Source organism: Eubalaena glacialis, chromosome 6 (genome assembly GCF_028564815.1).
Source record: "Eubalaena glacialis isolate mEubGla1 chromosome 6, mEubGla1.1.hap2.+ XY, whole genome shotgun sequence".
Taxonomy (NCBI): Eukaryota; Metazoa; Chordata; class Mammalia; order Artiodactyla; family Balaenidae; genus Eubalaena; species Eubalaena glacialis.
The window spans coordinates 3677262-3810227 of NC_083721.1; the positions used below are offsets into that span (position 1 = coordinate 3677262).

Genomic DNA, 132966 nt, shown 5'->3' on the forward strand with positions numbered 1-132966 from the left:
ATCTCAAACGAAAAATATTTCAAATGACAGAAGGTCATCGCCCTCCATCACTAACTGCCCACCATGCTGCCCAGCCCCGCTCTGAGCTGTGGCCTCACCTCTACTGTGCTGGGAAGGGGGCCGGGGGCTCGGGCTGCAAGCCCAGCTTCCAGCCACACTCCCCGGAAGCCACATGTCTCTCTCCGCCGCCTCTTCCTCCCTCCCCCCTCCCCGCCCCCCTTCTCAGTTCAGCAGCTGGCAGTGCTCCCTTGTTCTTGCCACTGCCCAGGAGTTGCCCCCGTTACCCCCTCAGCGCCCCTCCCCTCTCCCCCCTTCCGGCCGGCAAACCTGCTCCTTGCCCCACAGGCTGAAACAAAACCTTCCTTTAAACTAGGAACATCTCTAGCAGCTGGTTTTTCCTTTGTCTTTCAAGGCCAGACTCCCTAAGAAGCAATCCCCCTGCCTCGACCCTCCATCGAACCCAGCCACCTGAACCCGCCCCCTCAGCTCAAGGCTGCTTGCAGAATTCCAGCTGCTCCTCTGTCCCACCTGCAGGGCAGCCTCCCCACTCCCTCCCTCCCCTCCCTCCCCTCCCCTCCTCCCCTCCCTCCCCTCCCCTCCTCCCCTCCCTCCCCTCCCCTCCTCCCCTCCCCTCCCCTCCTCCCCTCCCCTCCCCTCCTCCCCTCCCCTCCCCTCCTCCCCTCCCTCCCCTCCCCTCCCCCTCCCTCCCCTCCCCTCCTCCCCTCCCTCCCCTCCTCCCCTCCCTCCCCTCCCCTCCTCCCCTCCTCCCCTCCCCTCCTCCCCTTCTCCCCTCCCCTCCCTCCCCTCCTCCCCTCCCCTCCCCCTCCTCTCTGAGCCCCTCCCTGCCCCTCCCTCCATCTCTTCTTCCTACCCTGTCCCCTCCTCTCAGGGGTGTCCTGAGTCTTTATTTTTTCATATGAAAAACAAATGGGAATAAGAGAGGCTTCCTCCAGAGACCGTTGGAGTGAGGAGATTATAACCGCAAGTATTTTGAAAACTCAAAGGGCTTATGTTTGGTAGCGTTTATGCAAATCGGAGCAGCCTTGTGAGCAGGATGGCAGTTCACCCGTCATGGCCACTGGGGGCGGCGTGTGTGCCTGTGTGTGTCTGCATGTGTGAGAGGTACCCTGCTGAATAAACAAACAACCCGGGTAACCTCTGCCCGTGAGTTGGTGCTACCTCAAGCCCATCACGTCTCTGATGGGAAGCAATTCGAATTACATTTGCAGTCATGGAAAAATCTGGCGCTGTTCCCAGCCAGAGCTGCTCCAAGAATACCTCTTGCCCCTACTCACCGCCCTGAATTTCTTTGGATTGTAAGAGAATGTAGCTCTTGTGGCCACAGGAATCTGGTCACACCCCGGAGCCGCGTGAGGGCGTCTGGGAGAATCCTGCAGCCACGCAGAGAGCTGGTGCTGAGGCTGCAGGCCTGTCCCTCTGCTGTCTCCCCATCTGTGTTTCTCCCCATCTCTCCTTCCTGACTCCCCCGGCTCAGCAAGGTTTCCTGGCCTAAGGAGAACGGCTTTCCCGCTGCTTCCCAGGTCCAGGAAGAAGCCGAGGGACCTGCTCCTTGTCAGTTACCTAAATTACCACCTGCATCGCTGCTGGGCTGGCATGTCATGGGTCCGTCCTGATGGGAGGATGGACAGACGGCAGGGAGGCCCACAGCTGGGAAGTGGGTCCTCAGGGACCCAGTGGTCCTGCCCCCCGCCCCGCCCTTTCCAGGTGGGTGCCTCCGCCTGGGGGTCGGGCAGGGACAGTAGAGGAGCCCCCAGTGAACAACAAGGACAGAGGAGGTTACAGGCGTCCCTTGGGAACTCTGCAGCCTCAAGCCAGGCCAGTAACTTGCAAACGGCACCATGGTCAGGAAGTATTTTGCGGTGGTCTCAGAGGCTGGGTCTACGAGGCTGTCCTGGTGCTGACATTCACCAGAGACAAACTTCAGGCTCCCATCTGTAACATGAGTGATCCTGAGGGTCGCCCACGCGGGCTTGTGTACAAGGAAAGGGCCCGGCCCAGCGCCTGGCATGGCAGGGTGCCAGCCATTGCAGCCGAGTCACCGCCACCTGACTTGGCGTCTCTCCTGGGATCCCATCTGGTCCCTCCTTCACCTCCACCCATCACCCCACCCACCAGGAACTACACAACCTCGTGAAGCAGGTGAGGCCCTGCTGCTTTCATCAGCGCTTCCCACCAGCTGCCCCGGTTGGGGAGGGGAGGGAGGGGAGGGGAGGTGGGGAGGGGAAAGGGCCCACCGGGACAGATGGCCTCCCCGTCTGCGCTGGGGGCTCCCAGGAGCTGTCTCCCCATTAACTGCCTCCCTTTGCTCCTGAGCACACCTGGCCCAGGATCTCAGCTCCCAGGATCCCCTGGGGAGGCCACTAATCTGCCCTAAGCCCCGGGATCCACAACCCCTGTGGATTCGCATAAAGAAGCCCTTTGTCGGGCATGGCAGGCATGGAAGCAGAAGGCGGGGCTCCCTCCAGACACAAGGGGATGGATGGGGTGGGACTCCGTTCTCTCATTCCCCCAGTGTGCCCAGGAGACCCCATCCCCTAGGGACTGGCTTCCTCCACAACTGTGTCTACATCAGGGCTTCCTCCTGTGTCCCGGGAGAAACTCAAAGGCCTTACCATGTCAACAACAACCCCAGCTCCTTACATGGATGTCTGTGGAGCACCTCCTACATAGGGATGGTGCTGGGCTCTGCACAGCCAGGGCCAGTGGCAGAGACAGAGAAGCGAGCCCCGTTCTGGGTGTGGAGATGGGGGTGGTGGTGATATGAGCCCACAGGACGGGCACTCCACCCAGCCCAGGGCCAGGACAGCCTCCTGGGCAAGGTGGCTCCTGCATGGTGCCTGAAGGGCCAACAGGATCAGCCGGGCGATGGGGCGGGTGGAGTGGGCAGGGGTCATGTCATCCTGTGCAAACAGCATGTGTACAGCAGGGAGGATTCTGGAAAATGTAAGCCGTTCAGAGGGCAAGGGCACAGAGCACAGGGGCTGACAGGTGGGGCTCGGGGAGGGAGGGGTAGGTGGTGATGTGCTGATAAGTGATGAATAACCAGCTGCCTGCAAAGAGAGGCATGAGCACACATACATATATTAGTTTATTCTCCATTTTATTGAGATAAAGGAAGTATAGTATGCAGTTTACGGATAATAATAAAACAGACAGTACTTTTTATTGTGAAGCCCCCATGGCCAATTGATTCACACGGAACGCTTTGGTTGATCTTTGCCAAACTCTTGCATTTGTAGCCAACCTATAGTTGCATTTCAATCCTGATGGGACAATTTTTTGTGCTATGCACGATGTAACAGTTACAAACACCACACACTTTTAGGTCAGTCTGCATTACTGATATTTTCTCCACCACTTTCTAAAGACTAAACCATCAACAAAAATATCTCAAGCTCTGATTTGTAGCATTTGCTGAATCCCATGGTGTAAACGGCTGATTTCAAGCTGCTGCCACGCAAAGTTGGGAAGAATTGTGTAGTGGAGGTGTTGGCTAGGATTTCCGCCCCTCAGATGCAATTGAGGCAGATAACTGAAAAAGCAGAGATGATAGTAACATACAGTAATAGAATTAGGAAGTGATGAGTTTTGAGCATTTGTTACCTCTGTTTTAATATATTTCATTGCACATTTATCTACATTATTAATAACAACTGTTTAACACTCAGTTCTCAAAAGCCAGTATAAGCCAGCCCAGCACCCCCTGCAGGTAGAGACTGGACCTTGGAGGGACGGCCAGTCCAAGCAACGGAGTGGAAGGTGGCCGTGGAGGGCACAGATCTGAATGTGCCATCCTCCCGCTGAAGCCTCTCCAGGTCCGGATCCTGGAACCCGTAAATGTATTATCTTACATGGCAAAAGGGATTGAAGGTAGCAGATGGAAATGAAGTCGGTAATCAGCTGGCCTTAAAATAAGGAGATTATTCTGGATTATCGGGGTGGGCCCAGAGTAATCACCAGCATCCTTAAACGTGGCAGAGGAAGGTAGCAGAGGGGCTCAGAGCGATGTGATGTGAGGAAGACGTGACCTGCCCTTCTGCCCTCGCAGACAGAGTAAGAGCCACGCCGAGCCAAGAACCGACGGCACCCCTCCAGCTGGAATAGGCAGGGGACGGGGTCCCCCCCTGGAGCCTGTAGGAGGGACCAGCCCTGCCGACACCTTGATTTGAGCCCAGTGAGACTCGTGTCAGACTTTCAATGCCCAGACATGTAAGATGATCGATTTGTGTAGTTTTAAACCGCTAAGTTTGTGCTGATTTGTTACAGCCACAGGAGACTAGCGCACAACCTTCCGTATTTCTAGCTCCTGTTCCGTGACCTCTGTGAACGGCCTGGTGGGGCAACAGGTGGGGGTCTGGGCTGACCCACCAGGGCCTTGGGTGGGACTTAGCTTCTGAAAGAGGACTAAGGACAGCAGTCTTGATCTGGTTGGGTTGTTATGAGGATTAACGAAGTTCACGAATGCAGAGGGCTTAGTGCCGGGTGAAGCTCCGAGGGCCTGTGGTCCTTGATTATCTTCACGGCTGCAGAAACCAGAGGCAGGAAGGGGCCAGTCTTTATGAAGCCAGCCCCTCTGGGCAAACTGTTTCTCTTTTTCCAGAAGCAGCAGCAGTTGAAAGCCAGTCCTCCGGCTGTTCATTGTTTCCCAGCAGATGTGACTAGAGAATCTGCCTAATTCTGACGGCGGCTTGGCCCCAGGCCAGCAAGGCCAGTGAAGTGTTTGTTTGCCTTAGTCCTTTAATGACTTGGGAGAAAGCCATCTTCGGGCAACCCGTCCTTCAAACAGATCAACAGAGCAGAAAATGCTCCTTTTCTCGGCCACAGCTGGGTGGAGCAGGGGTGGGGTGGCGGGCATCAGGCCTTCCCCACAGCCTCCAAGCCCACATCTTGGGTGCCCAGTGCTCATGTGGAGGTGCACACCTCCAGCCCTGTGTGTGGCCTCACCTGAGAGCAGCTGGGGGAGGCAGGGCAGGTGTAAGGCTGGGACGTGGGTGAGCAGGTCGGCATGGTCACCAGAGCACCTGCTGAGAGAACGAGGGATAAAGATCAGACACCAGGACGACTGTCTCACGTTTCCGAGGTTCCCCCTACACCACGCCTCAACAGACTGTAGTCCCGGCCAAGTCAGAGCCCCTCCGGGTTCAAAGATACAGGCCAAGGGGGAAGGGGGGGAGAGGGAGGGATGGAGGGGGAGTTTGGGGTTGGTAGATGCAAACTATTAGATAGAGGATGGATAAGCAACGGAGTCCTACTGTAGAGCACAAGGAACTCTATCCAGTCTCCTGGGATAAACCATCATGGAAAAGAGTATTGACAAAAGAATGGATATGTGTGTATAACGGAGCTACTCGGCTGTACGGCAGAGACTGGCACAACATTGTAAATCGACTACGCTTCAATTAAAAAAAAAAAATACAGGCCTCCGAGTCTGGAAAAATCCACAGAATGGACCTGCTGCTGCAGGGCCAACTTAGGGCAAAGTAGGGAGGTGGGGGGCAGAGCTCCGGGGCGCGAGGCTCCCCCTCCCGCCTGCTCGGGGGTCTCCATCTACTGCCCCTCCCTCTCCAGGCTGAGGAGCATCGCGACGGATGGGGGAGGGGAGGCAAGACCCTCGACCCTGAGCGTAGGGGGCTGGGGCCTGGGCTGCCTCTGCCCCCTCAGCCCCCAGGACCGCTTCCCTCAGGGGACGCTTGCGCCTCGGGAGAAGACGAGGCTCCGCTTGGCAAGGCATCGGGACGGTCCCTGTGCTGAGGTCAGATGCTGGCAGCCGAGGGATGGACAGCGCCGCCAGGGCTTCGGGACCGTCTGACACTTGGACAGGGTCTGAGGTGTGCTCAGGGACCCCAGGCCCAGTGTCCGTGTCACCCAGAACCACAGGGACCCCCTTGGCCTCCCATTTCTTCAGCCCTGCCGAGGGCGAGATGCTGGCTGCCAGGAAGAGGGGAGATCCATGCCAGCCCTCGGCCATGAGGAAGGCGGCCGCGCTGCCCTGGATCCTAGTCACAGGGCAGCCCGGGGAGGGCCCTCCTGCCCAGTTCTCACGGGGCCCTGCGTGCACATGGGGGCCCAGGGAGAGAGAAGGTCCAGAGGCTCGCAGGACCTCAGGTCAGACTCGGGCAGGCGGGGCCGGGGCCCGGGACATCGGCTCCCGCTGGCTTAGGGGACGGGCCCTAGGCTGGGCAGGGAGTCCCCCCCGCCCCGCCCGCTGGGCCACCCACCCTCTCTGTCCCCAGCCCCACCCCTGGCGGTTTTCTGCTTCTGGCCTGAGTTCTGGCTCCTCTCGCTCAGTGAGAAGACCTCGGGGCGGGCCTGGGTCTCGGCGGTCTTTTCCGCCCCAAACGTCTGTCTTTGCTTCTGCATAGTAGGGGCTCAGCCAGGACTCACTTGATCAGCGGTTCCACGGCTGACCCTACAGGGCCCTATAAAGTCTGTCTGAGGCTCAGGGCCTTGGGGAGGGGAAGGATTCCAGGCCTCGGCAGCACCTCCAGCGCCGCCTCACCCGAGCCCCCTGGAGCAACGAGGATCCGCCTGGGGCTCGGAAATGTGCAGATTCCAGCTGTGCTTGGAGCACCTTGCAGGGAAGCGCTGAAGCTTCTGAGAAACCAGGGTACAGATGTGGCCTCCTCCCACTTACCGAACCAGAAACCCTGCGGGTGGGGACCCGGAAACCTGTAATACAATCCCCACCCTGGGGAGGGGCTGGTTCCAGTGCCGGTGAAAGTTCGGGAAGACCCTTTCCAGATCCACTCGCTCGCAGAGCGCTCCCGCGTCACGGTGCGTCCCAGCACGTTTACAGGTGAAGCCTGGCCAGACCCCTCCACGAGGAGCCCCGCTCGGGTGCTGCCTGCATGCCGCCACCCCCAGGAAAGGCTCCCTCCACCGAGGGCTGCCCGCCCTCACCTCCAGCCCAGCCAAGCTCCCTGCCCTGCCCTCTGGTTCAAGTTCACACTCTCCCCAGTGCCTGTGAGAGGGCTTCACGGTGGGAGGGGCTGCCAGTGCCCCCTTGGGCCCCAGGGACCACCAAGGGTCGCTGATGCTGAGCACCCAGCAGGCTGGCCCTCCCTCAGCTTGGCCTCCGTGGCTGTGCCCTCCTGACGCCCAGCCTCGTGCTTATTTGAGGCCACAGAACTTTCTAGACTGCATTGGAAGGAGAGGGCAGAGCCACAGGAAGGAGACTGTGGGCCTTGTTGTCTGCATTTTCTAAATATTCTGAGATAGTTTTCACAAAACATTTCTTCTAAGGCTGCCAGCCCCAGGTAAGCTCATGCCAACAGTGCGTGCGTGTCCGGCCCTGAACCCTCGGACCAGCCGCTGGCTGCGCCCTGGCCCCTCTCTCCTCCCTCCCCGGACCCTGTCCTGTTCCCTGTCCCCTGGCTTCTCTGCCCCACCGCTGTTTAAGGCTCTCCTGCAACTGTCTCTCATTACAGGGTGCAGAGGACACACCGTTGCATCTTAATACAGACACGGCGTCCAAACTCAGAGTCACCCTGCAGGGGTGTCCTCTCTCTTACCTCAACTGGCGTGAATGTGATGAGCTGAGAGCTAGTTAGAACTTTTACAGATGGGTGTAATCAGAGCTCCACAATTTGTGGAGATGCATGTTGTCGATGATTTGGGGGTCATTTACCATTGAAAATTCTGCATGCTAATTATATTTTTCTCTCCCTCGTGGTTCCTTGGGGTTTTGTTGTTGTCGTTCTTTCTCTCGTTCTTTTTTCTTTAATCACAAAATCCACAGAGAGAATGCTGGAGTGAGCTGGTCAACTTTGCAATACTCCGGCTTCCCGGCAACAACTTTGTGAAACAGAAGCGCAAACAGATCATGGGTTCGGGCCACGGGGAAGGAAGCCTCGCCGTGCTGCCTGCAGGACTCTGGCCCCAGGTAGGCAAAGCTGGTGCCCAGAGAGCCGGGTGTGGCCTCGGGGACCAGCCTGGGGCTTCAAAGGTTGTGAAACGGGACAGACACCCTGCAGGAAGATGAGAAATACGGTGAAAGTTTCAATCTGATCGATTCCACCCGGAATCAAACCCCAGCATAAACATATTAAATCCTGGGTCAGCCTGAGGTGGTTTTTACGCTGCGCTGAAACACGCAAGTCCCCATGGTTACCCGCATGTTTATTTTGCTGAGCTGACGGCAATTTCTGCTACGCTCAAAAGCGTATTTGTAAACACTTTGTGAGATGTGTAAAGTACGATGCAGCCCCAAACGACGGAGAGAACGTCTTCCCCTTCACACTCTTGCCTTCGCTGGTCGGTGCTGGTTGTTACACATGGCCGGGGGCAGGCGCCTCTGAGCCGAGGCCCCGCCCCCTCAGCCCAGAGCTGCCTGGGTCCTGCGGTGATTTCCCTGCTCTGTAAGGAAATCAGAGCTGGAAGCAGGGAGGGGCGGGCCTCCCAGTAGCCTGGGCACCTCTTTAGGAGGACTCAGCCCTCAGAGGGGCCCTCGGGTGCCCTCAGACATCTACTCCCCTTGACACCCCTGGTCCCTGTGCAGTAGAGGGTTAGCTCAGCGGGGGTGGGGTGTTAAACCCTGCACCTTCCCAACAAGGGCCCCTTTCTGCTGGGCCCTGGGAATGTCCAACCTGCTACGAGGGTGTCTGTGCACCTGGGGCCTGGGACCCTGCCTGGTATTTGTGCTAACGGTGCGATTGATGGGGGGGGGGGTGGGGGGGTGGGGGCGGGCTGAGCACATCAGTTTTTTTTTTAAAATAAATTTATTTATTTATTTATTTTTGGCTGCATTGGGTCTTTGTTGCTGCCCACGGGCTTTCTCTAGTTGTGGTGAGCGGGGGCTACTCTTCATTGCGGTGCGCGGGCTTCTCATTGCGGTGGTTTCTCTTGTTGCAGAGCACGGGCTCTAGGTGCACGGGCTTCAGTAGTTGTGGCTCGCGGGCTCAGTAGTTGTGGCACACGCGCCTAGTTGCTCCGCGGCATGTGGGATCTTCCCGGACCAGGGCTCGAACCCGTGTCCCCTGCATTGGCAGGCGGATTCTTAACCACTGCGCCACCAGGGAAGCCCCTGAGCGCATAAGTTTGACCTGGCGGCGGGAGGAGGCTGCAATCTGAGTAGTTCAAGTCACCCACGTGGGTGCCTCACACCTATGCAACTGACCTCCAGGAAAACCCTGGACGCCAAGGCCCACGAGCCTCCCTGGTTGGCAGTGCCCCACATGGGTTGTCACACGCCGTTGCTAGAGAATTAGCAGCGTCCGCAAGACTCCTCTGGGAGAGACAGGGCGAGCTCAGCCTGGTGTCTCCTGGTCTCCTCCCCGTGCTCCTCCCCCTTGTTGATTCTCATCTGCATCCTTTCACTATAATAAACTGTAACCTCTGTGTCCTCTGAGTCTTTCTAGAGGGTTATCAAACTTACAGGTGGTCTTGGGGACCCCGGCACATCCTTCTTCCCAGAAATGTCCCCCACTGGAGCCTCCATCAGAGCAAGATTAAGATGATTCCTGCCCTTTATGGGAGAAAGGGACCTTCTAATATTCTCATAACAGGAGGATGGGTGGATAGCTGTGAAGGGGAAGAAAATGACATCGCCTCCTTTTGCTGCCACTAAGACTTGAGGCCCCAGCAGATCCGGCCCAGCCCTAGTCCCCAGCGTGAATCCCAAGGGAGGGTGTTGGGCCTCTTGTCCCGGGTTCTAGGACGGTCAGAGCAGTGTGGTGCCCGTCCTGTTAACAGCCTCGGTCTTGCTCTCAAGCCGGGTTCCTACACTGAAGCCGCCCGTGGTGGTCGGCCGCTCGGAAGCCTGACATCACCACCACCCATGGGCCTCGTGCGAGGTCCTTCCTCTCTCCGGGCTCAGTTTCTCCACCTGAAGAATGAAGAGCAGGGCTCCTGCCTCAGAGGGTAGACGAAACCGTACGATCTATGCGAAGCACACGGCTCGGTGCCCGGCACGTCAGTGTTAGCACTGGAAATGGTGTCGGGGGTGCAGTCTCAGCCCTGAACCCCAATCAGCAAGGCTGGCAGCTGTCACAGCCTCCCAGGTTACTCAGCTTCCACCGGCTTCTGTGCCACCTGTGAGACGGGGACGGTAACAGTTCCTGCACAGCGCTGCTGTTGGGGGCCATGAACCCCGACACACACCTGAGACGAAGTGCATCTCCAATGAAAGCCAGCTGTCGTTATCCGAGTTCTAGGGGGCACTAGTCAAGTGACTTTGATCAGCCCCCTATTGTGTCTCAGCGTCAAGTTCCTCACCTAGGAAACCAGGAACACGCCCACTACTTTCTTGGTCTTTGTGGGGCTGGGTGAAGCTTAGCCCATGCCTGCCCGGCTCCAGGACCCTCCTCCCCAGGGTGGGCCTGGGGGAGGGGTTGCCGCCTGGGATGATGCTCCAGGGGTGGAGGCCCCCGACAGCAATCCCAGGTTTCTCTCTGAGCAGGCCATTGGAAGCCATCCCGCTGGGACTTTGTCCAGGACAGTGAAGGTCAAGGTTACAGCTTGGCCAGGCCTGGGCTGGAGGCCCAGTCTACCGTGCAGTCGAACAGTGGCGACGTCGCATCGTAAAAACATCCGTGTGGCCTTGCTGAGCCAGCCGTTCTCACGTTTGTTTGAACACAAACCCTCTTCTCCGCGTGGTCCACACTTTGGGAAGTGGAGTAATGGCCAGGCCGAGGACAGCCCTGGGCTGGCGTCCAGCTCCTGCACTTACTGCTTAATCAGGGGAACTTAGAATGTCTCAGGGCCTCTGCTTTCTTCCTGTGGTCTGACGCTGGCCTCCCAAGACCTCGGGGCTTGTGGTGAGCATTCTGGAAGCATCGTCACCGCCAGACACACTCGGAGGTTGAGTACCAGGGCCCTGACTCTAGAGGGTAAGTGGTTTCTCGGCATCTCCCTCAGCTGCCACAGGCAGACTCAAAAGAGAACTCACTCAGGCCCACCCAGGCTCCCCCAGGGCCCCTGGGCGCACACCCCTCACCACTGTCGGGGCCCCCGCCTTCCTCCTGGGGAGGGAGTCTACGTGGGAACTATCCAATCAGAAGCCATTGCTCGCCCACAAAGAACATTCTGGAAGAAGGAGTTGACAAGGCTGGGTTATTCTTCCTCGGCTCCCAGAAAACATCCTGGGAGATGGAGCCCATGGAACCCAAGGGAGAGAGGCAGGCGTCCACACAAACTGATCTCAACCATCTCCAGTCCTCTCCTCTTCACTGGTGCCAGGCCTGGGCTGCGTGAATCAGGAATGTGTGTGTTGATTTCCTGTGGCCTCGGACCGGCTGAAACCGACCAGCATGATGTCACCCCTCTACCTCCCATGGAAATGGCTCCGAGGCCCAGGTCTCAGCGGTCAGCACAGGACGTCCTTCTGGCCAGAGCGATTGGCTCAGGGTTGGGATAGGACACAGGATGTTTCAATCAAGAGATAATCCCAGCCCCTTTGGTCAATAGCTGAGGAGACACTGTCTTTCTTTCGCTGGACACAAATGAGAATTTCATGCTGGTTACTGCTTACAGGTATTTGGGAACTAAGAGGGAACTTCTGGTTGAAGCTGGAGCCGTGGAAGAAGAGCAAAAGGAGGAACAAAGCCAGGTCCTTGGTTGCTGCAGGAGAGAACCGCACCTGAAGTCCACCCTGCCCTGGACTTTTCACTTGCAAGAGGTCGTAAATTATCGTTATCATTAAAGCCCCTTAGAGGCGATGCTTCTATTACTTGTAGCCCCAAACTCCCTGATTAATGCTAGTACCATCCCCATTTCACAGGTGAGAAAACTGAGGCTCAGAGAGATCAAGTGACAGGCCCTGCAAGGCAGAGCAGGTGCCTTCAACCTCAACAGCACCCTGACTCCCACAGTCCCTGCTACCTTGTGAGGTGCAAACTCTATTGGCTGGGTTGAGGAACCCCAAGCCAAGTCCTTACTATCCATTTCTTTCCACCAGAATCGCTTTGGTGTCCAGGATCTTGACAAGCAAGAACCCACAGTCCCTGATGATGGAATGACCTTTCCCTGCCCACAAGGGCGCAATGTCCAGGCCAGAAGCACTTCCACTGGTGACACAAATGCTTTCCTCCTCACGCCGGCTGGATCCCCAGCTTTGCTGGCGGCCCGAGAACCTGCTGTCCCCACCACACCCCAGCCCTGGTCCAGGGAAGCTCACTCACTCACCCCCGGTTCCACGGCACAGAGACACTGTTTTCTGCTGTGGCTGCCCTTTTCCTCCCAGAGACAAAGAGGGATGAGAGAGAAGGCGTCCCCTCCCTCGGGAAGTCCAGGCAGGAAAGCAGAGTCCATGCGGGCTCGGCCCCTACAGTTGCCCAGACTGGCACCTCTAGTGCCCCTGCTCTGAAGGCACCGGGTCTGTCCACCCTGAAAGACCAGTGATGAAATAAAAAATTCCCCTTTTAAGGCAAGACAAGAAAACTTTAAATATAAACCTTTTTCTCTGCTGTTTGGCCTGTTCCCTCCCTTCCCGCCAATGTGCATGGTGTGTTAACCAGACCTCCCCAGAGCAGAAATACCTGCTCAACCATAAAGACCATTTTTTCTTCTCCTGACAACAGCCACGTAACTCCTTAGAAGACAGTGTTCCTTTCTTAATCCTGTAAGGGGTCACGATGACCCACCACTCACTTTGTACATGCAGACATCTTTGGTGACCTTTATGTAAAATGCCAATATATCATTTCCCTTAAAGATAGCGATTAGAATAGACTGCTCAGACGACCTGGGGAGATACTGGGCCACACTTCTTGGAAGTTCCGAGCTTAAATACTTACTCATGACCTTATTAATGTTACTAGCCGTATTACTTGTATTCTGTCTATTTTACAAGATTATTGTTTCTTGTATCACCAAATGTGTGACTGAGCCTCAGATAAAATTAATGACGACAAGGTGACCTAAAATGATTGACCAAATATATAGTCCTATAAGATCAATGATTGTTAATAGTGTAGCTCTAGATGTGGGGAGAAGCAACAAGGGGGACCATTTCCTGGACCAAAACAGACCAGTAAGACAGGTGGTCCAGAGGCTTTCGGCCCCTGTTAACAGGGCCTAGTTCAGGGAGAACACATTGAGGGGCCGATCAACGATGTCCTTGCCTGACCTGGGAATGAGGGTTCCTAGCGCTGTAGGGTAAATTGGTCCTGAAATGCCTCCCAAACTTTGGCTGAAATTAAGACCGAAAGGGAGGGGATTATAAAATAAAGAACGTTGCCCACCCTCCAGTTCTACAAGAATCAAGCCCTCAGCCACTGCAGTCGCTGACCTACAAGGAATTCGGGGTGAAGATCGGGATGAGGCCCTCTGTGCTCTGGGAAAACTGGCAGAACCGGCCTTCAGATAGATATTTCAGGAGAAATTTTGTATGATCCTGGATTCTTGCCTCTTTCCATACTTAGAAAAGCACCCAAACCATTAACTGAGCTGTCTGTTCCTGGTGACCAGCAGCAGCCTTCTACCGACATGTGTGCTTGGTTGCACGTACCCCTTCCCCCAAATCATACATATGCTGACCCCCCTGCCACCTCCTCGGAACAGTCCCCAGAGCTCCTGAAAGGCTGTCGCCTGGGTTATAATCCTCAGGTTGGCTGGAATAAAAGTTTTCATTTCTTTCATTTATTTCTTAGAATGACTGTTGATTACTTTTTCTCGTTACCACCAGCGTGGTTATCTGAGCCTTACGCCAGCATACACGTGCGCTGGGAAGCTCTGTGGAATGATTTCGGATTCCCTTCGTTTGCAGGCAAGAGGCTCAAATTGGGCGAAAAAGAACAAACCGGAGAAGTAGCGCTCTGGTTGCTGTGGCAACAACAGGACTCCCGCCCTGGTCTGCGGCGCCATCTCGTGGTAGCCCCGTGGTAGTGCAGCCTGGGCCGGAGAGTGCGAGGCGGGCGCCGGTGGGTCTCCATCGACCCTCCGTTTCCATCAGACCCTCCGCCACAGAGCAGATCACAGGGCTTTACAAGCAGGCAGGCCTGGTTTCAATTCCACCTCCTCTACTTATAAGCTCTTTGGCTTTGGGAAAGTTGCATAACGTCCCCATTTACTCCATTTTAAAGTGAGAAGGCGCGTAATTAATATCTGCAAGGTAAGGGCACAGCGCGCACACAATCCCCGCCCCTCACTGGCGGGAGAGCCCACTCAGTCCGTGAAGGGGTCTTCTGGAGGGTCTCCAAGGCTCCCAAGTCTGGCCTCACAGGTTGTGCCTTGCACAGCCCTGGAGGTGACCTCTGCATTGGAGAGCAGTGAACAACCTCTACAGACGTCCAGGGCCACCCTGGATCCCTCCCTTCCTTCTTCTGTTTCAACATGCTTTCAATCTAACTCCGGAGCCATGCCAGCAGAAAGAGTCTGGGATCAGAGGCATTAAACTACAAGCAATATGCAGACTGAGTCTGTTCCTACACAGCAGCCTTGACACAGCAGCATCCCAGAGCCCTCCTGTAGAAGTCTGTCTCCCTCCCTCCCTTCTTGGCCTCCCTGACTTTACTGCCTGTAGTATTCACAGGGGCTTTTCTTTAGCTGGATTTTGAGTTCCCCAGGGCAAGCACCCTACCTCATTCTTTTTGTCTTCCTAATGTCAGCCTAAGAACTGGAACTCAACAACATTCCTTGGTTGGATGGATGGATGGAAGGAAGGACAGATGGATGGATGGGTGGATGGATGGATGGATGGATGGATGGAAGGACAGATGAGTGGATGGATGGATGGATGGATGGATGGGTGGGTGGATGGGTAGATGGATGGATGATGGATGGTTGGGTGGATGGATGGATGGATAGATGGATGGAAGGACAGATGAGTGGATGGATGGATGGATGAGTGGATGGATGGATGGACAGATGAGTAGTTGGATGGATGGGCAGATGGGTGGATGGGTAAAGAGGAGAATGGTGGATACTTAGATGAGTGGAGGGGTGGACCAGGTCAGGGTACCTCACAGCACACATGCACTTGTCCCTCTCAGCACATGACCCCCATCACCTGTTGATCTGAGTAGCTCTCTCTCCCCCACAAGACCACGTGCTCTGTAAGAGCAGGACCAAGCCTGCCTCTCTCACAGTCATCCATAGCACTGAGCCCAGGGCCTGGTGCATGGTGTGTGCTCAGGAAATATTTGTTGAAAAAGTGACTGGGGCAGTGGAGGGAAAAGGGGGTGGGAGGGAGACCAAATTTTCATAATTACAGAAAACACAAATGAATGGACACAGTAGTTACTGAGATTACATGAACACTGTAGATGGAGTTTTTAAATGCACATCAACTACTTTACCTGAGAGCCAAAGAGCCACACGGTGATGGGGCTCAAGCCTGGGTTTACTGAATACTTATTGTCTCTTCCTCAAGAAAGGTAAGTTAGAGGTACCAAGCTGATGTCAGAACAAGTGGACGCAGCTCAGGAAGAGCCAGAGATGGGCTCTTGGTCTCCCTGAAACGCACAGCACGGCGTCCGCCCTCTTGGATGGTGGGTGAGCATGTGATGTGGATGGAGCCAGACAGAGCAGTCAGCACGGTCACTTTTCAGTGTCACAGCAATTTATTCCACTTGTTCAGAATTGGTATCCACGGTATTACATATTGTAATTCTGTACTGACTATGAGACTATCCAATAAATCAAAATAGTCACATTTCCCAAATGTTCTGTGTTAATGGCAGTTAATTACATTTGACAAAATTAATCTCATCAATTAAAAACTAAGACCAGGTGAAGGCCGAGTCAGTCAAGAAAGAGTGAGGAAAGATGCGGAGTTGGCGTCTCCCCACAACTAGGGTGCCTGCTGGCCGCTGGTGGGGGACCCTGATGCCCAAGGAGACGGGAGGAACCCCCAAGTGAACCGGTAGGATGTGGGGGGACAGAGGGGGGAGGAGAAGTGGAGGCCAGACAGGATCGGCACCCCTGAGGCTGGGGAGATCAGGAGAGGCAGGTGGGAGGGACCATCCAGGAGGAGCAGGACAGGAGCGGAGGGAGATTGCCCCGCCCACTTGGGCACGGGAGCCTCCTGAGCTCCCAGGCTGGTCCCCCATCCTCCAAGCCCCCCCACCAGCCACATTGGTCCTGGCAGCATAGGACGGAGGCCGGGGAGATCAGGAGAGGCAGGCAGGAGGGGCCCTCCCAGACCGGAGGAGCAGGAGAGGAGAGGAGAGGAGGGCGTTTGCCCTGCCCACTCCAGCCCAGGAAGCCTGCTGGGCTCCCAGGTGAGGTCCCCGGCCTCTGAGACTAGGGGTGGGGGGCACACCTGGGCCCCGTCTGTTCCTTGAGCCTAAGCCCCACACCCCCAGCCCCCAGCGCCTTTCCCGGCCCTGTGGGTCCTGAGCATTGGCCCCACCCACCACCCAAACCTCGCCCTCGCTTAGGCCCCACCCTCCAGAGCCAAGGCCTTTCCCCCCCTTTTTTTTCTTTTCACTCCTTCTCTTTTTTACTATTGTGGTACTGATGTACCTTCTGGTTGTTGATTCATCTATATTTTTATTTTCATATTCTTTCTAACATATCTGTTAGTTTCCTAGTCTAATTTTACTTTTTACTTTGTTATTGTTCTTTTTTTTTTTTTTTTTTGGCCACCCCACGTGGCTTGTGGGAGCTTGGTTCATGAACCGGGGGTCGGGGCAAAGCTCCTGTGGTGGGAGCTCCGAGTCTGAACCACTGGACTAACAGAGAACCTCAGACCCCAGGGAATATTCATCAGAGTGAGTTCTCATGGAGCTCCTCATCTCAGCACCAAGACCCAGCTCTACACAATAGCCTACAAACTCCAGTGTTGGAAGCCTCAGGCCAAACAACCAGTAAGACAGGAACACAATCCCACTCATAAAAAAAAAAAGAAAAATGAGACTGCAAAAAAATATGTCGCAGATGAAGGAGCAAGGTAAAAACCTACAAGACCAAATAAATGAAGAGGAAATAGGCAATCTACCTCAAAAAGAATTCAGAGGAATGATAGTAAAGATGATCCAGAATCTCAGAAATAGAATGGAGGCATGGACTGAGAATATACAAGAAATGTTTAACAAAGATCTAGAAGAACTAAAGAACAAACAGAGAGGAACAACACAATAACTGAAATGAAAAATACACTAGAAGGAATCAATAACAGAATAATGGAGGCAGAAGAACAAATAAGTGAGCTGGAAGACAAAATGGTGGAAATAACTGCTGAGGAGCAGAATAAAGAAAAAAGAATGAAAAGAATTGAAGGCAATCTCAGAGACCTCTGCGACAACACTAAACGCAGCAACATTCGAATTATAGGGGTCCCAGAAGAAGAAGGGAAAAAGAAAGGGTCTGAGAAAATATTTGAAGAGATTATAGTTGAAAACTTCCCTAACATGGAAAAGGAAATAGTCACCCAAGTCCAGGAAGCACAGAGAGCCCCATACAGGATAAACCCTAGGAAAAACACACCAAGACACATATTAATCAAACTAACAAAAATTAAATTCAAAGAAAAAATATTAAAAGCAGCAAGGGAAAAACAAAAAATAACATACAAAGGAATCCCCATAAGGTTATCAGCTGATTTGTCCACAGAAACTCTGCAGGCCAGAAGGGAGTGGCAGGGTATACTTAAAGTGATGAAGGAGGAAAACCTACAACCAAGATTACTCTACCCAGCAAGGATCTCATTCAGATTTGATGGAGAAGTCAAAAGCTTTTCAGACAAGCAAAAGCTAAGAGAATTCAGCACCACCAAACCAGCTTTACAACAAATGCTAAAGAAACTTCTCTTGGCAGGAAACACAAGAGAAGAAAAAGACTCACAAAAACAAACCGAAAACAATTAAGAAAATGGTAATAGGAACATACCTATCAATAATAACCTTGAATGTAAATGGATTAAATACCCCAACCGAAAGACACAGACAGGCTGAATGGATACAAGAACAAGACCCGTATACATGCTGTCTACAAGAGACCCACTTCAGACCTAGGGACACATACAGACTGAAAGTGAGGGGATGGAAAAATATATTCCATGCAGATGGAAATCAAAAGAAAGCTGGAGTAGCAATACTCATATCAGATAAAATAGACTTTAAAATAAAGACTGTTACAAGAGCTAAGGAGGGACACTACATAATGATCAAAGGATCAATCCAAGAAGAGATATAACAATTATAAATGTTTATGCACCCAACATAGGAGCACCTCAATACATAAGGTAAATGCTAACAACCATGAAAGGAGAAATCGACAGTAACACAATAATAGTAGGGAACTTTAACACCCCACTTACACCAATGGACAGATCATCCAAACAGAAAATAAAAAAGGAAACACAAGCTTTAAATGACACAGTAGACCAGAAAGATTTAATTGATATTTATAGAGCATTCCACTCAAAAGTGGCAGAATACACTTTCTTCTCAAGTGCACATGGAACATTCTCCAGGATAGATCACATCTTGGGTCACAAATCAAGCCTTGGAAAATTTAAGAAAATTGAAATCATATCAAGCATCTTTTCTGACCACAATGTTGTGAGATTGGAAATCAGTTACTACTAAATAACCAAGAGATCACTGAAGAAATCAAAGAAGAAATTTTAAAAATACATAGAAACAAATGACAACGAAAACACGATGACCCAAAATCTATGGGATGCAGCAAAAGCAGTTCTAAGAGGGACGTTTATAGCAATTCAATCTCACCTCAAGAAACAAGAAAAATCTCAAATAAACAATCTAACCCTACACTTAAAACAACTAGAGAAAGAAGAATAAAGAAAACCCAAAGTCAGTAGAAGGAAAGAAATCATAAAGATCAGAGCAGAAATAAATGAAATAGAAATGAAGAAAACAGTAGCAAGGATCAATAAAACTAAAAGCTGGCTCTTTGAGAAGATAAACAAAATTGATAAACCCTTAGCCAGACTCATCAAGAAAAAAAGGGAGAGGACACAAATCAATAAAATTAGAAATGAAAAAGGAGAAATCACAACTGACACTGCAGAAATACAAAGGATTATAAGAGACTACTACAAACAACGATATGCCAATAAAATGGACAACCACGAAGAAATGGACAAATTCTTGGAAAGATACAATTTTCCAAGACTGAACCAGGAAGAATTAGAAAATATAAACAGACCTGTCACAAGTAATGAAACTGAAACTGTAACTAAAAATCTTCCAACAGACAAAAGTCCAGGGCCAGATGGCTTCACAGGCAAATTCCATCAAACATTTAGAGAAGAGCTAACACCGATCCTTCTCAAACTCTTCCAAAAAATTGCAGAGGGAGGAACACTCCCAAACTCATTCTATGAGGCCACCATCACCCTGATACCAAAACCAGACAAAGATGTCACAAAAATAGAAAATTATAGACCAATATCACTGATGAACATAGATGCAAAAATCCTGAACAAAATACTAGCAAACAGAATCCAACAGCACATTAAAAGGATCATACACCATGATCAAGTGGGATTTATCCCAGGGATTCAAGGGTTCTTCAATATATGCAAATCAATCAACATGATATACCACATTAACAAATTAAGGAATAAAAGCCATATGATCATCTCAATAGACGCAGAAAAAGCTTTTGGCAAAATTCAACACCTATTTATGATAAAAACTCTCCAGAAAATGAGCATAGAGGGAACCTACCTCAACATAATAAAGGCTATAGATGACAAACCCACAATAAGCATCATACTCAATGGTGAAAAACTGAAAGCATTTCCACTAAGATCAGGAACAAGACAAGGATGTCCACGCTTGCCACTCTTATTCAACATAGTTTTGGAAGTTCTAGCCACAGCAATCAGAGAAGAAAAAGAAATAAAAGGAATAAAAATTGGAAAAGAAGAATTAAAGCTGTCACTGTTTGCCAATGACATGATATTATACGTAGAAAATCCTAAAGATGCCACCAGAAAACTACTAGAACTAATTAATGAATTTGGTAAGGTTGCAGGATACAAAATTAATGCACAGAAATCTCTGGCATTCCTATACATCAACAACGAAAAATCAGAAAGAGAAATTAAGGAAACACTCCCATTTACCATTGCAACAAAAAGAATAATATACCTAAGAATAAACCTGCCTAAGGAGGTGAAAGACCTGTACTCAGAAAACTATAAAACACTGATGAAAGAAATCAAAGATGACATAAACAGATGGAGAAATATACCATGTTCTTGGATTGGAAGAATCAATATTGTGAAAATCACTATACTACCCAAAGCAATCTACTGATTCAATGCAATCCCTATCAAACTACCACTGGCATTTTTCACAGAACTAGAACAAAAAATTTCACAATTTGGATGGAAACACAAAAGACCCCGAATAGCCAAAGCAATCTTGAGAAAGGAAAACAGAGTTGGAGGAATCAGACTCCACAACTTCAAACTATACCACAAAGCTACAGTAATCAAGACAGTATGGTACTGGCACAAAAACAGAAATATAGATCAATGGTACAGGATAGAAAGCCCAGAGATAAACCCACGCACATATGGACACCTAATTTATGACAAAGGAGGCAAGAACATACAATGGAGAAAAGACAGCCTCTTCAATAAGTGGTGCTAGGAAAACTGGACGGCTACATGTAAAAGAATGAAATTAGAACACTACCTAACACCATACACAAAAATAAACTCCAAATGGATTAAAGACTTAAATGTAAGACCAGACACTATAAAACTCTTAGAGGAAAACATAGGAAAAACACTCTTTGACATAAACCACAGCAAGATCTTTTTTGACCCACCTCCTAGAGTAACAGAAATAAAAACAAAAATAAACAAATGGGACTTAATTAAACTTAAAAGCTTTTGCACAGCAAAGGAAACCATAAAGAAGACAAAAAGACAACCCTCAGAATGGGAGAAAATATTTGCAAATGAAACAACAGACAAAGGATTAATCTTCAAAATATGCAAACAGCTTATGCAGCTCAATATCAATAAAACAATCAATCCAGTTAAAAAATGGGCAGAAGACCTAAATAGACATTTCACCAAGGAAGACATACAGATGGCCAAGAGGCACATGAAAAGATGCTCAACATCACAAATTATTAGAGAAATGCAAATCAAAACTACAGTGAGGTATCACCTCACATTGGTCAGAATGGCCATTATCAAAAAATCTAGAAACAGTAAATGCTGGAAAGAGTGTGGTGAAAAGGGAACCCTTCTGCACTGTTGGTGGGAATGTAAATTGATACAACCACTATGGAAAACAGTATGGAGGGTCCTTAAAAAACTAGACATAGAACTACCATATGACCTAGCAATCCCACTACTGGGCATATACCCTGAGAAAACCATAATTCAAAAAGAGACATGTACCACAATGTTCACTGCAGCACTACTTACAATAGCCAGGACATGGAACCAACCTAAATGTCCATCAATAGATGAATGGATAAAGAAGATGTGGCACATGTATACAATGGAATATTACTCGACATAAAAAGAAATGAAACTGAGTTATTTGTAGTGAGGTAGATGGACCTAGAGTCTGTCATACAGAGTGAAGGAAGTCAGAAAGAGGAAAACAAATACCATATGCTAACACATATATATGGAATCTAAAAAAAAAAAAGTTCTGATGAATCTAGTTGCAGGGCAGGAATAAAGAGATAGACATAGAGAATGGACTTGAGGACATTGGATTGGAGGGGGAAGCTGGGGCGAAGTGAGAGTAGCATCGACATATATACACTACTGAATTTAAAATAGATAGCTAGTGGGAAGCAGCCACATAGCACAGGGAGATCAGCTCTGTGCTTTGCGACCACCTAGAGGGGTGGGATAGGGAGGATGGGAGGGAGGCGCAAGAGGGAGGGGATATGGGGACATGTGTATGCATATGGCTGATTCTCTTTGTTGTGCAACAGAAACTAACACAGTATTGTGAAGCAATTATACTCCAACAAAGATCTATTAAAAAAATTCTTTTTAATAAAATAAAAGCTTGAGAAATGAAAAAAAAAAACTAAAACCCTGTTATATATAATTCTGTCTAAGTTCTTCACGGAAAAACACTATCCTCTCAGGTGTTAGGTATCAAATACAATTCCATTTGCTTTAAATAAAGTGAAAAGCATTATCAGTTAGCATGGTGTAATGAAGAAAATTCTAGACTAAAATACTTAGATTCTAGACCTATTTCCTCATGAACTCATTTTGTAAACTTATGTAAATAACTCACCCATTCCTTCTCCGGTTTCCCATTGTGCAGTGGGTAAATAGTGCCTCACCCCTGGTAAAATTATTTATTTTAATATCTGTGAAAGTGCTTGGAACAATATAAAATAAGGATACATATAATGTTATTTCTACTTGCTATAAAAATTTTCATATTAATAGAGTGCCTTTTGAGTCACTGCTGTGTAAATAAAAACAATATCCTAGTAATGCAGGACAAAAGTTAAAGAGTATACACGTCTACTAAAAATCACATTGGCAGTATTTTTATGACTCACCTATTTTTATTTTTTTATTTAATTGTATTTTTTTATACAACAGTTTCTTATTAGTTATCTATTTTATACATATTAGCGTATACATGTCAATCCCAATCTCCCAATTCATCCCACCACCACCCGCCCATCCCCGCTTTCCCCCCTCGGTGTCCATATGTTTATTCTCTACATCTGTGTCTCTATTTCTGCCTTGCAAACAGGTTCATCTGTACCATTTTTCTAGATTCCACATATATGTGTTAATTTACAATATGTGTTTTTCTCTTTCTGACTTACTCTGTATGACAGTCTCTAGGTCCATCCACATCTCTACAAATGACCCAATTTCAATGACTCACCTATTTTTTAAAGAACTTCAACTGCACTGTCAAATAGTTTTGAAAATGTGAAATGTTATGTATTTGACAGAGGGTCAAATGGATGGATGGATGGGTGGGTGGGTGGGTGGGTGGTAGGTGATAGATGTCAATGGTGAGCGAAGCCAGGAAGGGCCGCCTGGACCACTGAGGGTGGTAAGGGGCCTGGGAGCTCTGTGTGGTGGAGGCGATTGCGTGACGGCAGAGCTGCGTTCGAGCTTGGTTCGAAGATCCCTGTGTCTGAGGCTCTGGGCATCCAGCTCCTGGCCTGCTTCTGCACCAGCTCCGCTCGCCCACCTGGTGCTGCCTTGTCTGGGACCCAGGCAGAGGACGGGCCTCCTGGGGGCAGGCAGAGGCTGTGTTTTCTCCACTTCTGGAGCTCATCCAGGCTCTGGATGAGGGACAGAGCAGGCTGCCATCAACGCTTGAGTGAAGACTGGAGCTTGATTCACAGCTACCTGTGTGGGGAAGGAGATGACATGCGTCAGTCTGCAGCAGGAAAGGTGGGGTTGATGCTGGAAAGCCCAGAGTGGGTCGCGGAGGTTACCACCAACCCCCAGGACACGACATCTGTGCTTGCCGAATAGTGAGAGATTGAGCCCAAATAAAAGGGCAGCGAATCCCAGGAGGCACAGGAACCCCAGTCTCCGGTGAGTGCAGCTCCCGCAGGTCAGCAGTCAGGTGAGACAGGTACACACACCTGAGCCAGACGGCCACACCCTCAGGGCTTTGCACTATCTGTGGACCACCCACCCGGACTCGGGGCTCATCACCAAGTGGGGCTGTACCAACTGCCAACCTTGGGGATGTTTATTTGTTTGAGATTTTCAAAAAGCAGATTTTTTCAGGAACTTGAAAACCAGTTATAGATGTTTTTTACTTTGGAAGACAGAAGTCCCAGGAGAATAAGAAAAGAAAAGGGAACAATTTTCCCTCTAGTGTTTTAATTTCGAGGAGGGGGCCATCCAGCACAGCTGAGGCACCAACACACAAGATTTCCTTAGAAATTCCCCAGGACAAGTGTTGGCCTCCTTGTTGGAATTCATTTTCTAAATATTAAGTAAAAGTTGCTGAAATTCCCTTGCGATTCTATGCGGGGAGGTGATTGGCCCTGGTCCAACCCTTCCCATCCAGGCTGTAAGGGCTCCGAGGCCCTGGAATCACGTGAGCTCTTGGGTCCTCGGAGCAAAGGGGGCTGAGACAGGGTGAAGACATCACGTTTCCAGTGTCTGCAGGACCAGCCCCTGGAGGAGGTGACATTTTCTCTGACGACGCTGAAGTCACCCAGAAAGGGACGTTGCCTTGAGGGGAAGTGCGCTGTAACCCCGCCTCTGCTGTGTGATGGGGGTGATTCACTTGAGCTCTCTGAGCCCCCTTTCCTCATTTAAGGGATGAGGCCAGGAACTGCCACACTTTGAGGAGCTGTATCAAAGGTCCATTATCTCGAGAGAATGAAGAGCTGAACGTGGGGAAGGTGGCCCAGCTGGGGACGCTGCTGACCCAGGCAGGAAACTGGGACCTGGGCCGGCCACTGCGGGGCATGTCCACGTGACAGGACCCCCGACGGGGGCAGGATGGAATAGGATGGGGAAGTGGAAGGGTCTTCGTGACCAAACCTTGCGGGCCCCCAACCAGACTGGAAGGCACCCCGCCAAGGCAGCTGTTATCTTTATTATTAGAGGAAAGTTGAACTGAAGTTACCGCTGTTCGTCCCCTATCTGGAGCCTCAGCAGAGCACATCTAGCCCTCTAATCACGCGGCAGTTTCTCCCAGCAACCAGCCCCCATCCTAAGGCACAGGCCAAAGGTCACCTCACTAACATAACAAAAACACCTTTACCGCCCTCAGCACTTAGGAAATTCCAAGGGTTTCAGGAGCTGTGTGCCAGGAGCAGTGGGTGAAGACCAACTATATATTTCTGATTATAAATCACAGTATCACAGGCACGAGACCCACAAATCTACCCTTTGCCAAACCCCGCGGGACGCGCTGTGCAGGCACCCTCGGTGGCAAAGGCAGGACTGGTGCATCAGACGAGACGGACCTCGCTCCTCACCCACCTGCAGGCAGCCGGGTGCCTTATTCGTGGAACACCTGGTAGCTGAAGTTGTCGGACTGGGTTTTGAAGTTGTATTTTCCGGTCATTCTCTGGTAGCGCATGATGAGAAGGGCAGCTGAACCCGCCACCAAGGCAAAGGCGGCCACCAGGATGAGGACCAGGTAACCGGCTCCCAGGCCCGGCTTTGCAGCTGGAGGTTCTCCTGCAGGGATGAAACAGGCACAGCTGGGAGGTCTGCCCAAAGCAGCTGGGCTTGGTCCCAGCGGGGCCCCAGCATGGCCCCTGGATGGAGGGCTCGGGATGGGACGAACCTGCGATGGAGCAAGTTCTCACGCGTCAGACCTCCAGCGTGCCCGTGTACCCGTCCCAAGCCCAGGAGAGCACAGGAGCCAGGACAGGTCTGCCTGCCCACGTTCTGGATAATCACTGGCCCAGAGGAGGAGGCCGCGTGGGAGCCGCAGGCCCTCCAGGTCGGGGCAGAGCGCTCAGTGTGCCCCGCACAGAGACACGCTGTGCCCACACCCTGCACAGCACCGGGACGCCGGCCTTCCCCGGACTCGGGGGCAAGAAAGCACAGGAGAGCCTGGACCCCAAATTGCTGAAAACAGGGACTCAGTAAATACTCATACATGCGGCCTCATAGCAGCATATCCAGAACAGCTGAAACGGGGAAACAGCCCCCAAATCCATCAAAGGATGAATGAATAAACAACATGTGGTCCATCCACCCAGTGGAATAATATTCGGCTGTAAAAGGAATGAGATTCGGCCACAGGTTATGACATGGATGAGCCATGAAAACATCCATTGTGCTGAGTGACAGGCAACAGTCTCCAAGGACCACACGTCGTCGTGTGACCTTGTTTCTAGGGAAACCAGAGACAGGAAGCCAACCTAGGTAGTTTCAGGGGCAGGGGAAGGGCTGGGGAGTCACTCCCTCCTGTGGGCACGGAGCTGCTTTGGGTGATGAACATGTTTTGAAACTAGAGAAGGGTGGTGAATGTGCTAAATTCCGCCCAATTATTTATTTTAAAACAGTTAACTTTATATAAGGTGAATTTTATCTCAATTTTACCACAGGAGCTTATCAGAAAGGTCTGGGTAGGAAAGCATTCCTGGACAATAAGGGACACTCGAGATCCCGTTTTCCATTTCTGGGGCTGTTTCCGGAAGTGGCCGCTGCTCCAGGTCTCCCAGTTATGGCTCAGATGAGTGCAGACACCAAAGTGATCCAACAATGGCCTAGAAGAGGCTCCCACCTGACTGCCTGGATGGTGGGCCAGCTGGAACCGGGCAACCCCCTCCTCCAGAGGGAGGACCACACTGGGATAGGGATACTGGGGGCAGTTGCTGGAGCAGCTGCAATCTCCCAAGGAACCTGAGGCCTCCAAACTCTGGGGCACCAGCTTCCTGACAACTCCTTCAGGGCTGGATCTTAAATCCATCCTCCAGTGGGTGCTACAGTGGACCCTTCCCCCTCCTCCTGTGCCTCATGTAGGGGACCAACTTGTGAGCACAAGGGGGGCTGTCTGCCCTGAGGATGCTGGAGCAGAAAGGCAGAAGAGGCCCCTTTGTTGGCCCCGTGGAGCCCAGCCCCAGCCCCAGACTGGCAGCTACAGAGACGACCGAACCTGTTCGGTCGCTGCCTCTCCAGCTGGGTTTCTGTTCCCGGCAGCTGAGCACTCTTAACTGGCCACTGACTCAGAGCTGCTCCGAGTGGGGTCCATAGGCCGGTGCCGTCCACTGGTTACCATGGTCCAGGAACGGTTACTGGTCCAGGAGAGATGTTTACAAATAGAGAGGGAGCCTGTGTCGCAACGTGACCTGCGCTATCAGTGGGGGTATTTCCTTAAATATAGTATCCACCTGTCAGTCCATGATGGACGAGATGCTTAAATAAAAGACACTGGTCCTCCCCCAGGATAGCAAGAGCAGCCGGCACCACGCACAGGGCTGTTGTGATATCACGGTGGTGATGCACATGATCAGTCTTTTTGCAAAGACACTAACCTATCGCTGCTCTTGTGAAGGGGACACATCTCGGTGAGGGAAAGTGATGGAGGACCTCCCAGCACGCAAATAACCCAGGAGCAAGGTACATATAACCCAGGCCCCTTCCAGAGGGTCCAGGTCCTTCCAGAGGCCTGAGGTCCAGCTCAGCTGTTCTCTGGGGACATCCAGGCTCCTCACTTTTGAGCTGCCTCAATAATTGTTCCAGACCCTTCCCACTGGGACATTTCAGGATCCCACGGACATTAATCTCAAACATTCTCTACCTCTTCACACAAAAAACTCTAGTGAGTGAGAAATAATGTTCTCTATAAAGCAAATGGCCATGGATGATTTCCAAAAATTAAGTGCAAAAATTACAGTGCCGATATATGATTTGTTGGTAGCACAGATTCAGGAACGATTACCAGTTGGATGCTGCCTTAAAATTGTCAACACACAGTGTTATGTGTTGAAGTGTATCCCTCCAAAACATGTATGTTGAGTCCTAACCCCCAGTGCCTGAGAATGTGACCTTATTTGGAAATAGGGTCATTGCAGACATCTTAAGTTATACTGAAGCAGAAGAGGCCCCTAATTCAATGACTGGTGTCCTTGTAAGAAGACAGAGACCTTCAGGAGAAGCCATGTGATACAGAGGCAGAGGCTGGAGGGAGGCAGCCACAAGCCAAGGATGCCAGAGCAGAACACCAGAAGCTGGGAGAGAGGCCTAAAACGGATTCTCCCTCAGGGACTTTGGAAGGAACCAGCCCTGCCCATCCCATGATCTTGGACTTGGGTCTCCAGACTGTGAGAGAGTATTTTCTGTTATTTTAAGCCACCCAGTTTGTGGTTCTTAGTTTCCTGTGTCACTAGCCCCAGAAAACTAATACCTGCGGTGTGAAGGCTGGGGTGGACTGACCCCTGGAAAGGAAGCCAGTGCAGCCCCTGGAGACCAAGGGTGGGTGGGTTAGGAAAAGCCTGGAACTGCTGGGAGAGGCCCAGCTTGTCCAGGTGACAGCTGTGTGAGCTTGGACATGTTCCCTGAGATCTCCCAGTGTTCTCATTCTTCCCCAGAGTAGAAGTGATGTGATAGCAGGGGACAGGTCATGGGTGCCCAGTGGGAGGGGCCGGGGTGCAGGTGCCCAGTGGGAGGGGCAGAGATAAAATCCTGGAGGTACTTGTCTGCCAGCCTCTTTTCACTCTGTGTCTCCAGCAGTATTTCTGTTACTACACACTATTAAAATGTAATCACCTGCCTGCCAGCTGAGAGATTCCATGTTTCTAAGTGATGTTTCTGTATATTTGTATGACACAGTTATGAAGCAAAAAAGCTAATAATACAATGAGAAAGAATGATGAACAAAATGAGTAATTATAATCCTTGTTATTGAGCTTGACCGTCTATACCCTTACTGTGTTTGGTGTTCTCTGCAATGGTTGTGTTAGTAAAGTGCACTACCAGTTAGGAAGGACAATAAATAACACTTACCAGTAACTTCTATGGACAAGGCACAGTATGAACTAGGAATTGCCATCGTCATTATTGTTGTCCCCATTTTACAGATGAGGGAAGTGAGGCAAATGCAGCATGTCCGAAGTCAGACCCAAGTTTTGTCTCCAGGCAACCTAGCTCCAGCATCACAAATTTTAGCCTCACAGAGGATTTTTATTTACTGTAATCTTATTGGCCAGGTATGTAGGACTGTTGTAATAACTCCTATGATGTAGAGAAAAAGCACAGTGCCTGACATACAGTAGTTAGAGGAGATAATGAATAAGTGGGTAGATGAGTGGATGGATGGAGGAATGATGGATGGATGGATGGGACGCAGAAGACTCAGGAATATTTCTAACACCACACAGCTCAGAAGTGTGAGAGCCTATATTTAAACAAAAGCCTCCTGACTCCAAACCCAGTGTTTTTTTCCACTCTGGTTTTGACATTATCTGTAATATCTATGAATAAATAGAAGTTCTGTTTCTATAAATAAGAATGCAATTCACATACATTCTCTTTTATATTAGATCAATCAGTTCTCAGCCATTTAAGACAATGAAGAGGGTAGGAAAAGCACATTGTCCCAGGACCCAGGCCAGCGATCGCCCGAGGACCAGTGCAAACACCAGGGCCTGGAATCCAGCTCCAGAGACGTTGAGTTGGTTGGCCTGGGGCATGGCCTGGGACCTGTGATTTTTTTTTAATTTCCAAAATCCTTTGGATGAGAACCAGCAGTTGAATATCACTGGCCAAGAAGACCTCCCTTCCCAAGCCCTGGTTAGCACACCCATGCCGGTTTACACCCTGCATCCAAAACCCAGAAGTTCCTGTATGGGAAAATAGAGAGGCAAGGAGGGCCATACAAATTAGGAAGAAAAACAATAAAGAAGGAAAGTCAACTAGGATTAGGTTTAGCTGTAGGGAAGAGAAAAACCCGAAATAGCAGCGACAAAGAAAATGGAAGCTTATTTCTTTCTGGCATAAAAATTGGAGGTCAGAGCCCAGGCCTGGCCCTGCAGCTTTGCTCTGTGGTGTCCTGGGGCACCCGGCTCCTGCTCCCATGGTGCGTATGGCCCTAGATGGCAGCTGGCTGCAGCCGTCTCCCCTGAATGTCAGGCAGCCGGGTGGGTACCAGATGTTTATAAGGCAGGCACCCTTAAAAAGTTGTCACTTGACACTCTCTTTTGCATATCGTTAGCCAGAGCTCACTCATATGGCCACTCTTGCTGTGAGGTCGGTTGGGAATTATAGTTTTTATTCCTGGCAGCCCCCTGTCCCCTAAAAACTGGGGGTTCTATTACCATGGAAGGAGAAGGGAACAGGTATTTGGGGACAGCTAGCAGTTTCTGAATCAATACCCAAGTTTAGTTGTCTAAACTAAGTCACCAACTCACCTTCGGACCGAATCAGGGGTCCCCAGGACATCTGGTGCGTTGCAGAGGGCTCACCATTTCTCAGCGACCGAAAGTCATCGCAGTTCTGTAATTTTAAAAGGAGAAGAAGTACAAATTAGTTGAACAATGTTTATGAGAAATGTACCCACTATCAGGGTTGATACTCTGATTCGTACATGTTCTTTCCTGCTGGAATCGTCAAGTCACGATGGATGAGTTCAGTCAGGGGAGGAGGAGGGGGGAGGCTGGACCACCTGGGCCTCGGGGCCGTGCCAGACGGGATGTTCAGTCGGACGGGGGAGGACTGGACCTCAGGGCTGTGCAGGCGGGGTGCCCAACTGGATGCGGGAGGGCTGGGCAGCAGGAGGGTTGGAGGAAGCAAGATGTAGACCCCTGTGCTGTCTCCAGTTTCTAGCTCTGGCCCCTTGGCCCCTGGGGGCATCGTCTCAGAGTCACCCTTTGTTCTCCGCCTGCGGCAGACACCTGCTCCTTTTAACACCTTTGCCTGATGAAAAGTTTCAATGACATGATAGAATCTGTCTACCATATACCTGCTATGGGGTGCATTGTGTCCCCCAAAAGATGTTGCAGTCCTAACCTCAGTACCTGTGGACGTGACCTTATTTGGAAATAGGGTCTTTGCAGATGATCAAGTTAAGATGAGGTCATTAGGGTGGGCCCTAATCCAATACGACTGTGTTCCTGTAAAAAGAGGACATTTGAACACAGACACAGATATGCACAAAGGGAAGACATGTGAAGACACAGGGAGAAGGTGGCATCGATCCGTCAGGGAGCTGGACCTGGAACAGATTCTCCCACAGCCTCACAAGGAACGGCCCAGCCGACGACACCTTGATCTCGGACTCCCAGCCTCCAGACTGTGCGAGGATAGATTTATGTTATTTAAGCTGCCCAGACTGCGGTACTTCGTTACAGCAGCCCCAGGAAACCAATACAACACCCATCCTAGAGGAGCTTGGAAAGAAATACGTGAAGCTCCTAGTGTAGAGAATTTGAGAACCGGAAGCTCCTTGTCAAAGCTGTCGTGGTCATTGACACCCTAGGGTTTCTAAGGGGCTGATACAGGCTCGGAGCCCCTCAGCGGGCAGGCACCAGGAGTCTGTGTTCCTTTCCTGCTGTTGTTCCAGAAGACCTACCGTTTGAGAAAAAGCGACAGCAAAGTCAGGGCTACACTGCATTTCTTCTGCTGTGCATTCTGACTAATGTTGGGCCCTGATCACCCAGGAAAACCGCCCAAGTTTTGTAAGGAGCACAGGAACAGACGTGTCCCCAAAGGAGAGAGAAATCTGCAATTGCTGAACCAAAGGCCAGCAGAGCCCTCCGTGCCTTCCCCAGCCACAGGTGACACATGACAGTCACTTCACATACTTGTCTGTGGATGAAGAATAACTCTCCAACCCAGAAGTGCAAAGCACATTTCAAATTCAAAGTTCTGAGGAAATGAGAATGTAAAGTTATTCATAATCCCAGCATAAATGCTGAACGGGAAAGAACAAAAACCTGATTAAATAACCTAGTGGCTAGGATTCAGCAGTGTGCCATCGACTTGCTAAAAATCATTTCAAATTAAAATAACATTTTTACACCTAAATATGCATTCGATCACCTGGCGGAGAAGCATTACAGCACCATGACAAGCAAGGTCTGACGTGATGGCCAGTGGAATGGTATGGTCTAAGGAAGGACTCAAGTTAGCCACCCAGCGACACTGGTACTCCACCCAGGACTGCCCACCAGTAAAACCTCATTGCATGTCTTTTAAGGGCCAAGTCTGCAGGGCCCAGCACCTCCTCCCTGAAGTCTGGCCCCAGAAATGCCCAGGCCCTGGGCTTCTGATCACAGAGCAACCCTCCTCATAACACAAAAGATGAGTCCAGAGGTTTAGAACAGCAAAACACCTACGATTTTGCACGTGGTTCCAGGGGATTCCATGCAGATGCGGAGTTTGCAGTGCAGATAGACTACGGAGTTGTTGATGAAGGAAAAGATTTTCAGCTTAAACTGGGCCTTGCTGGAGTTCCCGTTCTCAATCACATTCGTGTGTGTATTGGGGATAGGGCAGCTGGGAAGAGAGAAAGTGACTCATTAGTTCTAAACTGGCCCTCCTGTCCTTGTTCCCAGGTGTCCTTGTTTCCTTACCGTGCACCTGAGTGCACACGGAGCATCCCCCCTGGGCTCCAAGAAGGCAAGGATGGCTAGGTCTCCAGTTCCCAAGAGGAGGGTCTCCTGAGGGCACCACCTAAAACCCGGGTCTGCATCCATGCGTGTCTGGAAATTCAGAGGGTCCAAAGAAGGCTACACAGAGGGGGTGGGTGCCCAGTGCCCCCTGAGCCCCTACCTGTTGTTAATGAAGCCAAACATGACCGGGTCCCTGGCATTGCTGGATGGCGTTGCCCAGCACTCGGTCAGGACCACCGTGAGGTTGCTTTTCTGTTTATAGAGCCCTACTTCAATCTTGATGTCATCACTGGCAGACACGGTATAATTTTGAGGAATAGGAGAGTCTCCAATAAATAACTGCATTTCAGTGACAAAACTTCCAGCGCCATGGAGGTCCTCGATGACGGTGTAAACCCTGCAAGAGGGAGCGTTTGCAGGGGGGGGCTCTGCTTCTGTGACCCTCCTGTTCCCATTTCTCCCCAAAATACAACTCCAAAGAAAGATGGAATTAAAAGAAGACCACCCAAATGAGAACAAGCAAAGAAAGGCTATTTTTTTTTGAGCTGGCTAGAGCTGGGGTCAGCCCCAGTCACTAGAGTTTGGTGGAGACTCAAAGGCAGGCAGAGGAGGGGTGAGCTTCACAGGGGAAAGGGGGAGACAGGCGTGCCCTGATGGGGGCGTCCTATGTGACTGGCTAAGGGAACAGATCCGGCTTTCTCTGGTTGGTTCTAAACTGGAAATGGGGACAAATCTAGGGAAGCTGGCAGTTATTAATCAAGTCTTGGCCACTGCCTATTGTATGTTCAGTCTCTCAGAAGGGTCCTCAAGTGAGTAAAACCCTAAAGAAACCCCCAAGTGATGGTGCTGGGAGGAACGTGAGCTGCAGGGAATTGGGGAGAGACCTCTGCACTCACCCCCACTCTGGGGTGTAGCCCGATGACGTCAGGAGGTCATTCTGGAAGGCACAGTGGATGGGGCTCAGGATCTTCAGGTGATGGATGATGCCCTCTGGGGACAGGTCGTTCCTCAGCGTGGTCCTCACCACCGTATTTGTCATGTTCTGAACACAGACGGGAAACGAGTGAGCTCCCGGGCCCCAGCAGGCCCCCAACATGGCTACGGACCACAGTTCTGGGTGCAGGGGTTGTTTAAAGCTTATCCCCCCAAATATGAAAACCTTGACAACTTTTTCCCAGTATAAATTGCAAAAGAGAACATAACGTCGTGACATCTGGTTTAGCCTATTTCCTGTACCCGCTTTCTTCATTAAAAGAGAACCAGAGACAGACTAGATCAGATGATACCCCAAACAATAGATTAGATTCTTCCCCAAATAATCCCCAAGTACACTTCTGAAAATTAGACAGCAAGCCCTCACCAAAGAAATCGAGTTAAAATAAATTGGTTAAAGTCTGCAACTAAGAAGTACTAGGGATGTCATGTACAACATGATAAATATAATTAGCGCTGCTGCACTTTATATATGAAAGTGGTGAAGAGGGTAAATCCTCAGAGTTCTCACCCCAAGGAAAAAATTTTTTTCTATTTCTTTAATTTTGTATCTATATGAGACAACAGACGTTCATTTAAACTGTAATAATCATTTCATGATGTATGTAAGTCAAATCATCATGCTGTACACCTGAAATTTATACAGTCTGTATGTCAATTACATCTCAATAAAACTGGAATAAAAACTTTATAAAAAATAATCTTTAGCTCTTGGATATTATTAGTCTCTCTAAGTTTTTATACAGATGCTGAAATTAGAATGATTGAAAGTCATAATAATTTTTAGAACTCATTTTCCTTGGTAGAGACTCCTGATGCATTAGCTTCTGGGAACAAAGGTGGATAGGTTCTTAATTGAACGATCCAAAATGGAAACATTTAAACACATTTGAATTGACGCTATCTTCTTTGTTTGCTTTTTAAAATAAAGTGCTTGTGTTCGTATCTCATATTTTTAATTATCTGCATGATGTTTACAGGTCCTGTGGTTTCTTCAGCTCAGAAGCAGACCCTCATTCAGCACATTTAGTTTTACAATAGCCATGAAGCCACATCTCGGATTGGGCTGTATTAGAGGCACCAAGTTTAGAACATGTGTCCTCACAGTGGTGGACATTATGTGCCTTGACTCACTTTGAAAAATGCCTCAGAAAACCTGGACAGTCCCCTGCTGTCTTCACAAGAATTTTACACGTATTTATGAAGATGATTCTGTACTTCGTGAATCTTTGGGGCACGGGCTAACTTCTCTCTTCCTAGTCATACTCTAAACCATCTGAATATGGTACATCAAACTGAGAGGTGAGACCTTAAATTTAACGTAAACATAGATAGTATGAAACATAGTTTGATGCATACAGTACATTAAACTGAGAGATGAGACCTTAAATTTAACTTTTTTTAAAAACAAGGAGGTCAATAAAATTTAACCCCCTTCCCCCCAAAAAAAGAGGAAGAACCTGCTAACCGTACATAATCTGTTGTATTTGTATAACTAAGTCTCCAGGGGGAACCTTAGTTTTTGACAAGTTTCAAAACACAGAAGAGCTCCTGTGGTTTCCAGGGCCTGGATGACTCATAAGAGATGAATTTCCCTCTGCTCTGAAAGGACCCTGCATTTTACTGAATTTAATTGCTAAACCAGGTGTTTGTCTACCACAGAAAAACAAGCAAGTGGGCGAGCAGACGCCTGCAGCCTTGCGTCTGTGCCTCCGTGTAGGAGGTGCTGACTCCCCCGAGGGCAGCCTGGCCAGCCCATCGCACCTGAGCACTGCGGGCAGGAGTGTCTTATTTTCTAGCATCTTTCACTTGAGGTCTGTAGGTCCTGCACCACGTGGACCTGTGAACCACAGCGGCAGCTCTGCCCACACCCGCGCCCGCCCCCCGCCAGCTTGTGTGCAGACTCTGGCTCAGAACTGAAGTCGCCCAGAAGCTGCGGCCCCCCCGCACTCCGCACCTCCCACCATGGCTGCTCGCCCCCTCTCCGTGCGCCCATCTCCAGGTGAGAGTCTTAGGAATCTTTAAGAAAGAGAAGCCAAACCCTGGTTATTTTTCAGTTGTGCTGGCTGGAGGGGTTGGAGGGGGACTGATGAAGGCTGTGGTCACTGGAAACGTCCCAGCTGGTCCGTCAACCCAGCGGCCCTGTGTGTGGGTCTGAGGACCACCCCACCCCCGTCAAGGGGAAGGTGGAATCACGCCTGAGGGCGGCCAGCCGGGCCCACAGGTGCGCGTGGTCCTCCAGCTGCCTGGGCAGCCCTCGCCCCGGGTCTGGCCTCCAGGCAGGCTGGTACCTTGGAGCTGCCTGTGCCCCCGTGCCCCGTGTCCCCTGCCTGCCCTCCCCGGGTCTCTTCTGCGAGAAGTCTCCCACTGTGTCTCCCCTGCCTCCCCTCCCCAGGGCCCTTCCTACTGAAGCCCACGCCAACTCTGAGCCTTTCAGCCCGCGATGTCGCCTCCCTGTGCCCTTGATCTGGGGTCATCAGCAAACCTAGCCCATCCAGAGCCTGGGCTCACCTGCCCCACGAGGAAGCTCACCCAGGGCTCCAACCAGAGCCTCTGAGGGTGCGGGTCCCTTGCCCACCCCGTGCCATCGAGGCCCCTGGAGAGGCAGAGTCGCAGAGGCCGCAGGGCTGGTCCTCGGAGGCCAGGAGATCTTGACCTTGACCACCGTCCCCATAGACCTTGGTGAGCCTCCAGGTCCCACTGGTTAAACGTGGATGACGACACCTGGCCTGGGGGTGATGAGGGGGCTAGACACCCAGCCAGCAGGTCCTTGGGGTCCTCAAGACCTGGTTCCCTCTCCACCCCTGTGCTAGGAAGCAAAGCTGAAGACCCTCAGCCCCACCCCCGCCCAGCCGAGCAGCACAGCATCCCTGAGGACCACCTTCCCCCCAGTGCCATGGCCGGGCCCCTGCTGAGACCGTCCCCCAGCCCACCTCCCACAGGAGACTCTTCCCCTTCGGGCCACCGCCCCACCCAGGGCCGAGCCGTCCCACTGGCCAGAGCCACTCAGACACCCTCCACCTTGTAAATCCTCCCCCATTTCTGGCCTCCCTCATCCGGCTATCTGCACTTGCCCCCTGGGGTCGTGGTCCACCCCCCATACACCCCTTGGGACCACTTCAGCCTCCTTCCAGAAGGCCCCTCCCACCCCCCCGGGCCCAGGAAGCCCAGCCCCACCTTGCTGTACTGGGTGATGGCACCTCCTGTGCCAGGACCTCACGTCTCTCCAGGGACAACACCACCCGATGCTGTTTCCACTCCCCCCGTGCCCGGCGCTGGCTGAACCCATGGAAGGTGCTGCCCGTCTGCCTGGCATGGCCTTGAAAGCAGTGGCCAAGCGTGGGGAGAGGGAAGGATGGGGGGTGAGGGGTGCAGGACCGTCACTGTGGCCTAGAGGCAGCATTTGAAGACGCAGGACCTGGAGCCATCAGCCCGCCGCGTGTTGGACGCTGCAAACCAGAGATGCTGACATGGGCCTAGGACCCCCAGCCCAGAGTCACCCCAGCACTCGGGGAGGCATGGGAGCCCCTCTCTGCACATGAGATGCGAATGCCTCCCGGCCAGGACAAGCCCACTCCCCGCACTGCACCATAGAGGAAAGGCCCTCAAGTAAGGAGATTTTGGATGGGCCACGGCTCTCCAGCCACCCCGCATCCCCACCAATGCACGGGCACACACAACCGTTCACACATTCTTCACAAACACACTCCCACACGCACACACATGCTCGCCAACACACATGCACACGGACACATTCTTATACACATGCACACGTGCACGCATGCACACACGCTCGCCTACGCACATGCACACGAACATGTTTTCATACGCGTGCACACGTGTACACAGGCACACACGTTCACACACAGGCTCCTGGCTTTCCTGCCCTTTCTCCTCCCCCACTGGCTCTCCATCCCGCCTGTGCATCAAAATCACTGGGAGGCTTTTGTAAACCCTGAGTTTCCACCAGAATCCCTGCATCAGGGTGCAGCCTGGTTCCCGGTGAGAGCTCAGTCCTATTCTAACCCTTGGCTGGGTCCTCCTGCACTTAGAGTCGGAGGCCTCGGGGTGCAAGGTCTTCCCGGCCCCCCAGGCCACACGCGGACCCTCCCCGGATCGAGATCCAGACTCCCGGAGCCCCCTCCCCGCGCCCCATGGTGGGTCTGAGCCCGGCCTCACACTCTGCACGACGGTTCCGCACTCGCCCCACGCGGCCACCAGGATCACATGTGTGCTGTTGTGGTCGCTGACATTGCAGGACGGGTGTCCCAGGTACAGGGATGATTCAGGGATGGACTCCTGCTTCAGGAAGCGCTTCTGGATGGCGATGGCCACCTTCTCGATCTCACAGAGCACCCTGACGGCCCCGGTCAGGTTCAGCCGCGGGGACAGGCCCTGGGGGGCTGGGCGGGCACCCTGCACAGAGGCAGCCCCAGGTCCTGCTGGGGTAGGGGGCTGCTCTGGGCCGGGGGTCTGGGATATGTTGCCGGGAGAGTCGCCTGCAAGGCACGAGGAGACAAAGGCATACCGTGGGTCTGTGCTTCGGGACAGCCATGTGAGCCTGGCCAGCGAGGTGGCACAGGGTGGGGGCGGGGCAGGGGGCAGACAGCAGACGGACCACTCTGCACCCTGCAGCAGCGCACACTGGGGTCGCATGTGCCAGCAGAGTCACACACATGCGTGTTGCATGTTCCTGCCAGCCCAGGCAGCTGGGCCTGCCCTGGTTCACCGTGGCCCCCGTGGCTGGGGGACTGAGGGGTCCCCTGCCCTCCCAGACTCTCCCAGGCTGACACTGGGCATGTGCTGAACCCATGGGCTTGGGATCAGCCATCACCCCTGGGGGCCCCTGAGTCTTATCTCTAAACTGGGTTAATGAAGTTTACTCTCTGGATCCTTGCGTCCCTTGCTCCTACTCCAGCTTCCTGCTTCCCTAAAGCACGCTGGGTTTCGACCTCTAGAAGAGCACGAGGCTCTATAAGAGCATCCACCGTCCTCGGAGGGCAGACCCAGGACACACCTCAGCCCTCCCTGAGCCTCCTCTACAGCCCAGCTCTGCCGCCTGCTACCCCGGCACCTGCCCTCTCATCTCAAGGTGCTGCTCACCTGGCTCCCCAGCCCCAGGATGCAGCCCAAACCCCTGCTCATGGCGTTCACAGCCTTCTCAACTGGCCTCACCCGGCCTCGCTGGGCGGGGTGCTCCCCCTCTCTCCCACCCATCTCCTGTAGGCACCACGCTGCAGCCAGCCCACGCTGCGTGCCTGGACCATGCCCGCCTTCAACAGCTCTGTTCTTACTGTTGCACCCACCCACCACACCCTGCCCCACCGCAGACCCCTCTGCTGCTGCCGTCTGAGCCATCCTTTAAGACTAGCTCGAAGACACCTCTTCCAGGAAGCCTTCCCTGACCACACTCACGGGACTGAAACAACTTAGTCTCCTCGGGGCCGCCTGCTTCTGCCTCAAGTAGAGCATATTCCATATTCCTTGAGACACTGTGTTCACTCCTATAAACATCTGTCTCCTCTACTTGACCGCAGATCCCTGGATGGCAGGGGCCAACTCAGGGTCAACAGTGAATCCACGAAGGCCCCATTTAATGGGAAAAGTGCTGCGTGGACAGTGGGGCTGAGTAGAAACGCTTCCATGTCATGTGTCATTTGTCACACAGGCTGTATGTTTTGTAAGATCATCTTTTAGCATCTGAGAGGACGCACCTGAGTTGATGTGTGTATTTTCTCATCAAGGGCATCAGAAGAAGCACTCGGAGATGAGGCACCACCCAGAAGGCTGGAGGGATGTGGAAGGATGGGGCAGCACAGGCACGTGCACACACACACACGTGCACACGTGTGCACACACACGCACGGTACACACGTGTGTGCACATATGCATTGCACATGTGTGCGCACATGCACGTGTGCACATATGCATTTTGCACGTGTGTACACAATGCATTGTGCACATATGCATTGCGGACACTGCACACATGTGTACGCACATGCACGTGTGCACGTATGCATGCTTGCACGTGTGCACACACACGGAAACTTGCCCAAGACATAAAAACATGCCAATCTCGTTTAGAAAAGATGCACTTTGGGGATGAATGTCCTTCAAAGAACAGACTATCTGAGCGTATTCCGGACAAGGGATCCTGAGACTATTACCTTCGCAGGGTCTTCCAGAATATTCCACGGGGAGGTCGGGGGTGCCTCCCTCGCAGCTGCAGGTGAAGGAGCCCAGGCTGTTGCGGCAGGAGGAGCCCGGGGCGCAGTCGTCCTCCCCGCTATCACACTCATCGTAATCTGTGGCATTTAGGAAGCAAGACAGGAAACCCCCACAGGAGGCTTGAGCATCGCGGCTCTGCCCACTGTTTACAGGCAGCCTGCATCTCGGGAACCGAGGTTAAAATTATCAAATGATAGCAAAGATGGCCAGTTCTGCAGGGTTTGGGAGACAGGGCGGTACCCCGATTTTCTGCCGGGGATGGGGGTGGGAGGCGGGTGGCAGGAAGTTTGCAGGGGCTGTTCTGGAAGGAGGATGATGGGGGCGGATGGGAGCGGGGGAGGGTGCAGGCAGCTCAACATCCCCTCAGCTCCCTGGAGACCAGGAGACCAACGGGCCCCACCTGGACCCTGGTATCAGGCAGACGGACCCCAGCACACACTTGCTTTCATCTCTAAGCTCAATTACTTACCTTATGAACCATAATGCGGCTTTACTGCAGAAAACGGATAAAAACCAGGACAGCTTAGCAAAGAACATAAAATCCCCCCGTGACGCCACCTCCCAGGTGTAAGTGTTTGCATGTTGGTGTATTCCTTTCCAGCCTTTTGAAAGGCAGACTGCAATGCAGCTAAGATCACGTTTTATACACAAATGTGAGTCCTGCTTCCATCCCATTTCCTTGGGTCAGGACTATTTTCTATCTCAGCAAACCTCATTTTTAATAATTGCCTGACAGTCCATGGCATGGATTACCAAAATTGACTTACTACCTTCCCTATTACGGGACTGTGGGTTATTTCCAATCTTCTGCTTTTAAAGTAACACTGAGAAGAATGTCTTTGCATGTAAACTATAGTCCACATGAGTTCTGTTTCCTTAGGATGGAGTCCTATAAGTGCTATGATCATGTGCTACATGCAATAAGCAGGATAAAACATTAAGGAAGAAAGACAAATATCATATGATATAGCTTATCGGTGGAATCTAAAAAATTGGTACAAGTGAACTTATTTACAAAACAGAAATAGAGTCACAGATGTAAAAAACAAACTTATGGTTCCCCAGGGGGTGAGGAAGGGATAAACTGGGAGATTGGGATTGACATATACACACTACTAGATATAAAATACGTAACTAATAAGGACCTGCTGTATAGCACAGGGAACTCTATTCAATACTCTGTAATGACCTATATGGGAAAAGAATCTAAAAAAGAGTGGATAGGTATATATGTATAACTGATTCACTTTGCTCTACAGCAGAAACTAACGCAACATTGTACATCAACTGTACTCCACTAAAAATTAAAAAAACAAAAACAAAAACAAAGTAAAAAAAACCCCCAAAAAACAAAGTGGATGAAACATTTTTAAAGCTCTTGACGAATACCAGGAAGTGTGAGCAAATCCTATTCTCCCAGCATTGTGTGCAGGGGCTGCTTCGCTATCAGGATTATCTTTAAAAAAAAAAAAAAAATTCCTTGTAGATGGGCAAAAAGAGTAACTCATTTTAATGGGAATGCCTTTGATTCTTCCATCTTTGTTAGTCGCGTGGGAGTCATCTTTCACATATGGTCTATTTGGGTCTTTTGTGCCTGTGTCTATTGGGTTCTTAGTATTTTATTACCAATGTGTGTGATCGCTCTTTATTTAGGATATAATTCTTCATCAGATTGTTGAAATTACTTTTTGGTTCACTGCTTGCTTTACAGTGGTGACTGTTTTGTTTGACATGAGAGCTTTAACTTTTTATAGAGTCAAATAGTCCAGGCTATTCCTCTGCAGGCTTAACCCTTCTCATTCCAGAGATCAGAAAAATATTCATCTATATTGTCTTTGATTTTATCCATACATGTAATTATAAGCTTTTTATCGTTTATTCTCAGGCATGCTATGTGCTAGGGTCTGAACTGTGTGTCCTCAAAATCTGTGTGTTGAGGCCTTGACCCCCAGTGTGACTGCATTTGCAGGTGGGCCCTTTAGGAGATAATTAAGGTTAACTGAGGTCGTTAGGGAGGGGCCCTGATCCGATAAGACTGATGTCCTTATAAAAAGAGACAGCAGAGCGCTCCCCCTCTACACACACAGAGGAAAGGCCATGTGAGGACACAGCAGGAGGGTGGCCGTCTACACGTCAGGAGCGGGCCCTCACCAAAATCAGCCGGCACCTTGATCTTGGACACCCAGTCTCTAGAACTGTGAGAAAATAAATGTCTGTTGTTTCCATCCGTGGTATTTTGTTACAACTCCAGCTGACTAATACAATATGAGAAGAGACTCTAAATTGCCTTTTCTCCCTGCTTTTCTTTTCAATTATTTTTCCTAGGATCTCCTTGGAAACTGTGCTTGGGAGGAAGTCTGACAGCAGAGAGGGACCTGTCTGCCCTCAGCCCATGGAAGAGCAGCAAAGGAGGGAAGGGCAGGATGCAGCCTGCAGAAAGGGTGCAGCATCCCCGGGAATCTTTGCAGGTTCACCTGAAGATTTTTCAACCCTTAAACCTTTTTTAAAAAAAAAAACATAGGAGCAATAAGAGAGGTGAAGGTCCTATCTGTTTCACATTCTCATCTAATGCAGGGAAGCCCTCAAGAGGAGGCGCATCTTTCAGAAACACAGCCAGTGTCTAGGATTTCACTGCCTCTCCTTTGCAGAGTGAGACGCCATCGGGGTCCAGCCTCTGCCTACCCACTATGAAGGGGTCGCCTCCGACCACCTCCAGCAGAGGGGCATTCTGAAAGGCGGCCAGGAACGTGGCAGACACCTCCCGGACATCCATGTCTGCGATGACCAGCAAGTTGAACTCCACCACGACGCTGCCGCTGTAGATGCGGGTCACTTCCACCTGCACCTCACCTGTGTCCAGGTGCTGAAGCATGGAGGCTGGCAAGGAATTCCGCACCTTTAGAGAAACAGGTCTGGTGAGAAGAACCGCGTGCCGAGAGAGGAAACGGGGTCCTCGTCCTAAGGTGGCTCCTCTGGGGATTGCAGCCAGCAGCAGCGCTGGCCTTGGGAAAGATGTCAAGGCCACACGTCAGTTCTGCCGAGTCCCCAGGCCCAGCACGAATGCCGGTGGGGTCTGAGACACGGAGCCCTGTCCCCCAACCAGAGCCAGCCGGTCAACATGGGGCTAAGTGACAAAGCCCCACCCTACGGGGCTTGTAACTTGGTAGGGGGCTCACAGCGGCATTTAGGATCTGCTGCTCTTAGCTCAGAGCCCCGGAGGGCAGGGCTGAGCAAGTGGTCCTAGGGAGGGACACCACCTCTCCGACTCCACTTTTTCTAGGACAGTCCTTGTGACCCGCATACTGCAGAACATTTCCCTTTCCTTCTTCCTGCTGCCTTTCCAAAAACTGCTTCTCCGTGAGCATCCTACTGAGACAGATAGTTTTAGGCCTCTAAAAGACTTGTTCATTATTCCATCAATTTGGACAGAATCCTACATCACACACCATATTATTCCATTCTAGCCCATCATGGCCAAAATGCCCAGAAAAGTACCCAATCTTGTAATGAGCTTTAAGTTGTGCATATAATGCAAATGTGCTATGGAAGAGCCCACCTCCACGGTTTGCCCTCACAGAGGAAACCTGGTCTGCATCTGAACTGCATGAGGTTCAAGGTACGGGCTCGTGGATTCCCAGCCTTGGGACAGCCAGTGTGAACGAGTCTGTTGTCACCCATCGGCGGGTGCAGACGCCCAGGAGACCCCAGAGCCGCCTGCAGTCACATGGCTGCCACCTTTATCATTGGAAGAGTTGGTCTTCTCTCTCTCTGTCTCTCTTTCTCTCTGGGATTTCCAGAGAGGGATCTGCCAGAGTCTTGGATTAAAATCACTTTTATCTGCATTTCAAGCCAGTCTCAAAGCGAAGTTCCAGGCCCCTTGCTAGGAACTGACAAAGAACAAAGTGACACATTAACCCACAACCTCCCAAAATGTGTCCTAATGTCCTATGAAGGTGTTAAGTTGCATAATTATTTGCTATCCTGAAACTCTAGACAGACGAAAACTGTCCCCCTAAACAGGCAAAAGATGAAAAGTTTTAAAAAGGAGAGATTAATCAAGGAACTTGGGGTAGCAGTGAAGCTGCCTCATGTGACCACCAGAGCTATGTGAACTGATTTCAGTGATTGTTGTTTAATGTGATGTGTAACTATCATTTAACCTAAGGAAGATTTGATATACATATGAATCCAACCATCAACAGCTCTTGAATCCACTCACTGGGCCAGAAGCTGGGGACCTCAGAATAAATCAAGCAGGATCCCCGATCCCCAGAATAAATCAAGCAGGATCCCCAATCCCCAGAATAAATAAAGCAGGATCCCAGATCCAGAGGAGTCCCAGTGGGGCAGTTCCTGGAGGCAGCATGACTTTTATCAGGAACGCTGATGGGATTGAACGGAATCACCAAACAGCGCGGCCACCGGCATTGCTAAGGCGCCACCGTGTTATGACTCCACCAATAGGTGGCGCTGCCGAGCTCTCTCTAGTCTGTATCTTAAACCCCCAGAACAAGGAAAAGCTAAAATGTACGAGATGTCCTCTATGCAAACAAGATCATGACAAGTGCATTCTCTATTCATCAAAGGGTAATCTAACCACCAGCAAAAAGAATATTGAGATTGCTCCTCTAACTAAATTGTAACAATATACCATCCCAAAGAATGCCAATGGGTTGGCAGAGGGCACTGCAAGGAAGAGTAGGAAAAAGAATTTTTTTAAGGTCGGATCATAGTGGCATTATTCACAATAGCCAAAAAGTGGAAGTAACCCAAATGTTCATCAATGGATCATGGATAAAGAGAATGTGGTCTGTCCATACAGTGGAATACTATCCAGCCATAAAAAGGAATGAAGTTCTGATGTTGGTACAACATGGATGAACCTTGAAGACATTATACTCAGTGAAATAAGCCAGACACAAAAGTCACATATTGTATGATTCCATTTCTATGAAATACCCAGAACAGGCAAATCCATAGAGACAGAAAGCACATATCTGGTTCCAGGGGCAGAGAGGAGGGCAGATGATGAGCTAATGAGTTTCTTTCTGAGAGGATGAAAACTTTCTGGAATTAGCTGGTGGTGATGGTTGCACAATTCTGCAAATACAGTCTAAACCTCTGAATCGTGCACTTTAAAAGCGTGAGTTTTACGGTATGTGAAATAGATCTCAATTTTTAAATTTTTTTCTTTTTAAGGCCGGGGGAGGCTTTCTGCTCTACAGGGTCCCGCATCAATAAAGAAGTTTCACTGAACAGGAAACGATGTGAAGTAAGGATGCAGCAGAGGAAAAGGTTGTGTCTCCCACCTGCTGATGTATCTGTCTAATGGCAGATCCAGGACACAAAGGCACCACACCAGAGCTGGAAGTCCCAGCTTCCTTCGGAAACGGGAAGTCTATAGCACCTTCAGGTCTGGGACCCATTTGGCTGCCACTAGGATGCTACCACCTCCCTCCTTCACATCCCAAGAGAAAATAAGGACCGATTTCACCAACTTACCATCCTAAAGAATAGCTCTAGGAAGGCCTGGTACTCCTTGCTGCTTGCGTTGCGGAAGGATTCTAAATACTTGACGTTTGCTATTCTGACTTTTCCACTGAGCTTCTGGGCCGCTGCAGGATGGAGAATAAACACGTTTGGAATGGTATCAGGTAACAGATTATCATCTCTATCTTAATAATAATATTTTTACGTTGGCCAGGAAGAACATCAAACTGAGGCTGATTTGCACTCTGTAAAGAAGGAACAGCGCCTGGTACGCACAGACACAGCCCCCAGCTCCGGAGGACGACAGGACAGAGGCTGGGTGCAGAGGGAGACCCTTCCGGAGGCCGCGGAACCAGCTCAGCCCCTGCGTCTCTCTCCTGCCTGCCTGGAGAGAGTGTGGCAACAACTGGAGTGTGTGACCCGACCTAAAAGCCATCAGGAGCAGGAAGGTGCACAGGTGAGAGCAGAGGTGGACCCATCTCAGGCTGGGGTCACACACGCGCGGGTCGCTCCTCCCTCCAAGCACGGGTGAGACCTTCAGATGGCAGATGTACCCGAAAGCCCAGCACCAGCTCTCCTCCGGGGCTGCCCTGCCTGACCGTTCGGCCAGCAGCAACCTCCACTTCTCCAGCTTTCCATGAACTTGCACTTGCCTTCATCACCCACATCTCCTCTCTAATTTCCCAGTTCACAGCTAATTCATATTTTCAAGCATATAAAAAGAAGTTCTAAACTTTTATGACTTAGGCATCCCCCAATGGGTCATCTTAGGCATCTCCCAAGGGATGTGCACCCCATCTCGAAGACCACTGTCATCAACTCTTAGACAGTTGCCCAAGATTTGAGGACTAATCTGCAATATCAGGTCTGCCCTTGGCTGTTCAGGTAAGCTGGACATTCAAGAAGATATGTGGATGGCAAATGCTAATGAGGAGAAAAGAGGAATTTTATCTGAATATATAACTATCGACAAGGATCAGCTCCACCTTATCAGAGGCTACGTTTGACTTGCTCAGTTCTACTCCCCTCCCTTTTGCTCTGCAGCCCCAGGCTCAGTGGGCGGGGAGGGGGGGCACTCACAGATCTGTCCATCATCATCCTTCCTGAAAGCCAAGTCCAGGTCTGTTAGGAGTGAGGATGGTCACAGGAAATGGATAGACCAGCCACGCACCCATTCCCCTGCCACGTACCCATGAGGACACAGATGAGCGAGCGTCTGCAACCTCTGCAGAGTCTGGAGTGCTTTGCAAAGCAGCCTCTTTGTCCACCACCTGTCCCTGAAATAAGCCCCCTCCTGTGTGGCCTTTGAACACCAGCTGAGTATGAAGTGAGCCACACATTCCTACACTGAGAGGAAAACGGAATCCCAACATCCACAAGTTCATGCAGCTATTTTAAACCTTAACCCACCAAAAATCTTTTTCATGCCCTTTCTCCTCCCTTTAAGAACCAATGGCAAAAGCGTTTCTGAAGCCCGTTACCTGTCCTCACTTTCAGGCGGGCTCTGGCACTTTCTTTTCCACATGCTTTGGCCACAATCTCCACCAGGTACAAAACGCCAGGCTCTAGGCCAGACAGTGTCAGGTTTGCGTTCCGGGTCTCCAGGTGCACAGTGGGGGTCCGCGCAGAAATCAGGGTGAGCTGGAAAGTGGGGCGCAGGGTGAGATCCGCCACCCATGCCACGTGAAAGCCCGTGCTGGTCACATTGGAGACGATGACCCTTCTGATGGGCATGGGAGCTGAGAAGTGGAATATAAGTGCCCTGATTAAAATCAGTCCAACGTTCCCAGGAGACAGGAAGGAGAACCAAACCCCCCACTCGGGGACGTGAGAGTCCTCAGGGGAGGCCATCCCAGGGGAGTCAAGTCCCCCAGCTGTCAGCTGCACATATGGATGCACAGTTCCTGGACAGCCCCTGAGCCCTGGGCTCCCAGGGACGGCACCCCTGCCCCTTAGGTTTGCTCTGTGTCCACCCCTGAGGTCCCGGGACCTCTGGAAACAAAGTTTTCTTGAGCAGGTTCTGGGCGGCTCCTCCAGAGCGGCTGCCCCCCTCAACCCCTGGGCAGACTTCCCAAGGAATCATCATGGTGGGCTTTGCTGGCTACAGACCATTGCTATGGGGGACTTGGGTGATTTACGTGGGCTTAAGAGCTTAGTTTTGGATCTAGCACTGTGCAGCAGAGGAAATGCATCAACGGAGCTGCATTTAACAGTTGGATGCAATCCAGGGCCAGGCTAGCTCAGTGAGCTCACACAGGGATGCCAAGGCCACCTCCCTCCGTGGGAGTCGCAGGGCCAGGCCCGTTCCCTGCACAGAGTGGCTGCCTGCCTCCTGGGGTATCACCCAGGGGTCTTGGTGATAGCTCAAGCCTCTACAAGTAATGGGTAATGTGGAACTGCCGGGGGTCAGTACGGCTGGGAGGGTACAGAGTTGCTGGGGGAGCTGCAGCAGGCTTGGGGGTGCAGAACTTCTGGGGAGGTACAGAAAGGTTGGGGGCCCAACCCTGCTGGGGGGATGTGCCCCGTGCTCAGTGCACTTAATGCAACACATGCCCAGCTTCCTGCTCCAGCTGTCGGCAACCGGGAGGCTTAGGAAGGGGGAGGCCCGGGCTGGAGAGAAAGTGGGGAGACCAATTTCTCACCCTTACGAGACCAGAAGCCGACCGCCAGGGGACAGAGCTGCACTGCTCTGGGTTTGCCCTACCCAGTACTGCTGGACTGCCCGGGACTGGACGACTGTGTGAGCCTTTGCCCAAGGGAGCTCACACACCAGCAGCTCCACGTGGCCCCTGGGACGCACCCTTCCTGCCACTCACCGCAGGCTGGGGTCTTCAGAGATGCAGGCGTGGTGGCCGAGGGCAGGTCTGGGGAGCCGGAGGGTCCAGGGTCTGAGTTTTGTGGCCATGCGGGGTCCAGAGATACTGGCGGTGTGTCCCTCGTGGGGAGGCTGGCGTGCCAGTCAATGTGGTCCATGGGGCCCTGGGTAGGAGCGGGCCGGAAGGGCGGCTCCATGGTGGAGTTTGGGGGCAACCATCCAAGGGAGTCTGATAGGCTGTCCTTGGCCCCAGAAGGGGAGCTGTGGGTTGGCCCAGGAGCCCGGGAGGAGAAGGTGGTGCCAGCCACCCTGCTGGCCGTCCACTGGCTGGTCCCCAGGCCTGGGGCCACACTGGCCTCCTCCTCCACGGCTTGCCCAGTGCTGTTCCTGCCATGACCGAGCATGCCGCTGACCCCTCTCCTGGGTGGGAGCCCTGGGGTCCAGGCCTGGCCTGCTGCAGTGGTGCCCCACGGGTATCCAGGGCTGGGTGACAAGGCGGGGGTCTCCAGGCCGAGGGCTGTTTTTTCTGTGCTGGGACCTGGGGCTGTTTCGCCTGTCACCGGAGATGGCGCACCACCCGTGGGGCTCACCGCGTCACCTGCCGAGACACATCCTCTCTCAGACGGGGCGTCTGGTCTACTCTGGTCAAGAGCCCCCCCAGGTGACCTAAAGAGGGGGCACAGGCTATCCCCACGGGTGGTTAAGAATGTTTGACACGGCCCATGTTCGTGGTCTCCCAAGAGCTCTCTCGGAAGGCCATGGAGCCTCTCCATTTGATCAGTGAGGATGCCGTGACCCCGAGATTAGGGGGTCCACCTGGGAGGCTGCAGAACCAGGACATAAATGCAAGGCTTGGTTCTTGCAGGCCTCAGATGGATCATAGATCCACGGGCCTTTGGGAAATTGGGATAATTTCCCCCAAATGTGTGCTCAGTGTGGGGCTGGGCTCTGGTCACTCTTATCAGCTTGCTGGGCGACACAGGTATAAGAAAAAGGATGGGAGAAGAGAAGCTGTGTGGGTCTTAGGAAGCGGGACAATACACACAGTAGTTAAGGACTAGAGGCTTTCTCCCAGGGAACCATTCTCTGCTGCTTCCTCCAGCCAGAAAGCCTTTGCAGGGATGGCAAACAGGTAGCTGAGCACCTATGCTGCCCACCCTGTGTCCAGAGCAGACATTACTAGTCGATCACAGCATTTTAAGTCTGTATATGACCTCCTCCTTCTTCTGAACTCAGCACTCCAGGTAGCCCCAACAATCTGATCAGACCTGGCCCCCAAAAACATTGGGGCAGAGACATGCCAAGAATGGGGCTCAGAGACCCCACATCAAGGCCTTCTCCATGCTCACCGGGGCTCCTACAGCATCTTGGGCTCCTGTCCACCCAGGGAGGGACCCCTGCCCACCCAGGGAGGGACCCCTGCCCCCAGGGGTTTCATCATGACTTTCTCTGACCCTTTCATTCATAAAAATAATTTAAAATCATACTTTCAAATGGCATTGGTATAAAGACTAGATTCGTAATTGATATTTACTGTTATTAGATTATGTTTTTCTTTTGATTTTAAAAGCAATTAAATCATTCTCATGGGCCCCTGACAGTATGGTGGGCCCCGGGCACTGTGCCCACCCTGCCTGAGGGAAGCCAACGCTGCTCCACCCCAGGTCCTCAGGGAGGGGGCTCAGCCCAGAGCTGGGGGCTTGGGGACGGGGCGCACCGTCGCAGGCCCGGCCCGGTCTGGAGGGGTGGGCATCCCTGGCCGTCCGGCACCGGCAGGTGTACGAGCCCTCGAGGTTGATGCACTGGGCTGCCGGCGAGCAGTCGTGCTCCAGGCTGTCTGCGCACTCGTCCCAGTCTGTGGGCGGGAAAGAGACAGGACGGGAGCGGGTGAGAGAACAGCCGGAGGCTGCTCAAGCAGAGCGCGAGGGTGGCAACTTCTTGCTGACCGTCTTTGCAGCGAACGACCAGAGGGATGGAGCAGGGCGTCAGTGAAGCCCTTGGCATCCAGCACCCGGGGCTGGCGGTGGGGTTCCCTGCACAGAGCCCTCCCTGAAGCTCCTATTTGGGCCAAGGCGACGAACTGAAAGCCCGCCCTTGCCCACCTCCACCGCTGGCTGATCTGGGGGCAGAGATTAGGGAACGTTGGGATTCCTGTGGAGGTATTAGCATCCACAGGTGTGAATATATTCCCCTCTTGTTTATTCTTTGTTCATAAGGTGCTTTCTCTTCCCTATGATGTGCCAACATCCCCTCATATTTAGTGTCTCAAGAAAGAAACAGAAAAGTAACTGAGCCGGGAGATGTCCAGTTAGTATAACATGAACTTTCCAAGACACAGATAGGACGGCTGTAAATACCTCCTCCCCGAGTCTGGGAAATGACTGTGAGAGACCCCAGAGCCCCGTGCCCCTGGGAAGCCCTGACCCTTCTGACCTGGGCAAGGAAGGCTCAGTGAGCCCCCCAGCTCTATAAATCCCCCCAAACCCTCCCCTACCACCGTCCTTTCTCGGCCTCTGAACTTGAACTTATTTACAAAACAGAAATAGAGTCACAGATGTAGAAAACAATCTTATGGTTACTGGGGGGAAAGAGGGGAGGGATAAACTGGGAGATTGGGATTGATATATACACACTACTATGTATAAAATAGATAACTAATGAGGACCTACTGTACAGCACAGGGAACTCTACTCAATTCTCTGCAATGACCTGTATGGGAAAAGAATCTAATAAAAGAGTGGATATACGTATATGTACAACTGATTCACTTTGTTGTACACCTGAAACTAACATAACATTGTACATCAACTCTACTCCAATAAAAAATAAATAAATAAAAATAAACCCTTAAGGAATCAATACTCAAGCTGTATTTCAGGCTGGGAGGAGCCGGGGGTCGGGGGGCAGTCTTCCCACGGCTCTAGAAATCCATCCTTCAGCCCAGGTCCGGCTCTACGGGTCACTGCCTGTCCCATCCCCACCCAGGAGGGCAGGTGGCTCTTAACAGAGTTGCATCTGCCAGCTGGGGAGGCTGGGTGCCTCGACGGGGTGAGGTTACCCTTGGGGGGTGGCTACCAGGCTTCCCGAGAGCTGCAGGCGGGGTCCCCGAGCCAGGCTCAGGGCGCCAGCGAAGCCCGGACTTGGTTGGACTTCAAGTCAAGATAAGGCATGAGTCCAGTTTCGTGCAGAGAAAACTCTGCCACTGAGTGCTCAGAGGCCCGTCTTGTGGTTTTCAGTTTTGCTTCATGTGATCTTCACAGAAGCAGCCCCCACCGAGCCCAGCAGACTCATCAGCTGATGCAGCAGTTACACCCCAACCCAGATCCCCCTGGAGCGCAGCCTGACCTCCAGGTGGCTCGAAGGTGCTGGGGCGTTAAGGCCGGGGCTGGAGCCAGGCCGGCCAGGCAGCAGGGCCACGAGGAGAGCGGAAGTCCCCGTGGAGACCTGAGCTCAAACCGCAGAGCACTGGAAGTTACCTTGGGGAGGTGATTCCCCACCCCCTTCGCTCCGCCAGCACGTGGCTCAGGGGTAAGTCTGAGTAAGATGCAAACAACTCTGCTTTGTCTTGTATAAAAGCCCGAGGCCTGGCAGTTCTTGGATTCAGAGCGGGAGGCGGGTCTGCGAGCTGTGAGAGCTGCCAGGCGGCCTTTGCGCCTCCTGGGCCGCCAGACGAGGATGTGGACCAGCTCCTGGTGCAGGACCTGCCCTCTGCTCCTGCCGGTCCTGAAACTGGGATGAGGATGTAGCCCACTTCCCGGAGGAGGGGGCAGCTGTGACAGAGCCAGGACTCCTGGCACAAGTAAACCCCCAGGAATGAGGCAGGGAGGCCCAAGGATAAGCCGCCCCATCCCTGAAAAGGCAGGCTCCGCGGGAGGCCCCAGACTGTCTTTGGGGCCCAGGTGGCCTTCAGAAGTGAAGCCTGGCCAGAGCCCTCAGCCCTTCCTGGGGGCCAGAGTCAGATTCTCACTCAAAGAGGAAGGTGGTCACAAAGAACTGGGTTCTAACGGCGGCAGGAACAGAGGCTGGACCAAAGGCAGTGCCACCGAGTCTGGAGAAAGCAAGCCCAGCCCAGCAGGCCAGGCGGACGGTGACAGTCCTGGGGCCAGGCTCCCCTGCTCATGCACCGTCTCCCACCGCCCACAGAGGCGACAGGAAGGTCCACTGCGTCTATGATGCTGTCAGGGGTGCGCGGCCGACTGGAAGCTTCGGGGAACATGGCTAGGCCAGTCCTGAGATCACAAGAGAGGGCGCTGCCCCCCGGTACTGTGATGACCCCAGGGGAACCCCTCACACAGAACAGTGCCGCCATCAGACCTCGTTTGGCTGGCGTCTGCACAGAGCATGAAGGCACGAAGGGGCCACGTAGATGCACGTGGAGGCCCAGTGGGTTGTCTGCACTTGGAGCAAATGAGCAGGACGGCCCTTCCTGAGCAGATATTAAGGAAGGGGAGGGGCGAGGGTGGGAGATCCAAGGGGAGCGAAGGGAAGGCAGGAGGGACGGAAGGTGAGGGCTCGGGGACACTGCAGGACCTTCCGGGCCTGAGAACTCCCCCGAGATACGGAAGGGCATCCTAGAGAAGAGTTAAACCGAAATGTCGGCGGTGCTGTCAGACGTGCGCCGGGCACCCCGCTAACCCCACAGCTGCAGGATCCCTTTATTTACCCTCCAGGGGGAATGGGTCAATCTTCCTGTCTCTCAGCTGAGCACACTGAGGCCCAGGAGGCGACATGCCTTGTACAGGGACCCACAGCGACGAGTGTCAGAGCTGGGATTCCAGCCTGCCCCGCGAGGCCCCCTCCCGCCGGGCAGTGTGATCAGGGCCGGAGACCAGGATGCTGCTGAGCTCGGGGCCTCCCCACACGGGGCACGGCCACCCTGGAGGAGGACCAGGACACGTGGCCACCCAGTGACCCGGGCGGGGTGGTATGGGCCTCGGGGAGAAGATGAGGTTGTGACAACATGACCGTCACGCTGCTGGGCCACGTTGATTCACAGACGCGAGAGCTCCCAGATAACCCGGGAAAGCTCAACAGTGCCAACACCACCATTTCTGTGGGCGTCGCTGAGGAAAGGAGCTTTCTGTGCTGCGGTTTGTTGAATTTTTGCAGAATAACAATGAATGTGCTTCTCCAGTTCCCCGGCTGTGACTGCGGGGCTGGGGGCTCTGGGCCGGTGGGGAAGGCGGGGGACTTGGGTTCGGGCCTCCCCGGGTGAGGGCTGCGGCCCGGGGGCTGCCCCTGGGGCTCTGGATCAGGGAACTCTGTGCAGGGCAGAGCCGCCTCGTCCGCCAGTAAGCAGCCGAGGCCCCTCATGGCCCTGGGAGACCCTCCCACCATGGCCCTCAGCTCCGAAATGTTAAGCAAACAACCTACTGTTTTTCAGGGATGCTGCAAGGTGAGAGCCTGCTGGGGGCTCCCAACTTCCAAGGATACTTCCAGAACTTCGTGGGGGGGTACTTCAGAATGATGAACGCTGGGATATTAGCAATGCAGGGCACCTCTTCTTCCTTTGCATGAGTTTGCTGAGGCTGCCATCACAAACTGTCACAAGCTTTCAAGCTGGCTTAAAACAGAATTCATTATCTCACAGTTCTAGACGCCAAAGTCCAAAATCAAGGTGTTGGCAGGGCTGGGCACCCTCTGGGGCTTTCGGGGAGCGTCCTTCCTGCCTCTTCCGGCTTCTGGTGGCCCTTTGGGCTCCTCGGCCTGTGGCTGCATCACTCCCGCCTCTGCCTGCATCTTCACGTGGTCTCCTCCACGGTCCCTGGCTCATCTCCTTTTCTGTCTCTTCTAAGGGCACTGTCATTGGACTTTGGGCCCACCCTGATCCAGGATGATTTCAGATCCTTAATTTCATCTGCAAAGACCCTTCTTCCAAATACGGTCACGTCTGAAGTTAGGTGTGTACTTATCTTTTGGGGCCACCATTCAACGCACAGCATCACTTGACAAAGCTCTGGAATAACCTAAGCCCTGGGGCCAGGGGATGAGGCTGGGAAGCATCTCGAGGTTAGGGCTGGATCTCCAGAAGACGGCTCAGATCTGTCTCAGGTGGGCTCTGGGAGTGCAGGCCGAGGAGCCACCGACAGGCTGTCCGGCATTTGCCCAGCACTTATCCCCTGAACCTAGGCAGGCAGGCCCGCCAGGTGCAGAGGGCCGCCGTCATCTCCATCCCCGAGGGCGTGAATGACAGAAGGACCCCAGGCTCAGCAGGCAGGTGTTCCCCAGGTGTGACTTCAGGTGTGACACTCCCGCGGCCCCTTCCCTGCATTCGTGGGTTGGGGGAGCTTGGGACAGCAAGCTGGCAGGCGACGGAGCTCAAAGGAGTTGACAGCGCTCACTCTGGGACCTGCTCCACTGGGGGATCGCGCATTCCATAGATTGAGCCCCAGACAGGCTCTTTGATGTAGAGACTGCGGTGCCCTCACCGCACGAGGGAACTTCATCCCTGCTTTGACAGCAAAACCTTCCTGATGTGACAGCTCGCTCTCTCTGTCTCTCTATGTCTGTCTCTCTCTGTCTCTCACTGCCCCCTCTGCATCCCCTGCATCTCTCCCTCTCTCTGTCTCTTGATGTCTCTGTCTCTGTCTTATCTCTGACTCTGTCTCCCCCTCTCTCCCCATCTCTCTCTCTCTCTCTCTCACTGCCCCCTGCCCCCAACCCCCTCTCCCCGCCTCTCTCTGTTTCTCCATCTCTCCCCCCTCTTCCCTAATCTGTGACTTCCTGTATCACCAAGTAAAATTGCAAGCCTTTGGGCTAATGAAATAGATCTCCATGTTAAGGCGCACTGCAGCCAGGCTGTGCTGGGCCCCGATGCAGACACAGTAAGCTCCCGTCCTCGTACCCCTCGTGGACCCTCCAGCCCGGTTCCACCCTGGGTTCTGGTGGCAGCTGAGAAACACCATCCAAGGGAATAAGCGTCCCTGAGCTCCGAGGGATGCTTCTCCCATCAGGAATAGGAGGTGTGGGACACAGGTGGGCTCACAGTTTCGGGGCGGCAGCCCTAGGCTCCAGTTCCCATGGAAGAACACAGAATAAGGACTCAAATTTCATTTGCTTTATCTTTTGGAACAAAGTGAATGTTGATCAGAACTAACGCAGCCTGGGCTTTGGAGGGCATCGGGGCGGCACACCCTGGGCACGGGGAGGAGGACCCACCTTGCACAAGCGTCTCCCACTGGTCCACCTGGAACACGGTGTTCGCCCACAGAGGCGGGAGCATGGGGGACAGCGTGGACACGCCCACCGGGAACTCGGGGTCCTGCACCGTCAGTCTGAGCCTCACCACCACGCTTCCGGCCCGGAGAGACACGACCTGCATCCTCAGCTTCCCTCTTCGGTACAAGTCAGAAAGCGCCGGCGGAAAGGAGGTTGCAACCTGGCCCAGAAGAGGCAACAGATGCTCAGATGCAGCAGACTTTTCCATCAGAGTCTTCAAAACCAGTCAGCGGGGCCCTGGGTGTGACACATGGATGGTGCACAGAATCCACGTGTCCTCTTCATGACCAAGAGGAGGCGCCCAGCCACCCTCCTCTGGGGACAGCAGAGTTACCCCCCAGCTCACTGCAGCCCTGGGACAGTGGGCCGGGCCTGGTCGGTCTTGGTAAGGACTCAGAGACCATGACAGGCGGCTCTCCGTCCTGCAGCCCTAGATGCACGGCCCACTCTGGGTGCCCTGGAAACTGGTGTGAAGATAATGTGTGTGTGAGAGAGACGGTTGGATTGACTGATGGATTGGCTGAGGGACCGAGAGGAGCAATCCCGTGGCTCTTCGGAGCTGCCCCCCCTCCCACTGGGCTGTATCCCCAGGAAACATAGGCACAGCCAGGTGATCAGGGCCACCTGTGCCTGAGCAAGGAGACCCAAGCCTCGCCCACATTCCTCCTACACCATTCCTGCACCCACAGGCGAATTACTGCTAGAAACAAGGGAGAATTCTCCAGAAAAGTTCAAAAACCAACCCCTCTCTGCAAGTGAACATTGAGAGGCAACTCTCCTTCGGTCCCTCCCATGTCCACACATCCTGCAAGTAGGATGCCCTCTTGTTCCAGAATATCTTTCCAAGACGTTTGTATGATGAACAGCCTTGGGAGAGAAAGAGGATGGCCCCGTCCAGAGCACAGAGCAGATCTGTTCACCGTCTGATGTGGTAAAGATAACGTCTCTTTCTGGAGCAAGGTTTAGGCAGGTTTGCATGGGGGTCCTCAGCTGTGATGCAGATGCACTGCATGTGCGTCACCCCCCGGGTTCCCTCTGCATCACCCCCGTGGGACTTGGGGGCCAGCAGGGGACCTGGCACCAACGTGATGCTCGTGCCGCCTGCTGTGCTGTGAGTGAGGGAGTCCTTTTTCTCTGACCCAGGCATCTCGAGTCCTCTGCCAGCATCCATGCAACAGGCTAACTTACTAGCTTGCAGGAAGGGCCAAATCCTAGACCTTTCCCAGTTACTGACAGTTTGGCAAGTCGCTTTTTTCTCCAACTCAGCATCCCAGGATAGATGATAGCTGCTACTGGCCTGGTTCTCCCAAGCCTCATGCTGGTGCCTGCCTTCAGCCCCAGGGAGGAACGGATGCTTTGATCACTGGTAAATGCTTACTCAATGAAGCTGCCCCAGAGAAGGAGGACAGAGGCCCCAGGTCCCCCAAACAGAAGGTTTGACAGAAAACCCAGCCGAGCCATCAAGTGGTCCAGCACATTTGAATCAAAGTTGGTTTGGCCCCAAACCTATTTTAAGTCATGCATAAAAGGGGGCATTTTGAGCAATGACCGTGGGATTTGAGTCTGGCCCCTCCCTAGCCCTGGTGAGGGGCACTTGTCTCACACCCGCGCAGGGCGGGTTTCTGGCTCCGACTCTCTCGGAAATCTCCTCTGCCGGGCTTTACCTCGTGCAGCAGCTGCTGGGAGAAGTTCTGGAACTCGGGGCTCCCAGGGTCCAGCAGCCCCTCTGTCACGTTGCGGTTTAGGATCCTGACTTTGACTTCGAACACCCGGGCCTCTGAGACAGACGATAACACAAGTTAGCTGAAATCCGGTGAGCACGAGTCACACGCTTTTCTGTCAGTGTTTTCCAATTTCCCCTGCTCTTCGGAGGGGAATTTTTTAGAAAACAGATTGAGGCATGAGTCTTAGGTTTGGTAGCCAAATTGGGGGAAATCAGCATAAGGAATATATGCCTCTGCGCTGGAGTGAAGGAAACTCAGACATGAACACACACTTTTAGAGCCAAAGCAGGGGAACAAGGTACAAATGCCACATGGCTCACACCAGCGGGAACCGGGGTTCAACCAGCCATGTAGGGTACGAAGGCCCCTCCAGCAATTCCTCACCCAGTGTGGCCGCTGCTTTCCTTGGCCTCAATCACAAGCACACGCCCCAGCCAGGCCCCTGACACTCAGGTGACAAGTTCATCCTGATTTCTCCGGGACTTTCCAATTTTCCCACCAAAAGTCCCACCTCTCAAGAGCCTACTCTGTCCCGGACAAAATGATAGGGTTGGCCAGCCTGTAAGGGAAGTGTCCTTTTCTTTGGACATAAGTGAAGCTGGAAAAGATTCAAGATGGGACATGGGAGCATGTCTCTCTCGTTACCAAGAATGAAACCCACATCCACAGCAGACCCTGCAGCGATGATCTAAATTCTAATGATCTAAAGACACTCACAGTTTGTCCCACCCTGGTTCTCCACCAGCCAGCGAGCTTCGGGCCGGTGGGGCAGAGTTTATCACCGCTGCACGCACACAGCCCCAGAAATGACACCAACGTTGTATAGCGTACATTTTTAGACGGGGGCCCCTCTGAACCTTCTTCCACCTTAGCAAGAGGAACGAGTATCCCTTAGGGCCCGGGATTCCCAGGCGCCGGTCCTGCCCACATCACAGAGCCTCTCGGGAGGTCAGTATCCACCAGTGCTTCGGGAATCCAGACTTACCGTGAGGCCCTGGGTCTCCACTGCTACGATAATCTCTATGGCCTCCAACATAGCAAGCATTTAATAATGTCAAATTAATTAGCTAAGACCTTTAAAGTGAATCGAGCTTCTTAAAAAAAAAAAAATAGGGCTCTGCAAACATAAGGCATTTTTACAATACAGAGAAGGAATGAGAATCCAGCTGGGGAAGGAATAAGCTGGTAATCAGGAGTCTTATGGAATCTTCCAAATTATCTATTCTGCATTGGAATGTAGGTATTTTTTCCTGAGGGCACAGAGTCCATGGGGTTGGGGCGGAGCTGCATGTTCCTACTGCACGTCCCAGCTGAGATGAATTTGTGCTGGGACGTTGGTCCCATCAATTTTCACATCTGAGATAAGTTGGGAGGGGACAGAGGGTGGAAGTGACCTGTGGGGATGGAGTCCTTCACGGTCCCAGTTTCCTCAAAGGGAAAAGAGTGTTCCCCCCATTTTCTCCGTGGAGCAACTTGAAAATAAAACAGGAAGGTGAGATGGCACCAGTTTGGAAATTAGAGGCTTGTGCAAAGTCAAGGGCTCGAGTTTTTGCATGGCTCGGGTTCTGGGGGCCCTCTGGGGGCCCGTTTGGTGTGTTTGCAATTTAGCATGGGTCAGCCCCCACTCAGTGCATAAAGGGTGTAGGCCTGCCCCTCCCATCCCTCACTCCTTCACTGCCACCATCACTGTCACTGGCGTTATCCCTACCCGTGAGACAGACCCCCCAGAGGGTCCTTTTTTTTTAATTTTTATTTTATATTGGAATATAGTTGATTAACAATGTTGTGTTAGTTTCAGGTGTACAGCAAAGTGAATCAGTTATACGTATACATATATCTATTCTTTTTCAGATTCTTTTCCCATTTAGGTTATTACAGAGTATTGAGCAGAGTTCCCTATGCTGTACAGTAGGTCTTTGTTGGTTATCTATCTTAAATATAGTAGCGTGTTTATGTCAATCCCAGACTCCCAATCTATCCCTCCCCCCAACCCTTCCCCCCCCCACCATAGCATCTTTCATACAGCGATTTCTGCCCTCTGCCTGCTCTGAACCCCCAGGCTGGGTCTCCCCCACTGCTCTGGTCCCCAGACCAGAATGTCTCAGAGCCACACCGTCCCTACGCACACTTCCACGTCCCGCTGCCAGAGGCCAGCCTAGGAGGGAACTCCCCGGGCCGAACCTGACAGAGGTCTACACCACCAGGGTAGCACCACGACCAGGCAGAGGGGAGGTGGCATCATGGGGCAGGGCCAGTGTCGGCCACCTGACAGAGCCATGTGGGTCACGCCAGCTGCCTCCTGGACACTGGAATCCCCAATTCATGCGTACGCTGTGTTTGTTTGGGGCAAAAATTTCTTCAGGGCTCCGATGCAGTGGGCATCGTGTTAGCTTTGCAAGTGCACGGCGTGGGAAATGAGGCATACTTCGTGAAGATCTTACAGATGCTCAGCTCTTGGGTTTGGGGTAGTTATACAGACTCAGCCGTGTGGAATTAAGTGTGGCAAAAGGTCCTTCGATGCATGTGAATTGCTACCCTCTTCTGCTTTACTATACTTTGGGCTTCACTCTATCTGACTACATTATGCGTCCTTCAAACCACAGCAAGATGAGATCTTCACAGAGCCCTCATCACCCCAGGTGTCAGAAGGGCCCCCAGTCAGGATGAGATGCAGGGGAGCGAGGGGAACAGCGTGGCACTGCTCCGGGACACAGAGCACACTCACTGCCCCCCAGGAGAGCTGGGGCCAGGTCAGTGATGGCCCCTGCCCTGCTCGTAGGAAGCACATGATTGGAATCACCGGGGCCAGCAGACTAGGCTAGAGAGACAGACTCACAGGTAATGTGGATTTCAGACACGTGGCCTTACCGGTCCTGACAGTGACCGTGGTGGTGACGTTGGCCCAGCACGCCTGGTAGCTGGTCCTCACCCCATACAGCACTCCGGCCTCCAGCCCGGCCACCTCCAGGCTCGTCCCCCGGGTGCTGGCGTTCCTGAGCATCTCCTCACCCTGGTAAACCTGCACCTGGAAAGTGCAGTTCTGGGTGGAATTTAAACTCCAAGACACTTGAAAGCTGCTGCTGGTGACGTTGAGGATCACGAGGTCTCTGATGGGAGGGCAGTCTACAAAAGGACAGAATGAGGAAGACGCAGAAAACGTCAGAGAGAAGCAACAGAGGCAAAAGTCAACAAGTGGGCCGACATCAAAGTGAAAAGCTTCTGTCCAGCTTGAAACCATCCACAAAATGAAAAGGCAACCTACAAACCAGGAGAAAAATCTGCAAATCATATATCTGATAAGGGGTTAATATCCAAAATATATGAAAATCATACAACTCATTAGCAAAAATAATAACAATAATCATAATCCCATTTTAAAATGGGCAATGGATCTGAATAGACATTTTTCCAGAGAAGACATACAGATGGCCAACAGGCACGTGAAAAGATGCTCAACATCACTAATCATCTGGGAAATGCAAATCAAAACCACAATGAGGTATCATCTCACACCTGCTAGAATGGCTATTATCAAAAAGACAAGAGATAAGAAATGCTGGAGAGGGTGTGGAGAAAAGGGAACCCTTGCACGGCTGGTGGGAATGTAAATTGGTGCAGCCACTATGGAGAACAGTATGGAGGTTCCTCAAGAAATGAAAAATAAAACTACCATATGATCCAGCAATTCCTTTCCTAGTTATTTATATGAAGGAAACAAAATCACTAACTCAAAGAGATACCTGCACCCCATGTTCATTACAGCATTATTTACAGTAGCCAAGCCATGAGAACAACCAAGCTGTTTTTGTAGCTGTGGTCATCATGGTGTGTGATGGGCTGAACTGTGTTCCCCTAAAACTCGTGTGTGGGGTCCTAACCCCCAATGCCTCAAAATGTGGCTGTATTTGGAGACAAAGTCATTAGAGAACTTGTTAAGTTAAAGTGAGGTCATCAGGGTGGGGCCCTAATCAAAGTCATTAGAGAGCTTGTTAAGTTAAAGTGAGGTCATCAGGGTGGGGCCCTAATCAAAGTCATTAGAGAGCTTGTTAAGTTAAAGTGAGGTCATCAGGGGGGCCCTAATCCAACCTGACTCGTGTCCTTATAAGAAGAGGAGATGAGGACACAGCCAGGCAGAGGGATGACCACGTGAGGACACGGGGAGGAGACGGCCGTCTGCATGCCAAAAGGCCTCTGAAGGCACCAGCCTGCCAACACCTTGCTCTTGGACTTCCAGCCTCTGGACTGTGAGAGAGTAACTGCCTGTTGTTTAAGCCCCAGTCTGTGGTGTGTGTTATGGCAGCCTGAGCAGATCAACGCATGGTGTGATGTTTCCGGGCTACGTTTATAAATACTATCTCAACACAGATCCAAAGGGCCTGCTCTTCTGAGCCACAAGTGCTTGATCATTTGCCCGAGGTCTCCTGCTCGGCTAATTCATCACCAAAACAATGGCCCATGGGGAAGCAGGACTCTGGAGTCAGGCTGAGGTGTCCTGTGTTTTCATATCGACATTCATGCTTTAGGGAGTAAAACTCAAATATAACAACCAATATGTATTTTAATGCTCAGATGGAATTAAATCTCTTTTTTGGGGAGAAAAATTCTGGCTTCACAGCAGGCACCTGGCCAATATGAATTACACAAAGCGTAGGGTGGCCCTCAGTCTAGACACCATCATTTTTACAGCAGAATTTGATTTCTATAAGAAACAAGCAATGAGGAGATTTTAAAAAAATCTTTTGCAAAACCATAGTAAAGAAAAAAGAATTAAAATATATGTGAAGTTTCCAAAGCCCTTCCTGTAAGGATTCATAGGATATATGCTTTCTAATATTACAAAAAAATTGTCTTTCTGACAAATGTGTACGCTTCCTTTCAGTAAAAATTAAAATTGGCACAATTCAACCCATTTCCCTTTTTGCCTTGGCTGCTAAGAGGCTCAGGATCAAGATTGGTGGCCCACCCTCATCCTGCAACTCAACCCTGCTGAGACCTTCCCGAGCTGCCCTTTAGAAATGGCAGTGCCCTGTGGCTGTGCTCCCCTACCGTGAGCCCCTGCAGGTCCCCGCAAAGCACGGGTATAAACTGGTGGATGCTGGAGAGACAGGTGAGCCCAACCCTCCCTCCATCTAAATTCTTGCAGCTTCCTGAAAACTCTCCTTGCATGCAGAGGAAGCGTGTACTTTGAAGAAGACATGTCTGTCCTTTTCACTGAATTGTCCTGTATTTTTCTGTGCCTTTGTCTCACAAGTGGTTTTCATTCTTTACAACACTGTCCTTTGTTTCAGCTGAGGACTGGCCAGCAGCTCAGGCCCTGAGACTGTGGGTCTCATCCCCACCTCCCGGCCACTGGGACCATGAAATCAAGACGATCACCTTCTGGGGGTCTAATAACCACATAACTTTTCGGTCTGTCCCCAGGAACGTGTCACTGAGAAAGTAAGGAAAAGCTACAACTTTTCTAAAAATCTGCTAAAAGCACTGAATGTTCTGATTCACGCAAACCACACAACACCCAACATTCTTTCAATCCCGCAGGTGACCACACGACGCCTGGCAAGTAGGACAGTGGGGCTGAGAACGAGGCCTGAGTCCTGGGCAGCAGCATCCACCTTGCAACGGGGCTGCAACCCCACGTCCTAGTTGCCATTCAGGCATCACTCGATGTGGAACGGCAAACGAATCCGTATTATGGGCCTGTGTGTGGCCCTTTACAAGCATGTGCTATAGCGAGTGCCTCCAGGCTGAGGGGAATTAAAATAGAAAGGGTCCCCTAGGTGTTGGAAAGAACCCCGGGACTGGCGTTTAGGAAGTCTGAGCGGGTATCAGGCTGGCTGGAGACATATTCACTGTTTAAATTAAGATGCCAGAGGGTCCCTAGATCACTGGGCTAAGGAGCCACCAACAGGGTCGTTTCGATGGCTATGAAATCCTCAGAAGCATCTGCAGAAGCTGCTGTCCGCCCATGGTTCCTGCAGCTAAGGCGCTGTGGGCATGTGGCCCTCTCATCCATAGAAATAAATCCTCCCTGCAGAGAATGCTACAGCCGAACATTTGTGTAGCTCTTTCTCCAATTTATTACCTTGAGACGTTTACAATTGTCCGGATTCAACCGTGTTTGACCAACCACAGTGGCAATTTTATACGGTTTGACATTTATTGAGCACCTACTATGTATCCAGCACAGTGATGGAAACAAGGATGGATTAAGGTCCACAGCGATGCCAGACACATGCATGGGACGTCCAAGCCAGCGTGGCCAGTGTCGTAGCAGCAGTGGGGACACGGGGCTGTGGGGACACCCACGGTGCTATGGGCACCCCCTCCCACTACATGCATCACACTGCCAGCCAGGCTATCAGTGACACACTTAGAGCTGCCGTTGGCTGAGTGCTGTGGCAGCGGGCATGTCATTCCACACAGCCCTTCTAACAATACCAGGTAATAGGTTCTATTGTACTCTGATCCCATTTTACAGAGGACGAAACTGGGGCCTAGAAAGGTCAAGTAGAGAGTAAGTGGCAAAGCCGTCCAATAACTAATGACAAAGTTCCCATGCTGTACTCCTAAACTATCCCACCACCGGCAATAGACTGGGTAATGACCTCCAAAGATAGCAGCTCCTAATCCCTGGAACCTGTAAATATGACCTTATTTGGAAAAAGGGTCTTTGCAGGTGTGATGAAGTTAAGGATCTCAAGAAGAGATTGTACTGGATTATCCAGGTGGGCCCTAAATGCGATCACAAGAGAGAGTCAGGAGAGTGGACACACACATACACAGAAGAGAAGGCCACGTGAAGAGGGAGAAGAGAGGGGATTGAAGATGTTGGCCTTGAAGATGGGAGCGATGTGGCCATAAGCCAAGGGGTTCGTGCAGCCGTCAGAAGAAGGGCGAGGCAAAGAAGGGGTCTCCCCTAGAGCCTCCGCAGGGAACCTGGTGCTGCCGACACCTGGACTTGAACCCAGTGATAACGATGGTGGGCTTCTGCCCTCCAGAACTGTGAGAGAATAAACTTCTGTTGTTTTAAACCCCCAAGTCTGTGCTGTTTTGTTACACAGGCGCAGGAAATGAATCCACCTACCCACGCTTCTTTAAGTAGTTTTCAAGGCAGCTGTTGGTGAGACGGTACAACTTGTTGGAAAGTTCTTTGTGTTGCTGCAAAATCAGCCAACTTCTGACATACTAAGGCTAAGCGCTCTTCTGGAGGACAGACCTTGAGATACTTTAAACTGGAAATAATCCTTCTTTCCTGACCCTTCCTTCTTCCCTCTGACTTGGATTTCAGTTCATTGGCCAGGACACTTTCTGTCACTGCCCTTTGGCTTTGCAACGTCCCTCCCTCTGAAAATGTGGCCCCAGAAGATAAACCCAATTCTTGACAGTGCGTGATCCCAGGGTACCGCTGCCCTGTGGCCCTCCCCAGGCTACGGTTGTGAACCTGAATTCAGGAGTCTACATTGATCTGAGTGAAGCACATCAGATTCTCTGTGTCCACGGGTCTGGGTCTTTGTTCCTTCCAGGCAGCCCTGACCTGTGCCTGGTGGGGCAGGAAGGGTGCTGCTGGGGCAGTGGCCTTTCCCGTGATCTCCCATGTCAGTCTCTGCTCCTCTTTAACCCCTGGGCCTGTCAGCTGCACACCTGAACCTTGTAAAGGTAGAAACACTGGGCATTTGAGCCAAGATGCTGAGCATTCAGTTGTTGAAAACCTGACTATAGATCAGGTTTGTGAACTTGAGCGGCAATCCTTGGCAGCCTAGTGGACTCTCCGGCGGCAGCCCTGCCCTCACCAAGCAGCCACCTCAGAAGACGGTTCTTTATGGAGCTGAATAGCTATCAGGCTCCAGCTGGGTAGGGGACCATGTCGGAGGGAGTGAGGATGACCCTTGAATACAATTCCACCCCATCCTAAAAGCAGAACGTGTTCCTGGAACATGAAGTGCAAACCGGGCAATATTTCTTATGGGTTTTTTGTGCAAGAATCCAGCTGCCCTGTGTGTCATTAACTGGGTGACTAATTTCACAAGAAAAGCATCTGAAATTTGCGCTGTATTTTCCACGGGTCTGTACCTCTAACCCGTTCCAGCAGATAGCTCATTTATTATATTAGCTTCTAAATTTAAAACATGTGCTGTTTCCCTTAGCCATATGCGATTGGAATTCACTCTAAATTTCTGATCGGGAGACACCGGCTTTGTCTTTTCTGCCCTATTGGAAATGAGGTTGGGGTGGTGCGCTTTCCCTGTTTATGTTCAGCTGTCGACGTGGCAGTTTGGCAACGTTCCTCCCTGTGAACAGAGTCTGATGTCTTTTCAGATAACTGAGCAGAGTATTGTCAATAACTGTATTCCAAACTTCTGTTCACATTGGGGGTCAGGATGCCCCCCCTGAGGCCACAGCGCAGGAGATCTAGGATGGTCTGCTAGGATTCTGTGCAAAGCTTTGTGGGCACATCGTGCACAGAGGAGATGCACAGTTCTAATCGTACAAAGCCCGCAAGGCACAGGAGAGGGGAGTCTGGTTGCAGAGGTGGGGCTGGTAGGTGCATTTTTAAAAATCCAGAGACCTTAGGTATAGCCACCACTTGATCACCCCTCTCCCCTTAAAGGGAAAAGAACATGAGGATTAAATCACTAATTTACTCAAACTCAGTTATAACAATATTCTCCCCAACCACTTCACAATGCTAGTGAAAGTTGCAGTTTTCAGAGAGGAATGTTGGAGGTGACATAAAAGTCCCCCACGAGGGAAATAGCTAAGAGCATTGTATCACTGCTATAGCATACCACTGTTACGCAAGCATTGAAAATCGTAATTATGAAGACAAGGTTGCTTCTTGGAAACCTTTACATGACATAATGGGAAGTGAAGAAAGCAAAATACAAAATTGCATATGTGGCAGGATTTAAATAAGGTTTAAAAAAAAAAACTGGAAGGAAACAGGAGAAAATGAAAACAATTTGCCAGGGTGCTGAGACTGGGGGCGACTTATCCTTGCACTCCTGTAACAATGTTGTTAAAGCCATAAATCAGGTTCCAGAAAGAAGAGAGAATTCTAGCGGCCAAAGGGGATAAGGTGTGTCTGCATCTCAACTGAGGCTTCCTTAAGGCTTTCCTTCCCCACCTGGAGAGCCCGGTGGCTCACCTTCACAGGTGCCATCCAGCTTCTGGGGAGACGAGGTGGGCGACTCCGGGTGACCGAGGCACTGGTACGAGCCCTCCATGTTTAGACACCGTCCCCTCCCAGGGCAGGCGTTGAGTTCGTCATAGGAACATTCATCTACGTCTGTGGGAAAGGAGGACGGGTGAGAATGCTCATCAGGGCCATCGGTCCTTCCCATTAACCTACAAATGTGTATCACACGAGCTGAGGAAGTGGCTTGGGCCGCGCTCCCTGGGCGCTTCTTGATGCCCTGCCTTAGAGGCCCCATCGGTCACAGCCCTCTTCACTGGAGCAGCTGGCCCACGGCTCAAGGCACAGCTCCATGTGCTTGGGTGGGCGCTGTGGCCCGAGCAGGTCACTTTGGGGCTGTGTTGAGTCTGAAATCATGAGGTCCAGACATCCTCCCCAAACATCTATCCTGAGGACGGCAGGGTATGGATGGAGAACTAGGGCAGAGCAGCCCCTGACCTGCAGAAGGGGCCTGGCCCTCTCCTGTCAGGCGGGAGCACCTGCCCAGAACAGGCAGCCAGGCTTCTCCGCCACCAGGACAGAGCAAGACAAGGCAAGGCCATATCACCATTTTATCTAAGCCAGAAGGAAAAAAAAGGCCACTGTCACCCACTAAGTACCAACCCCTCTCTTGGCCGCAATGAGGGGCTATTCATTCTTTACTAATCCTAGCTCATCTTCATGCTGGCTACCCCTCCCTGTGGATGAGATTGATTGAAATACCCAATCACAGAACTGCCTCTGCTTTCTGACAGCATCCAACCTAGAACAAGCCCCACTTCCTTACCCCTCCCTCTCCTAAGCCACCCAATCAGAGCTGCACCCCATAACGGATTCTCTCTGACACCCTCCTGCGGACGTGCCCGCGGTCCCTGCCATGCCTTCTCTCTCGCTGCCTTGCGAGATAACCCCTCCTTGTTCACCTGCTGGGGAGTTCCTAGGGTCTCCAGACGGAAACCTGTCAGAACAGACGAGACAAGCACTTGGCTTATGGGCGCTGCTTGGTTTGGTTTTCAAGAACATTTGTAGAGTTGAAGGGAATTAAATGCCATCATTAGAGCTTTTCCTGGGCTCCAGACCCTGGCATCTTCACGTGTGACCTTCAGCGTCATAGAAGGAGCTGCCTCACAAGAGTGACCATCCTCCTAAGGGTGCAGCAAACTTCAACTGCCTTCTGCAGCGGGAAGGAAAGTGCTATTGGAGCCCAGCTGTCTGCTCACAGACTGTCCACGGTTACTTTCATGCCACTTGGCAAAGCTGAGCTTTTGAAACAGGCCATGTGGCCCACAGCCAAAATATTTACTATCTGGCCTTTTTCAGAAAGTTTGCTGAACCCTGACATGGACAGAAAAAAAAAAAAAAAAAAAGCCAGGTAATTTCTTCCAGAAAGACACCTAGTTGCTGTACCAAACTCAGATTTGTGCAAACTCTGCTTTAAGAGCCTTCGAGATATCAGGATGTCCTTAGCGAGGGTGGGAAAGAGGACAGAGGGAAATTTGGGAACCCATGAACTGAGGAAATGGGTTATTTGTGTGCTGTTCTGGGACTTGTTCTCCAGCCCCACCTGGATGGAAGGAGCAGCTGGGCGTGAGAGGCTTAGGAGGAGGCCGGGAGGAGGGAAGGGGAAGGGGACGCTAGCACAGAACGAGTTCGCAAAATCTCGGCTTCGGAACTTGGAGTTCAAACTCCAGGCTGGGATGAGCTAAAGGTGGGTCTGACCGCCCCTCACCCGCTGGATGATTCTCCCATTCCGGCGGCCCCCGCCCCCAAGGGGACCACAAAGGGAAGCCGCACCTTGCACCCGGATGCCAATCACTTCATAGACGCGTTTCACCACGCCGTCCAGCACCGCGGAGATGCGGGCCACAGGCTCCGGCTGCGGCAGACCCAGCAGCAGCCGGGACACCGTGATCGAGGTGTCCCCCCCGGCCGAGTGCAAGTGGTGGACAGTGGCGTCCAGTGGCTGCAGGGCACTGGTGACCTGTGAAACCAGAGTCAGAGCATCAGGTGGTGGAAGGACGCGCCCATCGGACAGACAGGGAGACAGAGGCCTAGGGACGTTAAAATTAACTGCACACACACACCCCCCCCCCCACACACACACCATTCTCCTGTGCAGCAAAAAACTCTCCAGTATTTTTATTTCTGTTGCCATTCCAATAAACGTCCCGCAAACCAGATTATAAATACTTTGGGGTTGAATTGCGTCTCCCCCCCCCAAAAAAAAATCCCCATGTTGGAGTCCTAATCCCCCAGAACCTCAGAATGTGACCTTATTTGGAGATAGGGCCGTTGCAGATGTAGTTAGTTAAGATGAGCTCATTAGGGTGGGCCTTGGTCCAAGATGACTGGTGTCCTTCCACAAAGAAGACGTTTGGACACAGACAGACACTGGCAGAGGAAACAATGTGAGGGCACAGGGAGAAGCTAAGGAGAGGCCTGGAGCGGACCTCTGCCGTGTGGTCTGCTACCGCAGCCCCAGGAAGAGACACCGGTCAACCACGGTCCCCCCACCGGTCCCCGCCCTTGCAGCTGACAACAGAGAATCAGGTCTGGAATTAGGGAACTGGACGTCAAACCACATCTGATATTTTCTGAAGTTTTATGATCCCTTTTCTCATTTCATATGAATTCTTTTTGTTCCAGTCTAATATCCCGAAATCTCAAGATAGCATTGATATTTGCCTTGGGAAGCCAGGCAAACAGCGTGACTACCAGGCCGAAGGGCATCACCGAAGCAGGCTTTGCCAACAAACCCACAAGTCTCCCCTGGGAACCGGAAAGGTGTTTTGGGGGCCCTGGAGCCCGCGCCCTCCTCAGCAGACTTGAAACCCTTCACAGGGGGAGGTAGATCAGGAAGTCAACACTGGCCTCGTGCAAACCCCTCAGTTAGGGCGCCCAGCACCTGCTGCAGTCGGGAGCCCATGTGGACAGGCTCTCCTGAGGGGAGGAACAAAACCTACACACATGAAGAGGCAAAGGGTGACGGGAACAATAACATTCAGACAGGGTGAGAGAGTGTCATGGACATATATACACTAACAAATGTAAAATAGATAGCTAGTGGGAAGCAGCCGCATAGCACAGGGAGATCAGCTCGGTGCTTTGTGACCACCTAGAGGGGTGGGATAGGGAGGGTGGGAGGGAGGGAGATGCAAGAGGGAAGAGATATGGGAACATATGTATATGTATAACTGATTCACTTTGTTATAAAGCAGAAGCTAACACACCATTGTAAAGCAATTATACTTCAATAAAGATGTTAAAAAAAAAAAAAACCAACAATCACAGCAGCTCAGAACCTACATGGATCAGCATGGTTTTAAGCTTTTTAATGTACTGTCTAAACCTCACAGCCACTGTCTCAGGTAGGGTTATGATTATTCCTGTTTAACGGAGTAGGTATCTAAGGCACAGAGAGGTTAAGTAACTTGCGCAAGGTCACACAGCTGATGAATGACAGTGTTGGGATTTGAATCCATGCAGTCTGGCTCTAGAGCCATGTTCTTACTGGCCAACTGGGCATCCCCAACCCCCCAACAAGCTAAGAAAAGACAAAAATCTCTTCTAGCTGGGGCAGTTAACGAGGTTTCTGGGTCAAGGTGACATTTGGGAATACCTCTCAAGCCGTTTTACTGGACAGCCCAGAGCAAGGTGAGGGTGTGTGCCATCTGTTTTGGGCTCACCCGGGCCAACTCTGGGTCTGATAGCGTGACCCAGGGCCCGCATCTACGGAACCTGACAGGCAGGCAGGACCAGCCACACGGTGTGAGGGGTCCAGTGCGGAAGGAAAATGTGCAGCCCCTTGTTCAAAAATTATTAAGCATTTCAAGAGGCAACAGCAGAGCATTTTACAAATGCAGGGCCCTTCCCAGCGTGGGGTGACCGCAGGTCACTCACCTGGGAAGCGGGTGCTGAGGTCGGACCACCACCCTGGGCAGGCACCGTCAGGTGGTGGTGAGCAGTGCCTGCCCCCAGCTGGGCTCCCAGGACCTGGGCGAGGTGGGGCGACTCCCAGTGCGTGAAGACGTCCTGCTGTTTGGAAGGCGCTGCCGAGGCGTCAGCAAGCGTGAGCTGTGTCTAGGCTGGGGCTTCCCCCCCGGGGGTGGGGTGCGGGCATTGCCCCTCTGGGGACCTGTGGCCACATCTAGAGACAGTTTTGGTTGTCACAGCTGGGCACGTTTCTGGCCTCTTTTGTGTAGAGCCAGGCCTGCTGCGAACTCCTGTGGGGACAGGCAGCCCCATGACAGAGCCATCCAGCCCCAAACATCGACAGTGCCGAGGCGGAGGAGCCCAGTCCAGAGGTCCCCGTCTCAGCACCTTCCAGAACTCCTGGCACTTCCCTAAAGCAGGAGCCAGAACTCGGGGATCCGTGAGGGAGGTGCTCAAGGGCACAGCTCTGGGGCCTGGGAAGGCTGAACCCGGGCCTTAAGCAACAGACCCTGAAAAGAGGAGGAGTTGCCTGCTTCACGTCGTGATGGGGTAGGGCTTGCACGCCATGTACCTCAAAACACACCAAACTGCACCCTTCCGAGAGTGCATTTTATTGCACAAAAAGCATATCTCTTTCAAGCTGTTTTTAAGTAAGAATCCACATTTGGTTCAGAGCCAGTCAGTTGGGGTCTCTTGTGGAATCCCTCCCGACACCCCGCCACCTACCATGGAGTGCAGGAGCCTCATGTGATCCAGGAGCCTGGGGTCCACCTGCTGGAGCTCCTTGAAGTCCATCTTCACCAGGACGGTCACGTTGTACCAGAAACTCGCCAGCTTCCTCTCTGGAGCTGCCCGAGGGCACAGGGATGAGCCACAGGCCCAGGACAGGCTGGGGCCACAGGAGGGCCCTGGGGAATGGGGTGGCACGCTCCCAACCCCCTGCCCCCGCTTCTCTTATATTATATATGATCCTATTTACACCATAGAATATATTATTGTACACAAAGTATGCTAGATAACACGATGTATATTACGTATAACATATATACTATAATGTATACAGTATAATAGTATCATTATATATTATATGTAATATAATATTTGCATTATGTATACTATTACTTTATACTATGCTAATAAGATATATATTATACTAATGTATCATGTTTTATAATATATTGTATATTGCACATTATATATATATACACAATTTATATACGTTTCCCTGGCTCTGAACCTTGACCACCCCTTCTCCTGGAGACCTGCACTGAGGTCCAGGCCACAGACTTGCCAGATGGGGGCCTGGGAAGGATTTCGGGTCCCCGTGGGGCTGCACAAGCAGACAGCCCTCAACCTCCCAGCTCTGACACAGCTCAGCTCCCAGCAAGCTCACCGGGAGCTCTGAGGGCCTCCCCAGGCAAACTTGGGAAACCGGGGCCCCTTCTCTTCCAGGAACGCCTAACCCTCTCAGGGCAGCTGGGAGCACACTTCTCCCCCGAGGGCTCAGTGGCCGGATTTTGATGAGTGAAATGGGCCCGTGCACAGGCTGCAGGCTCCCCATAAAACCCGGGCTGCTGCTACCAGAAACTCACTCCTCCCCCCACCTTCTCCCAGATCAGGCCTCAGCCCTACCTCGGGGAGCGGGGGCCGAGCAGCGGGGGCCCCCTGACGAGGGGCAGCACTTCTGAAGACCAGGACAGTCCGCATCCAGGGTGCATGGTGAGGTAGACGCTTCTGGCCTCACCACCGGGCAGATCCCGGGTCTGGATGCGAACTCCTCAGACCGATTCAGGGCTGGGGGACAAGTGAGCAGCGATTAGTGGTATTGGCTGTAGAATCCCTGATGGCCTGCGTGGCGCTGTGTCTGGATGCCTCCTGGCACTGGAATCTGTCTGCGGTTCCGAGGCGCACAGAGCAGCCCACTCAAGGGCCACCTCCAGGCCTGGGCAGGGCCTTGCCCTGTCCTGCAGAGCAGCCATCGAGGCCGTTTGCTCTGACTCTAACGTAGCCTGACCGTCTTTCCTGGGAGGAGGGCAGCTTCTCCCAGGAAGCTGGGGGCCCGGGTGACCTGTTCCTCTAGGCCTCAGGAGTCCATGTACAGGGCTCTCTACCACCCCCGTAGAGGCCCCCTTGCTGCTCTGTGTCCTGACAGCTCACTCACTCACTCATTCAATATTTACTGAGCACCTACTATGTGCCAGACACAAAGCAAGGTGCCCGGGACCCAGCAGTGGGCCAGAGGCAAAGTCCCTGCCTCAGGACACTTAGATTCCGGTGAACAGAGACCAATATGCCAATAGGCCTGCAAAAGCTCAGATGCACGAGAGCTGCGGGCAAGAAGGCAGGGCCCAGGGGCAGGTAGGCAGGGAAGGCCACCCTGAACAGGGATCTCTGCAGGGGCCGGGGCACTGGGGGGACAGCCTGTAGCTTGAGGCCCGGGAAGTGGGAATGTGCCGGGCCCCCCAAAGGTGAGAAGGAGGCCCCCAGGGCTGGTGAGGGCGTAGTGGGTGAGCAGGTGGGCTGGGCCACGGAAAGACCCCCGCGGTGTTGAGGTGGGTGCCCTGGGGGTTTGGGGCAGGTCCGTGGTGAAGGGGACACTGTGGTGCCCTGCCCAGACTCTCACACTGCTCTGCCAAGCTCTGTGTCCCCATCTCCTAGGACCCTCAGGTGGCCCTTGGGGGCTGGAGCTGCCGCACCCCATATGCAAAGCCCCAGGTACCTGGGGTTTTACGAACCACCTTCCGACCCCATGGCCAATGCCGTGAAATCGCCCCCTTCCTCTGCTCCTTGCCTTCCCTGTCCTGCGTCCACAGCTGCCCTGAGGGCGGCCTGACTTGCTCATCCCTGCTGTGCTCTGGCAGCTGGGGTAGACAGCCGCCTGTCGAGAGCCTGTTGTGATGGTCCAGGTGAGAGCTGGTGGAGGCTGGACCAGGGTGATGGGTGGAAACAGCAGGAAGCCTCAGATCCTGAGTGTCTGTAGCTGGGAATGCCCGCAGGACGTGATGACAGACAGGACAGGGTGTAAAAGAAAGAGAAGCTTCAAGATGGTTCCAAGGCTTCAGGCCTGGGCATCCACTTGGCACCATTTCCGGGAGAAGCTGCAGGAAGAACGGCCTCGGGTGGAGCCAGGGTTTGGCCGTGTGGATGTGAAGTTTGGCACACCTTCTGGAGGCGCACATGGAGATGGGGGGGCAGCGAGGCCCTGTCCCCTCCCCTGGTCAACTCCCGGGAGGTCCGCTGAGGTCGATCAGTGGGGCTGCGGGCTTCACACCTCCAGGGCCACCACTCACAACGTGCTCGGTGGGACGCAGCTCCGGGCAGACGATGCAGACGTGCAGACAGGAGCCTGCAGGAGGCGAAGACGACGGGAGATGTGCAGCCAGATGTGGTGAGGGCTGGCGAAGGCATGGGCTTCTAAAGCAAACAGCTTTCAGAGATCTGAGAAAGGCAGGAACTGTCTGAGAATCCGGGGGCTCCTAGGGGGACTAGCCGGGAGCCAGGGTGCTGATATTCAGGGGAGAGGAAAGCACAGAGGAGGGAGAGAAGAACGGGAACCCGGGGGAAGCGGGTGTGCTGCTCTCTGCAGGGAGGTGGCCAGGGGGCCAGCTGATGCTGCTGGACACTCACTCGGTGGCTGGGCATCAGGGGCGGCAGGGCTGACCCCCCTGCCGGGTCTGTGCAGGCCCAGCGGTGGATGGAGCTCAGGGCAGCACGGGATGCAGGAAGCTGGGCAGCCGTGCACGTCCGGGGGCTGAGGGCAGCAGGGAGGGAGCACAAGGAAGGCAAGACCCCAACATCAGCGTCCGAGGAAGGGCCTGTGTGAGCTCCGGCCACCCACCCGGGGATGAGGGCTCCAGGCCTGATTAGGGGTCACTCAAACCCATCTGCCTCCTGCCCAGATCCATGTAAAGCTCTGTGTCCTACGTGACATTTAGAAGTGCCACTCTGGGCTCCTCAAACTCCAGGAAAGTCAGAGAAGGCGTGACAGCCATGCTCTGGAAACACACCCTCAGAGCTGGGGAGGGCCAGCCCCTTGGGAGGATGCGTGGGGTCGCCAGGTGGAAAGGAAGAGCCGAGGGGCCGGGGTCCTAAGGGTGGTCCTCTGGGGCTCCCCAGAGTCTCTGCAGGATGCTCCACAGCCAGAAAGAAGGTGGTGGCCCCTCCTGCTGGGAACACATCACCAAGGCAGCTGCATCGGCCAAGGAGGAGAAGAGAAAAGACAAAGCTGCTGAAATGCACGCAGGGTCCCCGTCAGCTCTCTCCTCGCGGAAGCTGAGCCCGGGCTTGGCGGTCACTGTCAAGAGCGTTCTCCTCTCCGTGCTGTCCTTGGCCCCCGCCTCACTTCCTAGCTGTCCCGGTGGCTATTCTGATGTCTGACCCCCTGGAGAGGCGGCCATGCAGGGACAGCTTTGGGGGCATGAAGAGCAGGCATGTGGTGCAGCCCGAGAGAGGCTGTGCTGGGATGGAAATGCCGAGACCCCTGGAGGGCCACCAGCCAAGGATTGGGAGTACTTTGCTTTCTCTCCCATTAAAAACCAACCACCTCAGTGCTTAAGAAACCTGAGACTAAATGTATCATGGGCTCCTGGGACTGAAACATGACATTAGGCGAAAAAAAGGGAAATCCAAATAAAGTGTGGAGTAGAATTGAACAGTAATGCACCCACGTTGGTCCTTATTGGGGAAAATGCTCCCTGGTAATGTAAGAGCTAACATTAGGGACCCTGGGAGAGGGGTGAAGGGGGACTCTCTCTACTGCCTTTGCAAATCTTTGTCTGGAAATCGAAAACTATTCTAAACCAAGAGGTTTATCTAAATGAAAGGAAAATAGCCACCAGGAAAAACGGGCTTCCAAAAACAGTGACCTGATCACAACAGAGGTGCTTTCGAGTTAAAGTTCGTGTTAATAGGGAGGCTGCTGGGAGTCTCCCTCCATCCCCCAGGGCTGGCCGGCTTACGGGAGAGCCAGAGAGAACAGTAAACAGTTCCAACTTGGTAGAAAGTCAAAAATCCTCTTCTCATTCCCTAACTCGACACAAACAATGACCCAGGACTGCCCAGCGCCTGGCAACCCCAGGTGAGTCACGGTTCAATGAGATAAGGCGGAGATTTCTGTCTGAGCCACAGCTCTGAGGACTCTCTAGGGCTGGGGAATCGGATCCGCTCTGGAATAATCAGATAATAATCCTTCCTCGGAATTCTCTTTCCTCAAAGGGGCCCTGGCCATCAGCCTGGGAGAAGGGAAGTTTGGGGTAGGCTCCGGGCGCAGCGGGCTCCTGGGCTTGCCGTGCGGGTGAGCGTGCGGAGGAGACGGGCCGTGCGGGAACCGGGGCATCGCTGCAGGTGGTGGGCGTCCACTGAGATGCTCCGTTCGGCTCTGAAGAATCCGTCCTGACTAAATATTCCAACTTTTGTGCAGCAGTGTTTGCACCATATGATACTCATCGCAGCGTTATTTATAAGAACCAAAAATTGGAAACCACTAGATGTTAAGTGGTAGGAGATTGCTCAGTGCTGATCCAGCCCTGTGAAGTAGTGCCTTGTGGGCATTAAATCACGCTGGAGAACGCGATTTATTGACTCGGAAGATGTTCCAGATAAATTGCCAAGGGGTACAAGTGTGCTACAAAACATCTCCCACAGGGTGACCACCCTTCTGTAAAAGGTCTGCCCTGAATGAAACTGGAAGAAAATGTTAACAGTGGTTATTGTTGCGGGAGGGGGGTTGTTTGGGGGGGGGGGCGGGAGGAGGGCAGACTTATGGGCAATTTCCCTTTTCTTTGTTTCCAAATTTTCTATGTTGCTTGTGTATTCGTTTTTGTATTTTAAAAATACACTTAAAGAAAATCATGTATGACTTATCATGGCCTTCCAAATGTGGGACTTAAAAAAACTGAAAAAGTCATCGAGGCTGAAAAAAAAAAATCACATGTTCTCGTAATGCTCTTCCCTTTTTTGGGTTCTTGACTGTTGAGTGGGAGGAGAGAGAAGAAAGGAAAGCTGAGGTTTCACTGCTGCCGGGGATGAGACGGCTGAGCTGAGGTCTCTGAGACCTAAGAAACCCCACCCCCGGGCGACCCGGAGGCGAGTGCCTTCTGCCTGCCTCGCCTCCCCAGGTGCCCAGGCTGCCACATCCAGGCTGTGGCCCCAGGCTCCTCTGTGCCAATCAAGCAGTGGGTCTCAGCGCATCGCTTACAGGGACCTCTCACTTCTGGTTCCAAAGAGCCAGGCCGCCATGAGGCATCTCTGAACCAGCTTTGATCCGAGGAACCAGGAAGGTGTAGAGAAAGCTGAGCCGCCCGTGCCCGTGGTGTAAATACTTCCGACCAGGCACTTTCCAGCTGCCCACGTGGTGTCCCTGAGCTCGGAGGTGGGGGGAGACAGAGGCTCACTGGGGGCCTCCCAAGCCGCAGGAACAAGCGCTGCAGCCCCGCATGCCCTCCCCGGCGGTCACAGGGCAGCCCCGCAGCAGCTGCAGTGCCAAGCGGGGCCCAGGCAGCAAGCCGGGACCTCCCCGAGCAGGTGTCCGGTGGGCTCTGTGCCTCGATATTCCTCCTCACTTTCCCCCTCCCACGCGCGCCAGAGCCCCTTCCTCAAACGTCACCAACTGAATCCGACGGGGGTCCAGGTCTGTGGCATCCTGGTCAAGTCACCCGCCTCCCCAGGTCTGTGTCCCCGTCTGCTCCCGTCCAGTAGCGACCAGGAATCTCCTGCTGGCCTTTACAGGCCCCTTTTCCTCTCTCTTCTCCTTCCTTCTGGGCTCCTGCCTGCGTCCTCTCCGCGCTGCTTCCAGAGTGACCCTTCCAAGGCCCGGGGGAGACTGTGGACCCCACCCCACCCCGATTCAGCACCCTCTGCCAGGCCTGGGGGCCTTCAGGGTGAATCCTCCTCCCCTCGCCCCCAGCGCCTCCCACCCCATCCCCCCGCCCAGCACCGGCCGCCCCATGACCTGCGCTTCCCCAGAGCAGATCTGCCCACGGGACTCTAGCTAGAATGTTCTGGGCCTCTCCTGCCTGGCAAGCTCCTATTTAAAGGCGCTAACACTTTAAAAGTGGGGCTGAGTCCCACGGGAAGCAAGACGAGCGGCAGGTGCCTCCCGCCTTCTCTCCTGGGGGGAGGACAGCAGGCCGCACAGAAAGGTGACCGCTCGGGCTGGGGGGGGCTGGGGGGCTCAGCCTCTCCTGGGGGCCCTTCCGGCCCTCCGGACCTGTTACCTCACCAGCCCCACGACAGACCGACAGCAGATGGGGAGAATGTGGCCTCTGCGGGGGAAGGCGGGTGGGCTAGGGCGGCCCCCTCCTTTTACCAGGATCTGATGCTCCAAACCAAGTGCCGTGCGCCCCGCCTGAGGCCTCCCCGACCCGGGACCCCCAGCCCCAGAAGAGCGTGCTCCCAGGGCAGGGGCAGCTCCCGCTGTGCATGGGGCCCTTGGAGACAGAGGCGGCAGACAGGGAACCGTGGTCACCATGGGAAGGGACTCCTCAGACCCAGCGCCGCCCCTGCAAGTGTCCCTTCAGGGCACCAGCGGGAGTACACAACAGGCACCCAGCCGCTGACCTGAGGCCAGCTGGCCCTTCCTGGTTTTTATTGGTGGCGGCGGCATTGGTGGCCGTGGTGTCGTTTTAACACTCCCAGAAGAGGTGTATTCCTGTGACCTGCTCGACCCTGAGCTGTCCGGTCATCTCTGGGCCTGGCCCTCTGAGCTGGATGAGTGCACATGTCAGCCACCCCGTCCTCCGCGGGCTTTGGAGGCTGAGGGGGGATGCGCTCAGGATAACTGCAGGCCCAGCCCGTCTGCAGGGTCTGAGGGACCCAAGACTCTACATCTGATAGCCCCTGGGGCTGGGGGGCTGGCACCCCTGGTGTGCGGTGTCCACGCCCTAGCCTGCGGCTGTCCTGCTGCCCGGGACCCCGGGGAAGGACGGGTCACAGGACCCGCTCCCACACCCCGCGAGCTGGTGCTATCTGCATTTCGGAGGCGGCAGCCTCATGTCTCAGGGCGCCCTACTGCCACCCCTCCCACTTCCCCTCCACCACGGGGTGGGTGTAGGCGGGCCTCCTGCCTGTTCAGAAACTCATCTCAGCTCTGAAACTGATTCAAACGATCACCATCCCCCTCCCCCCCACGCATTCACACATGCACACGCCTGCACCCTTGCCCCCGGAAGAGGCCTTCTGGAAAGTTCCCTCCGTGTCGAGAGGCTGAGCCCTGAACCCCACACAGCCCCGTCCGCCCGGCCTCAGACGCAGCCTAGGACAGCCTCAGCAGTGCTGGTCGCCGCCCCAAGTGTCTTTTGAACCACACGGAGGCAGTAAGAGGCCTTGGGGACCTCTGGACAGTTAGGGGGGCCCCTAGGGGACCCTTTCCATCTCTTTCACAGATTGGGGTTCAGACTAGGGTTTCACAGCCTTTAGAATGAAAAGGCTGGCTGCCAATACAGAAGAGATCGTGGTGCCGGTTCTCAAACTCAGCTGCCTGTTAGAATTGCTGGGGGAGCTTTAAGAAATATCCCCAGGCCCATCTATGCCCCGGACTGAATCCATCAGAGTGTCTGAAGGGGGACCCAGGCATCATCGTTTTTAAAGCTGCCCCGGGGACTTCGGTGTGCAGCCAGGTCTGAGACCCACCGCCCAAAACAGAGGTTCCCAGAGTGGGGCTCGGGCCGGTAGCATCACCATCACCTGGGAACTTGTACTTCACCCCTGCCCCACTGGACCTGAAATCTGGGGTGAGACCAGTGACCGGTGCTTAGACTGGCCCCCTGGATGACCCTGCTGCACACTTGAGGCTGAGAACCAATGTTCCAGAAGGATCTAGTCAGTTCAGGGGCCGTGAAGAGTGACTATCCCAAGACCGGGCAGGACTCACGCAGGACGCAGTAGAGGCCCAGCTGCTCGTAGCCCTCGCAGCAGTCGGTCACGTTCCTCCGCTTAGGAACCTCCACCACCACGTACTGGGTCCGGTAGACGGTCTTGGGGCAGCGCCGCCAGGGGACCCACCAGCCGCAGGGAACGTAGGTCAGGCGGGACGTGTGCGCTGCCTCCACGCTCTGGACATTCTGGCTCACACTGTAGTTGCACAGCTGGTAGCTCAGCAGGGAGAGGCCTTTTTCTACGAGGGAGGGAGGAGGATGGAGAAACAAGAGGGGAAAATGCCAGAATCAAACCAATTTGAGGGGTTCTCTGCAAGTCCTCTGCTTCTGCAAGAGCAGGTGAAACAAGACGCCCACACACGGCGGACCCCTTGGGATCTGCCCACCGGCCCGTATCCGAGAAGGCGATACAGTAGCAGAGACTCAAGGGATGCAGCATGTCACCTACTTGCTGAGTAATCCTCCTCCACAGAGCAGGAGATGCCACCCCAGCCCGACCCCTGCTCCCCGCACCCAGGGGTCTGACGGTACACTGCAGGGGGCACAGAGAAACCAAGCTTCTGGGGCTCGTGTCCTGGCTCTGCTGCGTGTTCTCTGACTCTGCGGGCTGGAGAGCCCTGCGCACACCTCGTATCTCCACAGCAAGGGCTGTCACGTGCGACGTGAATACACAGCGGTTCCCTCAGTGAATACATAGAGAAGGCCCACTGAGTGCTGGGCACGCTGGCAGTGACACCCTTTTTTGGAAGGAGATGAAAGATAAACACACAAGTCAAATACACGTGAGAAGTTCATAGATGGTAAAGTTCAGTCCAACCGTTGCTTTGGTCAGCGGGAGATGAGGGCACAGTGCCCGAGGTGGGACATCCAGCTGGCCTTTTCAGGCCCTAGGTGTCTCTCACCTGGAGCCTGGTTCCTGGGCACAGGTGTCCATGGCCTTTATCAGCTTTATCACTTGGTTCTCAAGACCCCATATCACCTACTACCTTCATCAGCCTCAGACCCCTATGTCGTGGACCACCTGCCACAGGGTCCTGGGGTGTCCCATCTCCCCGGGGAGCCTCTATTGCCTCATAGAGCAGGGACCGTTTGAGGGCTGAAATATGTCCCACCGCAAATTCATATGTTGAAGTTCTAAACCCCAGTACCGCAGAATGTGACTGTACTTGGAAAAAGGGTTTTTGCAGACATAATTAGTTAAGATGAGGTGATATTGGTGTAGGGTGGCCCCTGATCCAGTATGACTGGCATCCTTATAAGAGGGAAAATTTGGACACAGAGACAGGAATGCACACAGGGAGATGCAATAGGAGACAAAGGCAGAGATCAAGGTGATGCATCTACAAGCCAGGGGTCACTAAAATCGTCAACAACCCAAACCACCAGAAGCTGGGGAGAGGTGCGTCTGGGACAGATTCTCCCTCCCAGCCTCAGGAGGAACCAACCCTGCCAACACCTTGACCTTGAACCTCTGGCCTCCAGACTGTGAAGAAATAAATCTCTACCACTAAGACCCCAGTCTGTGGGGCTTTGCCGAGGCAGCCCCAGGGAACTGACGGGAGGGCCGTGGGGTGCCTCCCACATCTGCGGCCAGCGTGGGACTTGCTGCGTTCCTGGGCTGTCAGTGAAGGATGAATGAATGCTTTGAATGTAGTTCACGTTTTCCGATACTCAAGCTCTGCGCTCTAAGCTTTACGAGACTGCGCAGCCGCTGGGTAGGGGGTCCATGTTGTAGTGTAAACCCTTCAGTGAAAAGGTGGATTTCTGGGGCGAATCTCAGAGGGCGCAGGAGAAATCATCTTCATCCCCACCCCTAGGACAGCACCCCTGAAGATTTCCACCTTTGGCCTCAGGGTCCCCCACAAGCAAGCAGAAAGCAAGACTTGGGGGCTGGTGACCCCCAGGAAGAAATGGAGCCAAGCCAGCCCTCACGCCCAGGCTGCTGGGAGAGCCTGCAGCCTTACTCTGGGCAGAATCGGATGCTGAAGCCCACCGCCCCAGAGCGAGCCCACTCCCAAGCCACGTGGTGGCCTCCCCTGGGGTGGCAGGGCCTCTGGGAGTAGACCCGACCTGTATTCACCAAAGGGCGGGTCCCAGGAAGCTTTGGGAGGGAACAAGAGGCCCTTGGCTGGGTGGGGTAGGGCAGGAGAAGGCGGCTTCCGAGGCCAGAGCTTAGAGGTGACTGGGATGAGGGGCTGGAGAAGATGCCACAGTGAAACGTGGTCACTAGTTGAGCGACGGCGCGGTGCATGTGTTCGCGAGAACATGCACACGTGTGCACGCACGCACACACGCTCCTTCTTCCAAGTGAAACTGCACTTGGATCTCCATGTTCTGTTTTTCACATTCTATGAGAGGCCACCAAGTCCTCCCCAGGCCTGGCTTCTTGGCAGAGCTCGCAGTAGAAACCTCTTAGCAGACCCTGCTGTTCAACAAATCCTTTCAGGAGCACAGGAGGCAGGGGTCCTGGGTCCTAATTCCAGAGGTAGAAAATCTTAATGCTCTGGTGGGTTCTGGGGTCAGAACTGCATTCACACCAGCTTCACTAATACCAGCCGTGTGATTCTGAGCACGTTTCATGCCCTCTCAGTGCCCCAGCCTTGTCATTTGTAAAATCATAGCTGTGCCTGAGGTTGTAGGAGAATTAAATGAAATCATGCCTGTACCGGAGCATGTGGTACCTGGGAGCAAACAGACGTGTAGCCCTGACGGACCACCTAGCGCTCCTGCCGGGGTCCTCCTGCACATGAAATGCCTCCTAAGACCTCCTCTGGCTTCCAGACATTCCCATTTGTTCTGCCACTGAGCTGTATGGTTTGCATAGTACTCATTCCAAAGGAAATATCAAGTTGTCATTTTTTTAATCACAATTCATTAAAAAAAAAAAATCACAGAATCCTGCCCATGGGTGAAAAATGTTTAAATTAGTACAAAACTGAAGTCGATGGTAGAAACAGAATGGCTCTGTTTGAATTCCCAACGGAATAAGATGGATTTCTAGAGGAAAATGATGTAAAAGGTTTGCAATCTCAATTCTCTGAAATCTGGGGCTTCAGAAATCCAACATGTTTTTAGCAGCTGACATGTGTCTCTCAAAGGCCTTGGACATGTGCTTGGTCCCTCAGGTCCCCATGGGCCACTCGCATCCTCACTTGCTGAGGAAACGGGGCAGGCAGAGCCCAAGGTGAGCGGGAAGCCCCACTTCGTGATCCCCCCTCTCTGGCGGGCAAAGGAGGTCTGAGCCAGGGTCAAAGGCAGGGGTAGCCCTGGTGGAAGTCTTGCCCTCGGCCGGCTGTGTGGCCCTGGCCACTCTGGGTCTCCCTCTCCTTATCTGTAAGTTGAAGACTAATGGGCCATGGTTCCAGAGGGTTCGATTCTGACTCTCCGGGAATGTGTTACTCTCAGCGTGGCCAGCGGGCCTGTAACATCTGTACCACCGGCAGAAATGCAGAGTTCCGGGCCCCTCCCAGACCCACTGACTCAGAATCCACACTTGAACCCCACCAAGCCCCAGGTGATTCAGAAGCATTCCCACCACCTCTTTTGTGGTTATGAAAAAGTATGGCCAAGAAGGGACAGACCCTGCCTCTCAAAGCAGGTGCATCTTTGCCTGCCCAGCTCTCGGCAGGGCTGCCGTCTTCAAGGGGCCCACTCCCAGGGAGCCCATCGCCCCTCCGGCATCCCCGCACAGAGCCCAGACCCCTCACCTGTGAAGCCACTGGCCTGGCTCGGGCCCACGGTGGTGACCAGAACCAGCAGCGCCCGCACAAGGGTCCTGAGCATGGTCGGGTGGTGGCAGTGGCTCTGGCCTCTCCCGAACGGCAGCACAAAGGGGCCTGGGCCACCTGGACCCAGAGAAAGGGCCCTTCCCTTCCCTGCGCCGCCGACAGTGGCAGTGGCTTCAGAGGGTGTGCTCGCCGGGAGCGTTCCCTTATGCCTGCTCGTAAACACCCGCCACTGCCGCAGCCGTGTCCCTCGGGGCACCTGCGTGTCACAGCCCATTCTCCCTCCAGGCAGATGGCATCTTTCAGGAAAGGTGAGTACCCAACTGCCAGGCTGCATCTCTGGGTCCCATCTCATTGTTACGCAGAAAACACATTTCAGACCCGAATCTGACTCCCTCCATCAAGTCCAAAGTATTCTCTTACCTTATCGTCCCAAACTGGCAGGAGAAAACAGCAGCAAATCAAAGTGGTACATCAGATTCAGAAAAGCATCCTTCACACAATTGGACAAAACAGATCAAAAGCCATAAAAATGTTCCTATGACCCAGTGATCCCTTCCCGAGGCTTGGTCTGAGGGCCGTGAAGCTGCAGTCTCAGAGAGGTTCATTACTTGCCGGAATTTAAACCGGCAAAGCGTGGAAGTGAGCCTTCGGGGGAGGAGGGGAGAGTAAGTTGTTATAGAGCATCTGGATGTAGCGTCACCCAGATGTGCTCCCCATGAAGACGTTTAGCGGCGTGGAAAGGGCACCTCATCATGTGAAATCAAAACAGCACCTCTTACAGCTCTGTCCCCAAAAAGACAACAACTCTACGATTCTATAAAATTGGGCCCAACCCAGAAAGGACCAGAGGACTAAAACACGGTGAGGGATGACAGAATGATAGCTGATTTATGTTTTATTTCCATAGCCATCATGTGTTGTGTGAAGTGGATTTTTAAATTTTGTATCAAATACTTCCTAGTTGATGACACGTCCTTATTCCTCTGTTGGGTTGTCTTTCATTGTTTGGTACAATTTTTAACATTAGACTAGGCACAATTATTAACATTAGATGAAGGTCTCATTAGTTCTACTGAGAAAACTTTCAAGTAGGGTAACAAAGATCCATCTTGGCTACATGTTTCAGAGGGATAATTCCCTTGTGTTCAAAATACAAAACAGTTCTGCCAGAAGGGCACTTCTAGCCTAACTCCCAAAGGACATCAGTACGTCTTTTATTCTCTGGAGATTAATTTCTGAGATGATTAACTGCTGCATTTGCCTGGTTAATGACTAGATCACAGATGCCAGGACAAGAAGACAAAAAAAAGGAGCTGGAAATAATCATGCAGCTAAGGGGCTTAGTGCAAGTCTCCTGGGAGACAGTACCCTTTATAGAAAAACAGTACTACAGGATTGACTCATAAACTCTGCTGCTGTAAAGGAGGCTAAAAAAAAAAAAAAGTGTCAATAAGAAAAGAAAACATGTTAAAGCTACAATATAATGTTCAAAAAAATAAAATTTAACTAGCTCTAACAGAATAAATCGGAAAGGTATTATAATTAAGGGAAATATGAACATTTAAAATGTGAGATGAATCTGTATGACAGCATGCTATCATCTCTTAGAGCTTTTGCTACTATAACATATGAGCACTTCTATAAAATATGAAGGTGGAATCAAAGATAATGTTATATTTTAAAACTCAAAATTGGCCCTGTGCACGCACCACTTTTTCTCATCTTCAGAAACATCCTACGAAGTAAGTCCCTTATCCCCGTTGTGCAGATGAAGAAACGGAGGGTCTGAGGGGCCACACAGCCAATGAGTGAGATCCAGCCCCGAAGCTCACGTTCTTCACACTCCACTCCACTCCCTGTCTGGCCACAGCTCCAAGAGAGGGGAGCAAAGTCAAGACATTTTACCAGCTGGGCGCTTCCTGCTATTTGGAAAGTGTCCATAAAATGTTGTCACATCATGCTTTCTCTTTATATCGAAACTCATATGATTTAAAAAAATAAACCCTCGACATTGGCAGCCTATTCCTAGCTCTGTCCTCTCTCACCCTCCCGTTCATATCCTAAGGGCATAGAAAGGGTAAGCGTGCGGGTTGTTTCTAGTTCATCCACAGCGAGGTGTTTCCCTGCAGCGTATTTTTTCTGCATGACGGCCACCGGGATTTTCCACATTTGACTTTTCCATGCAAATGCTTTGAGGAGAAATAACCGTCCACTCTAACCAGCGGGGAGAAGGATGTCCCTTCAGGACGTCATGTCTGGGTGTGTCTGGTCATGGGTCCATCCAGCAAAGAGCCCCCGGGTCCCTCTTTTGGGGCAGAAAATCCAGCATCTTGCCTACACCGTGTCCAAGAACTGGGGAACTGTGGGGGAAGCCAGCAGGGTGTCGGGCTAGACCTAAAGATACACACACACTCATTCACACTCACAAACTCACACTGATGTGTGCAGACACATTCACACTCACACTTATATGTATACACACATACAGGCACATTCACACACTCACACATGGCTGCAGTCATATGTGCACACTCACACACTCACCTATGCACAATCGCCCACACACATCTACACTCTTACACGCACACGTGCATGTGTCCGTGAACTCACACGTGTGTGTGTAGACAGACTCACCACACTTGCAGGTTTGCACAATCAGATGCTCACATGTGCATGTGTACGTACAGACACACACATCTGCACACTCACACACACGCACAAACACGCAGGATGAGGCTGAGCTCCCCGACCCTGGAACCGGTGTCTCCGCGGACCCGACCTATGCTCTCTGCCAGTGGTGACAGAGTCTGGGCCAGTCTCTGCCCACTTCCTCCTCTGGAAGAGGACGAGATTGAACTAGGTGGCCTCCCAAGGGCCTTTCTCATCGCTGGTTCTGAGTTCTGTGGTCCTATGAACAGTGGGTCAACAGACCCCTCTACAAAATCACATCTGTCGTTACCCTGCAGGCCAGGATGTATACGTGCCCAGCGCCATCCTGGGATGTGGCATTGTGTCCCAAGGGACAGACGTGCAGGGCCATTGCGGGGCTCCAGGTATTGTCTGGGCCAGGGACGGCATGGGCAGCCTTGCTCACAGCCTGCTGCCCGGAATCCTGCTCCATGGGCAGCCCTGGCGACCACCATCCAAGAGGGGCGGGCGGGAGGGGCCGTGCGGGGCCTGCCTTACCTGGCCCGGCAGGGGGTTGGGCAGGGGAGGATGCAAGAAAAGGCTTGGGTGGCAGAGGTGTGGGGATGGAGATGAGAACTGCCGTGGGGCACAGGGGAACTTGGGGGCTCTGGACGGGGACAGCGTGGAGTCTGGAGACTGCTCTGCTCGTTGCCAATTGGTGAAGCCATGCTGGAGGTGGGGAGGCGCCCCTGTCTCTAAGGGGTTCTTTCCAGGGACACTAGCCATGATGGACGGCCATGATGAAGTTGTAAAAATGTTGTATTTGGAAGACACCCTAAGCAATCTGGCCCAGCTTCTGACCCAGTCCAGGCTGCCCTCTGTCACACCGATTACCTAAAGCCACATTTCCCGGGGGACAGTGAGGACCACCCACATCCGAATCCTGCGGACGGGCTTAAGGGAAGCGCAGGCGCCTCCTAGCCTCGCCCCAAACTTCTCAGGCTGTTCAGGGTGGGTCCCCAGGGGCTCAGGTCCCTCAGGGGCACACAAAAGCTTGAGCACCCCCACCAAATCTCTCTAAACCTCTGAGGACGCAGTCCTGTGTGGATCAGCCCCTCCCTTGCAGCTAAATTCCTCCCAACGGGGCACACGCACACAGACATACACAGACACACAGACATGCACACAGAGAGGCGCACATACAGACACACACACAGTGACAGACACACAGAAGAGGGGCCCGAAACTCTAGGAGGTGAGGAGGTATAGGGAGAGGGGCCGCCCAGGGACCAGGTCACCTGTGCCCAGAGCAGGTTCTGCTCCCGCCGGCTGCCTCTAAATGGACATCCAGCTTCAACTGCAGCACCTGGAGGCAGGTGTGCTACACCCTCTGCTTTGGGCAAAGCCATCACTGAGGCAGAGGGAAGGAGCAAGCAAGTGGCAGGTGGGGTGACGTCCCCGGTGGCTGCCTCACTGCCCCTCCTCAGAGGGGTCAATTCCGGTGGCTTTCACCCCCGCCTGCCCTAGGGATGGAGTAACCAACCGTCCTGGTTTGCCGGGGTTGAGGTACTTCTCAGGATGTGGGACTTTCACTGCGAACCCCAGGGAAGTCCCGTGAAAACCAGGATGAGTTTGTCGACTACTGGGAATTTCATTAAGAAATACCAGTCGCCACCCTAGCTGAGGAAACAGCTTAGGACCTCTGGGGGTGGGGCAGGACCCTCTTTCTTTAAGGGACCTGGTGCGGGGGTGGGGGGGCGTTCAAGGGGCAGCAAGGTGGACAACCTCTTGTCCAGTCCAGACCCAGCGTGGTTTGCCAACGAGGAAACGGAAGTGAGATGCCCTTGGACAAGGTGACCACGTGTAATGGGCTGAATGGTATGTCAAAAGATACGTCCAAGTCCTAAACCCCGGTCCCTGTGAATCTGACTTTATTTGGAAATAGAGTCTTTGCAGATGTAACCAAGACAGAGACTGGAGTGATGCGTCCACAAGCTGAGGGACGCCAAGCGTTGGCGGCCGCACCAGAAACTGGAAGAGACAGGGAAGGAGTCTCTGTCTGAGCCTCCAGAAGGAACCACGCAGCTGACACCTTGGTTTCAGACTTCTGGCCTCCAGGACTGTGAGAAAATAATGTTCAGTTGTTTTAGGGCGCCCCAGTCCCCCCAGGACACTCACACGCCAGAGGCGGAGCCTCACCCACCTTTCCTTTGAACCCCCAGCTGGCACTCTTCCCTCCACCCCCTGCCCTCTGCCCACCTCCCCTCTTCTTCACCCCCACGAGCCCCACTCCTCTTCCAGCAGAGTTTATTTGGGGTCAACAATGAGATACATTTGATACACGTGGGGTCTGTGAGCGACAGGTACATTCATTCTTTCAGGAAGTGTAGGCATCAACCTAAAGTAACACAGTCGGGTTCTGTGCCTTCCAGGCATGGGGGCTTTCTGCAGCTTCGGGAAATGTCTCCAGAGGTGACTGATAAGTCTCATCCCGGGGCATTTCCTGCTGACAGCCCAGCCCACAGTCTTGCTCTGCCAACCGTGATCAAATGGGTCTATAACGCCTTCATCCCACTAGGAAAGCACCTTTTCCATCCTCTGGTGCAAGGGAGCAGTGCACGGGCTTGGGCTGTATTGTCTCAGCCACATCTGGGTGATTCCCCTGCAGGGACGGCTCACTAGCGGCCCACACTTTGTTGTCCACACTCGGCACTGGCCCTGCCTGGCTTCTTTGAAAATCTTCCCTCACTTTCACTTGGAAATTCTCTCACATTGTCTGTTTCTTGTACTGCCTACAGTGAGTGGTTTCCAGAGAGTGCTGTTTTCGTCCTGAGGCCTTTATCCTGATGGATAGTCCTGGGGTTCAGCACTGGGGCCTTAGCAGAGCTGCATCAGAACACCCAGCACACAGCATCAGGGCATCCAGGGCTCCAGCCCAGACCTAGCCCTCTCTCCCTCTCTGCCTGTTATGGCCTCAGACAGTAGTACATGACAGCATTTCTCTTTGTGCTTCACAAGGAAAAGGGAGATTCGTCCTGAAAAAACTGGTGTGCATGTTGTGGACTGAACGTTTTTCTCCTCAAAATTCACAGGTTGAAGCCCACTGTGGCTCTATCTGAAGGAAGGAAGTATATAATTAAGGTTAAATGAGGTTGAAAGGATGGGGCCCTGATCTGATAGGGTTAGTGCCGTTATCAGAGGAGACCCCAGAGCCCTCTCCCTCTCTCTCTTTCTGCCACGCAAGGACACAGCAAGAAGGGAGCAGTCTCCAAGCTAAGAAGAGCCCTCACCAGACGCCTACCCTGCTGGACCCTGATGGTGGACTTCCGGCCTCCAGAACTGTGAGAAAGTAAATGTCTGTTGTTTAAGTCATGCAGTCTGTGGGCCTAGCTGACTAAGTGCATCAAGAAGCTAGCAACAATGTTGATGACAGTAGCCACCCAGCACTATGGGTCTTGCTGGTTTTCTGAGATGAGGTCAGAGATGAGGTCAGAGCCTCTTGCGGGAAGAGAAAGCCCCCAAGACTACAGCCTGAGGGGTCTCACGAGGCGCCCTGGGTGGGATTTTGCCTGCAGACAAGTGGAAACAAGAGGACATGAGAAGGGGTTGCCTGGCCTCCGAGGGAGCAAGGCGGGTCCACATCACAACCAAGAGCCAGCCGTTTCCAAGGTGACACAGGAAGCTGCTGGGGATAAGTGCGGGGCCGGAGCCCAGGAGAAAGCGCCATTGCTGCTCTTGCTTCCGTGGGCATGTCCAGTCCTGATGGTCTGATTCTGAAACAGCTCCAAGGAGGGGCAGGAAACAGGAAGTGAGAAAGGAGGAGGGGAGGCTTTGATACTGAGAATTCACATTTGAGAAGAATCAAACATAAAAGAAAGGAGAGGAAGAGAGAGAGAGCTTGCCTGCACAAATCAGACTCCTCTGGGATGTCCGTCCTTTTCATCCGCAAGCTGTTTGCAATCAGCTCTCTGTCTGTCCGTCCATTCATTCCACACACGTCCCCGTGGTGCCTTCCAGGGCCACCTGGGGACTCAGCAGTGGACAGGGCTGACCCGGACCCAGAAAGCCCTCAAGTCTGCTGTGGGTTAAATCGTGTCCCCAAAAAAGATATGTTCAAGCCCTACCCCCAGTACGTGGGAAAAGAGGTCTTTGCAGTTGTAATTTAGTTATGATGAGGTTATCCTGGCTTCGGGTGGACCCTAAATCCAATATGCTCGGTGTCTTCCGAGGAGGGAAATTTGGATACAGACTCACAGAGGCCGTGTGATGAGTGAGACCGAGGTTGGGGACAGCTGCAGGTCAAGGGACACTGGGGACCGCTGGCCACCGCAGAAGGGGACACAGCCCTGCCGACTCCTAGATTCTGGACTTCTGGCTCCTGGGCTGTGAGAGAACAAATTTCTGTTGCTTTAAGCCCCCCAGTTTGTGGTGCTTTGTTACAGTGGCCCTAGAAATCACACAAAATACAATGGAGAAGTCTGACATTAAATATAATTTCACAACTAATTATGTCCTGACAACGGGGCCCGTGGAGAAAGCTGAGACCTGGAGGTTGAGGCACTGCCTGCTGAGGCTCTGGGGCCGGGAGCTCAGTTCCTCCAAGGAACTGGTGGAGGGGAGGGCCCTGGGGCTGAGAGAGGCCAGATGCGGCCCCAGCTCATCACATCATGCCATCTTTCAGGCCACAGCCCAGGACAGCGTGGCATCCGAGGGCCGTGCCTCTCTTGAAGTGGGTATTGAGGCAGAGTGCCAGGGAAAGCATCCCGGTGTCGCCTCCACCTGGGAGCAAGGTGCTGACCTCCACGGGGTATGTGATGACAGGGCCTCGGTGTCACTCAGGGCCAAGTCGCAGGAGGTCGATGTCAGTTTCAGCCCGAGGTATGTGGGTCAGATAATGAGGGCTGTTAAGCCCTGGAAGGCCGAATCTAGAGCACTGTGACAAGGAAACGCTGGCGCTGGTGAACCTGCAGAGACAGCTGGGGCTCCAGCACCTCACCCCATCCACCCCACCAGGGTCACACCCAGGAGCACCACATCCACGCTTACAGCTGCAGGGCAAGGCTCCCTTCATGAGGGGGTGGCTTCAGCTGGGCGTGAACAGGCACTCAGCTCTGGGGAGCATGATACGGAGCGAGAGGGACCCACTGGCCACCGGGGAGGAAGAGGAGGAAGAGCTTGCCCTGGGCTTTCGGGCCCCACGGATCCGGCTCCATCCCTCCGTCACCACTACTTTCTGAGCAGCCTTGGAAGACGCAGGGACAATGCACCTCCTCACGGGTGGCCCTATGAGCTAGAGACCCTAGTATGTGACCAACCTTTCATCAAGGCTCTTGTGCCTGCTAGCCCCTCGTGAAGGTGGAGACCAAGAGTGACCTTGAGATGACCTTGGGCAGGAAAGGGCAGTGCAATGTCAGCTGCAGTCACGTCCATGCGTGAGACCCACTGGACACATAGACTCCTTGCCACTGGTGGTCTGGGGACAGACAGGCAGGCAGTGAAGGCCTGGCCTGGAGGTGGCCCCGATGGGAGCTGGCTGTGCTGGGGAAGCTGTCCCCACTAGTGGTGCAGGTGTGGGTGCTCAGCCTGGCCGCGTCAGTAGTCGGTCAGGGTTAGGGCAAGCAGGTGACACTGTGGCAGCCAGGACGGCATGGATCATGGGCACACGGAGGCCACAGACAGGGAACCAGGGCAGGGGTCAGCTGGCCGGCCTCAGGAAGGTCCACCAGTGGTGGCAGGGCTGGCCCTGGGCCACAAACTCCTGATCCCCAAAGGACAATGCCCAGGGCCATCTTGGGATGAGGAGGGACCCTGAACGGACCACAGGACCAAGGCACAAACAGAGGCTGAGCTGAGCAGCAGGAAATGGGTCCAGGGTCCAAGCCAGCCTGGGGCTGGAGGTCAAGGTCAGGCATCACAATTGGGGCCTGGCTTGAGGGGCTGATGCTCGGGAAAGACAGCAGGGCCATCAGGTCAGGGTTGGACCAACAAGGAAACAGATATTGGTCCAATCAGCACCAGCTCAAATACTAATTCCTCCTTGTAACCTCCTGCCCTGCCCCTCTCCCATCTCTCTTCCTTCTGAAGTTTTTGGCCCCTTTGTCCCTTATATCCATGTGAATAAAGGTCTCCTCTCCTGATGGACGGTGGACAGACCAACGGGAGGGATCATGGCTAAGACCACCTCCTCCTGGTACCCAGCCCAGTGCCTGGCATACAGTAGGTGCTCAATAAGTTCTTATTAAGTGAATGGCCTTGGGTTAGCCCACATGCACATTAGCGGATCACCAAGACAAGCACACGGAACAGAGGTCCCCATGGCCAGCTTCCCCCACCCTCTGCCTTGAGGGCACCTTATTTTCGGGTCAACAGACTCTAGCAGAACCACAGCTTTGCCCCCCAGAGTAATCCAGACCACTCTGGTGTTCAGACCTTCAGGAAAATGCTGCATCCTGGTGATCGGGCTCAGGCTGGTTGGGTCCCCTTTCCCACAGAGGTTACAAATTGGGGAAAGATCATTTTTGGCAGGTTTCTTCACTTATTTCCTGGAGAAGGAGTCCAAGAGTGAGAGGAGGACCTTCCCAGATGAGAAACTGATGCCCAATCGTGCGTGTGGTCTTAGAAATATATCTAAATTTAATATTATTACGTGTTTAAAATTCTCAGAGCGGGGAGGCTCCCTTTAAATCAGACCACTTCACAAATCACTGACCAAGAAAAGACTCTGAGCATTGCACCATAGGACAAAGAAGACCCTCTGGAAAATCTTGACTGGTGTTTGAACCTGGAAGAGACGCACAGCATAACGCAGAAATCTCTGCTGGACACTCAGCCCTGAGGCTGGATGATGCCTTCCTAAGGGCTGGACAGCCAGGCCAGCACAATCACCCTGGAACTGGAATGGAAGTTCTGGAACTTCCTTCCAGATGAGTAACTTCTTTTCTATTTTCCGAAAGTTGGGAGGTTTTCTTGTTGTTGTTGTTAAGAGATACACTGGAAGTGATGTTAAGAAAAACATACCCTTTCTGAAAACCTCAAAGTATGTGAAGGAAGTCCACCAGTGTCCCAGTGCTTTGCTGAGGTTTTTCTGGGGGAGGGAGGGCCTGGAATTCCGAGCCCAGCATTTGCAGAGTAAATGAATGAGTGTTTGCCCCACAGCGTTCGGTGGTTTGGGGCTTGTATAAATAAGAGACAGACAGATGAGAAAGCCCAAACGGAAAGACTGGCCTGGAATGTCTCGCTGACTGGTGGGGTCGTAGAGAGCAGTTTTCCATCCCAGAAGGAAACAGACAACGCAGCGTTTCCAGCATGACACCCAGGGAGCCTGCTGAACAAATTAGGGAGAAATGATACGTGCAGTGTTTGGGGGGCAACCGTCTCTTGGATCTCAACAGTGTTGGAAGGGAAAAGAGCAAGTGGGGGGCACCTGAGAAAGCAAAGATGACAAGCAAGGGTGGTAGATGTAGTGGGTAGACCAGTGTCCCCCCCAAAAAAATTCGTGTCCACTCAGAACCTCAGAATGTGGCTCTTTTGGAAATAGGATCTTTGCAGATGGAATTAAGGTAAAGACAGAGAACGAGGTCATGCTGGATCAGGGTGGCCCCTGAATCCAATGAGCCTGTCCTTCTAAGAGACAGAAGAGGACACCCAAAGGAGACAGAGATTGGAGTGATACATCTCCAGGCCCAGGAACACCAAGGACGGTAGCAACGCAGGACCTGGAAGAGGCAGGTGAATTCTTGCCGCGAGCCTGCAGAGGGAGTGCAGCCCTGCTGACACCTTGATTTCAGGCTTTTGGCCTCCACGCTGCAAGACAATACATTTCTGTTGTTTTAAGCCACAAACTTTGTGCTCAGTTGTTGCAGCAGCCCAGGACACTATTACAAATGAAAGGGATTAAAGGCTCCCACAGGACTCAGGCAGGTCCCACCCTGCATCTTTGCTTGCTGGTGTGTTAGTTTCTGCTGTATAACAAAGTGAATCAGCTATACATATACATATATCCCCATATCTCCTCCCTCTTGCGTCTCCCTCCCACCCTCCCTATCCCACCCCTCTAGGTGGTCACAAAACACCGACCTGATCTCCCTGTGCTGTGTGGCTGCTTCCCACCAGCTATTGGTTTTACATTTGGTAGTGTATATATGTCCATGTAGATGCCTGTTTTCATGCTTGCTCAGAGGCAAACCACGAGGAAGGGAATGATTTTCCTGCTGAGATACCTTTGCTCACAATAGATGATGCCTCTGGACACAGAACTGGTGCAGAATTTTTAAGTGGTTTGCCCTCAAGGTTTCACAAACTATTCTGAGAAAATTAGACAAAGAAACCGTTGGTCAGGCAGTGATGGGAGCAGAGGATGGAGGAAAGGATTCCGAAATCAAGCTCTGACTCTGCTTCCAGGCTGAGGTATCTCCTCTCCCCTGGCCTACGAGCCAGGAGAAGAACGGCATTGTGTCACTAAGCGCCTGAGAGAGGCAGAGTGGCCAGGTAGGGGGTGCAGGACCCACCGGGACAGGTCTGGCCGTGCACAGGCAAAGGGGTTTAAACCGGACCGACAACCATGAAGGACCCTCACATCCCTCTGTCTACTGAGGGGCCCTGCCACACCCCCTGGGCCCTGCAGAGCTGAAACCCAGCAATGCACAATAATTTTGAATTCTCCTTTTCCCAATTTTTATAAAATAGAAATAAAATGGCCTTTTGATCATCCTATTTATCCTCTTGGAAATACTCTTTTTTAGAAGAATGGAAGGACAGAAGGAAGAGTGCAAGGGAGGGAAGGAGGGAGGGAGGAGGGAGAAAAGGCCCAGAGAGACAGCTGCGGCGTCGGGGTCAGGGCCACCTTCCTTCACGTTCGCTCTGTTCCCCGCGTTGCTGCCCCTACTGCCCTGGGTTAGTGAGTCCAGCCCTGGCCTTGGACTTGCAGTCATGTGCTTGGAGCTCCAGCAGGGACACCTGTGACTTTGCCCTTGGGCCTTATCTCTGTCGGTGGGGAGGAACCCGAGTGAGACCCACCCACAGTCCAGTGACCCGAAACCCCAGAGGCTAAGGAGAGGCAGTGGTGTGGAGAGAGGCCCCTTCCATGGGGTGTCAGCCCCCATGGCCCTGCTCCCTGCGTTCCCCAGACAGAAGGTCCCGAGCAGGGAGACATCCTGCCCCAGCTACATTCTGGGTTGTTCCATCCTGTTCCAGGACGGCTCTGGGATGCCCAGGGCAGGGCTGTGAGGCAGACACTAAAATCTCACTCTACTCTTTCTTGGGCGTCCTCCCCCCATTCTGAGCTCTCAGGCATCCTCCTGCAGGCCCAGGCTCACAACGCCTGCCCCCCGGCAATCATTCCACCCACATGGTGCGGGGCAAGGGCACGGCCAGGCCGGGCCCACTTCACCCTGGACCCCCAGTCCCGGCCTGTCTTCCCTCTAGCCAACACCAGCTGGAATCCAGATCTTCCTGGATGCATAGGGCCCACCACTATTTAACTGACATCTCTGCAGGAGAAGAAAAGACTGATGGAATATGGACTCACTAGGGAGGGGGTCAGGTGTGGGCAGAACAGGTGTGGTGCCCACATGTGGAAATAGTTCCCCCAGTAAAGACCGAAGGCAGGCATGATGGCTAATGTCAAATGTTTCGACATCTGTCATGGAGAAGCAGCACGTATTTGTTTGGTAGAAAGCCAAATATTAAGACAAGGGACAATGGCTGGAGGTTATCCCCAGGTGGGTTTCGGCTCAGTTCAGGCAGAGATTTCTCATGGTTAGAGCTGGGCAGATGGCTGCCTGGAATGGGAATGAGCTCCCCGACACTGGGAGCATTCAAGCAGACTGCAGGCCATGTAAGGTCCTCCGAGCTGGAGCATTGCAGGCAGGCCCCGTGCTGCTCGGATGGGCTGAGCCCTTGCCCGGGGCAGCAGTGTTAGACACTGATCCACAGGAAAGTCCCTGAAAGGAGAAGTGGGTTTGTCACCGAGTAGGAGGGAGCTTTGGGGAGAAAGAACAGCAACAGAATGACAATCTGAACTTGGGTCACCTAAGAACATCCAGGGACCAAAGACATCCTCTGGGGCCACTCTGGCTTTCGGGAAGGAGAGCTCCACCCTGGGCCTGGGAAAGGGACCATGCCTGCTGGGCATCACGGCCTGCACTGCTGCCTGGGTGGGCCCTGTGGGCTGAGATGTTCCCAGACTCTGTCCCCATAGCACCATCGCATTCACGCCAGAGCCACAAAGAACGCAACAAGGGCCCCGGGGCCAGCTGGGGCCAAAGTCAACACAGAAAGTGTTCTTCCCCTGAACCCAAGTCACCAGCCCACACACCAGCCACGGGGGTCTTCTGCCTGGACTTCGCTCACCAAGGTCAAGAGTAGCCCTGGGCACCTCTCCGACATCTTCTGCAGCTTGTTACCACTCTGCCTGGAGGGGTGTTGAAGGCCGAGTGATAGTGGGAGGTGGAGTTCTCTGTAAAGACCCCAACCCAGGGGGCTTCAAGGCCAGAGGACGTACAAGAATAGCTGGTGGAGGCTGCATGGTCCTGTGGGAGAAGCCGGGATCTGAAATCAGCTAAGCTGGAGCCTTTGTGGGGCTGCCCAGCAGCTCTGCCACCTGGGCCTCAGTTTCCTTCTGTGTCAAACGGAGAATTAACAAAGATCTGCCCAAAGCACTGGCCGCTCTCCTCCTGAGAGAGGTAAGCCGATGACAAACTCATTCACGTGGTGATGTGACCCCCTGGGCCCTGCCCCTTTCCTGGACACTGTGGGAGAGGTGACAAGCCCAATTCCCTGTGCCCAGCAACAGAGCAGGGCCAGCCGGGGGTCTCGGAGGCAGAAAAGACAAATTTCAGGCTCTACACAGTTTTGGGGAACCGGCTCCGGATCTAATGATCTGGATAAAATTGAACAAGCCTTCAAAGATGGATGGAAACAAAATAGAATATGATGTTGGGGGCTTTGAAAGGTCACTGAAGTTGCCCTCCAGAGTGGCTAAAGTTTAAAAACACAACACAAAATGCTGACAAGGCTGTGGAGCGACCGGGCCTCACAAGCCTGGTTGGTAGAAGCCCCAAATGGTGAGACCACTTAGGAAAAGGTCTGGAAGTTTCCTATAAAACTAAACACACTTACCCTAGACCCAGCAATTTCACACTAGACATTTACCCAAGATACATGAAAAACCAAGATATCCACGCAGAGATGTGTTCTTGCATGTTCTTAGCAGCTGAATTCATAATAGCCAAAATAGCCAACCCAAGCGTCCATTAACAAGAAGATGGATAGTGTATTTGTATAACGGGACACTACTCAGTAATAAAAAGAAATGAAATTTAAAAAAAAATTTTTTTTGATGTGGACCATTTTTAAAGTTTTTATTGAATTTGTTACAATATTGCCTCTGTATTGTGTTTTGGTTTTTTGGCCGTGAGGCACGTGGGATCTTAGCTCCCTGACCAGGGATCGAACCTGCAACCCCTGTGTTGGAAGGCGAAGTCTTAACCACTGGACTGCCAGGGAAGTCCCCAGAAGTGAACTTTTGAGGTATCACAAACAACATGGAAGCATCACAAACAAACCTGATGCTGAATGGAAGGGGCCAGAAACAACTGAGCAAACACTGCATGATTCCGTTTATGTGACGTTCTAGACCAGGCTAAACAAAGCTCTGGTGGAAAATGTCAGAACAGTGGTTGCTTCTGAAGGGTGAGCATGGGGACCACTTGGGAAGGAGTGTTAGGGAACTTTCTGGAGTTCTGGTAATGTTCTATACCTTGATGACGTTCTATACCTTGATGGAGGTTTATACCTTCATCAAAATTCAGTGGATGTACATGTACCGTTTGTACATATCAATTTATCTAAATTTTATTTCAAAAAAAAATACACACTACTATATATAAAGTAGATAACTAATAAGAACCCGCTGTATAGCACAGGGAACTCTACTCAGTACTCTGTAATGACCTCTATGGGAAAAGAATCTCAAAAAAAAAAGAGTGGCTATATGTATATGTATAACTGATTTACTTTGCTGTACACCTGAAACTAACACAACATTGTAAATCAACTCTACTCCAAAAAATTAAAAAAAAAAACAAATATAGATACTTAAAAAATAAATAAAATACTTTAACAAAACAAAACAAAAAAGCAGTAAACTAATGTTGGACTCTAGCGTTACCCATAGTGAAGTATTTAGGGTGAAAGGCCTGGATGTCTGCAAGTCACTTTGTGTCAAAAACAAAGACAGCACAGGCTTGGGGGTGAATAGATGGTAGAGATGTGAGAAGGTGAGTATAGCCAATGTTAACTGTAGAATCGGGGGTGCTCACCGTCACAGTTTGTTCCAAATTTTCTGTATGCCTGAAAATTTTCATAATAAAATGTTTAGGATAAAAAAGCCGGCTCCCAGGAAGCCCTTGCCCCCGATCCCTGACAAGGTGCATAGACAGCGCTTGCAAAAGCCTGGCCAGGTCTCTTCTGTGTATTTGATCGTGTTCTTAAGATCCTGGCAACGATATTGCTGCTTTTGTGTGCAGGACCTCGTGGAGAGGAAACGTGTTCACGTACTTGTTTCCAGACAGAAAATGAGGATTCAAACTCAGATCATCTGATTCCACCCCTCTTTCCTGCTTCAACAGGGAATCGGGTGCTTTTGACAGAAAAGTAGGCGGAAGGGAGTGTTGTTTTGGAGTCTGTCCGCTGTTCATCATCAAAGGGACCAGAGTAGGACACGCCTGGAAGATCCGGGTGGAGGCGGTGCTGACCGGGTGCCGAAGGCTGTGCCCCGCTCCCCGTTGCCCGAGAGCACCTGCCGGGAGACTGGCTCCTGGCTCATGCAGCATGCCCGCAGACTCCGGAACCAGGTCGTACAGTGGTCACCTCCGAGCTGGTGACCTCTGGGATGTTGATCTCTGAGCTGGTGACCTCTGAGCTGGGAACCTCAAAAGTGGTGACCTCAAAGGTAATAACCTCTGAGGCATCAACCTCTGAACTGGTGACCTCCGAAAATTTTAGCCTCTGAAACAGCCTGGCTCTGCCCCTCACAGGCTGGGTCAGCTTGGACAAACTTCCTGCACACTGTGAGCTCCATCCTCCTCACCTGCAAAGGAGGACAGGTGTCGTGGAAATGTTTGTTTTATTACGACCATCAAAGCACATTTGGGAAGATGAGACCACCTCAACACCCCACATGTAAATCCAGCGTGTGACCCAAGCCAAGTTTAGTTTCCTTCTGAGTATCTTCTCTTCACCCATAAAGCATCCTGGACATTTTGCTGTTAGGGAAAACATTTAATAAACGTTAAAAAGATTTTTTTTTTTTAGGTAAAAGGCAGGCTAAAAACATATCTTCATTTTGTGGATGGTCCTTCACAGTCTCACCTGCTGGAGGCTGGGATGCAGGAGGTTCCAGCACGAGGTTGGTCAGAGGCTCTGGTCTAGATCCCGCCCTGGCTCAGGGCCTGAAGAGTGCGGCCACCATCGCCACCCTTGTCCTTTATGTGCACCACACAGGCCCTCGGAGATAATGCCACCCCACAAAAGGGCTTTGAGGTTGGGGTGACCGACATCACTCTGGACAAAGAATAATTATTCCGTTATGGAAAGACGGGCTGATCAGTCAAAACCTGGTGACTCGCGGCTTTAATTTAGCTAGGAGGCTTTCATTCCTTCACTGCTAGGGGAAAATTTGTAATCAAATTCATGATCAAACAGCGTGGTCAGAAATCTGCCTTTTAACACAAGAGCAGTGGCTAAAACCAGATTCAAGAGCAGAGAAACAGACACTGCCGTCTAAATAACAGACTCAGGACAGGCCGGGGTCAGGACGGTGGTGCTTCATAAACTGAAACCTGAAACCAGGCTCTGGTACCCCCTGCTCCCCGATGTCTGTCACGTGAGGTTTGCCCATGTCGATGTCTTTTGGATTTTGTTTGCCAATTGATGGAAAGGGTTTGTGGATTCCAAGTCTTTAAATAAAAGCAATGTTTATGCCACTGGCTCTAGTTTTATACTTTACTAAAGAAAGAGAAAATAATACTTTCCCTCAGTATCATTATGATCATGACAACTAAATATAGTGTGCGATTCTGGAGAGGGTTCTGGACCCCAAAAAAAGTAGTCACACAGGGCAAATATATTTTATTTTTTAAATTAATTTTCATTGGAGTACAGTTGATTTACAATGTTGTGTTAGTTTCTGCTGTACAGCAAAGTGAATCACTTACACATATACATATATCCACTCTTTCTTAGATTCTTTTCCCATACAGGTCATTACAGAGTATTGAGTAGAGTTCCCTGTGCTATACAGTAAGTCCTTATTAGTTATCTACTTTATATATAGTAGTGTGTGTATGTCAATCCCAATCTCCCAATTTATCCCTCCCCCCTTCCCCCTTGGTAACCATAAGTTTGTTTTCTACATCTGTGACTCTATGTCTGTTTTGTAATTTTGTATTTCATAAACTACAAAAAGGTTTAGCTCATTTGCCGGACTTCTTTATTTTTACTCATCATCAGTGGCAACATCTCCCCCCCAAAAAGTATCCCTCTGTTCCCCAAAGGAGGTAATCTCTGGACAAGTAGTTATTTGAAACTTTTTCAAGCCCTCTAGACCTTTTCAGTGGAATAGAAACGGGCACAGAGAGCCTCCCTTATTCGTCCTGGGGAAGGAACTTGCTTGTGAGGACGATGACAATGGGCCAACCAACCAGCAGCTTTGACCCCCCCCGGGAAGAGGTCACAACAAAGCTGTCCCACTTCACGTCATCCTGCTCGTGGGAACAATACACCATCATTTTAATTTGCTCTAATGTACTGCTGGTAGCAGTGGTAACTGAACAGTATCAGATATTCATGCTATTCACCAGATCTACATTTTTTTTAACATAAAAAGGGCATTATATTTGAATATGGATGATGGATTAGAGACCAGGGTGTAGCGTTGTTAAGTCTCCTGATTTTAATAAATGCACTGTGGTGATGTAAGAGGGTGTATTACACACACACACATATGAAAACATAGATAAGAGACAGAGATATTACATGTATATATGAAAAGACATATACATAGAAATTATAACATATATGAAAAGTATGAAAAGATATATGTGTAGACAGAGTGTCTTAGTCCATTCAGGTTGCTACAACAGAATATCATAGACTGGGTGCGTGGCTTATAAACCATAGAAATGTGTTTCTCACAGTTCTGGAAGCTGGGAAGTCCAGATCAAGACTCCGGCAGATTCAGTGTCTGATGAGGAACTACTTTCTGGTATGTAAAGGGCCATGCTCTCACTGTGTCCTCACATGGTGGAGAGTGAGGGAGCTCTGTGGGGCCTCTTTTATGAGGGCACTGATCCCATCCATGAGGGCTCCATCCTCATGACCTCATCACCTCCCAAAGGCCCCACCTCCTAATACTATCACATTAGTGATTAAATTTCAACAGATGAATTTTGGGAGGACAAAAAACATTCAGACTATAGCACAGAGGTTATAATATATATATCAATACACATATATGCATATATATATAAAAAGATAGACAGGTTATACTATATATATATGAAAAGTATATACATAAACAGACTATTCTGTATGTATCAATATATATAAAAGGAAATATATAGAGACAGATTATACTATAAATATCTAAGAAAAGATATCTAGGCATAGACGGACATTATACAATACATATGAAAAGGTATAGAGAGATTATACTATATATATACAAGAAAAGATATGTACATAGAGATTAAACTAGAGACAATGGAGCAGAATTCTACCAACTGGTGAATCAGTTGAAAGTACAGGAATGTCTTGTCCTATTCTTGCAACTTTTTTCTAAGGCTGAAATTATATATCACAATGAGAAGTTTATAAATCATTATGATGGCAACGCACTGCCTTGATCCCTTAGGGTTGACCTGGGAAAGCAGAAAGGCGGTCTCTCGCCAGGCAGGACCTGTCTGAGCCGTCTGTCCTGAGGACTCCTCCAAGCCAAGGCAGCTGCCCGGCCTTCGCAGGCGTGAGGGGGTTCAAAGGGCACTTACAGAGTCAAAAGCCTAGAATGAGGCTTCATGGACTGCTGTCAGCTGGGCTTTGCAGGGACCTCGGCGACCCTGATGAGCGGGGATGTGCAGGCCACGCACCTAGAGAGTGGAGGGAGGGTCGAAGGGACGGGGGCCCAATGCGAGTTCCTCCTCCAGGGCCCTCTTGGGGCCCTCAGGCCTGGCCTTGCTCCCAGCCCCATGCACTTCCACCAGAGCAGACCACCCCCCTCTGTGATGGGGACACCCAGCCCCCAAGTCAACAAAGGCTCCGGAAGGGGCAGTGTCCTGGACCATCCAAGTGGCAGCTCTGACCCAAGTATGTGGAGAGGGATGCCGAGCTGGGCTGCTGCCTTGTTCAGAGCCCAGTACAGTCCGAGCCCCCAAAGCCGTGGCAGGTCCCCGGGATCCCACAGCTGAGAACCCCCAAAGGCTGCATCAAGCCCCTGATTTCTCCTCCAGAGATGCAGACCCTGAGTGCACCTCTTCTCCCCGCCAGTCCTACGGTGACCCTGCTTGGGGACAGAGCGCCAGCAGGAGGAAGACAAGTCATGAGCCACCCGCTCGCCCCCCAGGTGGTCTGAGCCAGCTTCCCGAGCTGATGCGACCCGCTCTTTTCACAGTCCTGCCCCGTTTCCACTCCATTCGTTCAAGATGCATTGACTGGGAACCTGCCGTGTGCCACCAGCCTGTCCCAGGCCCTGGGTCCCGTGGTGATAGTTCCAACTGAGGGTCCTCGGGGCTCTGAGGAAGCAGGGTCCTCTCTGCCTGGTTCCCGAGGGCCCAGCCTTGAGTTCGGCCTGAATCCATCACCAGGCTGCCCTTGGGGTGCCAACAGGTGAGTCCCTGGCCGCCCACTCACAGGGCCCCCCAGGTCTCTTTGCAGGCGTCAGGCCCCACTCGGCTCCCCTACGCAGCCCATCCTCTTCCTTTTCGAGATGGACCCTGCTGTCCTCCGCCCTCCGTGCAAGAGCTCCTATGCCTTCTGAGTCTCAGGCCCCCCAAGGCTTTCTCTTCTCCCGACCTCAGGGTCTCCCATCCATGCCTTCCTAGCTGATGGATAAGTCCATCTTTCCCTTGCTTCTCACCAATAGGAAGTCTCTGTCCACCCATGTTCACGTCTTGAGCCGGGCCAGGGGGGTTGTGTGTATATGCTGACTTGTCAGACCTGTCAGGATCGTGGAGAAGTACCCGTGGGTTCCCAGAACCCAATATGTTATAGAGGAAACCGTATCAGGAGCAGGTCTAGAAGTCTCCTGAGGTCCAAGGAGATTTCGGGCTGGGCTACTCAAAGCGTGGTCCCCCGACCAGTGGCGGTGGCATCACAGGGGGCTTGTTAGTCACGCTGACCCAGGCTAACCCAGAACAGCTACATCAGAATCTGCAGTTTTAGAAGCCCTGCAGGTGACTCATGTGTGCATGAATATTTGAGAAGCAACTGGTTTAGAGGATGCTTGCTATGGGGAAAAAAGGAAAGAAAAAAAGGGGACGGAGTTTTAATCAAGGGCGTCTGCCCAGGAGCAATGAACTCAGCTGCAGGCGTGAACGCCGAGGTTCCGGCACAGACTCCCACGGCTTCCCACTGACCGGTCCCTGGCATCAGACAAGCAGCTAACGGGCAGTTACAGACGAGGTCAGTGGGATGCCCTCAAGCAGGTTGCCAGAGCAACCTGACCCCAGCCCCCTTGTTACCGTGGAGGGAAGAAAACGATCGGGTGGTTTTCCTGAGCTCCCACAGGACGGGAGCAGCCACTACCGCCCTGTGTGCTTGTACAGCTCCGTCCCCTGGGCCTCACCTCCTCACAGCCCAGGGTCTCATGTGCCAGAAAGTATCGGCTGGAATCAATAAGAGCAGTAAAGCATCGGGGATGGAGGGTCCTCCACTCAGTGGCCCGCAGCTGGGCTATAAATCTGCGGCAGCAAGCCAGCGAGCTCACACCTGGCTTCCCTCTGGGCATGGTGGTGATGACCTAACGCTGGAGCAAGGCGACTTCGTCTCCCAGACAGGGCACATTACTCAGAAAATAAAGTGCCGAGGTGATGACATCAGAATCTTAAATTCCTTTTGGCCACAATAAAATTCTGAAGGTCTAGAATTTACAGCTTGCTATTGCTTTACTTACACCTCCTAACTTCTGACATGCACAGTGGGTACCTTCCCTTATAGATAAGAAAGGGCAAGCATTCCTTCCCCAGTGCACAGCCCATCCTGCTGCAAGGTCACGCTGGATTCAGCACAATGAGGTCATCAGGATCCCCAACAGACGGGGAAACCAACGGCTCCCCAGATGTTTGGGCTAGAGACGCTGAAACCCAATTTTGGTTTCCCGAAATTCCTCCCCCCACTTCCCCCCAGCACAGCCTCTGTTAAACCAGACTTTTTTTTCCCACTGAGACAGGTTTTGAATAAATACTGCCATCAAAGATTCCACCCTGCTTCAACGAAACATGGAATAGTCAGTTACCAATTTCTAAATCCTGCCTTATTGTTTTAAACACAAATTTCAAAAGCCGTGATCCCCTGGCCCTGTCCTGCACCAGAGTCTGCTGAAATGGCCTGACTTTTTCTTTTGCACTTTGGGGCACAGAGAGAGGACGAGTCACAGATGATGATCTTTGTCCTAAAATGAGGCTGAATCGAGGAAGCAGAGGTTTCTCCCTGAGGCACACGTCCCGTCTCTGGAGGGCAGATGGGGCGGATGCTGAGCAGAGGCCAGCCTTGGTTCAGGGGAGCCAGCAGGAAACTCCTAAGGCTCCCAGCCCTGCTGGGTGGCCGGCCTCTGCGCCGTTTAGGCCAAGGTGGACATGGAGACCTTCGTGGTCGTGTTGGAATAAAACAGTCCGTTCACCTACTAAAGTCACCTGACAGGTCTGGCGACCGCGATAACAGAGCCACCTCTGAACCCTCTGGGAAGCTAGGGCAGGGATGGGCAACATTACCTAAATACAATCAAGTTCTACATAGAAAGCAAACACTTCCAATTCTCCTTGATGTTTCTCGGCTTCTTTATCCATTATCTTCCCTCCCCCCCTTGTGGAAAGCTTCTGATCCTCATGGAAAGCAGTGGTTCCTGTATTCATTCACTCACAGCTGCTGGAGGTGACTCTCGCCCACCTGCTTACTCCGCCCTGCGTGTCCATGGCCACACGTTGAGCAGACAACCTCCCCCATGCGTGCCTCCCTTTGGGGGTGTTCCAGGAGAGATAGGGACTATCTTAGCCCAGATCACATGCAGAAATGCAGAACCACGGGGGGAAAGTCTGCATTCAAACAAATCGTTGTTTTACTTGTGCTACCATCTCTGCCAGGGATTCCAGTAATAAAAGGAATTGTCTGTATTTGAATCCCATTTTCAGCACCAGCAAAGCAGATTTGAATTCTCCGTCCTTCCACCCGTTCGGGTCTGTGCTCCTACGAGGCATCCAAGGTTCATCCTGCACCCTGACAGACACCAGCACTCGTCAGTGGACTCCAGGGACCACGGGGGCTTGGTCGTCCTGAAACAAATGGGCAGGGAAGGGGAATTTACCAAGGTAGGAGTGGGGGGCGGGCGAGGTTTAGGGAGGGGAAGGGTGGTGAAAACAAGGACACTTGGGATCCATGGGTCTTGAAAGTCTTAAGGTGGGAAAATTCATAGCAATGCCACACACTCACACACATACACGCAGACACACATCATTTAGGTGTTAATCTCCCTCATGAGATTTAGCTACAGGGTCTAAGTGCATTGGCATGTGACTGACTGGCCAGTCCCAGGGCCTAGAGGACTGAGGGGTCAAGGCTGAACTTCTGCCTCCGGGGCATTTCCTTCCCTCCGTCCACAGCCCCCTCCCACTGCCCCTGCCCACCCAGCCCCCAGGGGGGCCTGTACACCCACAAGCCATGAAACAGGCATGGCCAAGACCTCAGAGGGCCCAGGGAAGCTTGGAGACTGCCCTATGTGGAAAGGAGAGGGGTCTGCGCCCTCCTGCCCCGTGGTCACTGGCTGACGAGACAGAGACCAGGACTGAGCAGAACCAGAGGCGCCAGGTGGGGCTGGGGCCGCGGACGATGGCTCACGAGGGCAATGAACGCCAGCGGCTGAGCGAGGGAAAGGCTGGGCTCAGATGTGTTTACACAAATTCCAGGCCACGTAACCCAGAGGAGCCCCATAGAGTCAGAAAGAGGGAAATAAGAAAATAGCACCATTTTATGCAATAGATTGTCAACTTGTGTAATCAGCTTCTTTCCTCTTCTTCCCACCAAGAAGGGGCCCAGTTTGCAAATATAAATAGGTACCGTCTTAGTCAGCTCAGGCTACTAAAACAAAACACCGGAGACCAGGCAGCTAATAAAAAACAGACGTTCACTTCTCACAGTTCTGGAGGCTGGAAGTCCAAGATCAAGGCACCAGCAGACTCGGTGTCTGGTGAGGGCTCCCTTCCTGGTTTGTAGATGGTGGCTTCTTACTGGGGCCTCACATGGTAGAAGGAGCAGGGAGCTCTCCGGGGTCCCTTTTATAAGGGCACCAATCCCATTCATGAGGGCTCCACCCTCATGACCTAATCAACTCGCAAAGGCCCCACCTCCTAACACCATCACATCAGGCATTAAGATGTTGACACATGAATTTGGGGGGCGGGGACACAAACATTCAGACCACAGCAGGTACCCAGAATCCGTGTGATGATGGAATTTGGGAGGTCCAGCTTCTTCATGGACACCTCCAATGCAGGGGACTGTCAGATCTTGGAAAAGCCTATTCTGGGGATCAAAGCCACAGCACAGTGGGTATCTGAGGTGAGCCGAGGCTGGAATCAGATGTCCAGAAGAACTGCCCCCCAAGCTGAGGCAGGCTGGGTGGGGAGGGCAGGGGAACAGGATACGAAAGATGGGCCGGAGTACCTGCCTAGAGGAATGAGTTAAATGGGTCTTATATGTCTGAGCTTTTAACCAAATGGCAGTGGGGTCCCAAAGCCACACGTGGCCTTTGTCAGCCATCTGACAAATGATGCCCTTCGTTCTTAGGGACAGGACAAGAGCTCATGGGTGGAACTACGGGGCCAGCCAGGACACCTACCCTCCCGTGCACGCACAACTGTCCCAAGAAGAGCCATTGTCACAAAGAGCCTGAGCCAGGCCTTAAGGCTCAAAGGTCTGACGGGGCCCAGCTTCATTGTTTACCACCCGGTTGGCTACAGCTAACTACTCTGAGTGTCTGCTACCTCGTGGGTAAAATGAGGATGAGACTAATGCCTGGCCCCCAAGTCCTTGTCAGGATCAAGAGAGTACGACGTCCCTAACAAAAGGGTAAACAGATGCTCTGAAATATTACGTCGCTTTTTAGAACCTATCGTCCCCTGGCCCTACTGCCACCCCACGCAGCCCACCTGGGACTCCTCGTGGGGGGAGCTCCTGCCTCATCCTCAGGCAACACAGATGGCTGTGAGGGGCTGGCAGGGCCCCACCTGCCACTGCCAGGGCCGGCCGGGCGAGGCTGCACCAGTGAACAACTACAGCAGCAGAAATGTATTGAACTAGCGCACATCCAGCTGCTACGCTTCATTCTGCGTTTGGCTGCAATTGCCTTACAGCCGGGAGTGTTAGAAGGAAGGTTGACTGGCACTAGAGTCTCTGCCCATCCTTGGCTCTGGTTTGGGTCACAGCAAAGCATCTACCTTCTTGATTCACCGCTGCTGTCAATTAAAAAATCTCTGAGGCCCGTCACGTATGGATTCCCAGCCGCGGGCTCAAGAGTACAGGATGCTTGCCGGCACCTGCCAACTGACATTCGAAGCTCCCGCCGTGTTTTTATCTGTTTCAGATCTCACCGTGCAGGAGAGACCAGCTGGGTGTAATTGAGGGAAGAGCTGTGTTCGCGGCGGGAAGATCAGAGCTGACTTCCGGTTCAGGCCCAGCGGACCCGATGGTTCCTCCATGGTGTGATTCCAGGCTGGTTAGGAAGGTCACCTCGCCCCAAATACACCCTGCTGGGCTGAACCCCTCCTTCCCCTCATGCTTAATCAGAGTGGGATGGCAGTTGGCAGCTATGCATCGATTTTGTAGGACGAATTAATTTAGAAGCAAGTTTCTAAATGTCAGAAAAACCTAGCTCCAGATGTTTTGTTATTATCCAAAGATCACGATGAATAAATTGGACTCGTTACAACGGAATGAAATGTATCACAGAGCATTACTCCTAGAATAATATTTTCTCTTTCTAAAACATAATTGTGCCCTTATTTGTTTTTCAATTAAATGGACATAACACACCCTTATCAATTTTCCAAGTAAATGAACATAATTGACCATAGTACGTAAGAACTTTCATTAATGCCTGAATTTCACTTCCCTCATAACAAACCCCAGGACGAGGATCTGCGTGCAAATAGTTGGTTTGGGTGGTGGTAGGAAGCACAGCGGGTGAGGGAGGTCGGGGACCTGAATGAGAGAGCTGGTCCCTCTGGGGCTGCGCGGGGAGACCAGGCAGAACACACGGCGGAACTGTCCCAATGAGGGAAGCGAGAGCTGAGGCTTTTCTCCAGTTTCCATCCCTGTTGCTTGGGACGCCCAGACCTCGCCTCCCGGTCCTTCACCCCGTCCCACGAGCAGGACAGACTCACGCCTGAGGCCAGAGAACGTCACGGATGCTGTTCCCACGGAGCAGCTGGGGCTTTCTGGGGGAGGGGACCCTGCAAAGTGGCTGGGGTGCCGACAGCTTCCAGCTGGAGGGACAATACTTGGTTGTGTCCTCTGCAAACTGTAGCACTCTCGTTTGTGTGGGAGCTTGAAGAATCTGGGCGCTTCCTCCTGCCATCCGTCCACTGCATCCCCCTCTTCCCACCCTCATCCCGGCTCTGCTGGCTGCACCTGGGTCCACGGCAGAGCCCCGGTCCCAGCCCCACAGCTCGTCTCTTCTCTGCACCTGCTTCCCCCTTAAAGGATCCCACACCCCACCGGTTGTTCATGCCGGAGACGGGGTCACCGTGACCCTCCCCCCGCCCTCATCCCCCACTCCCCATCAGCGTCTGGTCCAGGGAAAACTGACCTCCTGAATCCTCTCCTCATCTGGCTCTGCTCCCCCTGTCGTCACTCTGACCCAAACTACTACCTTCCCTCCACTCCGGATGTGAGTGGCCACTTCCAACGCCCACTGCCCTGTGGTCCACGCTGCACACGGCCACTCCGGGCACCGAACCCTCTGTCCTCCAGCCTGGGGTCCAGGTGCTCCAGAGTAAGTCCCCAAGTGAAGAAGCGAGTGAGTAAAGGACTGCTGTTCCTTTCAAACATGTTTGGAATCCACCACCTGCCCCCCTCACACACCCACACACACACTGCCCTTTGCTGCCTCACAAGTTTCAACTCTCGGCCTAAATGTCACTTACAGATGCTTTGTCTGGCTCTGAGGCCAGAGGAGCTCCAGTTATAACAAGCTGAACTTTCTCATCATACCCCTTATCACAACGGAATTCAAGATTTGTAGAATTTCAGGGAATTCCCGGCAGTGCAGTGGTTAGGACTCCAGCTTTCACTGTCGAGGGCCGGTGTTCCATCCCTGGTCGGGGAGCTAAGATCCCGCAAGCTGAGCGGCATGACCAAAAAAAAAAAAAAAAATTGTAGCATTTCACATTTGGTAATCATCTGTCTTCTCCCCAAGACTGTAAACTCCCTGGAGGCCAGAATAACAGCAGACTCGCCAGCCCTAGTGTCTAGGAGGTAGTCAACGCGATATCTGGCGAATGGTACAAGAGTGTCCAACTGGATTTGAGGAGGTAGATGTGGCTAGTCCTCTGAGCCAGGGAGAGCGGAGGCTGCGTCCAGCGCTCATGAGACTGGGGTGTTCAAATCAGCTGAGAACTCAGAGCCTCCATCAGGTGGAAACAAGAACTAAGATTGTCGGCTCTGAAGCAAGCAGGAACAGGAGTCCGCTGGGGGGTGCGGGGGCTAGAGGAAGCTCTAAGGCAGCTGGACCCGAAAGCTTGGCTCCCGCTCTGTCACCCACGGGCCAGGGAGGGAGGCTTTGCCAAGACATCAGCTTGGGACAGAGATGGCAAAGCTGAGCCTTAGCTGAGGAAATGGCCTCCTTAACCAGCCAATGAGCACACTCCCAGCCAGAAACACAGGTAACAAATTCCAGAGGGCCAGGCGAGTCCCCAGGGACTAGAGCCGTGATGTCCCAGGAAGGCGTGGGGGAACCCAGAGTCTCAGGATGGGGCCCGGAGCGTCATGCTCAGGACAGGTGAGGACAAGTCTGAGAATCCCCTCCGAAGAGATGGTGAGGCCACCCCAATCCAAGCTGGACAGGGGTCAAGTTTGGGTCCCCTGGCCCAAGCTCCAATCTGGCCAGGGTTGGGCAAGAGTGACCCACCCCCCTGCAAGAATTGGGAAACTCCTGGATGAGCTTTAACAGGAGAGTCAGAGAAGAAGCCGTGGAGAAACGGACCTGGGACCGTTCCTACTGGGGAAGGCCTGCGTCCACCACAACCAGTAACTTTTAGGATCTCTGACAACTCCCTTTTTCGTTCAGCTTGCCTGTTTCCCTACCTCGGCCAGTAGTAAACCTCGTGTATCAGCTTCCTGTGGCTGCTAGAACAACTACCACAAACGGTGTTTAGAACGGCACAAATGTATGACCTTCAAGATCTGGAGGTCAGAAGTTTAAAACCAAGGTATTGGTGGGGCTGCCTTCCTTCCAGAACTGGAGGAGAAACTTCATGTCCTTGCCTTTTCCAGCTCCTGGGGTCCACGTGCATCTTTGGCTTGACCTCTCCTTCCATCTGTGCCAGCAGCACAGCATCTTCTCTCCTCCCTGATCTCTGCTCGGTCACGTCTTCTCTGACCCCCCCGCCTCCCTCTGTCCCTTGTTAAGGCCCTTGTGATCACACGTAGGACCCACCTGGATGATCCAGAATACTCTTCCCCTCTGAAGATTCTTAACTGAATCACACATGCCAAGTCCCCTTTGCCGCGTAAGGAAATATATTCAGGGGTTCTGAGGATTGGGACGCGGGCCCCTGCGTCCTTGTCCTCAAGAGAGCAGGAGAGAGAAAGCAGCGGGAAGCTTGCACCCAGCTCCCATATTGGAGAATGAGAGGAGGCGTGGCGGACGAACCCAAGGGGAAACGAGTCATCACAGCCAGTGCAGAGCCTCCAGGAGGGGGAAGCCCAGGCCCAAGTGAAAGAAGGGGAGGGTAAGAGGGAGCCGTGCAGAACTGAGAAACAGCTCTGTGGGTTAGCCAACAGGCAGCCTGGGTTTTCCACCTTGGGTAGAGGTAGGACTCTGGAGACACACTGTTCAAGGTCATCTCATCCCACTGGCCATCATCTCTCCAAATGTCGCTGTGAAAGGAGTAGTATCTCATTTGAGGAGGACTTTAGAATCCCACCAGCTTGTCGAGCTATCACGCCCATTTCCATCCTCTGAGATCCAGACCACGTGGCTCCAGATGGAAAGAATGAGACCCATGCCAAGAATTGCAGCGATTGACAAAGCTTCACGTCAGCTCAAGACGAAACTTGTTGGCATGTAGATTCGTGTTCCTGACCAACCTTGATGCCGAAATGTTGCATCTGCTTATACTCCTGTCACTCATTTATTCATTTGGTTGTGCAATACCCAAGTCCCTGGCAGCAGCTCTGCTCACAGACTTTTGATCTGCTCCCGGTGAGTCGGGCCTCTTTTCCCACCACTTCCACTAGGAAGAGCTGCTGTAATCGGGCGTCGTGGCTGACTCTCTGGAGACCAGATGACAGCACGAGAATTTAACAGGTGAGGTCAACGTACTGTTTTCTAAAATAGAACAGGGCCGTGGTGGCAAATCCAAGAAGCAGGAGGGCTCCAGGTCAGCCTTGGTGACACCTGGACAGTCCACAGCTGCTGACCCACTTTTGTGTCTTTTTTTCCTTTCTCTTGTAACAGCTTGATTGCGATACAATTCAAATGTCATAGAATTCACCCATTTAGAGTGTAAAATTCAATCATTTTTAGTATATGCACTGGGTTGTGCAATCATCACCACAATCCTTTTCAGAATACTGTTCATCACCCTAAGAAGAAACCCATTAGCTATCACCTCCCCAATCCTCCCAGCCTCCCCACTCCCCCCCAGCCCTAGGCAACCACTCATCTAATTTCTGTGCCTGTGGATTTGCCTATTCTGGACATTTCATATAAACAGGATAATACAAAATGTGGCCTCTTGTGCCTGGCTTTTTTTACGTAACAGAATGTTTTCAAGTTTCAGCCATGCTGTTGCAGGTGTTGGTTCTTTGTCCTTTTTTATGGCTGAATAATACTCCACTGTATGGATAGAGCACCCTTGTTTCCCGAGTCGTCTGTTGATGGGCATGCTGGTTGTTTCCACCTCTGGCTGTTGTGAAGAACACTGCAGCCCCCGCTTGTTGAGTTCTACTTGCTCACGGAAGAATTGTGTTTGTTTGCAGCAGCAAGGGCACCTTTGTCCCACCAGCTCTAGGCTGGTGCCTTTGGGGCCCCTTCTCTGTCTCCCTAAGCAGGAACCATGAGGAACCCCCCCAGTTCCCTGTGAAGCACCCCAAGGCTTTCAATAGTCTCTTGGAATTTATGGCCAGCACTGCCTTGCTTGCTGTATGGCCTGAGGATGTGCAGACCCTACTTCCTGCCGCTGATGGTCTGTACTTCGGGTCAAACCCTGTGTAAGGATTTTCAGCAGGTCCCCTCTTCCTGGGGGGCCTAACCGTGAACCCTGGGGCTCCTGGCGTGAGACCATTTGGCCCACTCGCTGCCACCTCCAGCCCAGCGGCCCACAGGAAGCTCGGGAGAGGACGGTGGCCTCCACAGGGCCATGGCCGTCTCACCTAAACCACAATCGTTAGGCTCCGGTCGCCTCGTGCCCCAGACTTTGGCTATTCATGAGTGCTAGCAACTATAAATCAAGAATCGGTTTTCATAACCCTGATCAAAACATCATGAGGTATGTTGCTGTCCACACCCAAACACTATCATTATAATATTCTTGGAGCAAAACCTCTCCCCGCAGAGTAATGTAAACCGCTCACTGTACTTTCTTCACCTGGATCGAATCCCACTGAAATCGACGTATTACTTCCTCTGTTCTCGCTGGGAAATTGGTGGGAATCTTACCGAAAGCTGTGCCATACTTGGCCCGCTGGGAATAAAACACTGGCGGACGAAAGGGGAGAAGCAGCTCACTGTGTGCAAATTACCGCCACACCCCCGTGCATTCATGCACACACGTGCGCACACGTGCACACACACGTGTGGTGTTGGCTTGTCTGTCTGGGCCCTCAAAGGTCCCCTCAGGTTATGAAGAAAGGAAGGGACAGTGGGCAGTGGGTCCTGAGGACCATTCACTGAACTAACCCGACCAGGGCACGGCTACACGGAAGGTGTTTCAGCCCCACAGACAGAGCTGTGCAGGGAGAACACCAAAGTCAAAGTAGCCAGAGGTTTGGAACTGGGGGAAGAGAGGTTCTGGTGACCATAGAGCACCCTGGAAGGAAAGAGTGGAAAAAACAGGGGTAATTGAAAGGAACCAGCAACTTCACCTAAAAGGGAGGACAGACTAGGGGGAAGGCCCTGAAAGTTCAGGAAATGTGAAATGCCCATGGGGAAAAAAGGCCGAGGAAGGAGAAAGCTGAAGACACCTGCTACAGCATCTCCAGTGGGTGAGTGGCAGGTGGGGAAATTAACGTGAAATGAACAGTGACCCGGAGAGAGAAAATACAGAGAATCCTTAGAAGAAAAAATTAAGTGCTGCGAGGAGCCTGGGGAATCTATGAAAACACTGAGACCAGGGGAGGAGTAGGAGGTGGGCTGGGAACTTCACTCTCCAGGGCTGTCTGCTTTCCACCCAGAAGCGGCATCTGTGCTGCACTCCACATGGCCACCCAGCTGATCTCACACTTGGTCTTCACAGTAAACCTGCAGAGGGGGACTCCTGACATCCCCAAGTGGAGGTGAGGACCAGGACTTGCCCAAGCTTGCACGCAGGACCCAGATCAGCCCAGGTCTCCTGGCTGCAGACCCCGGTCCACAGACGGGGCTCTGGAGGGGAGGGCTTGGTGAGCTGACAGCAGGGAAGCTGCCCCAATGCCCACCTGCCCCGGGCTGTGCCCTGTAGCACCACCCAGCCGGGTCCGCAGCCCGCAGTGAAGATGGGTCTGGGGTGCAGCCTAGCATCAGGCTTTCGGAAAGCTCCCCAGGCGAGTCTGATCACTGCCGAGATGAGGCTGGACACTGCTGCTGGGGCAAGGGAGGTTCCATCCTCCTTCTAATGGCGGCCCAGCAGGCCAGTCACCAGCTATGCACAATTGTAAAAATGTTTAAAGTCTGCAACCCATGCCATCTGGTCATTCGTGGGACTCTACGTTTTAAAATGAGTTTCAAACCAAAGGCCAAGCAGGGAGGGTCAGCAGCCAGAAGCAAGGATGGGGCTGGGTGAGGGTGGTTCCCCTCAAGCCACCCTCCTGGAGGGGCAGGTTCAAGGTGAGCCACTCCCATGAAGGCACAGCACCTGCCTATCAGGTTAGGCCAGTCCTGGGAACCGCAGACAGCCAGAGAGCATCTCACCTGGATCAGCTTGGACATGCTGTGGGAGCTAACTTATTATGGGGTGGATGGGACAGCCGGAGATGGAGCCAGCCCCCCAGGGCTGAGCCTCAACTGGGCAGGGACCCCGGAAAGAAAGCCTGAGGCCAAGGACTACCTCCTAGGCCCTTGCCTTTTAAATCCTTGCCCCTGGGGCGTGGCTAGATGAGAGCAGCCTCTGGATTAAGTCAGCCCCCAGGCCCTCACAGCATCTGGAAGAAATCTAACCCCTTAGACACGGGGAAGGAGAGCATCTTCGAGTATGAAAAGCCCAGCTGTGCCTGGTCTGGTTGCTATTTTGAAATTAGTCATCCAATTCAACCACAGATACCTTCCATCAATCAGCAGCAGTCACTGAGTGCCCACTGGGCTCTGGCCCTGCCCTTATTTGTGGCCTAGTAGCCACTCTACTCATAGCTGGGCCAGAGTCCCGTTGTTGCCCGGGGTGAGCCCCTGCACCTTGGCCACAGGGAACTTGGCCCCCTGTGCTGACTTTCTGGGATGCCTTTGGGGTCTCTTCCACACCCCCAACTACCACCCCAGCTTGCACCTGCCCGGGGGACAGGCAGTGGGCGCTGAGGGCCCTGGAGCTGGGCCACTCCCAGGACTAGTCTGACCCAGGTCTCACCCTTCCTTCCCCCAACTTATTTTTCCAAACTGCAAAGCTCCAACCGACTTCCAAAGTCACTCATTTTACAGAGAAAACACATGGAAATGCTAACATGGATTCAGATCGAGTGAAAGCCAAGAAAAGAAAACAAAGGAAAGGAAAAAGCTCTTCACGGCTTCACCAGCAGCAGCTCTGCATACTCCCTGCTTCATGGCGCATCTGCCCGGGTTCCAAAGGGCTTCCTCTGGGAGGCGAGTGGGGCTTCAGAGTTGCTGATGCACCAGTTTCCTGGGGCTTCCATTTCCATTGTGGACCGAAAGAAAAGTGGTAAATGTGGGAACCAGGAGGACACCCCATTTTCCTGAGTTTACCAGCCCCGTTTAACTCAACGATTCTCAGGCCCCACGGGGCAGCAGAAAAGAAGGTGGAATTTCTAGTCACCAAATGTATGCTCATGTACTTTTTTAATGTCTTTGTACCCAGGAGTCTTCATTTGGTCCATGGAAAATGTTAGGATTCAGTTCAGTTGAATATAGCAAAGACCTGACAACAGTGTCTTAAATGCACAAAGGTTTAATACTCTTCCGTAAAAGAAGTCTGAAAGCAAACATTCCAGGGCAGATATGGCAGCTTCATGAAGTCAACAGATCCCTGTGCTGCTTCTATTTTTCTGTCCTGCCACACGTGGCTTCCCTTGCCAGAGTCAACTCATGGAACAAGATGGCTGCTGGACCTCCAGCTGTGGCATCCACATTCCAGGGAGTGGAAAGAAAGAAGCAGGGGGTTGTGAGAGAAGTGCCTATTCTCTTTGGAGGAGACTTACCAGAATTCCCACATTTCTATGGACATCTCTTTGGCAGAATATCACATGAGGCCCAAGAGGCTGGAAAAGGCAGTCCTTTAGCTAAGCACATTGCCACCTCAAATGAAATTACTTAGAAGGAAGGGGAGGGAGGGTGGATGTGGGGTGGGTACCAGCAATCTCTCACAGATGCTTGATACCCTGTTGAAAAGATGTAAAGGTGATGGTCACTGCCGGTCTCTCCTTTACGTCCATAGTAAACATGTGGGGAGGATCAAAGTTGCAGATGATGCTGGCATAGTTTTCCTAGGTGTATAAGGAGGTTGATAAAAGCTAGAGCAGATGGAGAGAGGCGTGGCAAGATTTAACTTATCTTTTTTTCTTTTTGCATTGATGGAGTTTCTGCATCCATGGCCCCATCTGTCGACTAATCAGTAGTGACCAGGTGTTTACCAGCAATTACTTTGTGCAGGTGACCCTGGGCTTGGAGCTTGCAGCATTAGTGGGAGTCTTAACTGAAGTCAGACACTGTTTCTGACTGTCCTCCCCACCCCATCCGTCAGCTGTGACCGCAGCAAAATACTGCAGACTGGATGACTTCAACAGGAGGAGTTTATTCTCTCATGCTTCTGGAGGTTGGAAATCCCAGATCAAGGTACCAGCAGGGTTGGTTCCTCTGAGGCCTCTCTCCTCGGCTTGTAGATGATCATCATCTCCCCGTGTCCTCACATAGTCGTCCCTCTCTGTACGTGTCTGTGTCCTAATCTCCTCTTCTTATAAGGACACCAGTCAGATTGGATTAGGGCCCACCCTGATGACCTCATTTCAACTTGATCACCTCTTTAAATACCTTATTTCCAATAAGGTCACATTCTGAGATACTGGGGGTAAAGACTTTCAACATATGAATTTTCAGGGGACGCAATTCAGCCCATAACACCCCTCAAACCAGGACTCCGGTCACAATTCTCTGTTTAAGACACTGCTAATAATTTAGTGGAACTACACTTCAATATTTCCTCAGCCTATTTCTCCTACTCATCTGTGTTTCACCAGAGCAGAGAGACATTAATATCTATTTCAGATGATTGGTTCCTGGAAGGTCTAATGAGCAGAGCTTCAACGCCTCTAAAGGTGACTGTGTTCCAAAACCAGGCTTTTGGCGTTTCTGGAAAAACAAATGGACTAATTTTAGGGACTCTGTTGTTTTCCTAGGTAAGTGCAGGAGCTCTCATTTTGGACCATTTATCCTGAAATAAGTACTAATCTTCAGTTTCTTGAGGCCTCTTAAGCCTCTCAGATCAGCCAGAGCCCTGGGTCTGCTGCACTTTGACCTCATCTTGACTGTTTGTTTGTTTGTTTGTTTGTTTGCTTGTTTGCTTTTAATGCAAAGCCAGTCCCCTAGGTGGACTCCAAGTTTACAGGGATAGGAACACAGCTCACCTGTGCAGGCCCAGGAGACCTGAAATCGAAGGTGGACAACAGAATCACGCTACTGTTCTATGCACTGCGAATGCTGGGAAGGAAATGGTTGGCAGCCGTATTGCAGGGCAAGGGAGAACGTCCCACACTCCACGACTTTGGGGCCAGGTGGCACCACCACCAGTGTCTGCAAAGACAACCAGAGCTGGGAAAGGAAAAGCCAAGTGCAGGACCAGGTCAGCCCAGTCCTGGACCCCCAGCACTGTGGCCTCCTCCATCAAGTTCACCTTCCCATGAGAGGCCCAGCTTTAACCTGACACTGATGTTTCATCGCGGGATGGAAGAGGACTTTTCCCAGCAGGCTCGAGACAGGCAGTGGCTCTCTGCAGCCTTTCCTACCCTTGGAGAAAGAGCCCTAGAGTCAAAGGTCTGAGTTCTGGTTCTGACGCTGGCCCCGGGCTGGACTGCTTGACTCCCACCTAAAAGGTGAGCAGGTAGACCTAGAGACCCCCAGATGGACCCCTGTCCATCTCCGGAGTCCTACGACTTTTTCTTGGGAACCAAGAGGAACTGATTTGCGAACCATCCTCGCGGATGCAACTGTGTCTTTCTAATCCAGGAGTCCAAAGGTGCCATGTTCCCCAGGGCCCTGTCCCTGCCCTGCCCACAGGGAAGGCCGAGACACGAGCTCTACACAGGTTCAGCCAGACTCAGCTTACCTTCCGTCTTCCTCAGCCATCTGCAAACCGCTCTTTATTAAGTGTGAGCTATGATGGAAGTACAGCTGGCCCTCTGCCTCTGCAGATGCGGAACCCACGGATTCCGAGGGCCAACTGTAAGGGACTTGAGCATCCTCGGATTTGGGTATCAAAGGAAAGTCCTGGAACGAATCCCCTGAGGATACCCAGGGATGCCTGTATTAGAAGCAAACTCATTTCTTTCCTCTTCTTAAAATAGATATACATTGATATATGCTTTTTAAAAAATCTTCCTTTGTCTCAGTTAGAAAGAGACAAAGTCATACGTGTGTCCTGCACTTTCTGGTTGATTAAAGAACAGCTTGACCCGATAAATGGAAATTTTAAGGCGCTTACAGGGCCTGGAAAGAAACGCAGAAGCCAATTTGAGCACAGAATAAAAATACCATCTGGGTTCTGGTGACAATGAGTAACACTCTTGGCTTTTCTGAGCTCAGACAATTATTATATGAAAAAGAATTTTTTTAAGCCTGCACAGTTAAAATGGTAAAAGATGTTTCACAGTGAAAAAAAGAGACAAAATTAATGCCCGTAGTCATGCATCGCGCACCCTGGTACCCAGGGCGTTCATCACGTCTGGAAGCATGTGGAGGATGGAGAATGTCATTAGGGACATCTTCAACCTGGATGAGTATGAGATGATGTCACCGTGTGTTTGGAGTTTATGGTCACCCCGTACACCCAGGAACTGATGAGATGAGGGTGGGGTGGAGACGGGAAGGAAGTTGATGAGCTAGGATTATGGGGGCACTTTCTCAAAATACTTGGACTCTTGACCGAAACCCACACGAGTCAATGGGGGATGGCTTCTTCTCCTAGTCTTGCCAGGAGACTCTGTTCTGTCCCTGAATCAGGACTAGACATCACTCCCCCATTTGGCATCTCAGCCTGCCTGTCAGACACTCACCTGCCTCTCGTACTGGGACTTTGTCCTCCCCTAGCCATGGGAAGGACAAAGATTTCTCTCTTCAAGGCTAAAAGCCATATCCATGGCTGTGGGCGAAGGGGAGATGTCCGTCCCGCTGTTAGGGAGCAGAGATGGGTGTTGAAGGAGGGATGCTCAGGGCTCCAAGTTCCCCGATGCAACGAGGAAGCCGCAAACGTTTCTGCCAGTGTGGTTACAGCAATCCCAGCTCACACTGATTGAACCTTTATATGTGCCAAACACAGTCCTAAGTGCTTTCTCGTGTATTGTTTCATTTAAAAATAATCACCCAGCAATTAGACTCTTTCCCATATGTAAAACCACAGAACCCTTGACCTTCACATACAGTCTGGACACCATGCTGCTTTCTCTGTTCCCCAGCCCCACTCAACACACACATACACACACACACACACACACTCTTGCTGTCCTAATTCCTTGCCTTGCATTCTTGAACCACCTTTAATCAGGCTGTCACCTCTACCACTCCCCCCCAAGCAAATCTCAAGGTCACCAGTGACGGCACTGTCGCTCAATGCAGAGCTCAATCTTCAATCGGTCTCTTTCTTTTTTCTTTAATTAAAAAAATTTTATATACAATTTTTAAAGGTTACTTTCCACTTAGAGTTACTACAAAACATTGGCTCTATTCCCCATGTGGTACACTACATCCTTGAGCCTGTCTTACGCTCCAGATTTGTCCCTCCCACTCCCCACCCCCTATATTGCTCCTCCCCCTCCTCCCCACTGGTAACCACGTGTTTGTTCTCTACATCTGTAAGTCTGCTTCTTTTTTGTTATATTCACCAGTTTGTTGAATTTTTAGATTCCACATGTAAGTGATAACATACAGTATTTGTCTTTCTCTGTCTGACTTATTTCACTTAGCATAATGCCCTCCAAGTCTATCCATGTTGCTGCAAATGGCAAATTTTCATCCTTTTTTATGGCTGAGTAGTATTCCATCTTCTTTATCCACTCATCTGTCAATGGACATTTAGGTTGCTTCCACATCTTGACAACTGTAAATAATGCTATGAACGTCAAGGTGCATGTATTTTTCGAATTAGTGTTTGGGGTTTTTTGGGTTTATTTTTTCGAATTAGTGTTTTGGGTTTTTCTTGGGTTTTTTTTTTTCGGATATATACCCAGGAGTGGAATTGCTGGGTCATATGATAGTTCTATTTTCAGTTTTTTTGAGAAACCTCCATACTGTTTTCCAGTTGGCCTCTTTCTTGACTCTGCAAGCAGCATTGGATGCTGTGGATCACTCCCACCTTCTAGAACACTTTTGTTTACCTACCTCTCCTGGCCTATATGATGCCTTTGTGTGGATTTTAAAAAGCCACTGCTCAGGGCAGATGCAACTCCATGGGCATCCAGCCCATGAGCAGAGTGAAGGTGGCCCCGTTCACCTGGAGCCTTTATGCAGTACACAGACTGCACAACTGTACAGGGCAGTTCTGCAGGGCTACAGGCTGAGGATGGGCCATCTGATAGTAAGACGTCAGAGGCGCAGAACAGGGAACTCGAGCAGACCCCAGGAAAGGTAGGTGGGGGTAGGACAAGGTTTCTGGAAGAAAGGCAGAATGGAGAAGGAGAGGGCCTATCTTCCAGTGGGATAAGAGCTTCCCAGCGATCTCTCACCGAGCATCTGACCCGGTGCTTACGTGAGGGCATATTCTGATTATTCTGGAGTAAGGCTCGTGATGCATGTAACTTACTCTCACAGGATTCGGCTCCATATCTATGTATGTATGTATAGGGGGAGAGCAAAGGCTCAAGCAAACGGGGTCAAAGGTAGATGGACATTCTTTGTATTCTTCCCATACTTGCAATTTTCTGTAAATTTCAAGTGATTTCCATCTGAGGTGCTCTTTTAAAAAGGAAGAAAAAGGCAAAACTATGGAGCCAGTAAGAAGATCAGAAGTTGCCAGGGGCTGGGGAGGAGAGAGGGATGAACAGGTGGAGGACAGAGATTTGCAGGGTGGTGAAGCTACTCAGTACGATACTGTTAGGGCGGATATATGTCATCACACACGTGTCCTCACCCATGGAATGTGCAACACTGAGGGGCCCCTAACGTAAACCATGGACTTCGGGTGATAATGATGTGGCAATACAGACTCAGCAGTGGTGACAAATGTACCATCTGGTGGAGGGTGGCAGTAATGGAGGAGGCCGGGCCTGTGTGGGGAAAGGGGGTATATGGGGGATCTCCCAATATCGCTGTGAGCTTAAAACCATTCCAGAAAAATCTCTTAGTTATTTATTTATTTTTAATTAATTTATTTATTTTTGGCCATGCCACGTGGCTCGTGGGACCTTAGTTCCCTGACCAGGGATTGAACCCGAGCCCTCATCGATGGAAAGCGTGGAGTCCTAACCACTGGATCGCCAGGGAATTCCCCAAATGTCTTTAAAAATTTTTTAAAAAGTAGCAGTGGCTGAACCCGTAGGACACCCAGTTGACAACCTGGAGAGCCCACCTTCATGCAACCCCGGATGGACCGTGGCCCAGGACCGTGTGCTCTCAAGGGCCTGCAGCAGCAGATCAGCTTCTCAGAGGCCCAGGTCTCCCCTGCAAACCCTCCATCTCAGGCCTCCCCCAGCGTGGGGCCCTCGGGGCGAGGCCGTGGGCTGTGGAGGGACCGTGTGGACAGGAACCGAGGAATGCCCACGTGGGCGGGAGCTGTGCGCAAGGAACGATGGCCAGATGCCGCGTATCACTGCATCCGCATCCAGGAAAGGTGCTGCTGGTTCGGGTCCCCAGGTGCAGGCGTCTGGAGAAAGCTGGTCCAGAGGCCACAGCTGAGGTCTGGAGGCCGGGCTGAGACCTGCCACTTCTGCCTGGACTCGACTTGCTCAAGCCCTCAGAGAGAGGGGGACGACCAGCCCCAGGACAGCATCTCCTGACCTGACCCAGGAGGACAGCCCGGCTGCACCTCCCAAGGAAAAATCCCAAAGGTGGCAGGAGCGGGGTCTGGGCCAGTACAGGGGGGCAGGCCCACAACCTCAGCTCCACCGAGGACAGGTCCGAGGCTCCCAGGCTGACCTTCAGGGCCCACTGCTCGGCCCGCTCGTAAGCCGTGCCGGGGAACCAAGGGATGGGCAGCTCTTTCCGTGTGCGGCCAGCCTGGGGCAGACAGAAGCGAGGGGACAAAGGCTGGGCGGAGGAAGGCAGAGCCCCGCCCAGCACAATCACCACCATCTCGCTTTCCCCATTCTCAGGTTCAAGGTTGAACGTGGGCTCCCAACAGATGCAGTTTTCCAGCTAATGTTTTCCTTCAAGGTATATAAACATCATAGCATTGGTTTTGACCCTTCGGTTCAAAAATATTCGCCAAAACGAGTGATCTCACCACTCACATTTCTGTGTATAGAAATATCCAAAGAGGACAAGTCTCCTGAAGCAATGCTTGCCAAAAATATCCTTTCCTAACATCCTTGTTTATGGAAAAATTAAGTGTCTGTACTGAAGGTTCAGCAAAGAGTCGGAGGAAGAATCCTTGCGTGATGGACGCCAGCACAGTCCCAGAAAACCTTCCTATGTCTTATGTTTATAACAGATCAGGGGGCTCATGCCCCAAACCTAAAACCCAGAAACGAAAAGATTTAGGAGGGATTGTTCTGAAACTCTGTCTTCCTCTAGGCTTCTCAGGGGAGTATAGTACAGGGCAAGAAAGTTTTCCCTTCTGCCCTTCTAGGTTCTTTGGCTGGTGTGATCATTAAATCCATATAAGAGAGATTCACAGGAGAAACAAACAAAGAAAATAACTTACGTATGGGAGCCCCAGAAAGATATGAAGACTCAAAAGGCAGCCAGGTAACTGAAGCTTGTATAACATCTTCAGCTAAGGAAAGGGATGGGGTCTGGGGACACCAAGGGGAGGAGGGCCCTTCACAGGAAGGCAAAGGAGATGTTTGGAAAACAAAGGTTGCCCTGTTATGCAGGTAAGTTTCTCAGGTAAAAAGGCATCCCTGGTGAGAGCTCTCTTCCTGGTACATTCCCCCTCTGCAATGTAAGTAGGCAGAGGAGGAGGTATAGAAATTTTCCTGAATCTGCTGGGGGTTTGATTGCATTTAGCCCAAAATAATCACGAGAAAGTGGCATATTTTGGGGTGGCAAAACCTGCCCCCCCTCAACGGCACGATTTCAAAAGACTTCAGGACCCTGTGAACTTGAGTCTTCACACTTTTTGAAGGAGAGCTTGTTTTGCATTCTTTATGTTTTTCTCTTTAAGATGGATTTATCGAGGTAAAATGTACATATGATAAAATTTACTCATTTAGTGATATATACCTATATCAAATCATTATGTTGTACACCTGAAACGAATACGATGTTATATATCAATTATATCTCAATAAAAGCGTTCATCATTTTCAGGTGTACAGCTCTTATCCGTCAAGATATAGAGCTTTCCCATCACCCCAGAAAGTTCCCTCCTGTCCCTTCCCTGTCAATCACTTCCCCCTATCAGCGCTCCTGATTTACGTTCCTATATGTTTGCCTTTTCCAGAATGTCACATAAATAGAAGCATACAGTACATAGCTTTTAGTGTCTGGCTTCTTTCATGTAGCGTAATGCTTCTGAGGTCGTCACGTTCCTGTCTTGGTAACTGTTTACTGTTGAGGAGCGTTCCATTGTATGGACGTGCCACTACTTCTTTATCCAAGTGCCAGCTGATGGCCATGTGGGTTGTTTCCAGTTTGGGTGATAAAGCTGCTAGATGTTTTCTCCTCTCGTGGGTAAACCCCTGGGCGTGACACTGAGGGCTCACTGAGGAAAGCATATGTTTAACTGCAGAAGAAACTGCCAAACTGTCTTCCAAAGGGGCTGTAACATTTCACGTTCCCACCCGCTGTGTGTGAGCCCCAGTCTCTCCACATCCTTGCTGACACCTGATATTGTCGGCACTTAAAATCTTAGCCATTCCAATAGGTGTGTAAGGTATCTCATTATGATGTTAACGTTCGTTTCCCTAATGACTAACGATGTTGAGCATCTTTTCACGTGTTCATTTGGGGTCTGTATCTCTTGTCTGGAGTCTGCTCAGCCCATTTTTAGAAATGGAAGCTGCATTTTCTTATTCCGGCTGCTAATGAGTGGTGGGGTGGGAGGCATCTCAACCTGTCAGTTCTAATCATTTTCCTTCATGTCACCTTTAGGATGCCCTGAGCATCCCTGAGGTTCTGTAGGACACATGCAGCCAATCTGGGAAGGCTCCTCGGGGTAAAGATCCCAGCAGTACCTGGGCACGTGGATCATTTGTGAGTACATGAAGTCCCCTCGTGGACGCTGTAGGGATGGTTCAGTAAGTGCCTCTCCAATTCTGTGTTCACATGCTCTCCTGAGTGGGAAGGAAAGTGTGGACCATGCAGCTGTTGCACTTAGAATCCCCTGAACCTGAAGCTTGCCTGGTGCTGGGCCCTCAGGGGTGGCCCATTTCAGCTGGTCTGAACCAAGTTCTTCTGGCAGTGAAGGCCACAGGAGCCCTGTAGCAAGGCCACCTTAAGGCTCTAGACGGGAAGGGCGTGGCTGGACCCAGAATGGACTGCCCCAGACCTCTGGAACCGCATACAGGATCCCAGCATGAAAGCATCAAGCCCTGGAGCTCCTGGGCTCTTGTCCCCCACCAAGGTCATTGTCTTCCCTGTGCACAGTCTGTGTGGCCTCTTAGCTTCAGCCTGCAGTGACCCACCCCCCAGGCTCCTCCCACCCCCTACACAGCCTGGCTCTTGCTGCCCACGCCTGATGCTCTGGGGCCCCCTCCAGCCAGAGGACATTGGACAACTTCTGGAGATGCTTTTGGTTGTCAAAACTAAGAGGGTTGCTACTGACATCTCATGGGTGCGGGGCCAGGGATGCTGCTCAACCTTCTACAAGTCACAGGATGGCTCCCGCGCCCAGGAATGATTCAACAGCCCCCAGCACTTCCTGATTCACATCCGTCAGGCATCCAGCCAGCCTGTGACAGATGTGTCCAGTGCACCGGCCCGTCATTGACACTTGTGGTACTCCAGGCCATTGCGATGCTTATGAATTGCCATGTTATCACTAACTATCATTCATTCCATTGTATTTTCATCCTCATCAGGGAAAAAGCAATAACGGAAAACGCAAAGGTAAGTGAAGAGGGCGTGAGTGGCATATATGCCTGATCATTTGTACATAGGTGGGAATGAAGCCGGAGTGTCTGTTGATGACGCACAGTCACGGCCGCGCATCCGTCCTGCACAGACGTCGCGTCCAAGGTCTGAGAAACCCACATGTCATCCTCTTCAATGGTGAGGCTTCTCTATTCTCATTCTCGCATTGTTCATTTTAACTGGGAGGTTTACAAAAACTTAACTCATTTTCAAAAATAAAACTAAATTAAAAACTAGATTAGTCATATGTGATGGTTAATTTTATGTGTCAACTTGGCTAGGCTGTAGTATCCAGATTTTGGTCAAACATGATTTTAGATGTTTCTGTGAAGGTAATTTTTTAGGTCAGATTAATATTGAATCAGTAGACTTTGACTAAAACAGGTTGCCTCTATATTGGGGGGGGGTCTCGTCCAATCAGCTGAAGACAAAACAGACCGACGTCCCCCAAAGAAGAAGGAATTCTGCCAAAAACGGACTTTGGGCTCAAACTGCAACTCTTCCCTGAGTCCCCAGTCTGCCCGCCCACCCTACAGATTTTGGATTTACCAGCCCCCATAATTGTGTAAAATAATTCCTTAAAATAAATATTTCCCTCTCTCTCAATATACAGTAGATATATAGATACACAGACACACACACAGACACACACACACACACCGTTACCCTACTGATTATTGGTTATGCTTCTGTGGAGAACCCTAACACACTACATTTATTATTTTTCTTGTAAAACGGCACTTGTTTGAGATTTTTAAATGGCTGACACTTCATTATTCACATGACGTTGGCTATTCTTCCCTTCACAAAGATTGTTTTTTCTTTTTTTCAGGATATTGAATATATTTCCCTGTGCTATACAGTAGGTCCTTGTTGTTTATCTGTTTTTTATATAGTAGTTTATGTCTGCTAATTCCAAACTCCTAATTTATCCCTCCTCCTACCCTTCCCCTTTGGCAAATAACTTTGTTTTCTATGTCTGTCTGTTTCTGTTTCATAGGTAAGTTCATCTGTGTCATATTTTAGATTCCACGTATAAGTGGTATCATATGATATTTGTCTCTCTCTGACTTACTTGTATGACAATCTCTATGTCCATCCATGTTGCTGCAAATGGCATTATTTCATTCTTTTTTATGGCTAATATTTCATTGTGTGTGTGTGTGTGTATATATATATATACATATATATATAGACATATATATATATATATATATAGACATATATATATGTCTATATATATATATACACCACATCTTCTTTGTCCATTCATCTGTCAATGGACATTTAGGTTGCTTCCATGTCTTGGCTATTGTAAATAGTGCTGCTATGAACACTGGGGTGCATGTATCTTTTCAAATTAGAGTTTTCTGTGGATATATGCCCAGCAGTGGGATTGCTGGATCCTATGGTAACTCTATTTTTAGTTTTTTAAGGAACCTCCATACTGTTTTCCACAGTGACTGCACCAATTTACATTCCCACCAATGGTACACAAGGGCTCCCTTTTCTCCACGCCCTCTCTGGCATTTATTACTTGTAGACTTTTTGATGATGGCCTTTCTGACCGGTGTGAGGTGATACCTCATTGTAGTTTTGATTTGCATTTCTCTAACAATTAGTGATGCTGAGCATCTTTTCATGTGCCTCTTGGCCATCTGTATGACTCCTTTGGAGAAATGTCTATTTAGGTCTTCTGCCCATTTTTCAATTGGGTTTTTTTTTTTTTTTAAATTATTGAGTTGTATGAGCTGTTTGTATATTTTGGAAATTAAGCCCTTGATAGTCGCATCGTTTGCAAATATTTTCTCCCAGTCTGTATGTTGTCGTTTCATTTTGTTTACGGTTTCCTTTGCTGTGCAAAACTTATAAGTTTCCCTTCACGAAGATTCTGAATTCCACCAATACCTGGGTCACCGTGCGCATGTGTAGCTTGTATAATCACAGTGGTGAGCACGTCTGAAGAACAATGCTGAAAGTGGCTGTCCTGTCCACCCATGGCAGGGATCCATAGGCACGGAGACTCTGACAGATCCAGCTGCAAGCAAGACACAAACAGAAGCTCAGATCACGTGTGTCTCCCTCCTGGGTACAGGGAGAAGGTTGTGGGAAACCAGCTCGATTCGGAATGGAAAATGGGACGTTTAGAGGAGAAAGAAGCTCAGGACAAGTTGAAGCCGGAAAAAGCTGGCCCAGAGTTAGAGGAACTGTGCAGTGAGACACAGGGGAAAGGGCTCCCCACTGCTTGAAGCTGACCAGCAATTCCCAGGAGATGATGGTGGTGAGGACCAGGGCCTCATATCCCGTTTTACCTTTCATAGACGCTAGGATGCAAAGGAATGCAATAAATATTCATTGAATGAACAAATGAATGAGTAAATCCCATAAAGTCAAACTATAAGAAGTTTCTGTGCACACACAGGTGGGTTAATTCCTGCACTCTCCCCAACTATTGATGAAACCTCACATAGGAGCAGCCAGCACCTGCTCTAACACATACTTCAGTGGTTGCCCAATGCTCGTTTGTGAAATCCATTTTTAAAAATCTGCTATTTCAAGTGTCTGGAGTGAAAATAGTGTCCCCACCATTTTTAGACGTTTTCACAAGAGGCAGTGTGGTGGGGTGAATCGTGTCCCCCAAAAGAAATGCTGAAGTCCTGACCCCAATATCCGTGACTGTGACCTTCTTTGGAAACAGGGTCTTTGCAGATGTCATCAAGTTAAAATGTGGTCATTGTGGATGAGGCGGTCTCTAATCTAATGACTGGGGTCATAAGGAGAGAGAGATGAAGACACAGAGGACACACAGGGAGGCCGTGTGACCACGGGGCAGAGATTGGAGTGCTGTGTCTACAAGCCAAGGAGGGCCGTGGAGTGCGGCACCCACAGAAGCTGGGAGAGGCGGGAAGGACCCTCCCGTAGAATCCGCAGAGGAAGCATGGCCCTGCTAGCTCCTTGATTTGGGACTTGTGGCCCCCAGAACTGTGAGAGCACAAAGTTCTCTTGTTTAAGCCACCCGGTCTGTGGTGTATAGAATGAGTACACATAAAATGGCACAGAACAAGGCTATGCCCTGAGAGCCAGTACTACCAGTGAGCTGAACAGGAAACAAATTCTGAAACAAGTAACTCATACTCTTAGAGGTTTACATCATGCTGGGCACCTGTCCACTGTCTAACACTAGAGACTCGCTAACTCAACCTTTCAACAACCTAGGGGGAGACCAAGGCACAGAGAGGTTAAGTAACTCACTCAAGGTCACACAGCTCATCCCTGGCAGGGTGGGGATGTGATTCAGTTTGGACCCAGAGCCTCCTTCTTCAGCCCTAAGTGGTCCAGCATGTATTCTTGTCCTGGGGCTGCTGTCACAAAGTATCACAAGCTTGGTGGCTTAAAACAACAGGAATTTATTTTCTCATAGTTCAAGAGGCCAGAAGTCCAAGATCCAGGTATTGTCAGGACTGTGCTCTCTCTCTGAAGACTCTAGGGAAGAATCCCTCTGTCCCTCTGCCAGCTTCTGGGGGCTGCCAGCAATCCTCTGCTTTCCTTGGCTTGTGGCTGCCTCACTCTAATCTCTGCCTGTGTCTTCACACGGGCTTCTCCCTGGGCACCTGTGTGTCTCCACATCACTCTCTCCTGGTAAAGACACCAGTCATCGGATCCAGGGCCCACCCACTCCAGGATGACCTCGTCTTAACTAGATTACATCTGCAAAGACCTCATTTTCCAATAAGGTCACGGTCACAAGTTCGGGGCTGAGGAAGTGGACGTATTTGGGGACACGGCTCCACCCACTACGTGCTCAAACCTGCCCCGGGGATGCAGTGTCCTCAAGGGTGCTAAGACCGCGTGGAGGAGGAGGGAAGCAGGCCAGGGCCCCAGGGCTCCCCCAGGGCCAAGCCTCCTGCTCTCCGGGGACCTGAGAAAACCGCCTGAATGCACATGCGACCGCAGGTCTCAGGGAGCAGGGCACTCGCCTCTGTGCTGCCCTGGATGGGCCTCTTCTGTCGCCGCAGCTGAGCCTCTGGATCTGGAAGCACCCTCTCTGCAGCACTGTGGTCTCCGTACGAAGCTCCAGGGTTATTCCCAATGAGACACTTTGCTGGCAGCACAATGCCTAGACTTGAAAGTGAGTCAGCCGTGTCAGGAGAGACGTGAGTGCCTTCACTGGACAACTATTCAGTGAGCAGCTACTATGTGCCGTCACCACCAGAACCATCAAGAACTCTGGGTCAGACCTGACCGCACACATTCAGCCCTTCCCCTCCACCTCGCGCCCCAGCCCCGCCCTCCCACCTTCAACTCCGCCTCCACCCAACAGCTTCCTACTCCGTCCCATCCCTGCTCCAGGCCTCCCGCTCTCAGCTGCCTTGTACATGTGACCAGGCCCCACCCCTACATCTCTGACCGTGCAACCCAGCCCGACCTGGCCCCGCCCACCGCCATCAGAGCTCATGACTATCTCCCAAGTTCCATCTGCCCCCCCACGTCCATCCAATTGTGCCACCCCCAACCCCTGGCCCCATCTTCCTTTCCACCCTCATCTCCCACTACTCCTCCTTGATCTTCATCCCTCATCTGGTCTCCAAGAGCATGAAGCTCCTCTACGTGCCAGGCAGGGTGCTAAACCCTGGGGCTGCAAGCAGGAAGAAAAGGTGCGGGGACAGGTGAGAAGATACCTGCGATTGCCTCCAAGTGATAAGTGCTGGGCCCGGAATGCTCCTGAATCCCAATGGAACAGCGAGGAAAAACTACTTAGCTCTGTGCAGAGGTCAAGGAGGGCTCCCCAGAGGAGGTGACACCAGGTAGAGGCTGGGAGGATGACAAGGAGCTGGCTAAGCATTAGGTGGGAGAAGGACATTCCAGGGAGGAGGAGGGAGGAGAGAGAAGCTGTGTGAGCTCCCTGAGCTGAAGTTAGCTCTACCTGGTGGCATCTTGGCCCACCTGCAGGCTTCAAAGGGCTGGAGAGACAGGCTGAGCTGCATCAGCCCAGCCTCGCCTGCCTTGCTAAGGTCCAGAGATGGTAGGACATCCCTAACTGTCACTGTTGAGTTCCACCCTGCTCTAGGTTCTATTCATACATAGGCTGCTTGTTCCTGGTTCTCTTTCCAGATGCTTCCTCACTTCCTCTGGACCCAGAGAGCCAAATAGCTTGGGGCCGCTCTGCTGGGGGCAGCCTCTCAAAGTTCTTGTGGGGTCACTGCAAGCGAGACTGTGATCTTAGGCCCGCTGTGGCAGTCCCACGCAGTGCTGGGCATGTGTCAATGCGTGGGACCCAGCTTGGGGATGGGGAGGCGGAGGACACAGGGACCCGTTGCCTGGCAACAACACCCCGCCCTTCCCCAACCTAGCCAGACCTGGTGGTACCTATTGTGACATAACTTTCCTCCGACCACCTGCAGGGCGACTGCACTTTGTCATTGGAATCCGTCCTATGTATGATGCTGGTGTGGAGGCTTCACCCTGCCCTGTCCCTGGAGCCCCTTCCCCGCAATGGCTGATGATCCTGGAGGGACTTTTCCATCCCTGGATGAACCAGCTCCCAATCCCAGGGTGCTAGAGCCTGCCTCCTGCCTGCTTATCCCCAAGGCCCTAAATCCATCTGCCTGGCTGCCAGCCCGCTCTGCTGCACCCCTTTTGCAGGCCAGCCCGCTCTGCTGCACCCCTTTTGCAGGCCCTGGCTTGGTTCTCTGGTCCTCCGAGTGCATCTTTCCTCAAACCCAAGGCCTTCCCAGACTGGGTGCATCCACTGACATTGTCAGGTGAAGGCCTGTGTCTACCACGCATCCTTGATTTCCCAGCATGCACATGACTTCATGCAGTCGCTCTCCATTTTAAAAAGTCACATTTCCCATGAGCTGCTGATTCGTGCGTTCAAAGTGCATCTCCTGGACTTCTGCGTGCTCTGGGAAGCTGCCCACCCAGACCATGGCAGGGCTCGTGCCTCCAGAATGGGTTTCAAAAGCACCGTCAACAGATGACTAACCCCTTCTTTGCATATGTGTAATACAGTTGAATCCCTTCCCATCCGAGACAAAAGCTACTTACTGGATGGACTCTGCCATGTTTGCGAGTGTTTGTTAGTTAATTAATCCGGGATTGATTAATGCAGCCAGAGCAAAGATTCAACAGGCAGGGGTGGCAGGCTGTGGGGCAGTGGCCAGAGTAGAGCTAATGGCATGCGCGAGGGCACGAGAAGGAAGTGGAAGAGGGGGAGCAGAGGTCGTGACTGGGCCCTAGGGAACACCTTCCCCCCTCTCCACCCGGCAAACCCAGGGAGTCACAGTGCCCTAGAGTCTCCCCGCTGGATGTTTGCATCAGTGACCATGCCTGCTGTCTTATTTCAGGCCCTTTCCATTTCCCATCGCAAACATTGCAGAAGACCCACAGCTTCCAGGCTCTTCCCCCTCCTCCCCTCCAGTCCTCGGCAGAGCACCCCGGCTCACCAGCTGGGCATGTCTCTCCCGACGGTAAAGTCTCTCACTGTGTCCTTGTCGCCCAAGGGAAGGCATGGGCTCCCAGAGCCCGCACCTGTCCATGCTCAGCCCTCAGCCCTGTGGGCACCAGCTGGGCCCACATTAGTGCAGTGTGGACTCTGTGAGGGCAGGAGCTTTGCTTTCACTGTTGATCTGTCCTAAGGGCTAGAACAGTGCCCAGCATGATGTAGGTGCAGAAGAAAGAAAGAGAAAGAAAGAAAGAAAGAAAGACAGAAAGAAAGAAAGAAAGAAAGAAAGAAAGAAAGAAAGAAAGAAAGAAAGAAAGAAAGAAAGAAAGAAAGGGAGAGAGAGAAAGAAAGGAAGGAAAGAAGGAAATGGAGGGAGGGAGGGAGGGAAAGAGGGAAGGAAGGAAGGAAAGAAAAAGAAAAAGAAAGAAAGATAGAAAGGAAGGAAGGAAGGAAGAAGGAAAGAAGGAAGGAAGGAAAGAAGGAAAGGGAGGGAGGGAAGGAAGGAGGGAAAGAGGGAAGGAAGAAAGGAAAGAAAAAGAAAAAGAAAGAAAGAAAAAGGGTGAGAGAGAGAGGGAGGGAGGGAGGGAGGGAGGAAGAAAGAAGACAAATAAGTGACTGTTGGGTTTGGTCACATGGAGGTTACCAGTGACTGTGGCAAGTGATGGAGACTCAGGAAGACTGGAGTGAACTGAGGAGCACCCAGGGGGAGGGGTGTGAACAGAAATGGGGACACAGACACCTTCCAAGTGTCCTGATCATGCTGTATTTCATGTTGATGACCTCATGTACGCCATTGGCCAGTTGAGCTCCTTCAAGACGGGGCCTGAGCCTTGTGCATCTCTGCACCCCACCAGCAGCACAAGCACCCCCGGCCCCTTGGCCCATGCCCAGTAAACTTACTCACTGAACACCTGGATAAAGCTGTTGGTGAGGGCTTCCCTGGTGGTGCAGTGGTTCAGAATCCGCCTGCCAATGCAGGGGACACGGGTTCGAGCCCTGGCCTGGGGAGATCCCACATGCCGCGGAGCAACTAAGCCTGCGAGCCACAACTACTGAGCCCGTGCGCCGAAACTACTGAAGCCCGCGCACCTAGAACCCATGCTCCACAACAAGAGAAGCCACCGCAATGAGAAGCCTGCGCACCGCAAAGAAGAGTAGCCACCGCTCGCTGCGACTAAAAAGAAAGCCCGTGCACAGCAACGAAGACCCAACGCAGCCAAAAATAAATAAATAAAAGCTGTTGGTGAGAAACGTCACTTTTGCTCATAACCCATCAGCCATAACTGATGCCCCCTAATGGCATGTAATTATCATGAATGCTCTGGGGTGGTCGGAAGGAGACTCAGAGAGAAGCCCAGAAAGTCTCTGCTGCTCTGTAAAAGGGAACCCCATTCCATCCACTGTCAATGGAGCCCCCCTGGGGCCGGCGCCCACCTGCCTAGCGTCTTCACGCTGAGAAATGAGCGCGCTGGGGAAGACGTGGGCTCTGCCCTTGCAGAGCTCAGAACCTCAGTCTGGTGACAGGCATGTAAACCCACATTCCTTCACGAGAGGAGTGTCCCAGGCCCCCAGGTGTTGCTTGTTGGGAGGGTCAGAGCGGCAACACCCAAAGGTGGCCTTTGAAAGATGGACAGGAGTTTTCCCGCTCTCTTGCTCTGGAGTCAGGCAACGCAGCACTCACACACCGCATGCCCCAGACCAAGGACGACGGAAGGTCTGTCGCAGGCACTGCCGTATCCTTCCCAGAGTTCCAGTTACTCCGCGTGAAACCATTGGGGTCATCAGTGCACTGCAGAGCCCTGAAAGTTAATTTACAATTTCCTGATTATCAATGAATGTCTATTTCCCCTGTCATTACAACTCCGTGGTCAAGTTTATAATTACTGTAATTCAGTAACGAATTTCACTACCAAAAATAATTTTGAGCTGGCTCGGTGAGCGCGCATCAGGGTTACCTTGGTAAAGCATCGGAGGAGCGAAGCATCCCAGGGCCGCGGATCAGACCCGCCCCACCTGCCGTGGGTCGCTTCACACTCCAGCCCGGCATCCCGAACAGGGCTTCGCTCCGAGCACATCCGGGAACTTCCCACCTCGCCCAAACTTAGTACTTCTTTACTTAGCAACATCTCCTAAGGTCCTACTTTTAAAATATTATAGATTTGTATGGAATTTCCTCGCATTGTTCTGTACGTACCGATTTATAGGTTTCCCTGGCTTTTGTATTGCCATTATTATTTTCAAATGGGAATACATGCGATTTTGAGCACAGCACCTCTATCAATTTATTAAGACATCGGTCGTATCTGTCTTTATTTCGTGACCTTTTTTGTTAATCTGCATCACTGTTTTCTTTTTTTAATTTATTTTTTATGGAAGTATAGTTGATTTATAATGTTGTGTTAGTTTCTGGTGTACAGCAAAGTGATTCAGTTATACATACCTATATATATTCTTTTTCATATTCTTTTCCATTAGGGTTTATCACAGGATATTGAATATAGTTC

General features: G+C 52.0%; 1 protein-coding gene across 1 annotated transcript; it reads right to left on the minus strand.

Annotated features, from left to right (window-relative positions):
* Positions 1 to 24866: 24866 nt before the first annotated feature.
* On the minus strand, positions 24867 to 82161 carry UMODL1 (uromodulin like 1). The gene is made up of 22 exons (XM_061192846.1): positions 82086 to 82161; positions 78375 to 78617; positions 71138 to 71299; positions 70232 to 70353; positions 67367 to 67553; positions 65546 to 65686; positions 59269 to 59523; positions 56341 to 56453; positions 54617 to 54836; positions 49176 to 49313; positions 47811 to 48056; positions 47460 to 47687; positions 46125 to 46382; positions 44656 to 44768; positions 41836 to 42049; positions 39093 to 39230; positions 37105 to 37424; positions 32829 to 32974; positions 32093 to 32329; positions 31657 to 31816; positions 29731 to 29815; positions 24867 to 25048 (listed from the first exon to the last, which is right to left on the minus strand). Exons 1-22 carry the CDS (start codon positions 82159 to 82161, stop codon positions 24867 to 24869), a joined length of 3984 nt encoding a protein of 1327 aa, XP_061048829.1.
* Between the last annotated feature and the right edge of the window lie 50805 nt (positions 82162 to 132966).

Bases quoted from the DNA above. Each gene is read 5' to 3' on its own strand.
- UMODL1 (XM_061192846.1), bottom strand. From the start codon at position 82,161: ATGCTCAGGACCCTTGTGCGGGCGCTGCTGGTTCTGGTCACCACCGTG. The intron at 67,554-70,231 runs GTAGGTGGCGGG...CTGGTTTCACAG, and splicing joins TGAGGCTCCTGCACTCCATG to GTCACCAGTGCCCTGCAGCC. The intron at 65,687-67,366 runs GTGCGGCTTCCC...CCTTTCCCACAG, and splicing joins GATTGGCATCCGGGTGCAAG to ACGTAGATGAATGTTCCTAT.